General features: G+C 43.9%; 8 protein-coding genes across 12 annotated transcripts in view; 5 read left to right on the top strand and 3 right to left on the bottom strand.

Moving 5' to 3' along the window:
* Positions 1-2,630, top strand: part of LOC142905258 (cytochrome P450 3A8-like) — a 16,404-nt gene extending 13,774 nt beyond the window's left edge. The window contains exons 13-14 of the mRNA XM_032970476.2: positions 1,248-1,410; positions 2,087-2,630. Coding sequence (XP_032826367.1) covers positions 1,248-1,410; positions 2,087-2,173 — 250 coding nt within the window. The 3' untranslated portion in view covers positions 2,174-2,630. The remainder of the gene's footprint in view (positions 1-1,247; positions 1,411-2,086) is intronic.
* Positions 2,631-9,822: 7,192 nt separating this feature from the next.
* On the top strand, positions 9,823-27,855 carry LOC116951672 (cytochrome P450 3A21-like). 3 transcript variants are annotated; one of them, XM_032970479.2, is made up of 14 exons: positions 9,824-9,948; positions 11,426-11,519; positions 14,176-14,269; positions 17,063-17,115; positions 17,480-17,579; positions 19,140-19,253; positions 19,364-19,452; positions 19,904-20,052; positions 20,300-20,430; positions 20,882-20,966; positions 23,757-23,917; positions 25,246-25,472; positions 26,436-26,598; positions 26,703-27,855. In XM_032970479.2, the coding sequence occupies exons 2-14, from the start codon at positions 11,440-11,442 to the stop codon at positions 26,787-26,789; spliced, it is 1,533 nt and encodes a 510-aa protein (XP_032826370.2). In that variant the 5' UTR covers positions 9,824-9,948; positions 11,426-11,439; the 3' UTR covers positions 26,790-27,855. The 3 variants fall into 3 exon arrangements, with proteins under 3 accessions (XP_075929862.1, XP_032826370.2, XP_032826371.2); XM_032970480.2 differs by lacking the exon at positions 9,824-9,948 and adding an exon at positions 10,355-10,496; XM_076073747.1 differs by lacking the exons at positions 26,436-26,598; positions 26,703-27,855 and having other exon boundaries at positions 9,823-9,948; positions 25,246-25,476.
* Positions 27,856-32,094: 4,239 nt separating this feature from the next.
* LOC116951671 (cytochrome P450 3A8-like) lies at positions 32,095-51,169 on the top strand. Of its 3 annotated transcripts, none has more exons than XM_076073749.1 (15): positions 32,095-32,281; positions 32,691-32,778; positions 34,074-34,174; positions 34,917-35,010; positions 37,837-37,889; positions 40,920-41,019; positions 43,222-43,335; positions 43,449-43,537; positions 44,405-44,553; positions 46,392-46,522; positions 46,951-47,035; positions 47,773-47,933; positions 48,475-48,701; positions 49,666-49,828; positions 49,999-51,169. In XM_076073749.1, exons 3-15 carry the CDS (start codon positions 34,095-34,097, stop codon positions 50,083-50,085), a joined length of 1,533 nt encoding a protein of 510 aa, XP_075929864.1. In that variant the 5' UTR covers positions 32,095-32,281; positions 32,691-32,778; positions 34,074-34,094; the 3' UTR covers positions 50,086-51,169. The 3 variants fall into 3 exon arrangements, with proteins under 3 accessions (XP_075929864.1, XP_032826369.2, XP_032826368.2); XM_032970478.2 differs by having other exon boundaries at positions 32,669-32,778; XM_032970477.2 differs by lacking the exon at positions 32,691-32,778.
* A 1,009-nt stretch (positions 51,170-52,178) lies between these two features.
* LOC116951670 (keratin, type II cytoskeletal 8-like) lies at positions 52,179-65,125 on the top strand. Its single transcript, XM_076073748.1, has 10 exons — positions 52,179-52,475; positions 53,894-54,341; positions 56,986-57,194; positions 57,430-57,490; positions 57,701-57,796; positions 59,113-59,277; positions 60,496-60,621; positions 61,242-61,462; positions 62,326-62,495; positions 63,932-65,125. Exons 1-10 carry the CDS (start codon positions 52,432-52,434, stop codon positions 64,099-64,101), a joined length of 1,710 nt encoding a protein of 569 aa, XP_075929863.1. The 5' UTR covers positions 52,179-52,431; the 3' UTR covers positions 64,102-65,125.
* Positions 65,126-65,781: 656 nt separating this feature from the next.
* On the bottom strand, positions 65,782-90,062 carry LOC116951674 (cytochrome P450 3A8-like). Its single transcript, XM_076073751.1, has 14 exons — positions 89,566-90,062; positions 88,116-88,191; positions 87,838-87,931; positions 83,226-83,319; positions 81,075-81,127; positions 80,360-80,459; positions 79,829-79,942; positions 79,630-79,718; positions 79,002-79,149; positions 77,519-77,603; positions 71,428-71,588; positions 70,996-71,222; positions 70,241-70,403; positions 65,782-68,617 (listed from the first exon to the last, which is right to left on the bottom strand). Exons 3-14 carry the CDS (start codon positions 87,915-87,917, stop codon positions 68,483-68,485), a joined length of 1,449 nt encoding a protein of 482 aa, XP_075929866.1. The 5' UTR covers positions 87,918-87,931; positions 88,116-88,191; positions 89,566-90,062; the 3' UTR covers positions 65,782-68,482.
* Positions 90,063-97,028: 6,966 nt separating this feature from the next.
* LRP11 (LDL receptor related protein 11) lies at positions 97,029-113,386 on the top strand. The gene is made up of 6 exons (XM_032969933.2): positions 97,029-98,321; positions 101,427-101,584; positions 104,158-104,350; positions 107,521-107,589; positions 108,796-108,858; positions 109,249-113,386. Exons 1-6 carry the CDS (start codon positions 97,292-97,294, stop codon positions 109,401-109,403), a joined length of 1,668 nt encoding a protein of 555 aa, XP_032825824.2. The 5' UTR covers positions 97,029-97,291; the 3' UTR covers positions 109,404-113,386.
* A 3,042-nt stretch (positions 113,387-116,428) lies between these two features.
* On the bottom strand, positions 116,429-122,219 carry AMT (aminomethyltransferase). The gene has a single exon (XM_076073745.1). The coding sequence runs from the start codon at positions 121,135-121,137 to the stop codon at positions 119,860-119,862; it is 1,278 nt and encodes a 425-aa protein (XP_075929860.1). The 5' UTR covers positions 121,138-122,219; the 3' UTR covers positions 116,429-119,859.
* A 2,179-nt stretch (positions 122,220-124,398) lies between these two features.
* On the bottom strand, positions 124,399-135,821 carry LOC116951654 (uncharacterized). Its single transcript, XM_032970448.2, has 7 exons — positions 134,794-135,821; positions 132,994-133,168; positions 130,014-130,065; positions 129,212-129,399; positions 128,573-128,734; positions 126,382-126,492; positions 124,399-125,282 (listed from the first exon to the last, which is right to left on the bottom strand). The coding sequence occupies exons 1-7, from the start codon at positions 135,189-135,191 to the stop codon at positions 125,169-125,171; spliced, it is 1,200 nt and encodes a 399-aa protein (XP_032826339.2). The 5' UTR covers positions 135,192-135,821; the 3' UTR covers positions 124,399-125,168.
* Between the last annotated feature and the right edge of the window lie 8,228 nt (positions 135,822-144,049).

Below are 144,049 nucleotides of genomic sequence, written 5' to 3'. Positions count from 1 at the left end.
TGAGTCTCACGATTTTTGAATAATTAATGTTACTCATAAACATGAGCACATTTTTGTGGTTTAGCAATTGCATCAAGGATCGAGGTTGCAGTCCAGGACATGACACTGGAAGGAAAATTAGTTTATTCATTCTTGCCCATTCATTAGGCCCCCTTCTATTTTCAACATACATCTCCGGATCGCCAATATGTCATCGCATGACATCAAGTTCCATCAATATGCTACTGGTACACAATTGTACACCGCAGTTTAAGTAAAAGTTAGAAATGGAGAGCCTCGGTAACCTCGCAGATTGCATGCGAGCGGTGCACGTGTGGTTCGCATGAAACGATTGCTGCTTAGTCCAAATAAATTAGAGGTTCTGCTGGTTGGCACTTGGCCTCAGGGGGAAAAAAACTGGGAGCATCGGGTGTGGCTGTCGCACACTCCAGGATTAAGTTTTTACTCATCTAAAAAGCCTCGACACCATACTCGAGCAGAATGTCGTTTGGTCACCACGTGCAAAATATTGTCAGCCTCTGCAATTTTTATGACAGGGCTCTATGACACATTCGGCCACTGTCGAATTGTGACAAAAGCAACACGGTGGCGTGCGGCATAGTATCGACAAGGCTCGATTATTGAAACTCGCTACTCTGCGGGACGTTTGTCAAAAATATTACCAAGCTGCAGCGCGTACAAATTCTTTGGCACGTGTTGAGATGAGTACTGCAAGATCGGACCATGACTGTCCATTGCTCGCTAAGCTGTTTCGACTTCCGGTTGCAAAACGAATACATTACAAGGTCGCGCTCATTACACATACAAAGTGCTTTCCACAAATGAACCACAATACCTTGCTGATCTCATCAAGGAGCAAAATCCATCACGCGACCTCTGATCCATCTTTGCAGCAGCATTTGGCTAGCCATCGAACAAAGACGGTTGCTTCATCGCGCGCTTTCAGATGCGCTTCTGCGGCCGTCTGGAACACTCTTCCAATATTAGGAAGCTACTGGAGCTGTGCAGTTTTAAATCTACAATGAAAATGTATTTCTTTAGAACTGCGTTTTGTGTTTAGTCTGCCGTTCTCCCGCACCTCCGGTTGGCATGGTTGGCTACGTACGGTGCGAAAGAACTACAGCATACAAACAGGACAGAACTTGTCACTTGGCAGACTGGCGATCGTGGCTATCAGGAATCACTGGTTTGTGTTGAACCCCGCTGTTCATCGATTCTGCGTGTGCGCACGACTGCGAATTGTGCAGATTCACCAAGGAGGCCAAGGAGGCGCGTGACCCCTACTGCTACCTGCCCTTCGGCCACGGCCCCAGGAACTGCATCGGCATGCGCTTTGCCCTGATGTCCGTGAAGATCGCTGTCTGTCGCATCCTGCAGCGCTACTCTTTCCAGACGTGCAGCGAGACCACGGTGCACGATCACACCCCCCTCCTCCACTCTTTACTGTTCACAAACAAAGTTACTTTATAGTTCCTGCAGGAATAATGCTTGAATTCCATGATTTCACTGTCATTGTTAATTAACATTCTCCCAAGGGAATTAATACATATGTATTCACTTTAATGGGATTTTAACACAGATTCTGTCATGCAAGAATTGTCCATCAATGCACATTTGTTTAAATGGAATTGCAAAAGTATATATATGTCAATCTTTTATGTGGGATTTGCCAGGATCATGATAATCGGCAGCATATTGAAAGGGGAATTACCAAAGTACTTGAACCACATTCATTTCAATGGATATCCAGAGTTCACCATTGAATTATTGATTATAATTATATTGAAAATTCCTAAGCTGTCAAAAAAAATCTCAATCATTAAATGGAGATTCCTGGTTCATTTAAATGAATGGATAATTTCCTTAAATGTATTTATGTTAACCCTCCATAATTCGAATGAATCCATGATGCTGTTGGGAGTCATTAGATTCCAATCATTGTTTTGCGATTCTGGGCTATGGATCGTAGGAGTCGACCATCTCTAATTGAAATGTTAATTTCAGTAATGCTCATACATATGGAAGCTCGGAAAGTTATTTTTTAGCGTGCTCTGACCATTTTTAACGTTTTTTGTTTTGTTTACAGATTCCACCACAATTTAACAAGAATACATTTTTACAGCTGGAAAAACCACTGAAGGTGAAAGTTGTGGCGCGAAAGGAGGCCGAGTGAAATATGAATCGGGTGAACGATTGAGAAGGAAGCAAGGGTGACGGCTACATTCACATTGTTCAGTTGGAACACGTCACCTTGCCAATTAGGCCCTTGGTCGGTGATGGCTATGGGCAGCATTTTCCAAAAATGCAGAGAAAAGTAACGTTTGTCAATGAGTTAATCGTGCCTCGCGCGTCTTAAAATAACCATTTCTCTGGCGCCAACATATATTATTGCCAACAGATATTGCAGTTCAACTGTGGAGGAATCTATTCTTTCTACATTTTGCGAATATATATATACAATTGACTCATAATCATAATGATTGTATTTTTTGTTTATTACAGTAAGTGATTACATTAATATACTTGTTATAAGTTACTCTACATGTAGGTATCTATCGTGATTTAAGGTTGGGTTTGTAATACGGGTCCATGTAGTTGGTATACTTGCTAAATAAATACGTGAATCGCGATGCTGTGGGTGGCGCTCATTGACGTTAGCGGTGCCAACCAAGTGCCGGAAATTGTACATTCTTACGGTGGGGACATGTGTGACCTATAAACAACCACCATGGATGTTCCACCAAGTGTTACAATTGCGAAATCCCCCTGGGTGTATGGTCTGAGTTTGTCGTTTTTAATAACTTTCCATTGGTTGTAAGATGTACCATGTCTTGTAATTTTTTTTTTATCATGCCGTATGCAGTACTATATTGTACAATACAAGATTATACTGTATACTAAGGGACCATCCATTTAGTACGTACGCATGGAGGGGGGAGGGGGGGGGTTAACCCAAATGCGTACGCTTGCGTATGGGGGTCTACTGACAATGTACGTACGCATAGGAAACGAGGGGGGGCGGGGGTGAAGCCTCAATAATAATGCAGCCGGCGGTGAACTATCTGTTTGCTTAAACACGTTAATATTATTAATCCTTGATCGTTTCTGCGTAGATTAAATATCGGCCGTTCTATAGGATTCGGGGGGGGGGGTGTCAAGCGTACGTATGCAGGTGAGAGGGGGGGGTAAAAACTACGCGTGTGTACAGGGAGGGGGGGGAGGGTCAACTTTTGACGGATGTTTGCGTGCGGACTAAATGGATGGCTCCTAATGCTTCAGGTCGAAAACTTAGCAAGACCGTTCAAGTATTGCCTCATCCCATCAGCCAGATGGCATTCTGGGAGTGCACACGTTCAGCAGCATTGCTTGAACACAGCTCTCTGTGAGTGCCTTTTGTAGCCATGGAATATGAATCCCTGCAGTCACGAAAGTTTTAAATCAAAATTTAACCGGAGATATTTGTGTTCCGAACTTTAAGTAACAAAAGGGGTTTGTTTTGGTCGATCTTTTCCCACCGTCACGGTGGCAACGGCTAGAATAACAGTACAATATTGCATTGTTGGTGTGGATCGGAGCCTCAGCCAGCCGCCAGCCAAGAAACTCAAAGCTTACATATTTATATGCAATAAGCAATGCAATTTTTCACAGCATAAATAGTAAAAAAAAACTACACGAACGAACTCTCACTCCCGAAGGACCTCTCTCGTGGCGAACAGACCTCGACATTATTGGCCTTAAGCTCTCCTGAACAACATTGCCATAACGCAGAGAATGGAATTTCCCGTAGTGATAAGATCGTTATCATTGCCACGTTATGGTGCAATTACCAGTACTCACACCTGCAAAGACCTTATCAGTCCCTACCTCATTACAGACCAATTCAGACTTTATTGGTCATCCCGTGCTCTTTATAAATCTCAAAGTTCACGTTACAAAGTCCCATCACAAGGGAGAAGAAACATGAACACGGGGTCAAGCGAAAATGGGTTGACCGGTATGAGTACTGTATTGGAAACGGGAAGAGTTTTGAGTTTTGCCTTGATGCAACAGTCATTCATTTTATTTTAAATGACTCGGAAGGACTTTCTTAAGCCCGGATGCTTATTCGTAAGCCTCGCATCAATCCCTTAATTACGAACGTTATAACGCAAACGTGCAGCTGTCACGGGGGGAGCATCTCCAACGCGTTGCGTCGCGCGAGTCGCTCATTGACGGGCAATTCGTGAAAATTTCCACCGTTGATAATTATTACACGTGTGTAGGAACATTGGTGAATACTGGTAGGAACCTCCTGGTTACACCAGCCCACAGGGGATTATTGTGTCCGTCCGTCCGTCGTGCATCCAAAAATGGGAGGGGTGGAGAGGGGAGGGTGGGGAAGGGAGGGGCTGGGTGGGGAGGGGAGGGTGGGGGGTGGGAGGGGTGGGCTGGGTGGGGAGGGGCTGACAACCCCGTGGTGCCCTTATAAAACTCAACGTTTAACCTACTCACGCCGGCTTGTGCCCGCCCTCACAGTCGGGCATATTGTGCGGAGTACACCACGTGGTGCCGCCGTTGACCCTGGCCATTGACCGAGCAACCCAACGTTCCTACCAGCTCCCTCCGCAGGAGAATGTGTTTTATTACATATTGTTGAGGGGGAAAAAATGCTTGTTGGTTGTTGACTACACGGAACGGGGGTGGGGACGGATGATGACATCCAGGGTGTCTGGTGTTTTTTTCCAAGACTTGATTACATAACAGCCACCCTCCCAGTGAGCAGTCGTCATTATACTTTGAGCAACGCAGACGATCGAGTTGTCGACCAGAAACGCTGCTAGACGGACACACAGAGAGATACAGAGGGCTGTTGTTGTTCAGCTTGCAGGTTATCTTGGGGTAAGGTTATGTTGCCGTTGATGTTACTGGTTTACGCCGCGTGCGTAAACCAGTAAAGTTACACGGTAAAAGATAATTAGAATTGTCCTGCCACTTCGGTGTCGTCGAGCGGTTTGGGTGGTTGTCGAGAATTTGATTGAAACCCACTTCACAACAACTTTACCATGTATCTACTGCAGTGACGGTGCAGACCTTTCGTTAAAAGAACCGCACTCCTTATTGCATACCGTGTCAACCCACGTTGGTTTATACCACGTATTCTTGTACAGGGAGATTTCGTTTTCAGGTCCATGCGGCGGACAGCCATTTCAATACGGGCAAAACATGTTTTTTTTTTGGTCTTTGTTTTGTGTTTCTAGCCTCGCGATGGCATTTTGTAGGATGAACGTTGAGATTTATAAGGTGGCGCGAGGTGCCGAATAAGGTCTGAATTGGTCTGTAATAAGATCGGCACTGACCGGTGTGTTATTCTGTACAAAAACATTGGGAATTAATGTAATGCACTCGACATTAAACTCGTTTGTATGCCATTTGAAAAATGTGTTTACCCCCTCTCTCTCTGTGCGTGTGAATGTTTCAGTTTGGGGAAGTCATTGACAGATGCCGAGCATACAGTGAGGGAAACAAGTATTTGATCCCCTGCTGATTTTGTACGTTTGCCCACTGACAAAGAAATGATCAGTCTATAATTTTAATGGTAGGTGTATTTGAACAGTGAGAGACAGAATAACAACAAAATCCAGATAAACGCATGTCAAAAATTTTATAAATTGATTTGCATTTTTATGAGGGAAATAAGTATTTGACCCCTCTGCAAAACATGACTTAGTACTTGGTGGCAAAACCCTTGTTGGCAATCACAGAGGTCAGACGTTTCTTGTAGTTGGCCACCAGGTTTGCACACATCTCAGGAGGGATTTTGTCCCACTCCTCTTTGCAGATCTTCTCCAAGTCATGAAGGTTTCGAGGCTGATATTGGGCAACTCGAACCTTCAGCTCCCTCCACAGATTTTCTATGGGATTAAGGTCTGGAGACTGGCTAGGCCACTCCAGGACCTTAATGTGCTTCTTCTTGAGCCACTCCTTTGTTGCATTGGCCGTGTGCTTTGGGTCATTGTCATGCTGGAATACCCATTCACGACCCATTTTCAATGCCCTGGCTGAGGGAAGGAGGTTCTCACCCAAGATTTGACGGTACATGGCCCCGTCCATCGTCCCTTTAATGCGGTGAAGTTGTCCTGTCCCCTTAGCAGAAAAAACACCCCCAAAGCATACTGTTTCCACCTCCATGTTTGACGGTGGGGATGGTGTTCTTGGGGTCATAGGCAGCATTCCTCCTCCTCCAAACACGGCGAGTTGAGTTAATGCCAAAGAGCTCCATTTTGGTCTCATCTGACCACAACACTTTCACACAGTTGTCCTCTGAATCATTCAGATATTCATTGGCAAACTTCAGACGGGCATGTATGTGCTTTCTTGAGCAGGGGGACCTTGTGGGCACTGCAGCATTTCAGTCCTTCACGGCGTAGTGTGTTACCAATTGTTTTCTTGGTGACTATGGTCCCAGCTGCCTTGAGATCATTGACAAGATCCTCCCGTGTAGTTCTGGGCTGATTCCTCACCGTTCTCATGATCATTGCAACTCCACGAGGTGAGATCTTGCATGGAGCCCCAGGCCGAGGGAGATTGACAGTTCTTTTGTGTTTCTTCCATTTGCGAATAATCGCACCAACTGTTGTCACCTTATTCTTAGTTTTTTCGGTAAAGTCACGTTGAAGAGAAACAACAAAATAATAAAATATATATAAAACAATAAAAAATTCTCACGACGTTTCTCTTCAACGTGACTTTACCGAAAAAACTAAGAATATGAATTACTGCAGTCACGAAAGCTTTAAATCAAAATTTGTTGTCACCTTCTCACCAAGCTGCTTGGCAATGGTCTTGTAGCCCATTCCAGCCTTGTGTAGGTCTACAATCTTGTCCCTGACATCCTTGGAGAGCTCTTTGGTCTTGGCCATGGTGGAGAGTTTGGAATCTGATTGATTGATTGCTTCTGTGGGTAGGTGTCTTTTATACAGGTAACAAGCTGAGATTAGGAGCACTCCCTTTAAGAGTGTGCTCACAATCTCAGCTCGTTACCTGTATAAAAGACACCTGGGAGCCAGAAATCTTTCTGATTGAGAGGGGATCAAATACTTATTTCCCTCATTAAAATGAAAATCAATTTATAACATTTTTGACATGCGTTTTTCTGGATCTTTTTGTTGTTATTCTGTCTCTCACTGTTCAAATAAAACCTACCATTAAAATTATAGACTGATCATTTCTTTGTCAGTGGGCAAACGTACCAAATCAGCAGGGGATCAAATCCTTTTTTCCCTCACTGTATATAAAATATATGCCATTCCGCCATAACGTCTTTCATTTATCAACAATGATTACAGCTGGGCGAGTAAACAAAACATATAGAATGGGAGGTTAAATGGGTTTGCAAATGACTACGACTGATGGGAGCGATCTTTGGCCGCACAGCGTTTTCCGCAATATGAAGAGATCCAGACTGAGTCTTGCATTGTTGAATCTTATGGTCGGGTGTTTTGTTTTTCTTCGGTCGGGAGCCTTCCGCACTTGGGGTTTTCTCCGTGTGCTTGTACTGTATTCACAAATTGCCTTTAAAAAAATTGGGATATCGTTCATACTGTTGATGTCATTATGCATGATTGTTGATATCATTATGCATGATTGTTGATATCATTATGCATTATTTTTTTGCTAAGTCGATACTCTGCTTATAGTACAGTACTTTGTATGAACTAAAATCCTAATATAAGAATAGGGTTTTTCTCCTTTTTTCTGGCAACAAAACTGAAACCTTATTACAAGGATTCATGTCTGCATTAACCACAATACCTGTAGTCAAAATGCAAACAAAAGAAACATACTATGATAATATATGCATTGTCCTTGAAACTGATTGGTCCACACCAAGGGACGGCTTGCTTTTGAGCCTCGACCCAATGCATTGTCTTTGAGCTGTGTACGCCTTTTGGCATCATCTGGTCGAGCACCATATTTCTGGATTGAAAGAGACGATTTGTGGATCGAAAAAAAATCCCATATTAGTGCACCTATTGACGCTGATTGGATTTGTTGCGTATTAACATAATGTATCATTAATTCTGTCAGGGATTCACCGTATCCTGTAAAATCGGCAAAACGTACTTCAGACAATCACCCGACTGCTACCTAATTTGCCCCAACCTGAGGACCTCACTCATGAACACGGTAACGCTGTTCCCATTGTCTGACGATATTAAATCCCAGTAACATAATTACAGCACAAGATACATTTAAAACTGCAGCCATTTCTGATATGTACCATTACAAATAAAAAAAACATCTTTGGTGGTTATCGGCGTTATCTGAACTAAATTGCAAGCGCACAATAATCGTGTGATGGTCATCTGATCATCTTAACCTTACTAATTGGCTGCGTCGGGTGGTGGCGAGTTTAACGACACATTTGTATTGACGCGATCTAACCCAAAATAAACCTTATTACGGATAGTATCGGTCGCGAAAGCCCACTTGTTAAACTGATCGTCTTACCAAAACAGGTTCACCCTTTGCAATCAGCGACTCTTGCGTAACAATCCCAAGTCCACGTACATATGTGCATGGATGGCAGGATAAATAGCGCCACCTTCACACACAAAAACGCAAAAGCCCACAGCACCTGGTATGCCCAAGGGCGGTCTCCAATCCAAATACTAAAAAGGCTCGAAAGCTGCTTAGCTTTATACGATCGGGCGTATTCAGGATGCCGTGACAAGCGATTGAGCGAATTCGCCTGCAGCGTTCTGCCTTACTGTTGCTGCTGTCCCGTGTGTTTTAAAGAGTGGATTAACCAAGGGCTCTGTAGTTATTGATTTTTTTTCATGATTACCAGGATCACAACCCTAACCGTTGCTCGAATGAGATGAATGCTCACAGAGCTAAGAGGCTGCCGCTCAGGAAACTTGAGAACGCGCTGGCAGTCTTGACTTTAACTCTACAGTTCGATTTAAAGCTTTCGTGACTGCAGGGATTCATATTCTTGGTTCTTTCGGTAAAGGCACGTAGAAGGGAAATGGATAAATAATACAAATAAAACAATAAAATTCTCACGACGTTTCGATTGCTACACAAGCAATCATCATCAGGTGTGAAAACCACCGCCACTTTTTTCAAAATTTTCTTGCTGTGGTTTTCACACCTGATGATGATTGCTGCTTGTGTTGCAGTCGAAACGTCGTGAGAATTTTAATGTTTTATATTTTTATTATTTTATTGTTTCCCTTCTACGTGACTTTACCGAAAGAACCAAGAATATTTAACTCTACAGTTGATGTGAAAATGACTGCAGATGGATCCGTGAGATGTGCTCGCCGTTCAGAGGCAACGCAGATTAATGGCATCGTAAGACTGTGAAAGTTGGTTACGATGTGGCTAGGCCGTCATTCAGCGGTGGGATGACCATCGCTGTGATGATGATGACAACGAATACCGTGTCAACCCATATGGATTTCCCCGTATTCTTGTACAGGGAAATTTAGTTTTCAGGTCCATACGGGTAAAAAACAATTTTTTTGTCTATTTGTTTGTGTTTCTACCTTGTGATGGGACTTTGTAGGGTGAACGTTGAGATTTATAAGGGGCACGGGGTGGCCAATAAGGTCTGAATTTGTCTGTAATAAGGTAGGAGGCACTGATAAGGGGGGTTGACAGGTATGACAGACCTTCGCTGGAATGTCACAGTCAACCCGCATTGAGTTATGTGAGAGTTAAAAAATGTCTTACGGTCGCATGCTTGCAAAACTAAGTTCAGGCGGTCTCTTCGTCAAACATTACACAACTCTCGATTGCTGTTTGGTTGCACGCGGGCATGCGAAAAGGAACAAAGTCCCATTGGTTGCCACGCTCTCACACCCAATAATTATTACCGCAGAAACTTGATAAAAGGCACATGCAGGCTTGTGCAAGAACACAGAAGGTAGTCGGGTGTCGGCTACAGAAGGTTCATTTGCGGTGAGTTTTGCATTGTTTTGTCAGCTGAATTATACGGTGTGTAACCGAAGCGTATATAACAATAAAGCACAGTAATTGACATCAAAAAGTGGTATTGTGACCATATTTCTACGTCTTTCCTGCTTCTATACACGCCTACAATGTCCCATAGAAAGTTATGATTGGAATGATATGAAAATAACCCAATCGGTATTGCTTTCAGTGATTTGTACAACTGTGTAGGCACACATTTTATGCGGTATTGCTTTCAGTGATTTGTACAACTGTGTAGGCACAAATTTTATGCGATTTTTGTGAAGATATACCGATAGTTTTACATCGAATTTCAACAAATAAATGCTTTCCTAATACATTCCTCTTAAACTTGATCATCGCAACTTAGTTACAGGCTAACTGGATGGAGTTTCTACAAGTCAATTACAGCTAAATAGAGTGTAATAAGGAATATACAGAACAGTGCTTCGGTTCCTGTAGTATAAAAGCAAAGAGTGAATCAAAGCACAAGATCCCCGTGGCAACCATTCATGACCATTTCCTCTTTGCGTATGGTAAGTTACTAAACATATTCGAACAAAAACATGACTGTTTTACATATTGGACTCCTCCTTAGTGTTATCATATAACACACACTGTAACATTACGTACTAAGTATTGCTTTGTGGTGAAGTGAACAGTGCTCTTACTAATGTATAGCCTTGTCCCCCGCCATAGGATTGGGGAATTTCCACCACTGGCTCTGAAGCACTGGATAACACAGGAGATTAGCACCGTCTCGATACGCATTTGAGCAGGAAATTACCTTTTGACTTGAACATAGGTGTCAACCCATACTGTTTACCCCGTTTCAGGGAAATACATTTTTTCAGGTCCATACGGTGTACACAGCCGTTTCAATACGGGCAAAAATATATATTTGTGTTTATTCCTTGTGATGGGACTTTGTAGGATAAACGTTGAGATTGATTCATTGGTCTGTAATAAAGTAGGGGGCACTGAAAAGGGGTTGACAGCTATGGTATAGTGTCGTGTATAATGTAGTGTATAGTGTAGTGTATAGCATACCTGTCAACCCATACGGTTTACCCGTATTCGTGTACAGGGAAATTGAGTTTTCAGCTCCATACGGCATGAAGCCGTTTCTATCCGGGCAAAAAAATATTAAAACATTATATTTGTTCATGTTTCTCCCATGTGATGGGACTTTGTAATGCTTATTGTTGAGATTTATAAGGGGCACGGGGTGACCAAAAAGGTCGGAATTGGTCTGTAATAAAGTAGGGGGCACTGAGAAGGGGTGTCCAGGTATGTTTGAACGCAACGTAACATTACACAAGCACCGATATTTTACCCGCACTGGACTTTGAGATTGTTTGGCAAAACGCCTACAGTTTGCCCACTCTCGACTTGCTAAGCCTGCTCAGCAACAACATGGAAATCATTATATATTTTTTATCATTTTGTCGTTTTGTGTTCACAGATTGTTCATTCGCAATGGCTGACGTGTCCAGCCTGTCTGGGATTTCTCCCTCCACCCTGGTTCTGATTTTGGCTGCGTTCGTTTTGTCTGCAATGTGAGTAACTCCGCTGCTGGGCTTTACGGCTACTCTCTCACCTCTCATGAGCAGCACCTCGTGCGAGGTCTTCGATTGCGACGATGAATTTGGTCTGTGCAGTAAACGTGAGCGATTAACAGGTCCCTGCAGGGTGGGCTGGTAGGAACATTGGAATTTTTCACTTCGTTAAAGTATTGAAAGGGGACGGACGGACGGACACATTAATCTATTGCAGGCTGGTACACTCAGTTTACAACTTCGTTCCTACCAGTATAACCGCCAGTCCTCGGGGCACAGCGAGTCAAGGCTGCTGAACGGGCATTGTTTTGAATGCTGAATTATGATTTTAAAATAAATATATACATTGTATATTTAAAAACATACCTGTTGAACTTCTTTCGCACCGTACTTAACCAACCGTGCTAATGGCAGTTGCATTCTTTAACATTCGCCCCGTTGTGGAAGACTAGAAATAAAACAAATGAGCAATGCCTCCTAATATTTGTCTCTCCACGTACAGTGAGGGAAAAAAGTATTTGATCCCCTGCTGATTTTGTACGTTTGCCCACTGACGAAGAAATGATCAGTCCATAATTTTAATGGTAGGTTAATTTGAACAGTGAGAGACAGAATAACAACAAAAAAATCCAGAAAAGCGCATGTCAAAAATGTTATTAATTGATTTGCATTTTAATGAGGGAAATAAGTATTTGACCCCTCTGCAAAACATGACTTAGTACTTGGTGGCAAAACCCTTGTTGGCAATCACAGTAGTCATACGTTTCTTGTAGTTGGCCACCAGGTTTGCACACATCTCAGGAGGGATTTTGTCCCACTCCTCTTTGCAGATCTTCTCCAAGTCATTAAGGTTTCGAGGCTGATGTTTGGCAACTCGAACCTTCAGCTCCCTCCACAGATTGTCTATGGGATTAAGGTCTGGAGACTGGCTAGGCCACTCCAGGACCTTAATGTGCTTCTTCTTGAGCTACACCTTTGTTGCCTTGGCCGTGTGTTTTGGGTCATTGTCATGCTGGAATACCCATCCACGACCCATTTTCAATGCCCTGGCTGAGGGAAGGAGGTTCTCACCCAAGATTTGACGCTACATGGCCCTGTCCATCGTCCCTTCGATGCGGTGAAGTTGTCCTGTCCCCTTAGCAGAAAAACACCCCCAAAGCATACTGTTTCCACCTCCATGTTTGACGGTGGGGATGGTGTTCTTGGGGTCATAGGCAGCATTCCTCCTCCTCCAAACACGGCGAGTTGAGTTGATGCCAAAGAGCTCCATTTTGGTCTCATCTGACCACAACACTTTCACACAGTTGTCCTCTGAATCATTCAGATGTTCATTGGCAAACTTCAGACGGGCATGTATATTTGCTTTCTTTAGCAGGGGGACCTTGCGGGTGCTGCAGGATTTCAGTCCTTCACGGCATAGTGTGTTACCAATTGTTTACTTGGTGACTATGGTCCCAGCTGCCTGGAGATCATTGACAAGATCCTCTCGTGTAGATCTGGGCTAATTCCTCACCGTTCTCATGATCATTGCAACTCCACGAGGTGAGATCTTGCATGGAGCCCCAGGCCGAGGGAGATTGACAGTTCTTTTGTGTTTCTTCCATTTGCGAATAATCGCACCAACTGTTGTCACCTTCTCACCAAGCTGCTTGGCAATGGTCTTGTAGCCCATTCCAGTATTGTGTAGGTCTACAATCTTGTCCCTGACATCCTTGGAGAGCTCTTTGGTCTTGGCCATGGTGGAGAGTTTGAAATCTGATTGATTGATTGCTTCTGTGGACAGGTGTCTTTTATACAGGTAACAAGCTGAGATTAGGAGCACTCCCTTTAAGAGTGTGCTCCTAATCTCCGCTCGTTACCTGTATAAAAGAGACCTGGGAGCCAGAAATCTTTCTGATTGAGAGGGGGTCAAATACTTATTTCCCACATTAAAATGCAAATCAATTTTTAACATTTTTGACATTCGTTTTTCTGGATTTTTTTGTTGTTATTCTGTCTCTCACTGTTCAAATAAACTTACCATTAAAATTATAGACTGATCATTTATTTGTCAGTGGGCAAACGTACAAAATCAGCAGGGGATTAAATACTTTTTTCCCTCACTGTATGTACAACACATTTCTTACCCAAACCATCAGTCGCATGGTTTTCTGCAAACTCTGCTTGTCTGGAATCAATACTGCTGAGATTACGCAGTCCCAGAAGACCGTGCTGCTGATGGTTTGTGGAGGATTTTTTGGGGTTAAATGTGAAGAGATGGCGATGCGCGAAGCGGAACACTCTTTGCCCATCTGTTTTGTATGTACGTATGTTGAACTTCTTTCGCGCTGTACGTAGCCAACTATAGCTTTGGGTCCACAGGCTCACTGTTTCATGGAGCTTGTGCACTGTGTATGCTTTGTAAAAACACACTTTTAAGGGTTACATGCTCGGAAAAAAAATCGGTGTAAAAAATGGATGCAAGGCAACTTTATTTAAACCAAAATTTTGGACACATTAAGAGAGGAACACAAAGGTACCGTGACATTTTACACAATAATTACCCCACTAAAGAGTTGCAGATGATTTAATTTGATCAAGAATTATTGGTTCAATAATTTCTAACATTTATAACATTTATATTGCCCTGCAAAATAACAGATCTGTTCTATCCCAGTGCCATGCTATGGCCGTACAGAATCTTCAAGAAGATGGGCGTACCTGGGCCAACACCTCTGCCATTCTTGGGAACCTTCTTACACTACCACCAGGTAGGTTTCACCTTGTATGGGATTCGATGAGATTTAGTTAAAACCACGCGAGAGCCCTGTGGAGATGACCTGACCACTTTTTTCAAGGAAGAACTGGGAACATTGAAACCAATACAATGTATCATACATATTCGGAGAGTTGCATGGCATTTAAATGCAACCACAAGGCCTAAAGCTATATAAACTTCAGAAGTAAAACATCACCAGGCAGATTGCAATCATGTCAAACTTAAATTAAACACAATTAAAAATGAAGATACATATTGAAGTGAGATATAAGTTCAAAAACACATTGATATATTACAGTAATTCAATTGAATAGCCCGCTTTTAAAGTGCATGCAATCTAGTTTCATTTATAAGTCATCATGCATGGCAGGTTATAACAGTAGCTTCCCAAGGGCATACGTTTTCCTATTTTAACTCATCCTTTATGCTGTCAACCCAGCACAAGGATAAGTATTTGAGGACTGTTTCATGAATGGAAATAAGTATCCTCATACAGTAGTATCCAAAGTTATTGTATCAGGATATTGTTGAGGAATCCTAAAAGAATACAGAGGCTGGATGTTAGCTACCTGGTAAACAGGAGGTATTGGTATTCATATTTAGGAGGTATTGTGTTCGATCCTGACGCTTCTATATTTCAAGCTTGCATGTTCTCCCTGTGGTTGCGTGACATTTTCACCGGGTCCTCCGGTTTTCCCTCTACATTTAGAAACGTGCATTTCGAGGATTTGGCTGCAGTACATTTCCACGTGATGAGCCACTTAGTTGAGCTATCATTTATGGCCAGGTCACTTCTGAAAAAGAGCTATACAGTTTAGTGGGCCGTAAACTGGTTAAACAAAAATAGTTTAAATGTGCCGGCTTACCAGCTTGGTTCTATTAGTGACAAGACTGATGCCAAACCTAAACAAATTAACGGTTGAGACCTCCTTTGCCAGTAACAAGATATAGTAATAGGTTTTTACCCTTTTATCTGGCACAAAAAACCGGACACCTTTATACAAGGGATCATGTTTGCCATAACCACAACACAAGTAGTCAAAATGCAAACAAAAAAGACAACTCTGATAATAATATGCACTGCCCTTGAATTTGATTGGTCTACACCCGAGACGGCTTTTCTTAGAGCCTAGTCTCCACTGGTGTTGGACCAGAAGACGCCAAAAGGCGTACAACTCAAAAAACAGCACACCATCAGAGTATTGAGAGCTCGGGGTAAGCACTTACATTATGAGACCTACTTTGGCAGTAACAAGATATAGGAATAATGTAAGTGCTTACCCCGAGCTCTCAATACTCTGATGGTGCGGTGTTATTTGAGTTGTACGCCTTTTGGCGTTTTCTGGTCCAACACCAGTGGAGACTGGGCTCTAAGAAAAGCCGTCTCGAGTGTGGACCAATCAAATTCAAGGACAGTGCATATTATCAGAGTTGTCTTTTTTGTTTGCATTTTGACTACTTGTGTTGTGGTTATGGCAAACATGATCCCTTGTATAAAGGTGTCAGTTTTTTTTTGTGCCAGGTAAAAGGGTTAAAACCTATTACTAAATTAACGGTTGTCAACGTCATCAGCCATGATCAATCCACTGCCGGATGAAGGCTTCCCCAAGTTTATATTACCAAGCACCTGTACAAAAGCCGATTGCTTTGGTCTATCTCCCCAGTTAACGCCCTCTTCTGCACGTTCCTTCACTTTGGCTGCCACTTGATCCGTATTCGTGACCATCAGTCATTATTCCTTACAGTGACGTGTCTTGCCAAAGCCTGCATACTTTTCTTAACAGTTAGAATTATGTATTTATCCTGCGTATCCTCTCCAATCCACGCGTTTCTCAAGTCTGTCGATGGAATTCCGAGTTACGCTTCTCTCCATGCTTCGTTGCTTACTTTTTTCAGTTTTTGTAAAATGTTCATTGTTCATATCCGTGTTTCTGACCCATGTCATAGTCGGTAATAAGCATGGATTATAAATATATATTTTTAAGGCCCATCGATTGGAATTTTGCATTTCATTATTAACTTCAGATTTCCCATCCAAACAGACCCACGGCCGCCAATTAATTTTAACTATTTGATTCCGGTTTAACTTTATATATCTGTCACAGGTAAACATGTTCTTCCGTGTTTTCCAGTTGCGTCCTTCTGCCAAGATATCTCCCAAATAGTTTAGAGTGAACTTGTTGCATGTGACTTCTTTGGTGCGCACATTAAATTCTGAGATCAAGTTTACAGCCACACTGAGATTACATGAAGCACGACAAATACGTCTTCCAAGCGGAACCTGACGGTGATGACACTTTCCCCAAAGTTACAATCACAGGGACATTCGAAAATATGTTTTGTTCAAAACTGAATTGGAGAAAACAAAAGCAGCAGTACGGAGAAAATAATAACCACCGGATTTGAAGGCAAAAGTGACGTCCAATGTGTATTTTTGCTCTAAATAGCTTACATTTTTTTGTAAACGATGCTATCTATGGGACATTGAAAATATATTATTGATATACCAGGGCTGGACCCCAACTCTTAGATGTAGTAGGGTGGAGTAAAATGCCTTTTTTGTCCCGGTGCTCATGCGTGGTCCTCTGTTGAGTTGCAAAAACCTCTCGAGAAGGGCACCAGTCTGCACCTAAACCTGATCGTGGCTGATGGCATCATTTCTGTCAGCACCAGGACAAAACTGGCCTCTTATCCCACTCCTCCGACGACAATAATGTGCATAAGCCAACGGTTAAACTTATGACATCGAACTCACACCGTGTTTTCTTCTTGATTGTTTTCACAGGGTTTCAAAGAATTTGATCAAAATAGTTTTAAGAAGTATGGGAGAATCTGGGGGTAAGTTCATATTGCTTGCTCGACATTTTATAAAAGTCGCGCGTATGTGTGTATATATAACGTATTTTGTGGAATGCTACTTTAAAATTTGTAAAAATTAAAACAACCTCATGAATCTATGTTTAGTTAGACAGTGCAAGATGAGTTTGGTAAAACATAATACACTGAAACCGCTTACAATACTTTTTGTGGTGTGGAGTGATATGGAGTGAGGATAACATGCTGTTATTCAATAAAGTTGTTGCTATGTTGAAGAGCGATCCACAAATATTGTTAAATGTGTGTGGATCGCTCTCCAACATACCAGTGTGCTGAGCAATAAACATTTGACGTGTTTGTTCACGTGACGTTTTTTTTAAACCAGGACTTACGATGGCCGGTTGCCTCTGCTCGTGGTGGCTGACACAAGCATCCTGAAAACAGTCCTGGTGAAGGATTCCCTGGAGTTCTTCACCAACCGCCGGGTAAAGCAGTGCCACGTCACCCAAATACGAATGAGAAATGCCAATGTGAGGTTCATGGCATGTGTCTCGGTATAGACAACGAGACATTTAATTCATACCTAACATCATATATCTTAAATTGCCTTTTACCTTTATTTTATTTCATCCTCATTTTACCAGGTAAGGCCCCACTGAGCTATACAGCTATTTTTCAGAAGCGACCTGGCCACAAATGATAGCTCAACGAAGTGGCTTATCGCGTGGAAATTTATTAGCAGCCGGATACTCTAAACACGTGTTTCTAATTGTGGAGGGGACCCAAAGAAAAATCTACGCGAACACCTTAATGAAAAAAAATCTGTGTGTCAGCCTTTTGCAGGTCCCACTGCTAAACGAAGGGCTCCCACACTGTATGGGTCATTGGAGTTTGTTTGACCAAACCCCACAACGCTAGCCACTGTAGTATTGTAAACAGCGAGCATGGGACCAGTTCAAACATCACTCACTGCCGGTGTTAGCCACGCCATGAATTCAAATCAGGTCACTCAGTGCATAGTCACTATACTTTGCCCCCCTATCTCATACTTTACACTCCTATCGTGTTTTTTGTATCGTTGTTGCAACGTTCTGACCCGCCCCGACTGGACATCTGTGAAAAAGAGCTTCATATCTCATCGGATTCCCCCAGTATAAATAAATATTATGATTATGATAGGAACGTTCATTAAGCATTGTGCCATGATTCCAACCGGAATGTAATGTCACTCTTCTCCGAGTCCCAATGCCTCATTGTCCAATTGTCCCGTCGTACATTTTATGTACCGATGTCACACTAAGCTGAGCTCCAGGAAAACTAAATGCATATTGGCTTGGGTAGACAGGAACATTTCACCCTCCATATATGACTTTAGAAACCGCCATGTCTCCATCGAAACACAAGAATGCATATGGTTAAAATATTTTTTTGTTTTGCTGTAAAGATGTCAGTAAATTAATCCGGTGCAATAAATGTGAGGTATGTATCTTGCTTACTTTTTGTTGAGCAATAATTTGTTGCTCTTTGCAGCTTTAATGATTCTTATGCTTGTCTGCAGTTTAAAAATCTCTCCAACAGTTTACTACAAAATAATAAAAATATAAAACAATACAATTCCAACAACGTTTCGACTGCAACACAAGTAATCACCATCAGGTGTGTTGCAGTCGAAACGGCGTGAGAATTTTATTGTTTTATATTTTTATTATTTTATTGTTTCCCTTCTACGTGACTTTACCGAAAGAACCAAGAATATGAATCCCTACAGTCACGAAAGCTTTAAATCAAAGTTAACTACAAGTTGAATGGCTTTTTAAATGATAATCACCTAAATATCCAAGACTATTATTAAAATATGTGTGAAACTACGAAATCAATTTTTAGGGTATACACATTACGAACAATGTCATTATCCAATTCCTGCAACTTTATAAAATATATGAAATAGTATTTTTTGGTAAACTGTATTCCCATGTTAATGTGTTTGATTATTTTAACTGTTACATGTGCTATGGTTTTTCCTTGTTCTCTTATTTTTTACATAGAATATCGGGCTGAATGGCCCCTTCAAGGAAGCTATGAGCATAGCTAATGATGAGAAGTGGAAGCGCATCCGTAACGTACTGTCCCCAACTTTCAGTGGTGGCAAAATCAAACAGGTAAAATAACCCGAAAAAGTCGATGGATGTTTCTTTTTTCAGTGGTGTTGCTGATAGGTCCAAAGTATGTTTGTACCAAATACTAAACAAAACGTTCCCGTCTTGTTTAGATGTGCCCACTGATTGTACGTTGTGCTGATTCACTCGTGAAGAACCTCCGTGAAAAATGCCAGTCTGGGAAGTTAGTGGACCTAAAAGAGTAAGTGCATGAAGCATTTGAAAAAACACACATTTCAACACATCCTGTGAGTGGTGAGAAAACTCAGAGGGAATGGTGAGTGGAGGCTGGAAACAACTAAAAGTAAGACTTGCAAGGCGATTTCTCGACACAAAAAGGTGCAATCGTAACAATCACCTCGGTCCTCCCATCATGCATTGCATGTCACGTGACATCACCAAACTGCATGTATCATGCAAACTGCGTATATCACTGCCAAAAAGCCTTTGGTGGGATTTTGGTCGTACATATCTTCATATGGATGGATATCGGCAGGGTTCATTGAAAATGTACACTTCAGTGTGATACTTGTGTGCATTTGGGAAAAGTTCAATTGTAATTTCCAGTCCACGTGTCAAGTTTTATAGATCAGTGCATTGCGCGTCGGTATACCTTAACGTCGTGGTATTGATGTGAATTTTGCCTCTGCTAGGACATTCGGGCCGTACAGCATGGACGTGATTGCAAGCTCGGCGTTCAGTACGGACGTGGACTCTCAGAACAACCCCAACGATCCATTCGTCATTCATGGGAAAAGCATTTTCAAGATCAACTTATTGAACCCTTTGGTTGCACTAATCGGTAAGTATGGTAACTTTACCAGTGACACGTCTAGGCAAATGGTTTTATGTTTTACGGGCATTAATTTAACTACACGTCTGATTCAATAAATTTCTGCAAAGAGGCAATTTGGCCAATGCAACGTTATATTTTGTTCCATCTCTATTGCAGTGTATGTTGATGACCAAGTCATTGCCTGATTTTGAGATTGGACATGGGGCAGCAGGTGACAGAAATCTGTGCATTGTCATTATTTTCTCTTTTACAGCGATCTTTCCAGAGCTTGTCCCGCCGCTAGAATTCCTGGGATTATCTTTTTTTCCCAAAAAAGCTTCCTCATTCTTCACGACAATTGTCCGGCAGATGGTAAAGCAACGCCAGAAGGGGCTTCACGACATGGTGAGTCCGTTTCAACAATGCTCTTTTTCAATATTGGTTATGTTTGATATGACAATAAGACATTTTAACATTATTTTTCATACTCTCTGGTTCTTTCTTTAAAGTGACGTGAATATAAAAAAAAATAATAAAAGAAACACGTGACTTTACCGAAAGAACCAGAGATTATGGATTCCTGCAGTCACGAAAGCTTCAATTTATTATTTTTCATATATCAGTGTAGATAAATTGTAATACAGCAGTAAAGTATTGCATGACTGAAGGCATGTATGTATGTATGTTGAACTTCTTTCGCACCGTACATAGCCAATGGGAGGTGCGGGGGAAGGAAAACAAACTAAACACAAAAAGTCATTTTCAATCTAGATTTTATGTATGGTACACCTGTTGGTGTTTTGTCCAGAGAATGTGAAATCTAACTTGTCATGAAAATGTGACCTTTTTTGTCTAGGGGCGAGTCGACTTTCTTCAATTGATGGTGGATGTTCAACTTTCTAAATCCATGCAAAATGGAGCTAATCCTCATTCAGACAAATGTAGGTATTTTTTTACATTTCAAATGAAATAACATTCACAGGTTCACTTTCAATTGACACCAATTCACAGTTTTACTTCGTATTGAGTGTACAATCCAAGATATTTAGGCGATTATGGTGAATGACGAACATATATAAACATGTCACTATGCTCTCAATGTGAAACACTGTAGTTCATGTTTACAATACAATTTTGAAAATATTGTCCTGAATGCTCATTTTGGGAAAGAAAGCACTTTTTAAATTAACTCCATTGAAGGGGTTGTAATGACAATCATGAGGTCACTTGAGTCCTATATAATTCCTCGCACAGTACACACAGTACGATATACAGTACAGGTCTAGGACCAAGCCATCCAGGATGCGCCCGATCTGATCATATCTCAAGCTTAGCAAGTTGCCATAGCGCTTATGGGGCTAATATCAGGTATCATCAAAACCACGACCCACCATCAAAACCACGACCCACCATCAAAACCACGACCCACCATAAAAACCAGTGCCCACCATCAAAACCATGGCCCACCATCAAAACCATGGCCCACCATCAAAACCACCACTCACCATTAAAACTACCACTCACCATCAAAACCACCACTCACCATCAAAACCACACCCACCATCAAAACCACGCCCACTATCAAAACCACCACTCACCATCAAAACCACGCCCACCATCAAAACCACGCCCACCAACAAAACCACCACTCACCATCAAAACCACCACTCACCACCAAAACCACACCCACCATCAAAACCACGCCCACTATCAAAACCACCACTCACCATCAAAACCACGCCCACCATCAAAACCACGCCCACTATCAAAACCACCACTCACCATCAAAACCACGCCCACCATCAAAACCACACCCACCAACAAAACTACCACTCACCATCAAAACCACCACTCACCACCAAAACCACACCCACCATCAAAACCACACCCACTATCAAAACCACCACTCACCATCAAAACCACGCCCACCATCAAAACCACGCCCACTAACAAAACCACCACTCACCATCAAAACCACGCCCACCATCAAAACCACCACTCACCATCAAACCACCACTCACCATCAAAACCACGCCCACCATCAAAACCACCACTCACCATAAAAACCACGCCCACCATCACAACCACCGTCCACCATCAAACCACCACTCAACATCAAAACCACGCCCACCATCAAAACCACCACTCACCATCAAAACCACGCCCACCATCAAAACCACCACTCACCATCAAAACCACCACCCACCAACAAAACCACCGCCCACCATGAAAACCACGCCCACCATCAAATCCACCACTCCCCATCAAAACCACCGCTCACCATCAAAACCACCGCCCACCATCAAAACCACGCCCACCATCAAAACCACGCCCACCATCAAAACCACGCCCACCATCAAAAAACACGCCCACCATCAAAACCACGCCCACCATCAAAACCACGCCCACCATCAAAACCAGCGCCCACCATCAAAACCACCGCCCACCATCAAAACAACGCCCACTATCAAAACAAGCGTCCACCATCAAAACCACCACTCACCATCAAAACCCTCGAGGAGCGTCCGCCGGGCTTTGAGCTGCTGCGACGCCCTATGTGGCCAGCTCAGTAGGCTGGGGAGAGGCGCGGTGCGATGAGCAAAAAGACCGGGGGGGGGGGGGGGGGGGGGTCCGGCAACCTGCGGCTCTTTAAAAAGGACCGCCTCGTCACGTTATTTATTAAGGACCGCCGTCTCGTAGTCACCACGTGCATTGCTGACTCTTGAAATATTGAGGGGTTTTTTTTACCGAGTTTGAAAACAATTTTCTCTTGTTTTTTTGGTTGCTGAGCTCTGGACCCGCTTGTGGGGTGGAGGCCATGGGGGGGGCGGGGGAGATTCCCGATCACGATCAATAACAGTGGAGAATATTTCAACCGGTCCTGGGGCTCCCCAAGGTCGGCTCAACCTCAAATGAGTACCTGGTGGTGTTGTGTAAGAATCACCACTAGGGAGACAAAGGTGGCCGGGCATGGTGCTGGCCACTCACCCCCTCATGTGCCGTGCCGGTACTCGCTAACAGCACTTGCCCCAACAGTCTGTTAAGGCTACACTGGGGGATCTTCGTCTTAGGTGGCAGGGATGTGGAGTAGATGGAGGATGGCGCGCAACTGTTGCCTGGCTGCTCCTCCTGAAGGGGCCTTGCTGAGGGCCCTCACTAGACTGAATGACACAAACCCTGAGACCGTCGCATCGTTGATGAGGAACTCCTCGTGAGAGTAGGACCTTGCCGTTTTCTTTTTTACTTTTTGTGCTCTACGTTTGCATGCGATGCATATGCACGGTACAAGCGTGAAAATGACCAAAGCAGTAGGAATTTAACTAATTGTACGATGGCATATTAATGCCAGTAGCTTTTGCCGGGTAGTGGCGGCGCACGCCTGGAATCCAGCACGATGGAGGCGAGAGTTTGTGGATCACACGAATGTTACTGAAGCTCCCTTCTGATGCATGTCGAGATGCCATACCCTGGTTTGCCAGGAAAAGGAGGGGCAGCAAAGTGTGGACTCATATCACGCGTCTGTTCTGTATGGGATAGAGTGTTGCCCCCTCGCATGCATTGGTTTTCTCGGGGTAATTGTTGGCACCAGCTCGCCACTGGACTGCTGTCCATTGCGTTTGTGGTTCCTTAGACATTGTGAGATAAAGTGTACTTAACAATGCTGTATAAAACGTTACAGAGCAAGATATATTTCACACTGCATCTTCATTGTTGTCTGTTTTATTTCACAGATCTGACCGACAGTGAACTGGAGGCACAGGCGATTTTGTTCCTTCTGGCTGGCTATGAGACCACAAGCACAGCCATCACCTTTGTGGCCTATTGCCTTGCTTGTAACCCTGACGTCCAGACTAAAGTCCAGCAAGAGATCGATATATTTCTCCCGAATGACGTAAGACTTACCTTTTAAACTTAAATTGAATTTTGATTTAAAGCTTTCATGACTGCAGTGATTTATATTCTTGGTTCTTTCGGTAACGTCACGTTGAAGGGAAACAATAAAATAATAAAATATATATAAAACAATAAAATTCTCACGACGTTTCGACTGAAACACAAGCAGTCATCATCAGGTGTGAAAACCAACGGCAAGAACATTTGAAAGAAGTGGCGGTTAGTATTTATTTATTTATTTGTAAACGTTAGCACCACGGATAGCGATTTGACAATTTGTTTAGATGGACGAGTCCATCTATGTTTGGAAAAGAGGAGGGGGGAGACGAAAAATTTATGTATGCTGTCTGAAAGCCACCGTAAGCGTGAACAATCAATTAAGACCGGAAATGGTTTATCAAATCCTTCTAATGATTGCTAAGCCAGAATTAATATTCTCGGTTGAAATTGTCTCTGTGCTTGTATATGTGGATAGCCTCATGAACGAATCTCTCATGGTAGCCAGATGGCTTGCAAAGAACCTCTGTCTTGGAGAAGTCAATGTCATGTGAGCCTACTGAATAATAACAGTGATCTGCCACGGCCGAGGTGTTGGTCCTACCATGTTTAAGGTCTGCTTTGTGTTCACGAATGCGGTCCGAGACATGTCGTTTGGTTTCTGTGAATTGTCACAGTTCAAAACACTGTTCTACACTGCGATGAGACAGGTGTATGTACATGAGCTTCATGTTTCAAAGTCTGAAAGGCATATACTATACTAGCTGTACTACCCGGCTTCGCCCGGGACTTGGATTCACCACGCCTGGCCGCCTTTCTCTCCCCAGTGGCGATGTTCACACACCACAGCAGTTACTTGTTTGAGGCTGAGTCGACCTAGGGGAGGCCCAGAACCGGTTCAAATAATCGTCACCGGTGTTGGTGGTGGCCGTGAGCGGGAATTGAACTCGGGTTGCCGGGTTGGTAGGGCAGCGCGCGAATCGCTACACTACAATGCGTTACGCTTCCACATGCGCGGGTCACGTGACAGAGTTGACGTCACAGCTCACTTACCGTGCAAAAAAAAATGCATTATTGAGCTCCCCCCCCAAAAAAAACCCCAAAAGTGTATTTTTATATTTTTTGCATGGTGTACAGTCTGGAAAGTACCCACATGGCAAATTTCCAGTTTGTTGCATGTTGGGAAGTACGCTAAACATTTTGAACAGACACATTCACAACTTTGCCTTTTATATATATGGAGATAATAAACTATTCTAGAATGTGTTTCGAATGAAATGATAATTATTCGTTAACTTGTGTAAATATATCTATCCCACCTTTGTGCAGACTCTTCCAAGTTACGAGATTCTGAAGCAGATGGAGTATCTGGACATGGTCGTGAGCGAGACTCTGCGCATGTACCCACCAACATCTCGTACGGACCGCGTCTGTAAAAAGACGACGGTTGTGAATGACCTGGTCATCCCCAAGGGTGTGGTGGTCACTGTGCCATTGTGGGTGCTCCACTACGACCCGCAGTACTGGGACGAACCTGAAGAGTTCCGGCCGGAACGGTGAGCGAATCTCTTTCAAATTTGAATGCGTTTGAAAACTGAATTTTACGTGTCAAGTATTTAAAACATGGATCCATTCTATTTGGAAATACTTGAAACCTAGCTTTCAGGTCATAGCGTAGGCAGCGGAAAGATAGAGATATAGTTAGTTCAAGCCATATAAAGGCCATTTTACTGGTAGGAACCTCTGGTAACACCAGCCCACAGGGGATTATTGTGTCCGTCCGTCGTGCATCCAAAAATGGGAGGGGTGGGGCTGGGTGGAGAGGGGAGGGGCTGGGTGGGGAGGGGAGGGTGGGGAGGGGTTGGGTGGGGAGGGGTGGGGCTGGGTGGGGAGGGGCTGGACACCCCGTGGTGCCCTTATAAAACTCAACGTTTAACCTACTCACGCCGGCTTGTGCCCGCCCTCACAGTCGGGCATATTTGCGGAATACACCACGTGCCGCCGTTGACCCTGGCCATTGACCGAGCAACCCAACGTTCCTACCAGCTCCCTCCGCAGGAATGTGTTTTGTTTTAATGGCTCATTGACTGCAGACTGGTTGATTTTTTGTTCTCCAATTTTTCCCAAACGTGTTATTTTGAACAGTTTCCAATTAAAGTTGAAAGTGTGAGCTATGTCCATCTCATCTGTCTGTCGTGGCGTGGTCATGGTCATTCTCATCGCGATTTATCCAATTAAAAAATCTTTTCCAGGTAAAGCTGCGTTGATAAATTAGTTTGATGTGAATGCCTTGCTTTGGACCTGCATCTTTTCCACTTTGATCTCCAAGAGATCCAATTCTAGAGCAAAGTGTCCTCAAAAGCAGGATTGTCTTCCCGCTGTGTGAATTCCCCAAATGAAGGTCGATTTAAATTTGACTTCTCGTGACTATCTGGATTAACCGTAAACCACTGCCATTAAGCTCACGACACTTGTTAGTCAATGGATTATGAGTGTGCGCACGACTGTGAATTGTGCAGATTCTCCAAGGAGGCCAAGGAGGCGCGTGACCCCTACTGCTACCTGCCCTTCGGTCAAGGGCCCAGGAACTGCATCGGCATGCGCTTTGCCCTGATGTCCATGAAGATCGTAGTCTGTCGCATCCTGCAGCGCTACTCTTTCCACGCGTGCAACGAGACCACGGTGCACGATCACACCCCCTCCTCCACTCTTTACTGTTCACAAACAAAAGTTATTTATGGTTTTAAGGAAAGGCTAACATGTAATATTACCTTTTTTTCCTTCAGATTCCACCAAAACTTACAAAGAATCCATTTTTGCAACTGGAAAACCCACTTTTGGTGCAAGTTTCGGAAAGAAAGAAAGGGGGCTGATGTACGAGCAAAATCCAAGATCACGGCTCCAGAGAAAAAGAAGACTTGAGAGATGATCAAAACAACAAAAAGAAGACCTACCTGTAGTGCCAATTCTAAGCGCTATCTTAACACAGTGCTGAAAGTTAATTTAGTAACAAATTTCGATTAGTAACAAATTAGTAACAAATTATATTATGTTATACAGATTTATGTAGTGCCTTCGTCCAAGACGATTGTACATTAGATGAGAGGTTAAAATAAATAGTGGGGTAATTAAATGTTTTTGTGTAGTTATGGCTACAGTAAGGACGGGTGGGAGCGGTGAAGGAGGGGTTGGAGTAGTGACAGGGATAGTCGTAGTGACACGGGTAGGGGTAGTGATAGGGGTTTGGGTAGGCCTGGTCGTAGCGGGGGGGGGGGGTCAGGGAGTTGCAGTAGGATAGGCAAGGCGGAAGAGATGGGTAGTGGGTAGTTTTAAGGGAGGAACGGAAGCAGGTTATAGTGAAGCTGATTTTTTGATGTGCAGTTGGGATTTTGTTGCAGTGAAGGGGAGCAAGAAGGGAAAGGAAAGAGAGTGTGACTGGGCACAGGGCGAGGGAGGCCCAGAGAGGGACAGTAGAGATTTGGAGCATGAATAGGATAGAGTAATATATTAGAGAAGCAAGATAAGGTGGGGCAAGATCATAGACTAGGGTGAGACATTTAAACAGACAGCGATAATATACAAGGCGCCAGTGTATTTCGGAAAGTCGAGCAGAAGTGTGGGAATTGTGGGGGGGAGATTAAAAATGATCTGGGTTGAGGTATTTTGGATCGGTTGGAGCGGAGCGAAGGGTTAGGCAGGAAGGCGGAGAAGGAGATGGTTGCATTATTCAAGGTGATATTGAAAACGAGAAAAGGAACGAAACCGTGACTGGGCGCAGGGTTTTAAAAATGTTTTTGCAATTAAATTTCTAAGATTGTTTAATAGTTTGCTGATTCATAGTTGTGTGTCTAAATGCAGTTCAGTAGATATCTGCTGTTTTTATTGAGTTATACTCTTCATGTGTAACACACCGATAATAAAGTGTGCGCATTGACATTCTGTTGAGTGTTGGGTAGTGACTATTTCTGTGGGTGAATTAGAAGCAGTGGAAATTCCACATTCTTACGGTGGTGACCAGTACGACCTTAAAACAGCTACTGTTGAGTTACCACCATGTGTTATTGCTTCACCAATTGAGGCTCGATTTACAGATCCAATAAAGTTTACGTACTGACTTAATTGTTGATTTGTATTGTACAGTGTAACTGTTATCTTGTTTTTTTTATAGAGTGCCTTTGATGAAGGCGCTTAAAAAAACAGGTAAAACAAGGACACTATTCTATGGTTCTTTTCGTAAAGTCACGTAGACAGAAAAATAATAACAATAAAATAATAAAAATGCAAATAAAGCGAATAAAAAATAATAAAATATCACGACGTTTCGATCGCAACACAAGCGGTCGTCATCAGGAACAGGGAGGTTAGCCTCTGAGTGCAAACTGTTTATAAAGGTTTAGAGATGGGCGGGGCAGCTAATGTTAATGTTGGAGAGGGCTCCGACACCGGTAGTAGGTCTACACCAATCAAAGAGCTGTTTATAAAGGTTTAGAGATGGGCGGGGCAGCTAATGTTAATGTCGGCAAAAGCTCCGACACCAGCAGTAGGTCTACACCAATCAAAGATCTGTTTATAAAGGTTTAGAGATGGGCGGGGCAGCTAATGTTAATGTGGCAAAAGCTCCGACACCAGCAGTAGGTCTACACCAATCAGAGAGCTGTTTATAAAGGTTTAGAGATGGGCGGGGCAGCTAATGTTAATGTAAGAGAGGGCCCCGACACCAGCTGTAGGTCTACACCAATCAAAGAGCTGTTTATAAAGGTTTAGAGATGGGCGGGGCAGCTAATGTTAATGTAGGAGAGGGCTCCGACACCGATAGTAGGCCTACACCAATCAAAGAGCTGTTTATAAAGGTTTAGAGATGGGCGGGGCAGCTAATGTTAATGTAGGAGAGGGCTCCGACACCGGCAGTAGGTCTACACCAATCAAAGCCTTGCACCTCGCTCCACACACCCACACTGCTGACGGTGGAGGTGGACAAGAAAACACAAATCAAGTCATGACCCAAAGTGGTTGATGACATCTTTCCAATGATTGCTGGGGTTTAAAACCGTCGTCTCGATTGAAATTGTGTCTGTGTCTGTATATATGGATGGCTTCGTGAACGAATCTTTGTTGATAGCCAGTCGGCTTGCAAAGTACCATCGTCTTAGAGAAATCAATTTCATGTGAGCCAGCCGCATTAAAGTAATGATCAGCCACGGCAGAAGTATTGGTCCTGCCGTGTTTCAGATCTGATCTGAAACAGATCTGATCTGAAACACGGCAGGACCAATACTTCTGCCGTGGCTGATCATTACTTTAATCTGATCTGAAACAGATCTGATCTGAAACACGGCAGGACCAATACTTCTGCCGAAGTATGGTCTTGCCGTGTTTCCCTGTTCCTGATGACGACCGCTTGTGTTGCGATCGAAACGTCGTGATATTTTATAATTTTTTATTCAATTTATTTTTATTATTTTATTGTTATTATTTTTCTTCTACCTACGTGACTTTACAGAAAGAACCATAGAATATGAATTCCTGCAGTCACGAAAGTTTTAAGGCAAAATGTAAGGACACTATTTAGATGGCAGGGACGTTGAAAGAGATCAGGAATCGCTGACCGCGATGGAAGGGAGGGTAAGCATGGGATTAACAAAGGGTCGGGTAGGGCAAGAAGAGAATAGGCAGTAGAGAAGTGGTGAGATTTTCAGAGCCCCGCCGCTCTGTCACAACGCTTAAGTTAACGCGAGCAAGGGGTACACTTGATCCCCAACAGGTTGGCTCGGTTTACTGGTCTACCCTGCCCTCTACACTCTTAACGAGAGAGGCTTTGCACACGCCACTAAAAAACACGTGCGGCTGTAACAGGATACAAATACATATTAATGTTTTATAGCACTTTCAAATATATTATAATTATCCAGACAATCATGAACTATTGTTATTGTCTGGATTGAGATATTAGAATGAATATGTACATATACACAGTATTTTTTTACAAGATTAACATAAAACAATTGGAAAAATAACACGTTTTTCAATGTACACACTTTTTGTGGTGAAAATAATTATTTTCACGAATAAATAATAAATTATTTTCACCACAGAAATTAATACAATTTGATGTGCTGAATAAAAGTGGGTGGCTTGCATAAAAAAATAAACATCGAAAGGAAGCAACCCACTTTTATTTAGCACATCACATTTTATGAATTTATGGGGTGCTAATAATAAATAAAAGTGTGTGCATAAGAATTGGTTTTACCCTTTCTGGGAATAAAATAGGTGTTAAGACGTTCAAACACCAAACAGAAACCTTTTGCAAGATATCATATCTCCATTAACCACACATACTTGTGGTGAACACGCAAATAAAAACATGCATTGTCTTTGTGCTGTTCGCCTTTTGGCGTCCTCTGGTCTAACGCTGTTTGAGACTAGGCTCTAAAGAAAGTTGTCTCTGCTGTGGACCAATCAGTTTCAAAGACAATGCATATACAAAACATGCTCTGGTAATGTGCGTGCATTGTCTTTGAAACTGATTGGGCCACAGCAGAGAACGTTCTTTAGAGCCTTGTCTCAAACAGCGTTAGACCAGCGGACGCCAAAAGGCGAACAAGGACGAAGACAATGCAAGTTTTTATTTGCGTGTTCACCACAAGTATGTGTGGTTAATGCAGACACGATCCCTTGCCAAACGTTTCTGTTTGGTGTTTTAACATCTTAACACCTATTTTATTGCCAGAAAGGGTCAAACAAATTCTTATATTTTGATACTGGCAAAAAAAGTCCCAAAAAGTGTGTGCATTAAAAAAAAAGTGTTGTTTTTAAAACTTTTTTTTTATCGTGAAAACTATTATAACTATTTAACTGCTATATATTCCTGGTTCTTTCGGTATGATGATTGCTTGTGTTGCAGTCGAAACGTCGTGAGAATTTAATTGTTTTATATTTTTATTATTTTATTGTTTCCCTTCTACGTGACTTTACCGAAAGAACCAAGAATATGAATCCCTGCAGTCACAAAAGCTTTAAATCAAAAATATTTAACTGCTATTTTGTCTTACCAGGTGAAGCCCACTAGAGCTATATCGGTGTTTTTCTTTGTCAGAAGCGACCTGGTCACAAATGAGAGGCCAACGAAGTGGCTTATCGTTTGGAAAATTATAGGAGCTTAAATACTCGAAGCACATGTTTATAATTGCGGAGAGAACACGCAAACTCCAAATATACAGGCGTGAGGGTCAGCATCGAACCCACGACCTCCTGTATAGAAGGCAAGGTAGTTAACATCCAGCCTGTTATAATAATAGGGTTTTTCCCCTTTTTTCAGGCAACAAAACGAAACCTTTTTACAAGGATTCATGTCTGCATTAACCACAATACCTGCAGTCAAATGCGTGTTTTTTGTTTGCATTTGACTGCAGGTATTGTGGTTAATGCAGACATGAATCCTTGTAAAAAGGTTTCAGTTTTGTTGCCAGAAAAAAGGGGAAAAACCCTATTATTACATTTTGGTACTGGCAAAAGATGTCTAATGATCCAGCCTGTTCATAGGAGTTGAGGGTAATAGCGATGCTGTTCCTAACATCTCGCGGTATCTCAACGAAGTGGCTTATCATGTGGAAATGTATAGATGCAAAATAATCTAAACACGCATGTTGATTCTGTGGAGGGAAAAACCGGAGGATCCAGAAAAAAATCCATGTGACCACGTGGAGAGAGAGACATGCAAACTCTAAATATACAGGCTTGAGGGATGGGATCGGACCCACGACCTCCTGCATACCAGGCAAGGCGGTTAACATAACATTATTTGTTAACTGAGATTTTGCAGGTAGATAGGGGCCAAGCCATGCAGTTGTTTTATAGGTTAAGAAAGCAACCTCGAATTGTTGTAACTTTCTGACCAGGCCCGAACTGGACGTCTGTGGGAAAAGAGCTTCACAGCTCATCGGATTTCTCCAGGATAAATAACAAAAAAAATCTGATTCTGGATGCGGAAGCTGACCCGTTATCCAGTGCAAGCCGCAGATTTTCTTCAGTCACCACCACCAACAACCACCCTGTATCTGGAGCCCAGTGGGACTTTCAACCCGTCTTGTACCAAACCTGGGTTGTAAAATCAGTTGCTTACGTGGGGGACTCATGGTGACCTCTGCCCTGATTGAGCAATATTATATAGCCGTTGCGCAACACGGGGGTGGTGGGGTGAGAAGGATGTGACGGTGGTGGTCAGCCATATGGAGTTGCTTTTTTTTTCTTTCTTTAAACCACGCACTCGGCATTCACTTGCGCTGCAGACATTTTAAACGGAGGCCACAATTCGGAGGGGGAGCTCGAGTGGAGCGGAACACCAAAGGGTTTCTTCTCATTCGAGGTGAGTTTGCGTTGCGTTACAATACATAAAAAAACACGGTTGGATTTAACTGTGCGAAGGGAAATATTTCCAGCATCATTACTCCTATTATCCGCGCGCGCCTCTTTATTGGGATTATTTCCCCCCTTCCCCTTCGAGTCTTGCCAACAACAAACCACGACCGAGGGTGACAGGCGATTTAAACAAAAAAACCGTAATAAAATAAATTAAAACATTTATGCGCGGCGCTCCGATCAAAGCAAGTTTCCGCCTGTGGCTTTGGTCGTTGCAGTCGCTTTGAAACTCGGAAAGGGTTTGGTGGAGTTTTAAAAAAAAAATTGTGATTTGTTACAATGGATCATCTCGTTATAAGTGAGGTTGTCCGTGTCTATTTTTTTTACACGACAGATTTTCGTTTGGTGCGTGACAGCAGAAACAGCAGCAGCAGCAGCAAAAGACAAACGCGTCAATATTGCAGAGGGCGAAGAAAGGAAATTTCCGCGCACCGAACAAACGAGGTTCATTGTGAAGAAAACAGCGCAAATTTTAATGAAGATTTAACAACAAAAAAACCACATTGCTAATATTGCTATATATGATGATGATGATGAAGCGAACCCTTCACCACCCCACCAGACGCGAATACGTGTACAGACACCGCACACACACACACAGGTGAAGACGCACAGAGATAGAGAGAGATCTCGACTACGCAGATGAAGAACGATGAGAAACGGGTCGCGGTCTGAGCGCGGCTGTGTTTCACTCCAGCGCTGTCCTCGAGACAGCCTGATCCCTTCACCTGATGAAGGCCGCTTGTGTTGTGGCCGAAACGTCGTGATTTTTGTTGTTTTACTTTTTTTACCTACGTGACTTTACCGAATAGATCCAAAGAGTATGGATCCTTGCAGTCACGAAAGATTTAAATCTAGAATAGATGAGAAACATCCCCAGGGCAAGATAATCGCAGCGCGTTTGTAATGACCAGCATAGTTAAGGCACGCCTATTGAAATTCACAGCGCGCATAAGGGGCCGTCCATAAATGACGTCACGCACCTAGGGGGGGTGTCAGACATTTGTGACGATGTGTGACGACGGGGGGGGGGGGTGAGAAATGTGACGTCACATCAAAATGCGCAATTTTAAATATAGACAAACACGTTCTACTTAATTAAATAGACTTTTTAATAAATGTTTCTCTTCTTTGGTTCTTTCGGTAAAGTCACGTAGAAGGGAAACAATAAAATAATAAAAATATTAAACAAAAAACTGAGACACTGAGACAGCTGAGTGGTTGTAGTGGTGTTTTATATTTTTATTATTTTATTGTTTCCCTTCTACGTGACTTTACTGAAAGAACCAAGAATATGAATCCCTGCAGTCACGAAATCTTTTGTGCGTACTCACACCTGTCAACCCTTTATCAGTGCCTATCTTATTACAGACAAATTCAGACCTTATTGGTCACCCCGTGCATTTATAAATCTCAACGTTCATCCTACAAAGTCCCATCACAAGGGAGAGAAACGCAATCACATAGACAACATTTTTTTGTTGCCCGTATTGAAACGGCTGCACGCCGTATGGACCTGAAAACTCAACATCCCCGTACACGAACAGGGGGTGGAAACCGCGTGGGTTGACACGGTGTATGCACGGATGCGCACAGCACAGACACGACGGAGACACAAACATCAGAGACGCACAGCACAGACACGACGGAGACACAAGAGATACACTGAGAAGGAGAGGCCGTGGCCTGGAGGCACCCAAGGCAACGCTGTGTTTGTCTGGTTTTTTTCTTCCCAACAGGTTTCTTTCTCGATCTTCACAATGGCTCATCTGTCCTGCCCGTGGGACATGTCTCCCCTCACCCTGGTCCTGATGGTGGCTGCGTTCATTCTGTCTGTAATGTAAGTGCTCGGCCTCGGCTACCCTTTGCTTAACCCAGTTAGCTTATGTAGTGCGCATCTTTGAAGTCTTTATTGCTACGGTGAATGTTCCTGCACAGCGATATAAACGCTACCGGCCCTCGGCTAGTGTCAAATGGTCCGTCAAACCACAAGCCTGCTGATAGAGTGTACACTTTGTCAGCTGATAGAAACGTTTCTCAAAAAACGCACGCTATCTTGAATGTTAATTCTATAATTTCACGTTGTGTTTGGAGATTGTGTAATGCAAACTTTTTTTGATAGCACATTTGAGTTACACTCTATAAATATATATTTTAAAGGCCAAGTGTTGTATTTAGCGAGTTATCTCCGATTAGCACGGTTGGCTACGTACGGCGCGAAAGAATTTCAACATGCATACAAAAGTATCCAAGGCAACTCGATTTAATATTTATGCACTATAAGGAACTGATATGCATTTTTTTATTTTCCACAATACACTGCTGAATAGCCACATAACCTTCACTTGACTGGAACTATATTCTTGGTTCTTTCGGTAAAGTCATACTGATGACAATACTATATTCTATCATATAATATATTATTTTATTGTTTCCCTTCTACGTGACTTTACCGAAAGAACCAAGAATATGAATCCCTGCAGTCACGAAAGCTTTAAATCAAAATTTGACTGGAACTCTTGGATCAATAATGCACACTCCTGTATTTCATAATTAGACTCCAAAATAAATGTATCTTTCAGCTACCTGCTATGGCCGTACAGAATCTTCAAAAAGATGGGCGTTCCTGGGCCAACACCTCTGCCGTTATTCGGAACCTTCCTCCACTACAGCAAGGTAGGTTTTCCCTTGTATGCGAGGGAATTAGATTTAGTTAAGACGACGCGAAAGCCCACAGATACTCTTTTTATTTACACGCTTTTAAGAGTGTGCTCCTAATCTCAGCTCGTTACCTGTATAAAAGACATCTGGGAGCCAGAAATCTTTCTGGTTGAGAGGGGGTCAAATACTTATTTCCCTCATTAAAATACAAATCAATTTATAGCATTTTTGACATGCGTTTTTCTGGATTTTTGTTGTTGTTGTTATTCTGTCTCTCACTGTCTAAATAAACCTACCATTTTAATGATAGACTGATCATTTCTTTGTCAGTGGGCAAACGTACAAAATCAGCAGGGGATCAAATACTTTTTTCCCTCACTGTAACTTATCAAAAATACTACCGAGTATAAAAATAAGGAATACATATAAGGATCTAGAATAATAGGCTATAATTGAAACTTCAATCGAATACAAATAAAGATATACACTGAAGTGAGGTACAGCTGAAAAATACATTCATATTTATAATTAATAGATGAAACTGATTATCCAAATTGTAAAATAGATGCAGCATTGTTCCATGTCAATTAGATGAGGCTGCTCACAGCAATCAATTCCTGTAGGCCTAAGTTTTTCCTTTGAAACAACTTCATTTTGCTGTCAATCCATCTGAAGGATTGTTTCAGGAATAGCAATGTCAAAAGTTCTTCAGATATAAGGATGGAATGGGACTGGCGTCATAGCTTGTTTCTACTCGTGACAAGGCCGATGCCGATATTTTGATATTTACACTTTTTAATCATCGGCCATGTGAGAAGAAGGCCTCCACAAGCTCTGGTCATCTCTCACAATCCTACAGTTGTGTTCTTTGGTCTAGTATCAGAGCATATTTATTTGCATGTTTTACCACAGATATGTGGTTAATGCAGACTTGATGCCTTTTAACAGGTGTCGATTTGGTATTTTAACACCACTATTATTTCCAGAAAGGGTAAAGTATTTTTGTTAACATCTTCATTCTATATTCTTGGTTCTTTCGGTAAAGTCACTTAGAAGGGAAACAGTAAAATAATAAAAAATAAAAATATAAAACAATAAAATTCTCACGACGTTTCGACTGCAACACAAGCAATCATCATCAGGTGTGAAAACCACAGCAAGAACATTTTCACACCTGATGATGATTGCTTGTGTTGCAGTCGAAACGTCATGAGAATTTTATTGTTTTATATTTTTATTATTTTATTGTTTCCCTTCTACGTGACTTTACCGAAAGAACCAAGAATATGAATCCCTGCAGTCACGAAAGCTTTAAATCAAAATCTTAATTCTAGCTAAAAAAGTCCCGTAAAAATTCCCCACCTCCAACTCCCCAGTTGAAATCCACCTCAAATGCATTTCCTCAATCTTGATTTGAAGTTGTCGTGACTGCAGGGATCCATACTCTTTGGTTCTTTCGGTAAAGTCACGTGGGTAGAAATTAAAATAAATTAAATCACGACGTTTCGGGCGAAACGCAAGCGTCCGTCATCAGGTGGGACAACCACAGCAATTGTTTCTTGCTGCGCCCGAAACGTCGTGATTTAATTTATTTTATTTTATACCGTCGTGACTTTACCGAAAGAACCAAAGAGTTTGCATTTCCTCACTTGGATGCCACTCATTATTCTTGGGCATCGTTCATTCTCCCAGGGCGACGTGTTCTGTCCAAGCCAATTTACCGTTCTTAACGGTACGAATGATGTCTTTATCCTGAATGTGTTCCTTAATCCGCGTGCGTCTCTTTTAGTCTCCCAATGTCAATTCACACATGCGGCTCTCCATGCTTCTTTGTGCACTTTTCATCTTTTGTTTAATTGCTTCTGAACCACGTCATTGTAGGTAGCAAGGCCATAGCCATGGAGTCAATATTGGGGGGGACCAAATCTTCCTAAAATATAAAAAAATTCACTAAACACATAGGATGGACTTTTAAATTATTTTTTTACAATAATGTCTAATAGTGTATTGTATTACAATGCTCTGTTTTTTTTCTTTTTTTACCTTCTCTTGTTTCATTGTATGTAATGGCAGAGATTAGGGATTAATAAAGCACAACCATAACCACAATCATATAAACAGAAATCTATTTTATAGCAATATATTGGGGGGGGACATTTTGAGCATATTTTAAAATTGGGGGGGGGGGGATGTCCCCCCCCCTCAAATATATATCTATTATAATTACTGCCTTGGTAGGTAGTACGCACTGAGTAAAAACTTTCTTATTTAGGCACATTGGTGTGTTGCTTCCGAGCTTTTCCCCCCCCAAGGCACACCAACGCCACTCTCGGTCACCTCTTTAGTTTATAACAGTAATTTTGGTTCAATTTAGCTGTCCTAGGTGAGGTGTACACATTCTGCAGTATTTTCCTGTTATCTCCCTCCAGCAAATATCTCCCGTCTGTTCAGCAAACTTGTACGCGACTATTGTTGGGCGCACTGTACCTATCCTGAGACCTACTTTGCAGGTCACACTGAGATTACCCAAAGGAAGCAGAGTACACAAATTATATGTCACGAGGAGAATCTGACAAGATGACACACTTTCAACGAAGTTATAATCAGAGAGACGGAAGGAATTTCATGAAAACTAGATTGGAAAAAAAACCTAAAGGGAGAAATATTAATGTAGAAAAAAATAAAGATTTCAGATTTGCCAATAGTCACATTGATAACGTAGTTATGATAAAATGAATGAGCCTGGATGTCTGCTCATATATGCACTTGCGTGTTGTGCATAAGCCCGCTGAAAAACTTGTTAAAATGAATGAACAATTCTGTCGCTTCTATCTTACGCAGGGCTTCCGAGCATTTGACGAAGAAAGTTTTCAAAGATACGGGAGAGTCTGGGGGTGAGTTCGTCTTGCTCGTCATCCCATTGTGTTGCTTGTTCAATTTCCACCAATTTATTTTTGTTTGCTTATCCATTTACCCATATGGTTCATTACATTAATAAAACCGGGGTTAATCAACACCTGCTTTGCAGATAAAAAGTAGTTTTTGTAACGGTTAAAATTCACCATTACATCCACAATTGAGCGGCTATTTTTTTTGATGCGTTATGGTTTAGAGCAGTGGTGGGCAACCTGTGGAACGTGGGCCGCGTGCGTGCCATAGGGCCCCTCACGGTGTCCCATTCTGAGTGTATGCAGGGCCCTATTATCCAAGAGGCCACAGTAGGCACTGTGCCTAGGGCCCGCGAAAACTGAAGGGCCAACGAAGAAAATGTTGACGATGTTTTTTGTTTGTATGATAAAAAAAAATGTCACCAGGATATCTTCTTGAATAAATGAATATATTTATTCAGCAAGGATGGGCACAGTGTTTATACAAAGAGGCAGAGTCATGTCAATCGTTTTATTTTCGCAAGGTGAGAGAAATTAACACCGGAAATGAACTTTTCGAGATTTTTTGTGTGCAAAATTAGCAATAAATCCTCAAATTGTGTTTTTCGCACAATCTCATTCTCAATAGAGAGTACGGTAGTGCAAGGGAAGACATGCATTTCCTATGATTGATCGGATACAGTTTAAAAAAAAAATGAGATTTAACGAGTGAAAGCAGCGCTTAGCGACATGACCAGTACCAACTGTAGACAGTTATCACTGAAGGCCTACGAAATAGAAGTGCCTTGGGCCTACAAGAAACTTAATCCTGCCCTGAGTGTATGTTGGGTGATGCACAAGTGCGATTTTAAGCTTGCGGGCCACTAGGGTCGTCTAGGTTGCCCGTCTGCTGGTGTAGAGGGTTCCTAAACTGTGGGTCACGACACACTCACTAGTGCTTTGCAAGGTGTATCATGGTGGTGTCGCAGAACAAAAGAGTGACATTATGAATGTTTTTTTTTACTTTTCAATCATAAAATAATGACCCTTACATGTCCTTCTTCTAAGGATAAAGAACAGATAAGAAATGTAACACTAATATAGCATTGGAAAATAATTTGCATAATTATTACACACCACCCAATTTTATGAGTGTATTGGAGCCTTAAGTGATTTAAATAAACCCCTAATGTACAGTGAGGTAAAAAAGTATTTGATCCCCTGCTGATTTTGTACGTTTGCCCACTGACAAAGAAATTATCAGTCTATAATTTTAATGGTAGGTTTATTTGAACAGTGAGAGACAGAATAACAACAACAAAATCCAGAAAAATGCATGTCAAAAATGTTATAAATTGATTTGCATTTTAATTAGGGAAATAAGTATTTGACCCCCTCTCAATCAGAAAGATTTCTGGCTCCCAGGTGTCTTTTATACAGGTAACGAGCTGAGATTAGGAGCACACTCTTAAAGGGAGTGCTCCTAATCTCAGCTGTTAACTGTATAAAAGACACCTGTCCACAGAAGCAATCAATCAATCAGATTCCAAACTTTCCACCATGGCCAAGACCAACAAGCTCTCCAAGGATGTCAGGGACAAGATTGTAGACCTACACAAGGCTGGAATGGGCTACAAGACCATTGCCAAGCAGCTTGGTGAGAAGGTGACAACAGTTGTTGCGATTATTCGAAAATGGAACACAAAATAACTGTCAATCTCCCTCGGCCTGGGGCTCCATGCAAGATCTCACTTCGTGGAGTTGCAATGATCATGAGAACGGTGAGGAATCAGCCCAGAACTACACGGGAGGATCTTGTCAATGATCTCAAGGCAGCTGGGACTATAGTCACCAAGAAAACAATTGGTAACACACTACGCCGTGAAGGACTGAAATCCTGCAGCGCCCGCAAGGTCCCCCTGCTCAAGAAAGCACATATACATGCCCGTCTGAGGTTTGCCAATGAACATCTGAATGATTCAGAGGACAACTGGGTGAAAGTGTTGTGGTCAGATGAGACCAAAATGGAGCTCTTTGGAATCAACTCAACTCGCCGCGTTTGGAGGAGGAGGAATGCTGCCTATGACCCCAAGTTCACCATCCCCACCGTCAAACATGGAGGTGGAAACATGCTTTGGGGGTGTTTTTCTGCTAAGGGGACAGGACAACTTCACCGCATCAAATGGACGATGGACGGGGCCATGTACCGTCAAATCTTGGGTGAGAACCTCCTTCCCTCAGCCAGGGCATTGAAAATGGGTCGTGGATGGGTATTCCAGCATGACAATGACCCAAAACACACAGCCAAGGCAACAAAGGAGTGGCTCAAGAAGAAGCACATTAAGGTCCAGGAGTGGCCTAGCCAGTCTCCAGACCTTAATCCAATAGACAATCTGTGGAGGGAGCTGAAGGTTCGAGTTGCCAAACGTCAGCCTCGAAACCTTAATGACTTGGAGAAGATCTGCAAAGAGTGGGACAAAATCCCTCCTGAGATGTGTGCAAACCTGGTGGCCAACTACAAGAAACGTCTGATCTCTGTGACTGCCAACAAGGGTTTTGCCACCAAGTACTAAGTCATGTTTTGCAGAGTGGTCAAATACTTATTTCCCTCATTAAAATGCAAATAAATTTATAATATTTTTGACATATGCTTTTCTGGATTTTTTTGTTGTTATTCTCTCTCTCACTGTTCAAATAAACCTACCATTAAAATTATAGACTGATCATTTCTTTGTCAGTGGGCAAAAGTACAAAATCAGCAGGGAATCAAATACTTTTTTCCCTCACTGTATTGTGTGAAGCAGTTTTTTAATCAGTAAACTTGACAAAAGTGCACAAAAAATAGGCCGATTCTGTACTCATTATGCTACAGTCCTTTTTAAGGAGTTTTCCATGCCTGGTTTTGAATCCGATCTTAATTGTCTGTATCAAAATCACTGTAAATAAATAAACATAATTGCGCGTCTGAAACTGCATCAATCTCAGATTCAGCATAGCTTCCATACACAACATGCCAACAATTGGAACAATGGAATACCCTTCTCTGTACATCTACAGGATTTACGATGGCCGGTTGCCCGTGCTCATGGTGGCCGACACAAACATGCTGAAACAAATCCTCGTGAAGGATTGCCTGGAGTTCTTCACCAACCACCGGGTAAAACGGTGCAAACAGGAGTACAAATTAGCGATGTTGCTGACGTGAGTTTCACGTCACGTACAAATATATACAGTCCAGTACATGGACATTTCATACGGACAGCAGACATTTTACATTGTAAAGGGCTGACACAGAATGTTAGCTGTCCTCCCCCCCCACCTCCGATTAGCACGTTTGGCTACGTACGGTGGGAAAAAGTTCAACTCGGGTGACCGGGTTCGTTGGGCAGTGCGGTAACACACACGAGGTTCGGTGTTTAAGTTCGGTAGTTTAGGTAAAACAAGAGGGAATTTGTTATAAAGTATTTTATGTTTAGGCCTAGCGGTCCCCACGCCGAGCCTTCCTCGGCTAGTTCGCCTGCCGGGATTGTGACGCTTTTCGCGGGCAGCACTGGCAAGGCACGGACCCTTCCCTCCTTGGTGCTCTCTAAAAAAACAAAGATTACTGGGAGTCCTCTAAGTCGGGCTGACGATCACTCAGATCCATGAGATCGTGAAAACGAGGATCGCACACCTGTCAACCCCTTTGTCAGTGCCTCCTACCTTATTACAGACCAATTCAGACCATTATTGGTCACCCCGTGCCCTTTATAAATCACAACCTTCACCCTACAAAGTCCCACCCACAAGGGAGAAACACAAAGATATAGACGCTTTTTTAAGAAAAACTCAATATCCCTGTACAAGAATACGAGTAAACCGTATGGGTTGACAGGTATGGGATCAAATTTGATTTGAAGCTTTCGTGACTGCAGGAATTACTCTTTGGATCTTTCGGTAAAGTCACGTAGAAAGAAAATAAATTAAATAATAATAGAATACGACGTTTCGATTGCAACAAAAGCAACCGTCATCAGGTAAGAATGAATGAGAAAACAAACCCAGTAAATTAAAAAAATATAATGCAATACAACACAGAGAGTCGGCTAACACAACAGTAAACACCCTACCTGATTCATTACGTTCTTCCAAAGATTGCTAAATTTGAGAGAGACAAAACACATACACGGAGACACATAGACAGTCACACAAGCAGAGAGAGCCACATACAGAGACACACAGAGAAACAACGCCTCCGTGTCGAGGCCTTAAATCGAGAGAGGGGGGCAGAGAGAGAGGAGGGGGTAGAGAAATTAGCATGTCAATGAGAGAGTTGTGTGGAATACCCTCCCCGTAGTGGTCGGAGGAGAGACAATGGACTTATAAGAGACAATGGACTTATAAACAAACAAACGTGGCAAAATTTAGAGAGAGAAATAGGAAGTTTGAGAAAACAAATTTAGTAAAATTAGGAAGTGTAATGCAATGCAACACAGAGAGTCGGTTAACACACAGTTAACGCATAGCCTGGTTGATTACGTTCTTCCAAAGATTGCTAAATTAGAAGTTACGTGTGAGTTGTGTGGAAATCCTCCCCATAGAGGTGGTTCATACTTGATGTGAAGCTTTCGTGACTGCAGGAATTACTCTTTGGATCTTTCGGTAAAGTCACGTAGAAATAAAAAAAAATAATATAATACGACGTTTCGATTGCAACACAAGCAACCGTCATCAGGTAAGAATGAATGAGAAAACAAAGCGAGTAAACTTAGAAATATAATGCGATACAACACAGAGAGTCGGCTAACACAACAGTAAACACCCTACCTGATTCATTACGTTCTTCCAAAGATTGCTAAATTTGAGAGAGAGACAAAACACAGACACGGAGACACATGGACAGACACACAAGCAGAGACACGCAGAGAGACACACAGATCGTCTATCTCTAATTCGCAGTTTATTCACAGTCCCACTGCACCCCTGTTCCAAATCAAATGTAATATTACTCATAACACTGAATGCAATTAATGCATCCCTTTCCTTCAGATAAAATGTTGTTCACCGATAACGTATTGCTCTTCGCGCAACAGATACATCTTGATTATTCTGATGTATCTTTTTTTTATAGTTTACTAAATGTGTAATGGCCTTGTTAATGTTATTCGCCATCATATTCACTGAAGTTAAATTATGTATGTAATTACAAATTACAAAAACAAAGTTTTAGGATATGCAGTGCACTTGTCGAACAATGAATGGCATCTTCCAATTCCTGCCTCTTATCATACACGTGTAATAGTTTTTGCGACCAGTATTGTGATTTTATTGTATTTGAATATGTTATAAGGTGCTGTCTTGTTCTTTTATTTGTACATAGAAAATCGGGCTGAATGAACTCTTTGGTGAAGGTTTGTCCACAGTTGACGATGAGCAGTGGAAGCGCATCCGTAACATACTCTCGCCAACCTTCAGTAGTGGCAAAATCAAACAGGTAAAAAAACCGAGCAAAAAAACCCTTCAAATTGTGTGTTTTGTCAAGTTGTATTGGTAGATCCATAACATGTTTTATATCAAATAAAAGACAAATCGCCCCTCCCTTTCTAGATGTACCCACTGATTTTACGCTGCGCTGATGTGCTGGTGAAGAACCTCCATGAAAAATGCCAGTCTGGGAAGTCAGTGGATCTAAAACAGTAAGTGCATGAAGCATTTGGGAAAAACCCACTTTAACACTGCCAGTGATTGACAGAAAAAGAGCTCATCAGAGGGAACGGTGAGTGGAGGCTGGAAACAAGGAAGTGTAAAACACGCAAGTTGATCTTTAAACATCACAAAGGTGTGATCGTAGCAATTAGCTCTCTCCTGGTATCAGGTCTTGCAGGTCATGCAAAATCACCAAACTGCACGCATAGTGCAATATGCTGTACATTACAGTGTTACGCATGTGTGCATATAGATAAAGTGCAATTGTCATTTCCAATTCACTTAAATAGAGAAGCAAGCAATGTTGATCTGAAATAGATCTGTCACTGCACATTAAACATATATTCTTTTCACAGGCCATTGGCCGCACAGCCTTCTGGGAATTCATACTTTTAGCAGCATTAATTTAGTACAAGCAACTATCGACCAGATTCAACATACATTATCTCATAATTGAAGCATTATCAATATAATAGTTGAATTATGTATGTAATTTTGCGTTGAATTATGACCCGCATTCTCAAGTAGTGTTCATTAAAAGGCCCACGGGCCACTGCGGGCCCTGGTGGCCTTTAGTGTGGCCCCTGACAATACACAAATGTGAACACACCCCATCATCGTGCTGTCAAATCCCAATGGTATCAAATGCGTGGCGGCCCTCACGCTGATGATGTCTTATCGGCGAAAGTGGCCCCCCTCTGAAAATTAGTGAAGAACACTGTTCTAAAGATAGGGTCACTGCCTATAAAATCTTGTAAAATGTAAGACCAATTCACATGTCAAGTTTTGTAGATCACTGCATTGAGGGTCGATTTACCCTAACGTCGTGGTATTGATTTCAATTTTGCCTCTTCTAGGACGTTCGGGGCGTACAGCATGGACGTGATTGCAAGCTCGGCGTTCAGTATGGACGTGGACTCTCAGAACAACCCCAACGATCCATTCGTCGTTAACGGGAGAAACATTTTCAAGATCAGCTTATTAAACCCTTTACCTATTATAATTAGTAAGTGCAATAACTTTACCAGTTACAATTTCACGTATATGGTGTTATCTTCACTTAAAATTTATGAATAAAAAAAACTCATTTGCTGCTTCAGTGAACTTACATGTGAAGACCAGATGGCCAAAATGGAGATCTTCCCTTACTATCAGTGACAGTATATATATTAAAAAAACATGTCATTGTATGCATATAACAAGTTTCGCATTTTACATATACATTTAATCAAACGTATGTTGGCAACAAAGTCATTGCCTGTTAATGATCAGGCAGTCGTGGCATTAGGAGGCTTACACGAAATAGGCGATTGTCTGGGTTGAATTATATTTACGTATGTTGAGCAACACCGTTTGTAGCCAACTATACTTATTGGAGGTGCAGAGGAAGGACACGTATGTTGAGCAACACCGTTTGTAGCCAACTATACTGGTTGGAGGTGCAGAGGAAGGACACAAAAAACCAAACACAAAAAGCAGTTCTAATGGAATGAGACTTTAATCTCGATTTACAAGTGCATCCTTCCAATAGCTTCCTAATATCGGAAGAGCGTTCCAGATGCCCGCAGAAGCACACCTGAAAGCGCACGATGCGGTGACCGTCTTTGCTCGATGGTTAGCCGCTGCGAGGCTGACCAGAGTTTGTGTGATGATGGTTCATGCTTCTTGACTGGATCAGCAAGGTATTGTGGTTCATTTGTGGCGAGTACTTTGTGTGTGTGTGTAATGAGTGCGACCTTATAATGTATTCATTCGGCAACCGGAAGCCAATGAAGCTCATTGAGCACCGGACAGAAATGGACCTTGCAGTACCCGTCACGGCACGTGCCAGAGCATTTTGTCCACGCTGCAGCCTGGAAACATTTTTGCAGGACGTGCCGTAGAGTAGCGTGTTGCAATAATCGAGCTTCGTCGATACTGCTAACTTACTAACACCACAATGATCTCTGTTATCACTGCCCGCATTGCCTTAGTTGTGTTTTTGGGGTGGAGGGCTGAGCACAGGTGGTGTTGAAGTATAGTTAAACGCCCCCCCCCACCCCTCCTTTTGTCTCGCAGTAAAATGATAAAGGTTAAATTTTGATTTAAAGCTTTCGTGACTGCAGTAATTCATATACTTAGTTCTTTCGGTAAAGTCACGTTGAAGGGAAACAACAAAATAATAAAATATATATAAAACAATAAAAATTCCCACGACGTTTCGACCGCAACACAAACGGTCGTCTTCAGGTGTGTTGGTTTGCATACATTTATTTTTCAACGGTGTATTTATTTATTTATAAAAAACGTTTGCGCCACGCGCAGCGATTTGGCAGTTTATTTAGAAGGACTAGTCCATCTATGTTCTGAAAAGAGGAGGGGGGAGACGAAATTTTTTTTTTGTATGCTGTCTGAAAGCCACTGTAAGCGTGAACAATCAATTAAGACCCGAAATGGTTTATCAAATCTTTCCAATGATTGCTAAGATAGAATCCATCTTCTCGGTTGAAATTGTCTCTGTGCTTGTATATGTGGATAGCCTCATGAACGAATCTCTCATGGTAGCCAGATGGCTTACAAAGAACCTCTGTCTTGGAAAAGTCAATGGCATGTGAGCCTACTGAATTACAACAATGATCTGCCACGGCCGAGGTGTTGGTCCTACCGTGTTTAAGGTCTGCTTTGTGTTCACCTGAAGACGACCGTTTGTGTTATGGTCGAAACGTCGTGAGAATTTTTTTATTGTTTTATATATATTTTATTATTTTGTTGTTTCCCTTCAACGTGACTTTACCGAAAGAACTAAGAAAATGATAAAGGTTATTAATATTAATATTTTTAATGTACAACGATTTTCTCTTTCAGCACTCTTCCCAGTTTTTGTCCCACTTTTTGAATACATGGGATTATCTTTGTTTCCGAAAAAGATCTGCATTTTTTTCAAGAACATCGTTCAGCAGATGAAAAGACAACGTCAAAGGGGACTTCACGACATGGTGAGTCCAAATTTCGACTTAAAAGCTTCCGTGACTGCAAGGATTCATCTTCTTTGGTTTATTTCGGCAAGGTCACGTAGGATGAGAATAAAATAATAAAGTAACACAGTAATATTCTCGCGACGTTTCGGCCGCAACGCAAGCGGCCGTCTTCAGGTGAAAAGTACAGACCTGTCGGGACGACAGAGCTTCAGTGAACGATGTGGTGAGTCCAATTCAAAACTGATATTTCAATGAACTATTCAACGTTAGTTAACGTTTAGATTCCAATAAGAGTTATTGTCACTAAAAAAATATGTGTATATTTTAGTGCAGTGACATGTAATACAGTAATGTATTGCAGAGACTGAAGGCACTGGTGTTGTGTTTTATGTCGAGAGAATGTAAACATCTAACATTTCATAAAATTGCGACTTCTTTTTTTAAAGGGACGAGTAGACTTTCTCCAATTGATGGTAGATGCTCAACTTTCTGAAACCGTGCAAAATGGAGCTAATCCTCATTCAGAAAAGTGTAAGTATTTTTTATGTCACATTTGATGGAATAATCAAATTTACACCTTGATCTGAAATGTACACACATGCTGTCTGTACGGTATATCAGAATCTTAATTTATCCTGGAGAAATCCGATAAGCTATGAAGCTCTGTTTCATAGGGTGTCCAGTGCAATATATTGTGTGCAGTGCAATACATTTAGCTGATGATAAGTAAATGATCAAATAATTGATAATTATATATTTTTAAATATCACTATATTCTCAAAATCAAACACTATCGTGCATGTTTGTGATCAAATATTTAAAAGACTGTCCCGAATGAGTATTTTGAGAAAGCCGATGTTTTTTTTTACAATTAACTCCATTGAAGTTGTCATAAATTGAGGTCACCAAAGCAAACCTAATTGCGAGTACAGTACATAACTATATTTACACATTACTGTTTGCAGTTGTATGGCTAAATCACACAGAATGCACCCAACCTTATCAGATGTAACAAAAAAGACTAATAAGACTTGAGCCGGTTTCATCCCTAGATGGGTGGCCACCACACCCAAACAGGGCATAGTAGAGCTTGTGGAGCTATAGCAAGCAAATATCTGGAATTATTAAAGTTCAGTGCTCACCACCAAATGTGTGCGCACATTACTAGGACAGCAGGAATTGAACACATTGTATGATATGAGAATCGATGTATATTACATTTCAAGGTATATTCGAAACTAATATTCCCTCTCCATTTTATTTCACAGATCTGACTGACAGTGAACTGGAGGCACAGGCGATCTTGTTCCTACTGGCTGGTTTTGAGACCACAAGCACAGCCATCACCTTTGTGGCCTACTGCCTTGCTTGTAACCCTGATGTCCAGACTAAAGTTCAGCAAGAGATTGATGAATTTCTTCCGGATGACGTAAGATTTACATTTTTTACTTCAATGTAAATTTCACAGTAACGGTGTGACACGCGCTCATTACACGCAAAGTGCTTGCCACAAATGAACCACCACAACACCTTGCTGATCTCGTCAAGGGGCATAAACCATCACACAAACTCCAGTCAGTCTCGCAGCGGCTAGCCATCGAACACAGATGGTAACTTCATGGTGCACTTTGATATGTGCTTCTGTGGCCATCTGGAACGCTCTTGCGATATTAGGAAGCCACCGGACTTATGTATTTTAAAATCTCAATTGAAATCTATATTTTTATTACTGCTTTTTGTGTTTAGTTTGTTGTCGTTCCCCCGCACCTTCGATTAGCACGGTTGGCTACGTACGGTGCAAAAGAGGTTCAACATACATAGTGCAATAAGTTTTAACCAAATGAGCTTGTATTTCAAAGTCTGATAAGTGTAATGTATACTACAGAATAGTCTAGAATGTCCTTAGAATAAAACGTGTAATTAATTTTTGTTCCTTTGTTTATATATATTCCCATTCCACTCGCACGCAGAAAGCTCCAAGTTACGAGATTCTGAATGAAATGGAGTATCTGGACATGGTCGTGAGCGAGACTATGCGGATGTACCCACCGGCCGCGCGTTTAGACCGCGTGTGTAAAAGGACAACGACGGTGGACAACCTGGTCATCCCCAAGGACGTGGTGATCACTGTCTCGACGTGGGTGCTTCACTATGACCCACAGCACTGGGAGGAGCCCAACGAGTTCAGGCCAGAACGGTGAGTGAATCACGTTCCCAAAATTGGGTGCGTTTGGAAACTCGCGCGTATCATATTTCAAAAACACAGATCCATAATGGAGCTTGACAATACAAGGAATCAATTATATTGGGCCATGGCATGGGCACTCGAATCAAAACGAGTTGCTTATTCAAGTTATATAAAGATAATTGTATGTTGTAATTGTTTCATGGACTCCATACAGGATGACATCATGCTTGCCTTGTAATTTTCCCAATCTTGCGCTTAATAGACCTTCCAACTCAGGCTGAACGCGTGAATGAATGAGAGTCGTCCAGATGATCTGCCTGTCCATTGGATAGGGTCACAATAATAATAATAATAACTTTAAAGATCATCCAATAAAAATGTAATAGTGCTAAGCTGTGTTTCAATTTGGGACTTAACGTAGATAAAACTGGGAAAAAAATGGCCAAAACTCGCCAATAAAATCCAGCATATAATAGCAAAGCGTATGATGCAATCACTTCTTTCTGAATGTGCAGACATTATATGCCATCACATTGGCATGGCATGATACGGTGTAATTTTCTGACGTCATGTGTAGCGCGATGCCATCTCATTAATCAGCTCAAATGCTAACATCAGCCATGAGCAATCCACTGCTGGATGAAGGCCCCAAGTTGCCGCCAGCTCGCACACACAATGTAACAATGCACCACGCACCTTCACATGAGCCCGATTCCATCGCTTCATCTCTGCAACGGATCTCAACCGAACCTGCAGTATTAATTTTAATTAGATTTTATTTTAAGTCAGTCTTAGTAAAGTTGACAACAGCCTGTGGAATTTTAGTCAAGTCTTAGGCTGTGGATTTCATTCATTCTCTTCGACCGCTTGACTACGGTTAAAAATGCAGTCACCGTGGTTATTAAGTGTTGGTTTGTCTGAACCCCGCTGTTCATGGATTCCGCGCGTGTGCGCACGACTGCGAATTGTGCAGATTCACCAAGGAGGCCAAGGAGGCGCGTGACCCCTACTGCTACCTGCCCTTCGGTCAAGGCCCCAGGAACTGCATCGGCATGCGCTTTGCCCTGATGTCCGTGAAGATCGCTGTCTGTCGCATCCTGCAGCGCTACTCTTTCCAGATGTGCAGCGAGACCACGGTGCACGATCACACCCCCCCCACCCCACCCACCCACCCCCCTCCTCCGCTCTTTACTGTTCACGTAGAAATGAACTTTTGTGGTGTTAATATTGATTCTGGTATTGCTCCAGGAGACAACTATTATATGGCAATGTTTAAAAACTATCTCCTTGCATTTGTTTCTTTCAGATTCCGCCAAAGCTTGCCAAGGGTTCCATTTTACAAACGGAAAAACCACTTTTGTTGAAAGTTTCAGAAAGAAAGAAGGCTGATTAGAAACCATTCAAGGTCACAAAGCTCCACAGAAACAAAACAAGACTGAGAGAGGATTTGAGACGCATTAACACTGTAGGGCCAATTCTGGATTTGAAGCTTTCGTGACTACAAGGATTTATACTCTTTGTTTTTTTTCGGTAAAGTCACGTAGGTAAAAATAAATAAATGAAAACAACTAAATTAAATCACGACGTTTCGGAGGCAACACAAGCTTTCCGTCTTCAGGTGGAACAGTCACAGCAAAATTAGCTGTATCAAGTGAAGAGCTCTTCCACCTGAAGACGGAAGCTTGTGTTGCCTCCGAAACGTCGTGATTTAATTTAGTTGTTTTCATTTATTCTATTTTACCTACGTGACTTTACCGAAAAAAAACAAAGAGTACTGTAGGGACAATTAGGATCACGACTTTTAAAAAGATGCTACTTAAAATTACTTGTGGATCTTAAAATAATTACTTGACAAATGGTGTTTCATTTTTAAAAATTCTTTTTACATGCCGTAATGTTTACAGTCGAAATACAGTACTATACTTGTTGGATTTATGCAAATAGTACACGTGATTTAACAAAGATGTGAACATTTTAACAAAAATATGATTACACTATTCATGCTGGTGAATATTGTGCAGTACTCATCTTCACTAGGTGTTTTGAGCAAGTGGGTGAAGTTCCACATTGTTATGGTGGTGACCGGTGCCTCTTTAATACAACTATTCCAGATGCCTGTGTGAAAAGAGGGCTAAAGCTTTGCCCAAATCCCGGCCAGCTGGCTCAAAATCTTTAAAATCAACGAAACTGTTGATGTTCCACCAAGTATTGGTCAACAGGCAGTGCTTAATTTTACAGATCTCACGGGGTTTACAGACTGGGTTTATCATAATGAGAATTTAAACGTATGGCCTTATAATTCAGAGTTCACTGCACTGTCTAGGAAGCGATCCAGCTACAATATAATTTGATATATTTTGCATAAGTGAAACATTTTGGGGATCATTTAGGTTGTCGTGTAAAGATTTACGACAATTAATTTTCCCTTGATTTATACAAATGCGTGTTGTAGTTCAATAAATGAGCGAAAACAATAACGTGACATTTTTACGACTTATTTTTTTTAATTGTCACTCGGGCTATGGTTGTCGGTACGTGGCCCTTGATTGCTGGTGGGGATGAGACCAGAAAAAAGATGGAAAAGCCACATTCCAACTGTGTACTGTTCCAGCGAGCACGACTGAATGAACGCCTCACCTTCGCTTAATAACATAGATTTATGATTGAAGTCTAGATAAACGTGCCTTTTGGGGTTCACATGGTGTACCTCCAATCGGAACACAGTTGTTCACACAGCGTATTTCTCAGTAAAATTGGACAGCAAGGATTAAAAAGACATAAAACTAGTCCTTTAAATTGTAAGGTTCGGGAATTTTAAAACGTTTGAAATTTCCTCTGATCCGAAACCTAATTGATTATTCTTTAACCCTGTTGAAATGATACTTGAGCCCAGGAATGCATCACTAAATGCAATGTACAGTACCAGAAACATTTTATAACACTACCGTAATACAGTACTTTTAATACAATAGATTTGATTTGGAAACACATTTTTGAATATGGAAGGGTTTGTTACGTAATACCTACTCACATGTAACTATTCGTATGCCCACGAAAAGCGGGTTATCAGTAAACGTTTTAATATCATCAAACACCACGGTATAAATGAGTGTCGTCTCCGACTATTATTTTTCACTCCTTTATATGTTTCCTTTAAAGGCAGTGGTATTAACAGATGCGTTGCGTTCCTTCGTTTCAATAAAGGGTGCGTTGCCCTGGGGCATTGAGCAAGCAGCTTCTCGACTGGAGAAACTGGATTTTTGAAAATGAAATAGGCGGTGGCAGGACAGTTGCAGCCAGCCGTACCTGGGTGCGGTGTTTAAGGTCGTGCAATGTGGTTTTTTTGGTAATTTACTTGGAAACTTCACACCACGCAAACCCACCTGGCTTCCCATATTGAGAGTCAAATGTACAGTACAGTATTAAGGCATACTGCATACGAGATACTTCAAAGCTATGTTAAGTTTTAATATGAAAGTACTGCTGTGCAACGAATTTGACTGTCCATTATCATGATGGATGAAAGTGCTCAAAATGCGTGATTTCAAAAAAAGTTCTTACTCAGTTCCATTCCGACAAAATTACAATATTACATCAGTGCAGGATTCGTTCTGGATGTATTTATTACGAGGTGGCGGAGTAATTTTCTGCCGTGTTTACATAATCCGTTTTGAACGCTGCGGTGGAAGTAAAAAAAAAATCAGAATCGTTATATCAAAGTTGAGAAATCCGATGAGCTATGAAGCTCTCTGTCGCAGACGTCCAGGGGTACCAATACCAAAGGTGAATCAACTGCACGCGTATTTGCATTGAGCTGTGAGTTAAAACAACATGCCACGCGCTGTACGAGTATGGTGGTCTAAAAGCCTCTTCTTTACCCCTGGGCGTGCGAGATGCCCTCTGTGGTTGTGCTGCGAGAGACAGGACAGATTATTTTTGTTGTTAAAAAGTAAGTGGTCGAAACACCAACTAAGAAGGGGCACGTAAGTACATCTAGGTATTCTTGGTTATTTCCGTAAAGTCACGTAGAAGGGGAAACAATAAAATAATAAAAATATATTGGTTTATATTTTTATTATTAAAAATTGTTTATATTTTATTATTTTATTTTTTCCCTTCTACGTGACTTCCCGAAAGAACCAGGAATATGAATCCCTGCAGTCACGAAAGCTTTAAATCAAAATACAACTACGTTGTTTCATAAAAACCGAATGTATTACTACCATTACACATTTTTGTTTTTGCGATCGGGAAGCAAGTTTGCGGAAAAGGTTAAGAAGCACTAAGAAATAATTGTCCAATAATCTTAATTTCTTGCGACGTACGGTATAAATTAGTCTTTTTGAACATGGAGTAAAAAGTAGTATGCACACAGTGCCGGATTATATCCTAGTAGCAAAAGTAGCTGCATATGTAGTAGCTACTGCACGTGTAGTAGCTACTACATGCTTTCAAGCTGTCAATTTCGGTTCAGTGATTCTGCACTTGCTCTGTTACTATAGTACTATACCATCTTAAACGTTTATGAACGACTGGGTGTTTAAAGTTAGCGATTTGTCGTATTACCTGGCTGTATAGCAAATGACAAAAATACAATTACTTTACAATGCAAGTAAAAATGTTACGTGTTTTAATTTTCATTTTAATTTAGGGCCCATTTATAACAACATAGGCTGCAGGCCCCGCACCAGCTTAATCAGGTACTCTATGCATACACAGAGTACACACACAAATTTACTTTCAGTCGCCGGAGTGTAATTATTATTACACGGTGCTTCCAAAAAAATTTGAACACTTCTGAGAATTCGCAACAAATACCCATGGTCCCACGTAATTGTTAACATTGTTTTATTGTTTGGAAGCACCCTGCATTATTCGTACGGGGGCGGGGGGTGTTGTAACCTTCTTCGACGGTGTATAAGCAATAATAATTCACCGTCAACAACCAATGACCCAAATAGCCTCCGGTCCTCACCGATGGGCGTTGAACCTGCGCGCCTTCCGATATTACCCACTTGGTCGTGTTCCTCCTCCACTGACACCACGCAGCAAAGGGATTCCAGTTCTCATTGTTACCCACCACCCACAATCCTCCTCCTCTCGCCTTAAACAGCCCTTTAAACGAAGACACACACACACAAAGAGGAGGGGGGGGGGGTGCAGCTCCGCGTGACATAATTATTATTATTCTTCGCCCCAAGACGACCGCCGGTGATGTCCTACAACAACCTTCCAAGTTTCGCCACGACCGCTGGGTTCGTGCGCGGCGTCGGACCCCACCACCGGGGTGGTCGCGGCGTCAGTGGCGGCGTCGACGGCGGCGTCAGCGGCGGGCAATTTACGAGCCGCTCGTTCGCCGGACTCGACAGCAGCCAGCCGCGAAGTGAACGAGGGACGTGGAGCAAGTCGAGCGTGCCCGGCGTTGTCGGCAGGCGAAGCGCCCTCCTCCTGGGCTACCGGGGTGGCAGTGGCGGCGGCGGTGGCTTCGGCTCCGCGTACACGGGCGGCTATGGAAGGGTCTCGTCGAGCGTGCGCGCGCGCCCTCCCGTCCCCGTCGTCGAGATCGACCGCTCCGTCCTGCCAATTCGGGCCCAGGAGAAGGAGGAAATCAAGATGCTCAACAATCGATTTGCAAACTTCATTGATAAGGTATCACCACCAACACCGACAGCACCACCCACGCACGCATTGTCCCAACCGATGCAGCATGCGCGTGTGTGGTTGCGTGCGTGTGATAAAAGTCAAGCGTTTCTGAACGGTGAATTTTTATTTGTCAGATTTTAAAAAAAATTGTACTGGGTGGTTGCGTGCGTGTGATAAAAGTCAAGCGTTTCTGAACGGTGAATTTTTATTTGTCAGATTTAAAAAAAAATTGTACTGGGTGGTTGCGTGCGTGTGATAAAAGTCAAGCGTTTCTGAACGGTGAATTTTTATTTGTCAGATTTAAAAAAAAATTGTACTGGGTGGTTGCGTGCGTGTGATAAAAGTCAAGCGTTTCTGAACGGTGAATTTTTATTTGTCAGATTTTAAAAAAAATTGTACTGGGTGGTTGCGTGCGTGTGATAAAAGTCAAGCGTTTCTGAACGGTGAATTTTTATTTGTCAGATTTTAAAAAAAATTGTACTGGGTGGTTGCGTGCGTGTGATAAAAGTCAAGCGTTTCTGAACGGTGAATTTTTATTTGTCAGATTAAAAAAATTGTACTGGGTGGTGCGTGCGTGTGATAAAAGTCAAGCGTTTCTGAACGGTGAATTTTTATTTGTCAGATTTAAAAAAAAATTGTACTGGGTGGTTGCGTGCGTGTGATAAAAGTCAAGCGTTTCTGAACGGTTAATTTTTATTTGTCAGATTAAAAAAAAATTGTACTGGGTGGTTGCGTGCGTGTGATAAAAGTCAAGCGTTTCTGAACGGTGAATTTTTATTTGTCAGATTAAGAAAAAATTATACTGGGTGGTTGCGTGCGTGTGATAAAAGTCAAGCGTTTCTGAACGGTGAATTTTTATTCTTCAGATTTAAAAAAAATTGTACTGGGTGGTTGCGTGCGTGTGATAAAAGTCAAGCGTTTCTGAACGGTGCATTTTTATTTATTTGTCAGATTTAAAAAAAAATTGTACTGGAAGAATCCGACGAATTATCAAGCTATTTTTCCACAGATGTCCAGTAGGGGCAGGTCAGAACGTTACAAAAACAAACAACACAAAAGTGATGCATATTGAATGTAAAACTACTGCTTAAAGGAACTTGACAGCTGGCCTTCTTTTCCTGCTAAGTATTTTCTTCAATTGCCGGAAACCACATCTCATATTTTGTTCTGCCAATAACATGGAAATGGCATGCATATTATTGCACAACATGACAGTACAGTACCTCCGATTAGCACGGTTGGCTACGTACTGTGCGAAAGAAGTTCATACATACAGCCCTTCCCGTTCCTTGAAAACGTCCTGTCAAGGGTAATCTCCCATGGCGATTCCAGAGATGTGACGAGTTACACCGTGGTTCCTCTCAACTTTGATCTTCTCACTCTTAACGCCATTGACCTACTCCAACGGATGTGACCGCCCGAATAACCATGCACAAGTACGCATCTCCAAGCACACCCTTCTCTTAACAACAATCCCATCTGTGCTGTCCATAACGAGGGGCTGCCCCTCCTCTTCGAAGCGTCTGTGCCACGTTATACCGCGGGACTGATTTCAATGTATACAGCGCCTTCACTAACGGCGCTGAACAAACAGTTAGCTATGTGCAACGGCAGATTTGCGTGACGAGATGCGTCGGTGCGAATTATGGTGGTGCCTTAGGAAGATGATGATGCGTGAAGTCAACGATGATGAGAGTGACATTTGAGCGGTTGATGATGAGCGAGTGCGATGGGTGGGTTGGGAAGTTTGGGAAGAGGGTTGGAGTTCGTGATGGGAAATGGGGTAAAGCTAGCTTCAATAGGTTCCTCCACTTGACAACATCATCTCCGCACCTCTAATTAGTGCGGTGAGCGGCGTACGTACGGAACGGACGATGTTCAACATACATCTCCAGCTTCAACAATCGCCACAATTCCAAACTACATATACAGTACTAATTGGCTGTGTCGGGTGGTGGCGGGTTTAACGGCACATTTATGTTTACCCCATCTTACCCAAAAAAACTCTATTACGGATACATATACAGTCGCATATATGTAAACTCTGCACACAAAACATTATTGTCGACTGTCATATACCATCCTAAAGCAGTCTCATGCTGGATTGGTTCACGCTTCCTCAAGCTAAACATTTCCAAATCTGAAGTCTTCATCCCTGACAAAAAAAAAACACCATCTGCTCTCCCAAGACGTTTGAGAAGCCACAGAAGCCCTCACTCACACCTGCCCCCTCTGGACTGGAATTCCTTCCCGAGCTTCTGTGCTGCCAACTACTACTACTACCTGTGCAAGCCCAGGCTCAATAGCTGCTTCTTAACTTTAACAACCTTCCCCATTACCCAATGATGTACTATATTTCCTAACTTTTTGCAAAAAAACCCCCTTGAGATGCAGTAGTTGCATTTTATCACTATGCACAGCAAACAAAAACATTTTATCGTCTGCATAAATGCAAATAAATTAAACACGATAACTACAATTTCACAGCATTTTTGTTTATATATATTAAGCGCCTTTCAAAAAATAAATACTTGGAAACCAATGGGCCAGATAATATAGAACGTTAAAACAATGTGCTCGTGCCTGTACAGACCTGTACTTCAAATGAAGAGGGCCTCAATGTGTGCACGTGCGTGTTCTCGTTGCGTAGGTGCGCATCCTTGAACAGCAGAACAAGGTGTTGGAGGCGCAGTGGTATGTGCTGCAGGATAAGGGAAAGGTTGACTGCAACCTGGACGAGTTGTTCGAAGTCTACATCGAGGAACTGAGGAGACAGCTGCAGAATCTGGGTCATAATGGAGCCAGAATGAACAGTGACCTGCAAATGATAAAGCACGCTGGCAAGGACTTCAGCAGCAAGTGAGATTCACTTTTAATTGAATGAACCAACAATTATGGGAACTGGGATACTAAACGAAACCAAACTTAATTTTTACTCGGTAAGGCCTACTGAGCTATATGGCTGTTATTCAGAAACGACCTGGTCACGAAAGCTCAATGTGGCAGCTTATCGTGTGGGAATGTCTATATGGCAGCCAAATATTGAACATGAATAAACCATGGCCTTGTTATTCCATTGTTCTCTCTCTCAAAGATATGAAGTGGAAGTTGCTGCTCATAAGAAAAAGGTCGAAGAGCATGAACTGGTGAAGAAGGTAAAGTTTTTCACTTAGCTATTCACCCTCAGCCATGATCAAACTTCTGCTGGATGAAGGCCTCCTCCCCCTCCCCCCAAAACCGTCACCATTCCATTTCCCAATTATAAACGGATCATCGTGCATCAAAAAACATAACGTGCATACCATTGTATGTGCAAAATCTAATGTTTGTCATGTAATGACTGTACTTTGTTTTTCTTTCGGTAGGAAGCTGTTGAAGCTAGCTTTGTCAAAATTGAGCTTGAAGCCAAATTTCAGGGTCTTATTGAGGACATACATTTTCTGAGGGAAGCATTCGCACAGGTGAGTTCCGTTTGTTTATGTTTAAAAAGTTACCAATGTCCCCTGCAGATGCGGTGATGTAATAGTCTCCGTCACCATTTTCATTCTTTCATTTTTAGTTCAGCAGAAAGTTCTGCCTCTGTTTCCTATCTCTCTGCATCATCATCAGCAGCAGCATCATGATCGTCAGAAGCAGCAATATCAGCAACATCAGCAGCAGCATCACTATGATCAGTAATTGCATCACAAGCGGCACCTTTTACACAATTAGCAACAGTATCAACAGAAGCACCACCATCATCATTACAATCAAAAGCAGCAACAGCATAATTTCCTGCACTTCCTATTACCATGGTTGGCTATGTACGGTGCGAAAGAAGTTCAACACAATACATACGTACATACATACATTTTAATTATATTGTTTTATTCAGTTATACAGCATATTTTCATCCAATCACAGACCCTGGATTTAAGTAGAGACATTAAGGGTCGTCGGCTTTAGTATCTTAACTTTTGTTAAAGGATATTGGGAATTTGGGCAGAGGGTTATGGATTTAGGGTTGAGTTCCAGATGCACACCAGCCTCCTTCACTACGGTGCCCTACGGTGAGTACAACATCTTTAAAAACAACAGCGTTATGTCTCTCTCAATAACAAATAACGCTGAGCTGCTTGCGCATGTCGAGATTCGGCGGCGAACGGGATGCACCCCTGCAATTTGCAGATGTCTCGTAATGGCAAAATGGTTAAAATACGTTTAAATATGAAGCGCATAAAATAAAATAAAAACATTACTCAAGGCTATAATAATAGGGTTTGACCCTTTTATCTGGCAACAAAACTGACACCTTTTTACAAGGGATCATGTTTGCATTAACCACAACAGTTGCGGTCAAATTGCAAACAAAAAGAAAACACTGATAATGTATTGGCACTGTTCTTGAAATTGATTGGTCCACACCCGAGACAGCTTTTCTTAGAGCCCAGTCTCACATGGTGTTGGATCAGATGACGCCAAAACGCGCACAACTCAAAGTCAACGCACCATCAGAGTATTGAGAGACCGGGGTAAGCTTTTGCATACATTATCAGTGTTGTCTTTTTGTTTGCATTTTGACCGCAAGTGTTGTGGTTAATGCAAGCATGATCCCTTGTAAAAAAAGGTATCAGTTTTGTTGCCAGATAAAAGGGTAAAACCTATTATTGTTATATCTTGCTACTGGCAAAGGATGCCTCGTAATGTAAAAAAAATACTCAAGGCTTCTTGTTCTCGGAGGAGATATGCTCACCCTCCCCATTCATACGGGAAACTGATCCATGTTGTCCATTAACAGGAGCTACGCGAGTTGGAGGCGCAGATCAAGAACACCAATGTTCTCGTAGAAATAGACAACAGGCGGAGCCTGGACATGGATGGGATTATTTCTGAAGTACGAAAACAGTACGAGTTCATCATGTCTCAAAGCCAAGCTGAAGCGGAAGCAATATACAAGCAGAAGGTGATTTCATTAATTAATTTTGCGCGCTGCCAAAATGGATGATGCCAGCCATACATAGGGTTATGTTATCGCTTGTTGAACGTCTGTACATTACAAATCCAGATTGTCATGTTGGGAGTAATTTAACGCAAAATGCCGGTCCACACATGAGACTGAGAACATTAAGGCCATTGCAGATCAGGTAGACTGTGCCACCCAAACCATAGGCCCCAGATCTGGCCCCCCGAAGTGTTTAGTCTGTTTAGCTCCTCAATGCACGGCCTACACGAAAAATTGTTCAGAAAATAATGGCGCTGTCCACGGTGCTGTTTGTAAACGGTTATTGGATAGAGGAATGATTTTACCAATATAGAGTGCTGACCCTGTACTCCACATTGGCAGGAGTGCAAGAAAGGATGGCTATTTTTAAGCCTCCAAATGTTAATCCAGGAATAAATATAAGAAGCTCCGCTCAATAAAAAAAGTTATTGAGAAACAAATAGGAGGCTTGACTTTTGGGAGCATCCTTCAGTAGACTACAACAAAGCGTTTGCACGACTTACTGGACATCTGTGATAAAGAGCTTCGTAGATCATCGGATTTCTCCAGAATAAATAGAGATTCTGATTCTGATGCACCACATCCCCTTATATCCACTGGCACATCCGAGCCAAACCAGTGCAGGGCCCTCACAGTACACATGGTTTTCCACCGGCTACATTCCTTGCCAAGTAGGAATCAATCAATTATACATTTTAACATCACCCTCACCTCTCGGGTTCGGCAGTGGAAAAACAACCCGGTACCTGCCGAACTGCGCTAACTCGCCATAGCAGGTTGTGTAGTGGAAAAGGAGGTTTTTAGAACGACTAGATAATTTGCCTCACCTTAGGAGTGAAGTAACCTATAGCCTATTTTTAACATACAACCTAATTTTAATTTTACCTGGTGAGCCCACGTTGCTACATAGCTCTTTTTCAGAAGCGACCTGGCCATTAATAATAGCTCAACAAGTGGCTTATTATGTGGAAATGTACAGTAGTCAAATACTCTCAACGCATGATTCTAAACATGGAGGGAAAAACTGGAGGACCCGGATAAAAATCCACGAGGTCAACAGGAAAATTGAAAGCATTGCCTGGGAGAATACAACCACTTTAAAACAAATGGTGGTTTGTAATTGTCAAATTGACATTTGAAACGTTTAAATGTTTGGTTGTTGTACGTGTTTTACTCCAGTTTGACAAACTCCGCTCAGAGAGCGATCGAAGTGACGAAGAGCTACGCAAAGCCAAGGCCGAAATCAACGACATCAAACGTCAGATCCACCAGATCAATTCGGAACTCGACATCTTGAACAAGCAGGTAAGGATTATCGTCTTCAAATGGGTTTGGAGTTCACGCGGTTTGAATGTCTTTGAGCTGCAGTGAACCAATTATTATGCCGAGTAGATAATGTCCGATAAAGCTCTTGTTCACAATTACACCCAATAAAGAAAAAAACATACTGTAAGTGGTACAACCAGCACAGATCTTGAAACACACGAATAGTGCTTCTATTATTGTGTTGAATTACTAGTTACAACAACTTGCATCTATTAAGAATAACAATATCCTTTATTTTACCCAAGAAAGTCGCAGTGAGTCTCGAGACTCAGGAAAGTCCTACCCATTTGTGTGTTTTTGTGTTGGACTTGTGAGGAGGAAAATGCAGTTCCCAGAGAAAACCCACACACCTTGGGTGTGCTGCTGCCAACTCCTGCTTATTGCACAGCCCAAACCGACGAAAGCTGATATTTCTAGACTCTCAAATCTCCCATAAAAGTACAAACAAGGCTCTGGAGAAAACCACCGTAGCACTCGGAGCCCCGTATGGACACATTTGAGAATGAAAAATCCATTGTCGTTCTGCTATCTCGTCGCTCCTTGTAATAAAAAGAATAAATCAATGGACGCGCGTACGATGTTTCTTGTTTTTGTTTCAGCGAGAGAAACTGGAGGCGGCCATTTCTGAGCGAGAGGAAGGCGGTGCGAAGAACATCGGCGAGGCAAAGGCAGCCGTAGCACAGCTGGAGGAGGCCCTGGCAAAAGCCAAGCATGACATGGTCAAGCACGTGCGCGACTTCACGGATTTAATGAACATCAAACTGGCCCTGGACACGGAGATCTTGACCTACCGCAAGCTTCTGGAGGGAGAGGAAGCTAGGTGATTGCACTTCCTGTTACTCTTTGACAACGTCGATTATACCGCTGTTCCACTGGCATATCTGAAGTCCTAGGAGCCAGTACAGGGCCCTCACAGTACAGCTGGTTGTCCGCTTGCGATTTGCAGGGTGGAGCCAGAAACAAACCCACGCTAGACTGGCCCCAAGACATTCATATATTATTTGGGGGTAGAGCAGGCCAGGGGTGGGACTAAACATACATTAATTGCAGTTGACGTGAGTGGCACGGCTCTGCTTTTCAAGGGGGTAACACAATGTCGCGTCTCCAGAGATACGTTGATCCGGCTCGCAAAGTCTTCACACGGCTTTGTTGTTCACTGGACAAGAGGTATTGTTACACAGGTAAACAAACTTAAGTCGAGACGTTTATCATGAGGGTCCTCATGCATTGGAATGTTTATCCAGGTGCATTGATGAGTGTTGAGCATTGTGTGATGGGGGGGGGGGTGCTGGTAGCCAGAGGAAACCCATATACACAGAATAGTCACTCAGTACGGCCATCTCCTGGGCACTTAACATCAGTTGTACGTTATCAACATATACATCGACAGTTTTTGTACTACCAAGATTTTTCATTTTGCATGCCATGCGCCTGTTTGTGTTTATAGTACTGTCCCGATTGCATTGTATTACTGTCAGTAAACAAATGTTGACATAATGGATCTTGACAAAATTGTTATTTTGTTGTCCTTCTTCCGCACTTCCGATTAGCACAGTGGGCTAATTATGGTGCGAAGTTCAACAAACATACGTTACTCAGTTTGTACTAACTTCCCCGTATGTAAAACTATTGCTTTTTTTGCCGAGATATTTTTCTCAAGATAATCTCCACGTGTGTTTGCAGGCTCAATATATTTGCATCACGCGGGGGAGGTGGCGTTGCCTCATCCTCACTGGAGCCCGGCGGGAGTGTGAGAGAAAGGCTAGGTGGGAGCTGTGGGCAACATATTGGCGGCAGCCAAGGCAAAGATTCGAGAAGCAGCAGCAGCAACAACAATGTGTACGACTCTCCGGGTAAGAGCTCTCCGTGAGAATTTACCCAATTGTGACAGTCAAATTATGTCAGTATATGTTCCAAAATTACTGCCGACTGTAGGATAAATGGAGCTGCATGGGCCTTCACAAGTTATTATTATTCCAGGGATATGCTATGTTAAATTATATTTTTTGCGGCAAAAATCATGTTTTTACCAAAAAAATGTGAAAGATTAATGCAGGTGCATCATCCTCAAACTGTTACAATAATTTCACATCTATCACCTATGTTTATATTTAACAACCGTATCCATGTAGGATAGTTATATCTAGTGCTTAATTTCAGCCGGGAAACAGTCCAGAATATTTTGGATTTCCACATTACCTTAGTCTTTGATACTATTGTCCCCATGATCCTGTTTATATAACTAATAATAATACTAGTTTAGATCCATAAGTCACCCTTAAAACAATGGATCTCCAGAGCACCATGCATGTAAAGGAAAACAATAAGGAATAACCCGGGAGACAGGGACAAGAGAAACAAGATAAAGACGTCTTCGTTGGTTCTTTCGGTAAAGTCACGTAGAATGAGAATAAAATAATAAAATAAAACAATGAAATTCTCACGACGTTTCAGACAGCGCTGTCTTCTGGACAGTCCTGTTTCTTCAGTTGTGGCCGAAACGTCGTGAGAATTTAATTGTTTTATTTTATTCTCATTCTACGTGGTGGTGACTTTACCGAAAGAACCAAAGAAGATGAATCCTTGCAGTCACGAAAGCTTTAAATCGAAAGATAAAGACGTTTTTAACATGGGCTCTTCAGCCAGGACTTAAATATCCTCCATCGATTGCAAGTTCATGACCTCCTAGGGTGGGGAATTTGCAGAGCCTGGTTGCAGTGGAAATTAAAGCCTGCTGGGTCATCCCAGGTTTGAAGCCTGGAGCGCTGTCACACTCACTCGGGGCACAATAGGTAGATTTCAGAGATCTCAGCAGAGTGTATGACTGAATGAACTCCGGGGATATAAAGGGTGGGTCAAGCCCATTTGAAGCCCAAAAAAGTAGAAGGAATATATAAACTCAATGCAGGTGTGACCAGGAAACCAGTGCAAAGACGTGATCACAGGTTTGATAGGATCCCCTGAAAAGAAGCGTGAGTGAGCACTTTCCGGTGGCCACGATTTGTACAGACTGCAGTCTCCTAAGGAGATTACTCAGATCTCTGGAAAGCAAGGCGTCGCAATAGTCAATTTGTAAATAAAATATTACTAATTAGAAGATTACCATGGACCTTGCCTACCTCATACTCGAGTGGTAGTCCCTTACGCCGATGATCCGTACGTTAAAGGTGGTCTAGCAGAATTACAGACATTTTTTAAAAATTGAGCCCTCATATAAAACACAAACTCGTATGAAATATTATTTAAGTTTCATTGCGTTGGCTCTCACACGTGCGTTCTCCTTGAACAGACAACAGGGTATGTGAAGCAAGTCCAAGACTCAACGGAACCCTTGGCAGAAGCGTGACAGTGGCCAGCGAACCACCGGAACACGAGTCCAGAAAAACGGTGGTGATCAAGACCATCGAGACCAAGAATGGCCGAGTGGTCTCCGAATCATCCGCAGTGATTCTAGACTGAAAGTTCTAGCGGCTCTGGGTCGTTTAAAATCGATTCTGGCCCCATAAATGGCTCACTGCTGAAACGAACACGTTTATTGGGATTATAAAATAAAGGTATGCAAGGTCAATCGTGGTTAGAAGGCAAGGGGGTGGGAGGTTATAAAGCACCACAATCGTCTCACAATCTTGCAATGCAGGCAAGGGACCACAATATAGTTTCGAGACTTGCCTTTTACGGGGTATTTTCTTAACAAATGACCATATATAGTAGCTCCGTAGATCTGCACAGAGACGCTCCGTATACGGCAGGATACTATTGGTGGGTGTAATGTTTGCCCTGCGACTCTCAATTGGTAGTCTGATGTGTAACGGGGGGGGGGGGGCAAAGACGAGAGTTTGGCACAGGTGTTGCTCAATATTATTTATTAAACTGCTCATCCCATGATTTTCGATCCATGCCACCACTTCAACTGCTGCCGTTTTTGGTTTATGTTCCCCAATTTTCCATGGATCAGCTCATTGTAATAAACGTGTAAGCCAAGTGAAGTTATTGTCGAAGGGTTGTTCAAAAATGGTGTACCCTCTTTGGTCACAGACATCTTTTAGTGGCCAGATGGACATTGTTGCCAGATCAGGAAGCTTTATTTTTCACTCTTTAGGGGGTGGTATCTGTCTTGTATAAAAAGGCGATATAGAATTCATATAAAAGCATACGGGGTGTTTTTATTAGAAGCAAAGTTTGAGAGATTTGGCATTTAAGCGGTTTGATGGATGTAGCCTGTCCAACAACCGCCCCAATGTTACTGCAGACGTTTGTGGTTGTGGTGCCGTTTTTCAAGTTGTACTGCTGCTCTTGTCCTTTCGGCTTTTGTGTCGCATTGCTTTCGCGCCGCATTCTGGGAGTTTCTTCACGAAACGGGTTTGCAATTCCCGAAAGCTCCCAGCAAACACCTCGGTAAACGATACCGCCCTGGTTGTGTTTCCCAAAATGGCCAAGCACCTTGAGATCATTTTCCGCGATTAAAAACGTGCAGAGCAAGTGATGGGGAGTCCTTTGTTTTTCTCTCTACGGTTTTATTTCAGCGGTTTTACTTAACTTGATTCCTGTGTCGTGGCCAAAATCTTGTAATCAAAAGTCAGTCGACTTCCCGTTGTCCAATCAATTCCAAATTGTGCACACGTACTTCAGATCCGGTGACAATGCATGCCTGTATCAAAATCGGCATCAATTCATCAATTAATTCGCTACTTGAAAGCAATTGACATTTTGTATGGACGCATTATGCTGGTAGGAAGGAAGTTGTAAACTGAGTGTACCAGCCTGCAATAGATTAATGTGTCCGTCCGTGCGTCCCCTTTCAATACTTTAACGAAGTGAAATCTCGTGCTGTTGGGGGTGTAAAATCAGCAATAGACAGCGCAGAGACTTGTCCTACCAGCCCACCCTGCAGGGACCTGTTTATTTATATTTGTGTAGGTCAAAAAACGCCACGGTTCCTAAACTCTGGAATCGCCCTCGCCCAAGAAGCAGGCGCCGCGTGTCTCAGGCGCGCCTGCTCCGTGTCAACGAGTCACGGTCACCCTCACTCCACACAAACAAAAGTTGTACATTGAAGATTCATTTATAAAGTTATCAAGTAATTAAAGTAAGCGTTGATGTGGGAGCAGGCGCCGCAATCATTGACGTACTTCTCGACCGTGAGTTTATAACCGTTTCAATTTTTTTTAAAGAGTTTATTGTCCTTTGAAGCCAAACAATTGGACGTACACACACACGCATACGCTCGTATCAGTTACAGGATGATGTTGCAAAAAACAAACCCAAGTTCACTGATTAGTTTGGCGGTCACTGCGATACAAACATTCAACATAACATCGTGGAGGTTTAGAAATGTTTGCATTTTGACTGCTTGTGTTGTGGTTATCGCAAACATGATGCCTTGAATAAAGGTGTCAGTTTTTGTGCCAGTTAAAAAGGTAAAACCTAGTTCTATATCTTGTTACTGGCAAAGGAGGTCTCAGGGTCTGGTCACGTCGAATGGAATGAAAACCACTTTAAACCATTGAAAGTTATTGCAGTCGGTCCCATTAAATTGCCTTTAGCAAATCCCAAGATGGTGAGTGGTCATTTCTCAACTTAAAACGTGAAAATCTAACGACAGCAGTCACCCAAATAGAAATCCGCAAAGTGTGCGAGCAACTTCACCCAATTCGAAGTAACAAAAGTGTTTAGGGTTAGCGATTTGTCGTATTATCTGGCTGTATAGCAAATGAAAAAAAATACAATTCCTTTACTATGCAAGTAAAAAATGTTTTAATATTTGTGTGTATTTTAAATTTAGGGACCCCTTCATAACGTACGCTACAGGCCCTGCACTAGTTTAATTTGGCATTGTGTACAATTCTCATTCTGTCGCATATTCATGTTATCATTCTAGATTTGAAGCTTTCGTGACTGCAGGAATCCATACTTTCTGGTTCTTTCGGTAAAGTCACGTAGGTAGAAAATAAAAATGAAATCACGACCTTTCGATTGCAACACAAGCAATCATCAGGTGGGAAAACCACAGCAATCATTGTTTTTTTAAGCAAAAAAAATGATTGCTGTGCTTTTCCCACCTGATGATGATTGCTTGGTGTTGCAATGGAAACGGCGTGAATTATTTGCTTATTTAATGTTATCCTGTTACAGCGCTATTTGGCGAGCATCAAAGCCCAGGGTGCTTTGATTATTGTCGCGTCACACGAGCGCCATCCCCTGGACAGCCTTCGCCTTCTGCAGTGCCGACCTCAGCCACAAAGATTCTCTCTCCACTCCTCTTGTTGTTAAAGCCTTGAAGTAACTTACGTTACTTATGGGCAAAATTTGCTGTTAGCTCGCAGTACTTGTGAAGGCCCCCGTTAAGGGCACAATGAGGGGGGGGGGTGGATGGGTTGTCCAGTACCACGCACGGCCGCCTTTGTCTCCACACACGAGCACTCCTGTTTTGTGAGACGAGGTTGACCAGGGGGGGGGGGGGGTGCGTGAGATGATTTATAAATGTGCGAAATTATATCGGACACGATGAGAGAGATTCATCGGTGAATAATCACGTACGAATCTGGCAATATAAAACGACGATAATTGTTGTATTCGCGTGGTAACCTAGGACGAAATAAAAGGCCTTTCTAAAAACTCACTGATCGTCGACCATGTGGTTTACAAGAGCAGCGAGCGCGAACAAATTGCCTCATGCATGCAGAGCGTCCTTTAGATGTTGTTGTGTTCGCTTGCAGTTAACTAGCAAGCCTGGGATGCCTCACGCGACGGACATTAATTTATTGATGTTCATTATGCATACATTTATTTCTCAGAACCACGTTGGGTCAGGCAAGGGGATACTCGCTTGAAATTAAATTCAACAAAGGGGTACAGTCACCAAATTCATGCTTAGACGACAGTAATCATTCGCGTCGTCGTGCAGAATACTGTAAACCCATGATTAAGACTGTGGGATTATAGGTCCAGGCCAGAAACGGATCTAGAAACATCAAGCAGACGGCCTGAGAAGGGCAGGGAGCAAACACTTCTGAGGGGTCAAGTTGTAAATTAGGGCCCTACGTTGGTGAGAACTGACCCAACGCCTCAGATCTGTCTATAAAGCCCCCCCCCCCCAGTCAGCATTTTAAAAAAATGCCCATCATGTTATTCAAGCTCTTCAAAAAAATCCCTCCAGAACATCCACCTCTAGCAAACATGGACAAATAGTGATTGGTCTTGTTATTATTACGTAGTAAAATATTGTCAAACTGTTGATCTTCCAAGTTGTGTTTATTATGCGTGAAATGTAATGCAGATAATTATGCATTTCTTTATTTTAGTACGCCAGACCTCTTGACAACCGAAAAGGCCATCCCCCCCCCCCCAACCAGTTTAGTGCAGCTTTAAGAGGTTTACTACAGTCAATAAAAACATGTAAACAGAGGCCAAGATGCCTCTATTAATCAACATCGGTGCAGGGCCGAACCGAGGTTACTAGAAATGGGCCGGCCCAGAATGATGTGGGGCCACCTCATTAGACAACAAAAACCCAGTCCCGTTGTGAGGCCCTCTTGTGTGACGTCCGAAAATAAGTGACCCTTTCATATCTTGTAAGTGGATCTTAGAATCTACCCCTATCACCACTCCTACCCCAATACCTCGAGAATCACTTCCCACCTGTCCTCCTTACTGTCGCCATAGCTACACGAAAACGTTTCATAACCCCACTCCTTATTTTAACGGCTATCATCTCATGTACAATTGTATAATTATTGTAAAGCGCCTTGAACTAAGGCACTATATACATCTATGTAAGATGCTATTATTTGCTTTCAGATTAACATTGTTAAAATGGCTCTTCTAATTGGCACTACATCTCTCAAGCCTTCTTTTGCTCTGGAGCTGCGATCTTGATTTGGTCGTAAATCAGCCCTCTTTCTTTCTTCCCAAAACTTGCACCACAAGCGTTTTTTGCCAGCTGGAGTAGAAGACTCTTGGCAAATAGTGGTGGAATCTGAAGAAAAAAATAATAACAAAGGTAATATTACACGTTAGCCTTTCCTTAAAACCATGAATAACTTTTGTTTATATTCTTAGCTCTTTCGGTAAAGTCACGTTGAAGGGAAACAATAAAATATATATAAAACAATAAAAATTATCACGACGTTTCGACCATAACACAAACGGTCGTCATCAGGTGTGTCGGTTTGCATTAATTTATTTATTTTTAAAACGGTGTATTTATTTTAAATAAACCGTCAGCGCCACGCGCAGCGATTTGGCAGTTTATTTAGAAGGACTAGTCCATCTATGTTCTGAAAAGAGGAGTGGGGAGACGAAAAATTAATGTATGCTGTCTGAAAGCCACTGTAAGCGTGAACAATCAATTAAGACCTGAAATGGTTAGTCAAATCTTTCCAATGATTGCTAAGCCAGAATCCATCTTCTCGGTTGAAATTGTCTGTGCTTGTATATGTGGATAGCCTCATGAACGAATCTATCATGGTAGCCAGATGGCTTACAAAGAACCTCTGTCTTGGAAAAGTCAATGTCATGTGAGCCTACTGAATTATAACAATGATCTGCCACGGCCGAGGTGTTGGTCCTACCGTGTTTAAGGTCTGCTTTGTGTTCACGAATGCGGTCCGAGACATGGCGTTTGGTTTCTCCAATGTAACTACTACCACAGAGGCAACTTAGTTTGTAGACACCAGGGTACTGTATGTCCGGAATTACATCTTTTACAGACGGAACCAGATCACGGATTTTATGTAATGTGTTGAAACGGACCTGGATCTTGTGTTTATTCAAGATTTTGTCGATCTTTTTTTCCGTTTCAACACATTACATAAAATCCGTGATCTGATTCCGTCTGTAAAAGATGTGATTCCGGACATACAGTACCCTGGTGTCTACAAACTAAGTTGCCTCTGTGGTAGTAGTTACATTGGAGAAATCAAACGCCATGTCTCGGACCGCATTCGTGAACACAAAGCAGCCCTTAAACACGGTAGGACCAACACCTCGGCCGTGGCAGATCATTGCTATAATTCAGTAGGCTCACATGACATTGACTTTTCCAAGACAGAGGTTCTTTGTAAGCCATCTGGCTACCATGATAGATTCGTTCATGAGGCTATCCACATATACAAGCACAGAGACAATTTCAACTGAGAAGATGGATTCTGGCTTAGCAATCATTGGAAAGATTTGACTAACCATTTCAGGTCTTAATTGATTGTTCACGCTTACAGTGGCTTTCAGACAGCATACATTAATTTTTCGTCTCCCCCCTCCTCTTTTCAGAATATAGATGGACTAGTCCTTCTAAATAAACTGCCAAATCGCTGCGCGTGGCGCTGACGTTTTTTTTAAAATAAATAAATCCACCGTTTTGAAAATAAATAAATTAATGCAAACCGACACACCTGATGACGACCGTTTGTGTTATGGTCGAAACGTCGTGAGAATGTTTATTGTTTTATATATTTTTTATTATTTTATTGTTTCCCTTCAACGTGACTTTACCGAAAGAGCTAAGAATATGAATTACTGCAGTCACGAAAGCTTTAAATCAAAATTTAACTTTTGTTTGTGAACAGTAAAGAGTGGAGGGGGGGGGGGTGTGATCGTGCACCATGGTCTCGCTGCACGTCTGGAAAGAGTAGCGCTGCAGGATGCGACAGACAGCGATCTTCATGGACATCAGGGCAAAGCGCATGCCAATGCAGTTCCTGGGGCCATGGCCGAAGGGCAGGTAGCAGTAGGGGTCACGCGCCTCCTTGGCCTCCTTGGAGAATCTGCACAATTCACAGTCGTGCGCACACGCATAATCCATTGACTAACAAGTGTCGTGAGCTTAATGGCAGTGGTTTACAGTTAATCCAGATAGTCACGAGAAGTCAAATCTAAAATCAAAATCGACCTTCATTTGGGGAATTCACACAGCGGGAAGAATTGAAGAGACAGGTCCAAAGCAAGGTTTTCACATCAATAACATTTTATTTATCAACACACCTTTACGGGAATATTATATTTTTGTATTGGATAAATCGCGATGAGAATGACCATGACCACGCCACGACAGACAGATGAGATGAACATAGCTCACACTTTCAACTTTAGTTGGAAGCAGTAAAAAATAACACCTTTGGGAAAATTTGCAAACATAAAATCACCGTCTGCAGTCAACGAATCATTAAAACATGAAATTGCATTCATATGGCTTGAATTAACTACAGTATATCTCTGTCATTCCTGTGCCCATGCGATAAACCTGAAAAGCAGGTTTCAAATACAGTATTTCCCAAACAGATTGGATCTATATTTTAAATACTTGACACGTAAAATTCAGTTTTCAAACGCATTCAAATTTGAAAGAGATTCGCTCACCGTTCCGGCCGGAACTCGTGAGGTTCGTCCCAGTACTGCGGGTCGTAGTGGAGCACCCACAATGGCACAGTGACCACCACACCCTTGGGGATGACCAGGTCATTCACAACCGTCGTCTTTTTACAGACGCGGTCCGTACGAGATGTTGGTGGGTACATGCGCAGAGTCTCGCTCACGACCATGTCCAGATACTCCATCTGCTTCAGAATCTCGTAACTTGGAAGAGTCTGCACAAAGATGGGATAGATATATTTACACAAGTTAACGAATAATTATCATTTCATTCGAAAGACATTCAATAATAGGGTTATTTAAAGTATATGCCTCTCAGACTTTGAAACACGAAGCTCTTGTAAATACATCTTTCTGACTGCAGTGTAGAACTGTATTGAACTGTTACAACTACATTTAAGTTGAAAAGGTACGTCTTACATCATCCGGTAGAAATGTATCGATCTCTTGCTGGACTTTAGTCTGGACATCAGGGTTACAAGCAAGAGAATAGGCCACAAAGGTGATGGCTGTGCTTGTGGTATCATAACCAGCCAGAAGGAACAAAATCGCCTGTGCCTCCAGTTCACTGTCGGTCAGATCTATGAAATTAAACAGACAACAAGGAAGGTGCAATTTTAAATATCTTCTTCTTTGGTTCTTTCGGTAAAGTCACGTAGAATGAGAATAAAGTAATAAATTGATAAAATAAAATAACACAATAATATTCTCACGACGTTTCGGCCACAACACAAGCGGCCTTCATCAGGTGAAGGGACGAGACTGTCTGGAGGACAGCGCTGGAGTGAAAAAGGCACGCTCAGATCGCGACCTTTAAGCTGTGTGAAAAGAAACAAAGCGCCTTGACAAAGGAATTAGCATAGAATTTAGCATTGAAATGGCTGAGTGATTAGCTTGTGACTGGTCACAGAAATGGCTATGTTAAAGTTAAAGCATACACATCCGCAGAGGCACCCCTTGACAAAGGAATTAGCATAGAATTTAGCATTGAAATAGCTAAGTTAAAGTATACACATCCGCAGAGGCACCCCTTGACAAAGGAATTAGCATAGAATTTAGCATTGAAATAGCTGAGTGATTAGCTTGTAACTGGTCACAGAAATAGCTATGTTAAAGTCAGAGCATATACATTCACAGAGGCACCTAGTACAAATCAAACACGAGAATTTAGCATTGAAATAACTAGGCGAATTTAGCATTGAAATAACTGAGTGATTAGCTTGTGACTGGTCACAGAAATGGCTATGTTGAAGTCAAGGCCTATACATCTGAGCTATTCACAGTAACTGGGTATACACTACAATATATAATGAATACTATATAGTGAACCAATAAAAAACTAAAATGTAAATTACCTCAATGTTATCAATAAACTCTATATATTCTCCAATCAGCTAAGCTACAAACAATAAGTCGTTATATATCACAATGCTATATGGCAAAAAAAATGGGTGGATTCTTACCCTCAACTTTAGCAACACGGATAGCTACGGGCCCCGTTCAGACGGACGAGTTCATCCATGGTCGGAACAGAGGAGGGGGAGAGAGACAGCTGCGAGGCACTGTTATACTCCATGTTGTAAACCATACCATTAACCGTGGTGTGAGAGGTATTAAGAGTCAATGCCAGCGAAAGAGCTGCGTCTGAAGGTCATCGTAAAATACAATTAATTAAGAACGGAAATGGTTTAAAACATCTTTCCAATGGTTACTAAGCCAGAATCCATCTTCTCGGTTGAAATTTTCTCTGTGCTTGTATATGTGAATGGCCTCATGAACGAATCTCTCATGGTAGCCGGTTGGTTTGCAAAGAACCTCCGTCTTGGAGAAGTCAATGTCATGTGAGCCCACTGAATTATAACAATGATCTGCCACGGCCGAGGTGTTGGTCCTACCGTGTTTAAGGTCTGCTTTGTGTTCAAGAATGCGGTCCGAGACATGGCGTTTGATTTATCCAATGTAACTACTACCACAGAGGCAACTTAGTTTGTAGACACCAGGGTACTGTATGTCTGGAATCACATCTTTTACAGACAGAACTAGATCACGGATTTTATGTACTGTGTTGAATCGGACCTGGATCTTGTGTTTATTCAGGATTTTGGAGATATTTTTAGTGACCCCTGCAATGTAGGGTAAGGTGATGGTTTTGAGTGGCTCCACAAGAGGATCCTTCTTCATGACTGAAGTGATGGCTTTGTGGATTGTGTAGTCGGAGTAACCATTAGCCCTGAGAGCCTGGTGTACGTGCTTGAGTTCCCTGGTAATGTGTTCCTGGTCGGAAATGCATTGGGCTCTATGGTATAGAGTCTTGATGAGGGAGTTCTTATGGGATGGATGGTGATGGATGGTGCTCTGACTTTAACATAGCTATTTCTGTGACCAGTTACAAGCTAATCACTCAGCCATTTCAATGCTAAATTCTATGCTAATTCCTTTGTCAAGGGGTGCCTCTGCGGATGTGTATGCTTTAACTTAGCTATTTCAATGCTAAATTCTATGCTAATTCCTTTGTCAAGGCGCTTTGTTTCTTCTCACACAGCTTAAAGGTCGCGATCTGAGCGTGCCTTTTTCACTCCAGCACTGTCCTTCAGACAGTCTCGTCCCTTCACCTGATGAAGGCCGCTTGTATTGTGGCCGAAACGTCGTGAGAATATTATTGTGTTATTTTATTTTATCAATTTATTATTTTATTCTCATTCTACGTGACTTTACCGAAAGAACCAAAGAAGATGAATCCTTGCAGTCACGAAAGCTTTAAATCGAAATTTAAATATCTTGTTCTGTAATATTGATAATTATCTTATTCTTAGCTCTTTCGGTAGCGTCACGTTAAAGGGAAACAATAAAATAATAAAATATATATGAAACAATAACAATTCTCACGACGTTTGGACCATAACACAAACGGTCATCATCAGGTGTGAAAAGCAACGGCAAGAAACATTTGAAAGAAGTGGCGGTTTGCATTTATTTTTTTTAGACGGTGTTTTCATTTATTTATTTTAAAAAAAACGTTAGCACCACGGGCAGCGATTTGGTAGTTTATTTAGAAGGACGAGTACATCTATGTTCTGAAAAGAGGAGGGGGGAGACGAAAAATTAATGTATGCTGTGTGAAAGCCACCGTAAGCGTGAACAATCAATTAAGACCTGAAATGGTTTATCAAATCCTTCCAATGATTGCTAAGCCAGAATCCATCTTCTCGGTTGAAATTGTCTCTATGCTTGTATATGTGGATAGCCTCATGAACGAATCTCTCATGGTAGCCAGATGCCTTGCAAACCGCCACTTCTTTCAAATGTTTCTTGCCGTTGCTTTTCACACCTGATGATGACCTTTTGTGTTATGGTTGAAACGTCGTGATAATTTTTATTGTTTTATATATATTTTATTATTTTATTGTTTCCCTTTAACGTGACTTTACCGAAAGAGCTAATAACATGAATTACTGCAGTCACGAAAGCTTTAAATCGATAATGATCTTGTTTAGTTTTATACAGCATCCTCAAGTGAATTTTTATCTCACAATTTCTGAGGAACCACAGACGCACTAGACAGCAGCCAAGCGGCGAGCTGGTGTAAACAATTTCCCAAGCTCTGCAGTGCTCTATCAATGAGTGCATGTGGGAGGAAACCAGAGCACTTGGTGAAAACCAATGCATGCGAGGGGGCAACACTCTATCCCATAAAAAAAGCAACGCGTGATATTAGTCCACACTTTGCTGCACCTCCTTTTCCTGGCAAACCAGGGTATGGCATCTCGACATGCATCAGAAGGGAGCATCAGTAACATTCGTGTGATCCACACACTCTCGCCTCCATCGTGCTGGATTCCAGATGTGCGCCGCCACTACCCGGCAAAAGCTACTGGCATTAATATGCCATCGTACAATGAGTTAAATTCCTACTGCTTTGGTAATTTTCACGCTTGTACCGTGCATATGCATCGGATGCGAACGTCGAGCACAAAAAGTAAAAAAGAAAACGGCAAGGTCCTAGTCTCACGAGGAGTTCCTCATCAACGATGCGACGGTCTCAGGGTTTGTGTCGTTCAGTCTAGTGAGGGCCCTCAGCAAGGCCCCTTCAGGAGGAGCAGCCAGGCAACAGTTGCGCGCCATCCTCCATCTACTCCACATCCCTGCCACCTAAGACGAAGATCCCCCAGTGTAGCCTTAACAGACTGTTGGGGCAAGTGCTGTTAGTGAGCACCTACGAAGGCCGGCACGGCACACGAGGGGGTGAGTAGCTAGCACCACGCCCAGCCACCTTTGTCTCCCTAGTGGCAATGTTTACACACCCCCACCAGGTACTAATTTGAGGCTGAGTCGACCTAGGGGAGCCGCTCCAGGGCCGGTTGAAATATTCTCCACTGTTATTGATCGTGCGTGGGAATCTCCCCCCACCCCCCCATGGCCTCCAGCCCACAAGCGGGTCCAGGGGTCGGCAACCAAAATAACAAGAAGTGAAAATTGTTTTCAAATTCGGTAAAAAAAACCCCTCAATATTTCAAGAGTCACCAATACACGTGGTGACTACGAGACGGCGGTCCTTAATAAATAACGTGACGAGGCGGTCCTTTTTAAAGAGCCGCAGGTTGCCGGACCACCCCCCCCCCCCCCCCCGGTCTTTTTGCTCATCGCACCGCGCCTCTCCCCAGCCTACTGAGCTGGCCACATAGGGCGTCGCAGCAGCTCAAAGCCCGGCGGTCGCTCCTCGAGGTTTTGATGGTGAGTGGTGGTTTTGATAGTGGGCGCTGGTTTTGATAGTGGGCGTGGTTTTGATGGTGGGCGTGGTTTTGATGGTGAGCGGTGGTTTTGCTGGTGGGCGGTGGTTTTGATAGTGGGCGTGGTTTTGATGGTGGGCGTGGTTTTGATGGTGAGCGGTGGTTTTGCTGGTGGGCGGTGGTTTTGATAGTGGGCGTGGTTTTGATGGTGGGCGGTGGTTTTGATGGTGAGCGGTGGTTTTGATGGTGAGTGGTGGTTTTGATGGTGAGTGGTGGTTTTGATGGTGGGCGTGGTTTTGATGGTGAGTGGTGGTTTTGATGGTGGGCGGTGGTTTTGATGGTGGGCGTGGTTTTGATGGTGAGTGGTGGTTTTGATGGTGGGCGTGGTTTTGATGGTGGGTGTGGTTTTGGTGGTGAGTGGTGGTTTTGATGGTGGGCGGTGGTTTTGATGGTGAGCGGCGGTTTTGTTGGCGGGCGGTGGTTTTGATGGTGGGCGTGGTTTTGATGGTGGGCGTGGTTTTGATAGTGGGCGTGGTTTTGATGGTGGGTGGTGGTTTTGATAGTGGGCGTGGTTTTGATGGTGGGGGCAGTGGTTTTGATGGTGGGCAGTGGTTTTTATGGTGGGGGCAGTTGTTTTGATCGTGGGGGAAGTGGTTTTGATGGTGGGGGCAGTGGTTTTGATGGTGGGGGCAGTGGTTTTGATGGTGGGCAGTGGTTTTTATGGTGGGGGCAGTTGTTTTGATCGTGGGGGAAGTGGTTTTGATGGTGGGGGCAGTGGTTTTGATCATGGGTGGTGGTTTTAATGGTGGGGGCAGTGGTTTTGATCATGGGCGATGGTTTTGATGGTGGGGGCGGTGATTTTGATGGTGGACCGTGGTTTTTTATGGTAGGTCGTGGTTTTGATGGTGGGCGGTGGTTTTGATGGTGGCGGCTGCGCTCTGCCATTCCGCCTGTCACGGAGGCTGGACCGTTGCTTTCCTCCAGTCGTGTGGGTTTCCATCGCTGACTAGACAAGGTCTTCTACCCAGCAGACGGTTAGCGGGGTGCATTGTGCACGTCTTGTAAACGTGGCAGGGTCTGGTGTCCAAACTGTATTTATTTGAAACCATAAGCCGTATTTATTTTAAATGTAATATCACCTCCACTCAAGGGGTATCCGGCTCTCCGGCTACTTGATACTAGCCCCATAAGCGCTATGGCAACTTGCTAAGCTTGAAATATGATCAGATCGGGCGCATCCTGGATGGTTTGGTGTGTACTGTGCGAGGAATTATATAGGGCTCAAGTGACGTCATGATTGTCATTACAACCCCTTCAATGGAGTTAATTTAAAAAGTGCTTTCTTTCCCAAAATGAGCATTCAGGACAATATTTTAAAAATTGTATTGTATTCTTGGTTCTTTCGGTAAAGTCACGTAGAAGGGAAACAATAAAATAATAAAAATATAAAACAATATTTATTGTTTTAATATTTATTGTTTTATATTTTTATTATTGTTTAATATTTATTGTTTTATATTTTTATTATTTTATTGTTTCCCTTCTACGTGACTTTACCGAAAGAACCAAGAATATGAATCCCTGCAGTCACAAAAGCTTTAAATCAAAATTGTATTGTGAACATGAACTACAGTGTTTCACATTGAGAGCATAGTGAATGTTTATATATGTTCGCCATTCACCATAATCGCCTAAATATCTGGGATTGTACACTCAATACGAAGTAAAATTGTGAATGGGTGTGAATTGAAGGTGGACCTGTGAATGTAAAAACAAATACTTACATTTATCTGAATGAGGATAATCTCCTTTTTGCATGGATTCAGAAAGTTGAACATCAACCATCAATTGAAGAAAGTCGACTCGTCCCTAAAAAAATAAAAGGTCACAATTTCATGACAAGTTAGATTTCTCTGGACAAAACACCAACAGATGTACCCTACATAAAATCTAGATTGAAAACTACTTTTTGTGTTTTTATTTGTTGTCCTTCCCCCGCACCTCTCATTAGCACAGTTGGCTACGTTCGGTGCGAAATAGGTTCAACATACATACATACATGCCTTCAGTCATGGAATACTCTACTGTTGTATTACAATTTTTCTGCATTGATATATGAAAAATTACGTTAAAATGTCTCATTGTAATATCAAACAGAACCAATATTGTAAAAGAGCATTGTGGGAAAGGACTCGCCATGTCGTGAAGCCCCTTTTGACGTTGCTTTACCATCTTCCGGACAATTGTCGTGAAGAATGAGGAAGCTTTTTTTGGAAAAAAAGATAATCCCAGGAATTCTAACGGTGGGACAAGCTCTGGCAAGATCGCTGCAAAGGAGAAATATTTTATAACCTTTATAATACATAAGTTATGATAAACTGGCCAGGTGCCGCTGGGTCTCCAACATATGTACGTATAAGCTGTACCACCCGGCTTCGCCCGGGACTTGGATTCACTACACCCGGCCGCCTTTCTCTCCCCAGTGGCGATGTTCACACACCACAACAGTTACTCGTTTGAGGCTGAGTCGACCTAGGGGAGGCCCAGGACCGGTTAAAATAATCGTCACCGGTGGTGGCCGTCAGCGGGAATCGAACTCGGGTCGCCGGGTTCGTAACGCGGCGCGCTAACCACTACACTACAATGCGTTACGCTTCCACATGCGCTGGTCACGTGACAGATTTGACGTCACAGCTCACTTGCTGTGCAAAAAATATATATGCATTAATGAGCTCCCCCCACCAAAAATTTATTTTTTTGCATGGTGTACAGTCTGGAAAGTACCCACATGGCAAATTTCAAGTTTGTTGCATGTCGGGAAGTACGCTAAACATTTTGAACAGACACACATATTCACAACTTTGCCTTTAATATATATGGAGACGTGAACTGCTTTCAACACTGTATGTATTCAACTGAAGCCACCCTCCCAGGACACACCACCTCTACAGGGGACAATGGCTCCTCTGGCAGGGGTGGTGGGATCCTTGTAATCTTAAGATCTGACTTAAAATCTCCACGTCCGAATGTTACCTTTTTAAAATCATAATATCTCCCTTCACCTGCTGTCCCCTGTCCAATCTCAAAATCAGGCAATGACTTGGTCATCAACATACACTGGAACTAAGTAGGAACAAAATATAACGTTGCATTGGCCAAATGGCCTCTTTGTAGAAATTTATTGAATCAGAAATGTAGTTAAATTAATGCCTGTAAAACATAAAACCATTTGCCTCGACGTGTCACTTGTAAAGTTACCATACTTACGATTAGTGCAACCAAAGGGTTCAATAAGTTGATCTTGAAAATGCTTTTCCCATGAATGACGAATGGATCGTTGGGGTTGTTCTGAGAGTCCACGTCCGTACTGAACGCCGAGCTTGCAATCACGTCCATGCTGTACGCCCCGAATGTTCTAGCAGAGGCAAAATTCACATCAATACCACGACGTTAGGGTATACCGACGCGCAATGCACTGATCTATAAAACTTGACATGTGGACTGGAAATTACAATTGAACTTTTCCCAAATGCACACATGTATCACACTGAAGTGTAAATTTTCAATGAACCCTGCCGATATCCATCCATATGAAGATATGTACGACCAAAATCCCACCAAAGGCTTTTTTGGCAGTGAAATGCACGAACCATAACCATACTGCATGATACACACAGTTTTCATGATACATGCAGTTTGGTGATGTCACGTGACACGCAATGCATGATGGGAGGACCGAGGTGATTGTTACGATTGCACCTTTTTGTGTCGAGAAATCGCCTTGCAAGTCTTACTTTTAGTTGTTTCCAGCCTCCACTCACCATTCCCTCTGAGTTTTCTCATCACTCACAGGACTTGTTGAAATGTGTTTTTTTCAAATGCTTCATGCACTTACTCTTTTAGGTCCACTAACTTCCCAGACTGGCATTTTTCATGGAGGTTCTTCACGAGTGCATCAGCACAACGTACAATCAGTGGGCACATCTAAAAAAGACGGGAACGTTTTGTTTAGTATTTGGTACAAACGTACTTTGGACTTATCAGCAACACCACTGAAAAAAGAAACAACCATCGACTTTTTCGGGTGTTTTTACCTGTTTGATTTTGCCACCACTGAAAGTTGGGGACAGTATGTTACGGATGCGCTTCCACTTCTCATCATTAGCTAAGCTCATAGCTTCCTTGAAGGGGCCATTCAGCCCGATATTCTATGTAAAAATAAGAGAACAGGGAAAATCCATAGCACATGTAACAGTTAAAATAATTAAACACATTGACATGGAAATACAGTTTTACGAAAAATACTACTTCATATATTTCATAAAAATGAAGGAATTGGATAATGACATCGTCAGTGATGTGTATACCCTACGCCTGTATTTCGTAGTTTTAGATATGTTTTAATAACATAGTCGTGAATATTTAGGTGGTTGTCATTTAAAAAGCCATTCAACTTATAGTAAACTGTGAAACAATACATTTTAAAACTGCAGACAAGCAGAAAAAAAACATTGAAACCATATGCATTATTGTGTTTCGATGGAGACATGGCGGTTACTAAAGTCGCATATGAACCTCACATTGGCATTTCTCATTCGTATTTGGGTGACGTGGCACTGCTTTACCCGGCGGTTGGTGAAGAACTCCAGGGAATCCTTCACCAGGACTGTTTTCAGGATGCTTGTGTCAGCCACCACGAGCAGAGGCAACCGGCCATCGTAAGTCCTGGTTTCAAAAAAAACGTCACGTGAACAAACACAATAATAGGGTTTTTCCTCTTTTTTTCTGGCAACAAAACTGAAACCTTTTTACAAGGATTCATGTCTGCATTAACCACAATACCTGCAGTCAAAATGCAGGTATTGTGGTTAATGCAGACATTAATCCTCGTAAAAAAGGTTTCAGTTTTGTTGCCAGAAAAAAGGGGGAAAAAACCCTATTATTACATTTTGGTACTGGCAAAGGAGGTCTAATGATGTGAACAAACACGTTAAATGTTTATTGCTCAGTACACTGGTATGTTGGAGAGCAATGAACACACTCTGAACAATAGTAACAGTGTGTGTGGATCACTCTTCAACATTGCAACAACTTTATCCGACTACATTTTTTTCTAAATCACAGCATGTTATCCTCAATACATATCACTCCACACCAAAAAATACTAGTGTGAGCGGTTTGAGTATATATATTTTACCAAACGCATCCGACACTGTCTTGCTATTAATCATAGATTCATGCTTTTTTTTATTCTTACACATTTAAACGTAGCATTCCACAAAAAATATATACAGACGCACGTAACGTTTCTAAAATGTTCAGAAAGATGTATTAACTTACCCCCAGACTCTCCCATATTTTTTAAAGCTCCTTTGATCAAATTCTTTGAAACCCTGTGAAAACAATCAAGAAGAAAACACAGTGTGAGTTCGATGTCATAAGTTTAACCGTTGGCTTATGCGCATTATTGTCGTACGGTGGAGTTGGGATAAGAGGCCAGTTTTGTCCTGGTGCTGACAGAAATGATGCCATCAGCCACGATCAGGTTTAGGTGCAGATTGGTGCCCTCCTCTCGAGGTTTTTGCAACTCAACAGAGGACCACGTGTGAGCACCAGGACAAAAAAGGGCATCTGACCTCACCCACCCTACTACTGCATATGTAAGAGTTGGTATACCATGAATATATTTTCAATGTACCATACATAGCATAAAATACACCGTGTTACAAAAAATGTAAAGACATTTTGAGTAAAAACACCGATTAGACATTATATTCACTGTCGTCTGCAAATCTGGTGGTTATTATTTTCTCCGTACTTCTGCTTTCGTTTCTACAATTACATTTTCAACAAAAAATATTGTCAAATGTCGCAGTGATTATAACTTTGGGGAAAGTGTCATCACCGTCAGGTTCCGCTTGGAAGACGTATTTGTCGTGCTTCATGTAATCTCAGTGTGGCTGTAAACTTGATCTCAGAATTTAATGTGCGCGCCAAAGAAGTTACATGCAACAAGTTCACTCTAAACTATTTGGGAGATATCTTGGCAGAAGGACGCAACTGGAAAACACAGAAGAACATGTTTACCTGTGAAGATATATAAAGTTAAATCGGAATCAAATAGTTAAAATGAATTGGCGGCCGTGGGTCTGTTTGGATGGGAAATCTGAAGTTAATAATGAAATGCAAAATTCCAATCGATGGGCCTTAAAAATATATATTTATAATCCATGCTTATTACCGACTATGACATGGGTCAGAAACACGGATATGAACAATGAACATTTTACAAAAACTGAAAAAAGTAAGCAACGAAGCATGGAGAGAAGCGTAACTCGGAATTCCATCGACAGACTTGAGAAACGCGTGGATTGGAGAGGATACGCAGGATAAATACATAATTCTAACTGTTAAGAAAAGTATGCAGGCTTTGGCAAGACACGTCACTGTAAGGAATAATGATTGATGGTCACGAATACGGATTAAGTGGCAGCCAAAGTGAAGGAACGTGCAGAAGAGGGCGTTAACTGGGGAGATAGACCAAAGCAATCGGCTTTTGTACAGGTGCTTGGTAATATAAACTTGGGGAAGCCTTCATCCGGCAGTGGATTGATCATGGCTGATGATAGTGACAACTGTAAATATGTTGAGAATTTGTGATCAGTCTTGTCACCAATAGAACCAAGCTGGGAAGGCAGCGCAGTGGAACTATTAAACTGCAGTACTTTTATCATGTGGAACTTTACTGCAGCCAAATACTCTAGATGCATGTTTCTAAATGTGGATGGAAAAAGTGCAGAACCCGGAGAAAAATCCACGCGACCACAGGGAGAACATGCACGCTCAACATACTGTATACAGGCGTCAGGGTCGAACCCAAGACCTCCTGTATACCAGGCGAGGTAATTATCATCTTGCCTCTGTATTATTGGGAGATTCCTCGGCTATATCCTGATACAAGAACTCTGGATGATAAGGATATTAATTTATATTTATAAAACGGTCCTCAAATACTTATCCTTGTGCTGGGTTGACAGCATAAAGGATGAGTTAAAATAAGAAAACAGGCCTTTGGGACGTTACTGTTATAACCTGCCATGCGTGATGACTGACAGATCAGAGAGGTGATGCTTCTAACGAATGAAACTAGATTGCATGCACTTTAAAATCGGGCTATTCAATTGCATAATTGCAATATATCAATGTGTTTTTGAACTTATATCTCACTTAAATATGCATCTCATCATTTAAGTTTTCGTTTAAGTTAGACATGATTGCAACGTGCTTGGTGATTTATACTGCTCAAGTTTATATTGCTTTAGGCTTTGTGGTTGCATATAAATGCCATGCAACTCTCAGAATATGTATGATACATTGTATTGGTTCAATGTTCTCGGTTCTTCCTTGAAAAAAAGTGGTCAGGTCATCTCCACGGGGCTCTCAAGTGGTTTTATCTAAATCTCATCGAATCCCACACAAGGTGAAACGTACCTGGAGGTAGTGGAAGAAGGTTCCGAATAACGGAAGAGGTGTTGGCCCAGGTACGCCCATCTTCTTGAAGATTCTGTACGGCCAAAGCAGGGCACTGGGATACAACATAAATGTTATTTAGTAGTGCAGTCTAAGTTAGAAGTGTTAGAAATAATTGAACCAATCATTCGTGGTCAAGTAAATGATATGCAACTCTTTAGAGGGGTATTTATTCTGTAAAATGTAACGTTACCTCTCTGTTCCTCTCTTAATGTGTACAATTTTGTTTAAAATCAAGTTGTCTTACATCCAATTTTCTTAATAATGTCTTCTTTCTAGCATGTAACGCTTAAAGTGTGCTTTTAGAAATCACACACATTGCATACGCTCCATAACAGAGTTAGCCTGTGGACCCAATGTTATCGTTGGCTACGTACCGTGCGAAAGAGGTGTCAGGGGAAGGATTCCCACCAATAGGAGGGGGAGTGCGACGGTGACAGGAGAAGGGGGAGGAGCAGGAGAGGAGATATAAGGGAGAGAACGGGCGGGAAGAGGGGTGATTTGGCGATAACGAGATTGGGACGGCTGGGGACTGGTGTGGATGGGAGAAAATGAATGAAAGACGAACCCACTGCAACCTTGCATCGGCTCTCCTTTACACATACAAAACAGATAGGCAAACAATGGCTCCCTTCACATAGCCGTTTCTCCACGTTTAAAAAAAGAATCCTATACAAACCATCAGCAGCACAGTCTTCTGGGAGTGCGTAATTTCAGCAGCATTTTTCGATTTAAAGCTTTCGTGACTGCAAGGATTCATCTTCTTTGGTTCTTTCGGTAAAGTCCTCCAGACAGTCTCGTCCCTTCACCTGATGAAGGCCACTTGTGTTGTGGCCAAAACGTCGTGAGAATTCTATTGTGTTATTTTATTTTATGAATTTATTATTTTATTCTCATTCTACGTGACTTTACCGAAAGAACCAAAGAAGATTCAGCAGCATTGTTTCAAGACAAGCAGAGTTTGCAGAAGACCATACCTTGCGACTTTTTTAAACTGACAAACTGTGGGGTTTACGTATTAACAACAAGTACACGGACACCACGCGATATGCCCCGAGATGAAAAACGCTATTCGCATTTTACATGTCAAGTTTAAAGTAGTTAAATTAACAAATGTATTCCTTTTATAAGCACAGGGTGGCGCCAGAGCATGCATCTGCGCACGCGCGAGAATGCTGACTCGGGGGGGGGGGGGGAATTCTCATTCGCGTTCAAAATTCAACAAAAAAACACAACGCTGAGGTCAATTCTTAAAAGTGTGATGTCCCCCCCCACCACAATGTGTGCACTTATTACTATAGGGTCGGTAGATACTACTATTTTCCGTAGATACTACTGTATTACGGGCGGAGGGATGGTTGGGGGGGAGGAGGTAGTGGCCCAGCCCCAGCCGGCCATGGTGCCACCTAGGCCGGCTGGGCAAGCTAGGCGAGGCCGGGGGCTTTGCACGGGACTAGGCCTCACCACGGCACTTTGTTAAGTTAGTATTATAGAGTCAATATATACTATTATAGAGTCGGTATATACGACTATAGAGTAGGTAGATACTACTATAGAGTAGGTAGATACTACTGTAGAGTTTGTAGTTACTGCTACTGTAGAGCAGACAGTGGGGGTGGGGGGGTGTAGCAGTGCAGCCCCAGTCTGCCAAGGTGCCACCTCGGCCGGCTGGGCAATCTAGGCAAGGCCGGGGGCTCTGCACTGGACTAGGCCTCACCACGGCACTCTGTTAAGTTAGTCGTTAACTGCTATAAAGTCATATTCTTGGTTCTTTCGGTAAAGTCACGAAGAAGGGAAACAATAAAATAAGAAATATATAAAACAATAGAGTCGATATATATACTATTATAGAGTCGGTATATACGACTATAGAGTCAGTAGATACTACTGCAGAGTCGGTAGATACGACTGTAAAGTCGGGAGATACTACTGCATAGTCAGTAGAGCCTATTGTAGATTCAGTAGATACTGCTATAGAGTAAGCAGATACTGATATAGAGTTATTACTATAGTCAGTATATACTGCTATAGAGTAAATAGATACTACTATAGATTCAGTAGACACTACTGTAGAGTCAGTAGTTACTACTATAGTCGGTAGATACTACTATGGAGTCGGTATATAATACTACAGTCCGATACCACTAAAGTCAGTATATACTGCTGCAGTTAGTAGATACGACTATAGAGTCAGGAGATACTGCTATAATCCGCAGACACTGCTATAGAGTCTGCAGATACTACTAAAGGGTCTGCAGATACTACTATAGAGTCTGCAGATACTACTATAGAGTTACTACTATAGTCAGTAGATAATACTACCGTCAGTAGATACCACTATAGTCAGTATATACTGCTGAAGAGTCGGTAGATACTACTATAGAGTCAGTAGATACTACTGTAGAACCAGATACTACTGTAGAGTCAGTAGTTACTACTACAGAGTCAGTAGATACTACTATAGAGTCAGTAGATACTACTGTAGAGTCAGTAGATACTACTGTAGAACCAGATACTACTGTAGAGTCAGTAGTTACTACTACAGAGTCAGTAGATACTACTATAGAGTCAGTAGATAATACTGTAGAGTCAGTAGATATTACTATAGAGTCAGTAGATACTACTGTAGAGTCAGTAGATACTACTCTAGAGTCAGTATATACTACTGTAGAATTCAGTAGATACTACTATAGAGTCAGTAGATACTACTGTAGAATTCAGTAGATACTACTATAGAGTCAGTAGATACTACTGTAGAGTCAGTAGATACTACTGTAGAGTCAGTAGATACTACTGTAGAGCCAGATATTACTATAGAGTCAGTAGATACTACTATAGAGTCAGTAGATACTACTGTAGAGTCAGTAGATACTACTGTGGAGCCAGATATTACTATAGAGTCACTAAATACTCCTCTATTGTATGTAGGGTGTGCAGGTCTATATGGCTACACGGGGGTAATAACATTTTGAGGGGGGGGGCGACGGAGCCGGGGGGGGGGGGGGGGCGACGGCGCGAGCAGAGGGAGCCAACACCGATGCACTCACATCATACACTGACTCACTCACACATCATACACTGACTCACTCACACATCATACACTGACTCACACCATGCACTGACTCACTCACACCATGCACTGACTCACTCACACATCATGCACTGACTCACTCACACCATGCACTGACTCACTCACACATCATGCACTGACTCGCTCATCATGCGCTTACTCACACATCATACACTAGCACAACCACTGACCCATTCACTCATCATACACAGGTTCACTCATCGTGTGCTGGCTCACTCGCACATCATACACTAACTCACACTGCCGCTGACTTGCTCACACATCATACACTAACTCACTCATCATGCGCTAACACATCGTGCGCTGACTTACACATCATACACTCACTCAACCTAATACTGACTCAATCATCATACGCTGACTCGCACATCATACGCCGACTCACACATCATACACTCACTCACGCTGCTGCTGCCTCACTCACACATCATACACTGACTCAATCATCATACGCTGACTCACACATCATACACTCACTCACGCTGCTGCTGCCTCACTCACACATCATACACTGACTCAATCATCATACACTGACTCGCACATCATACACTCACTCACGCTGCTGCTGCCTCACTCACACATCATACACTGGGAGTGTCGTTCTGCCAGCTATGGCTGCAGGTTTTGTCGTACGTGTTATGTATATCGTTTATTGTTAAATTTAAAATCACAGTTCCTATGATTACTGTTGTTACATTGTTTTTGTAGCTTTATTTTGGTCTGGTTGTGGTGTAATAGTTTTCTGCAATGTAGATTCATATTTAGTTTGTTGCGGTTGCACCCGACTTAAGAGCCGCATGGCTCACAGGGCTCTACCTAATAAATGAAACTTGAAACTTTCTATAACTTTTTGGACTTCTACAAGCCCCTTATAATTTTGTTGATGGACAAATGGACAAAAGGCATGCTCTACAGTAGCAGTAACTACAAACTCTACAGTAGTATCTACCTACTCTATAGTCGTATATACCGTGATTGTTTTAGATATTTGGAGAGACAAATGTGAGGAGACGCTGCTATATTTGTTTTATTTATAGTCCCCCACAACGGCGCGATGCTAAAGAATGCACCTCCAATTAGGGCGGTTAAACATACGTAGTCTTTTTTAAAATACGTATTTCAAAAATAAGAATCATAATTCAGCTTACAAAACAATGCCCGTTCAGCGGCCTTGACTCGCTGTGCCCTGAGGACTGGCGGTTATACTGGTAGGAACGAAGTTGTAAACTGAGTGTACCAGCCTGCAATAGATTAATGTGTCCGTCCGTCCCCTTTCAATACTTTAACGAAGTGAAAAATTCCAATGTTCCTACCAGCCCACCCTGCAGGGACCTGTTAATCGCTCACGTTTACTGCACAGACCAAATTCATCGTCGCAATCGAAGACTTCGCACGAGGTGCTGCTCATGAGAGGTGTCACCGGGTCACGTGAAGTGACCCGGTGAGAGAGTAGCCGTAAAGCCCAGCAGCGGAGTTACTCACATTGCAGACAAAACGAACGCAGCCAAAATCAGAACCAGGGTGGAGGGAGAAATCCCAGACAGGCTGGACACGTCGGCCATTGCGAATGAACAATCTGTGAACACAAAACGACAAAAAAATTATATTTTTTAATTCCATGTTGTTGCTGAGCAGGCTCAGCAAGTCGAGAGTGGGAAGTTTGTAGGCGTTTTGCCAAACCATCTCAAAGTCCAGTGCGGGTGAAATATCGGTGCTTGTATAATGTTACGTAGTGTTCAAGTCAAAAGGTAATTTCTTACTCAAATGCGTATCGAGACGGTGCTAATCTCCTGTGTTATCCAGTGCTTCAGAGCCAGTGGTGGAAAATCCCCAATCCTATGGCCGGGGACAAGGCGATACATTAGTAAGAGCACTGTTCACTTCACCACAAAGCAATACTTAGTACGTAATGTTACAGTGTGTGTTATATGATAACACTAAGCAGGAGTCCAATATGTAAGACACTTCAACTAAAACAATCATTCAGGAGATTAGAAGGAAAGATACTTCATCTGTAAGAGCTACTGGGTTTCCATGGAGTAGGAAACATAGCTCAGCTTGTGAGAATCAAAACAGTCATATTTATGTTCGAATATGTTTAGTAACTTACCATACGCAAGGAGACAATTGTCATGAATACTCTTTGGTTTTGTTCGGTAAAGTCACGTAGATAAAAGAAAACGAAATGAAAGAAAATAATTAAATCACGAATCATTAAATCACGATGCTTCCGTCTTCAGGTGGAAAAGTCAACGCAGAATATCTGCGTTGACTTTTCCACCTGAAGACAACACAAGCTTCCTCCTGAAAACGGAAGTTTGTGTTGCCTCCGAAACGTCGTGATTTAATTATTTTCTTTTATTTTGATTTGTTTTATCTACGTGACTTTACCGAATAAAACCAAAGAGTATGAATCCTTGCAGTCACGAAAGCTTCAAATCTAGAATTGTCATGAATGGTTGCTACGGGGGTCCTGTGCTTTGATTCACTCTTTGCTTTAACACACCACTGACTGAGGTACTGTTCTGTATATTCCTGATTGCATAAAATTTAGCTGTAATTGACCTGCAGAAAAGCAATCCAGTTAACCTGTAACTCAGTTACGGTAATCACATTTAAAAGGAATGTAATTGGTAAACCATTTGTTGAAATTTGATCTAAAACTATCGGGGATATCTGCACGAAAATCGCATAAAATTACTGAAAGCATTACCGATGGGTTTTTTTCCCGTATAATTTCAATCGTAACTTTCAGTGAGACATTGTAGGTGTGTACAGTAGCAGGAAAGACGTAGAAAAGTTATCATAATACCACTGTCTGATGTCAATCACTGTACATGTCTCATGCGTCGGTTATATGAACCTTATGGCGGAGGTCCCACAAGCCTCCGGCTCTCGCATAAACATTATACTATAATGTAAACATATTATATATAAACATTATACTATAATGTAAACATATTATATATAAACATTATACTATAATGTAAACAATATATTATATATAAACATTATATTATAATGTAAACAATATATTATATATAAACATACTATAATGTAAACATATTATAAACATTATACTATAATGTAAACATTATATTATATATAAACATTATACTATCATGTAAACATTATATTATATATAAACATTATACTATAATGTAAACATTATATTATATATAAACATTATACTATAATGCTCTTTTTTACCAGTGGGTTTGAAGGATGGTGGCAAGTGTCTTCTTCTTTGGTTCTTTCGGTAAAGTCACGTAGAATGAGAATAAAATAATAAAATAAAATAACACAATAAAATTCTCACGACGTTTCGGCCACAACACAAGTGGCCTTCTTCAGGTGAAAGGAACAAACCTGTTGGGACGACAGAGCTTCAATGAACGTTGTTAAGATTCGTAGCGTCTTTTAAGCTGGTTTAGAGAAGTGAGGCACCTTGACAAAGGGGTTTACATATCAAACAGGAGAATTTAGCATGGAAATAGCTGAGTGATTAGCTTGTGACTGGTCACAGAAATGGCTATGTTAAAGTAAAAGCCTACACATCCACAGAGGCACCTAGTACAAATCAAACAGGAGAATTTAGCATTGAAATAACTGAGGAATTAGCTTGTGACTGGTCATAGAAATAGCTATGTTAAAGTCAAAGCCTATACATCCACAGAGGCACCTAGTACAAATCAAACAGGATAATTTAGCATTGAAATAGCTGAGTGATTAGCTTGTGACTGGTCACAGAAATGGCTATGTTAAAGTTAAAGCCTACACATCCACAGAGGCACCTAGTACAAATCAAACAGGAGAATTTAGCATTGAAATAACTGAGGAATTAGCTTGTGACTGGTCATAGAAATAGCTATGTTAAAGTCAAAGCCTATACATCCACAGAGGCACCTAGTACAAATCAAACAGGAGAATTTAGCATTGAAATAGCTGAGTGATTAGCTTGTGACTGGTCACAGAAATGGCTATGTTAAAGTTAAAGCCTACACATCCACAGAGGCACCTAGTACATGGACGCCAAAGGGGCTCCCACAACTCAACTATCATACAGTAAACCGATGTGAAAAAACCTAAGTCTAAATTACATCAATATAATAAATGTACTCAATATATTCTTCAATAAGCTGAGCTATTAACAGTAATTGGGTATACACTACACTATATAATGAATACCATATAGTAAACCAATAAAAACTAAAATAGAAACTACCTCAATGTTACTCTTTGGTTTTTTCGGTACAGTCACATAGAAATAATAAAAAATAATAAATAAAATAAAATTATATAATAGCATACGACGTTTCGATCGCAACACAAGCAATCATCATCAGGTAGAGGAAACATATAACCGCAGACAGACCTTAAGTAGGGAGAATTAACACAGATATATCAAGGGATACAGAGAGACGGAACATCACACTAAATCAAACAGGGTTTAGCAAAATTTGGAAACTATATAAAGCAACACAAAAGGTCGGTTAAAACACAATTAACGCATGGTTTGGTTGAATACGCTGCTTCAAAGATTGTTAAATCGTAAGTTAAGTGTGAAATTTAAGATAGTGATATAATATTTACCGTAGAGAGACCTTTGGGGGGGAGACACGCGCACAGCTCAATGTTATCAATAAACTCTATATTCTCCAATCAGCTGAGCTACCAACAATAAGTCGTTATATATCACAATGCTATATGGTGAAAAAAATGGGTGGATTCTTACCCTTGTTCAGCCCTTCTGCTCATTCGTCCTCGCTGTTGCGCTTGGATGACAAATCAACAAAATGATCCACGCCAGATGGGGTCGTGGCGTTTGTGTGGGCGGTGGGACGGAGTCGCCAAAAAATACATAAATTCATAACGTTCATATGTCGATAATTACAATTCAGCTACCAAACCAATGCAAACTCACCGCAAATTAACCTTCTGTAGCCGACATCCAACTGCCCTCTTTTCTTGCGGTACCCTGTGCCTTATGTAAATTCTCTGCAGTGGAAATTATTGGGTATAAACCCGTGACAACCAATGGGCCTTTGTCCTGTTTCGCATGCCACCGTGGAACCAAACAGCAATCGAGTGTTGTACAATATTGAATAAAGAGGCTGCATTAACTCACCATAAACAACTGAGTTTTACAACCATGGGATCAGATTACATTTTAAAACTCTCACATGACTCAATATATGGTGGCTGGATAAATCGAGCGAAGGGCTTCATCATCATCATCATCATAACAGCGATCATCATCCCACCGCTGTATGGAGGCCTACCCACATCGTAACCATCTTTCACAGCCTTACGACGCTATAATCTGTCTAGCCTCTGAGCGGCGAGCTCATCTCATCGCTCCATCTCCACGGTGAATGTTATCTCGGCCACGTTTCCCTTATCGCTGCGATTCCGTGACCAATCTTGTTCATTTGCCATTTTTCCCTTCTATCACGATGTGTCGTGCCGAAGCTCACATGACCTTTGTTGAAATCCTGATGTCTCCACTTTCTGATTCAATCGCACTCCCTTGGAAGCAACAATTCCAAGTCTATCATGCTATATTAAGCCCCCCCCCTCTTAAGTCGTGCTGGATCTCGCCCGTTAAACCCTCATCCTGGCAAACTGATGAGCCACGTATGCTGTGACTGTTCGCAGGGGTGAGCGAACTTGCAGATAATCGTCTATTCGTTCTCAAAATTGTAAGCAAAAGTTAGCTAAATAGAGTAATGCTTTGGCCCTTGCTTGTAAGAGCTATCTTTCAGCTCCGTACTTTAGCTGATGCTTGGAAAAAAACCCCAGGATCCTTTTTTCAACTATTCATAGACTTCTACATCATTAGACCTCCTTTGCCAGTACCAAAATGTAATAATAGGGTTTTTCCCCTTTTTTTCTGGCAACAAAACTGAAACCTTTTTTTACAAGGATTCATGTCTGCATTAACCACAATACCTGCAGTCAAAATGCAAACAAAAAACATACTATGATAATATATGCATTGTCCTTGAAACTGATTGGTCCACACCCAGTCCGACCAAAAAAAAAGTAAGAACGTTGTTAGACAGCAGCGAATGGATTTTTACCCCCTATAATCCACGCGAAGACAAGGGTGAGTAAATTTGACAAATTCATGAGCGGGACAGCCAATACGAGCGCCTCGTAAGGGACCTAATGTGATGAGCTCTTTCTATTACACGTGAGTCGTCCCACACCTTCAGACCTTGTCTGTTGAGAGATTAGAACAAATGCCTCGGTCAACCTAACACCACAAACGTGGACACGCAAACACCACCACCAAAGCCATAAGAAAAGCAAAGGATAGAAATCACAATTGCAGGAGAGAAAGAAAATCCCACGAAAATACATATATAAAAATTAAGTTTCAAGATCCAGGGTTCAAAAGTGTTGTTTCACCAACTGCTTAGCTTCGGTCCGAGATCAGAGTTCATTGACGGCGTTGAGTCGCCTTGCGGTCGATTGGGACAACAACAAAATCAAGCATTGGTGTAAAAAAGGCAAGTTGGCAAAGTTGACAAAACTTCCAAATTGCAGAATCATCTGCAGATTGACAATCCCCTAACACACGAAAATGGTTTCTAAAGGCAAATACTTAACAAAGACGTACAACCATTAATATATTGAACACGATACAAATTCTATAACTATTAACTGTTTTTTTTTCCCAGGTAAAGCCTACTGAGATATATAGCTCTTTTTCAGAAGCGACTTGGCCACAAATGATAGCTCAACGAAGTGGCTTCTGAAAATTGATAGCGGCCAAATACTCTAAACGCATGTGGAGTCTAAATGTGGAGGGGGAAAAAACCCGGAGAACCCGGGGGAAAATCCACACGACCACGGGGAGAGGGACTTACAAACTCTAAATATACAGCAGGCGTCAAAGTCGGGATCGAACCCACGATTGCCTGTATACCAGGCAAGGGATTTAACATCTCACCACCGCGGCGATGCCTCCGTTCTCCGCTTTTCCTCCACTTAACATGCCTAAGCGATACGTCTGGCCAGCGGTGAGGACGAGTAGGCCAAACATCCTCTTGAAGAGGCCTCGGAGAGCACCTTCTAGTCGTAGAGAGGCTCGTCGGTCATCAGTGGTGTGAGTAAGCATCTCCGGTTGGCACGGTTGGCTACGTACGACGCGAAAGAAGTTCAACACACGTACTGTACATATGTAGTGGAATAAATAGGCGCATGGGGGTAATTGGTGAGTTTGCGCGGGAGCAGGACAGTAGGGGGTCATATTGGGACGATGAGGTAACGATTGGGCCAATTAAGCTGGGGGGAGCCAAGGACGGCTGTGATTGGCTGATGTTGTTGTCAGGGCTGGAGTGTGATTGGCTGGTGTTGTTGTCAGGGCTGAGTGGCGTCTTGAAGTCTGGCGAGGTAACAGGCGCACGGGCACGTGGAGCGTCGTTGGGACGCGGGTTAATTAATTGGGGTGTAATGAGAGCGGGGATAAATTGGGGAGACATGAGGAGAAACGGGGAGTTGGAGTCGGGGGGCTGGACGAGGCAAGACGAGGCAAGACGTGGAGCAGCTGAAGAGAGAAGCAGCTAGCAGTGGAGAGAGCATAGTGATAGAGAAGAGTGGAAGACAGAGACGAAGCAGTTAGCAGTGGAGAGAGCACGGTGATAGCGGAGAGCGGAAGACCGAGACGAAGCAGTTAGCAGTGGAGAGAGCATAGTGATAGCGAAGAGCGGAAGACAGAGACGAAGCAGTTAGCAGTGGAGAGAGCATAGTGATAGCGGAGAGCGGAGAGCAGAGACGAAGCAGCCAGCAGTGGAGAGAGCATAGTGATAGCGGAGCTAACGGAGAAGTGGAGATTGGAGAGACAAAGGCGGCGAGCGAGTCGAGTGAAGCACGGCGAGCGAGCCGTGGCAACAAGCGAGTTGTGGAGCATTGAGGACATGTGGAGAACTGTAAATAAAGTGGTGTTGGAAGAAAGACAAGTTGTCCGAGTGAAATCAACCACTACACATACAAACATTATCAGAGATTGCACCTTGGCCTGACAGGACTGGGCATGTCAATGATTCCCAGGTGTGTTTGGGGCACAGCTGTTTGCCTTTCATAACACGTGGAGAGATTGACAATGAGATAAAGGCAATACATTTGGCACAGAGTGTAATTTAATCTGTACTATTCGCCCGAGAACAACGCGCAACCTGCCATGTAGATAAGCAGACAATATGTTCCAAGTGTGGTTATTTCATCACCCTGGTTTAATAAAGGATGCAACAACGTTACAGAGTAAGAGTCAAGGCCGTAGCCATGGAGTCAACATTGGGGAGGACCAAATCTTCCAGGGGGTCTGGGGGTCCCAACCCAGAAAAATATCTACATTTGAAAACGAATTTCCTGCCATTTCCTGCCTAAAATATAAAAAAAATTCACTAGCACATGGAATGGATTTTTTTTTACAATAATGTCTAATAGTGTATTGTATTACATTGCTCTGTTTTTTACTTTTTTACCATTTCTTGTTTCATTGTATGTAATATTTGAGATTAGGGATTAATAAAGTGCAACCATAATCATATAAACAGAAATCTATGCATTGATTTATATGAAGACAAGTCCAGATATTGTGGCCAAGGTTTAGCAAATTGTTTTTATTTACATAGCATAGCAATTATTATTACTTTTTAAAATATTTTTATAGCAATATATTGGGGGGGGACTTTTTGAGCATATTTGTCCCCCAAATATATATTATAATTACGGCCTTGGTAAGAGTCAAGAACCCTTTACAATAATTTATAGGACTGGACACGAGGGTAATAAAAATTATATTCCATAAACTGTATTTCTTAGTTCGTGTCCATAAACATGGTGTGAAAACGTAGCTTTTTGAAGATGTTTAACCTTCTGAAAGTCTATGCGAATTTACCTAATTTGTAAAGTAATTCCAGGGTTTGTTAAATTGCTTAGCGCGTCACTATTTAACCATCATCTGCCGCGTGCAGCGTCGTCGTCATCATCATCACAATCCACGGGCAGATAGCCCGTAGGTGTCCAATTCACATTTCGTCATTTCTTTCCACTTTCCACCGTCTTGTGCCAATAATGCTCATGGACCCAATTTCAACGCAGAACTGCTTTTTGTTTTTACAATAATGTCTAATAGTGTATTGTATTACATTGCTCTGCTTTTACTTTTTAACCATTTCTTGTTGCATTGTATGTAATGTTTGAGATTTGGGATTAATAAAGTGCAACCATAATCATATAAACAGAAATCTATGCTTTGAATTATGAGGACAAATCCAGATATTGTGGCCAAGGCTTAGCAAATTGTTGTTTTTATTTACATAGCATAGCAATTATTATTACTTTTTTAAATATTTTTTATAGCAATATATTGGGGGGGGGGGGGGGGACTTTTTGAGCATATTCGTTCCATCGTGGGTCCATCTTTATAAATCACCCTGTGTAGTGCGACATCTCTCTGGGACCAATCTCCTGGACGCCACGGTGGCGCCCTCGCCCGGTATACAGGAGGCCGTGGTGCATTCCATCCCGAAGCTGACGCCTGCTTGCTGTATGGTCGTTGTTTTCACGTTCTCCATGTGGTCGCGTGGAACTTCTCTACTCCGGTTTTCCCCGCCACATTTGTAACACTGAGCAACACGATCTTTGTTCCTGGGTAGCAAGTGTTATTTTCTAAACGCTTATGCCTCAAAAGTATAGAAAATGGCTATTATTCCCCCCACAAACTTTGCTTTTGTGACCAGGATTTTACGTGAAAGAATAACACAAATGCGCACACCACGTTTTCTCATTGAAAATAAGTAAATTTCAAAATAACACTGTCCTGGTCACGAAAGCAAAGTTTGTGGGGAATAATAGCAATTTTCTGTACTTTTGAGGCATACACAATTGGAAAAGAACACTTGCTACCCAGGAACAATTTCTTTGTTACACAGTGTAATCAACATCACGCGTTTAGAGTATTTGGCTGCTATACATTTCCACATGACACTCCACTTCGTTGAGCTATCGTTGGTGGCCAGGTCACTTCTGAAAAAGAGCTATGTATCGCAGTGGCCCCTTACGTGGTAAAATATTTAAAACATTTTAATGTCAAGCCATTCTCTCAGAGATTGTCCTCTCTCTCTCTCTCCTGTTCCTTCCATTGTTTTTGTACAAACCAAACACAAATAAACTCGATGCACGTTGCACGCGCGCAACGAGTTCATTTGCATTTGACTGTGGAAGAGGAATAACATCGATGAATTCGGAAAGACGTGGCGTGGTTGGTGGACCGCGAGGACTCGAGTTTGGGAAACCCTGGATATAAACCAGCGTCCTTCACTGCAAAGCCTAGCGGGCCACTGGCCGCCCCTGGTGGCCTTTAGTGTGGGGTCCCCCAATAAATACACAACACGTGAAAACACCCAACCACCTCGCACCACCATCATCATCGTGCTGTCAACCCCCCCCCCCCCAATGGCTTCAAATGTGCGGCGGCCCTAGCGGCAAAAGTGGGCCCCCACCCCCACTTTGAAAATGAGTGAAGAACAACAACGGATTTGAAATCCATCGCTGCACTTTGACCTTCAAGCTCAGCGGGCACGGGTGGGTGGTGGTGGTGGTGGTGGGGGGGCGGTCGCCGAATGCCACGAACGAGGCAACGTCGCCCCCTAGCGCTCGGTCGGCGTTGAACGCGCGCGTCGCCTCAATGACGACGACAATTTGTTGAGTTGACATTGGGCAGCAGCAGCAACATCACCACCACCGTCGTCGCCGCTTTAATGACGAGGGCAATTTGTTGAGTTGACATTGGGCAGCAGCAGCAGCAGCAACATCACCATCACCACCACCATCGTCGTCGCCGCTTTAATAACGAGGACAATTTGTTGAGTTGACATTGGGCAGCAGCAGCAGCAACATCACCACCACCGTCGTCGCCGCTTTAATGACGAGGGCATTTGTTGAGTTGACATTGGGCAGTAAGCAGCAGCAGCAACACCATCATCATCATCACCGCCATCATCATCATCAGCGCAGCGAGCAGCTTGAAATCGCCGGGCCAAACACAATCACCGCCGCAGCCTCGGTGACGATGACGCCCAGCAAACGACAGCACGAGCTACTCCAACAACTACAACAACCACCACCACCACAGCAGCGGCTGCAACAACAACAACAACAGCAAGGGGCCATGATGTCCGGGTCGCTACCGACGGCCACTGCGTGTGCGGCGCTGCTGCTGCTGCTCAGCCTGACTACAGCAGCAGCAGGAGCAGCAGCAGGAGGAGCGGCCAAGATGACAGCCAGCGAGAAGCGAGAGGTCGGCGGCGGAGACTGGCGACGTCCCATTGGACCGGAAGATCAACAACAACAACATCATCATCACTATCAGCAGCAGCAGCGGAACAGAGGGTCGCCGGCTGAATTGCTTCCAGCTCGACACAGCAGCAGCAGCAACAACAACAAGGGCATCACGATCAGCAGCAGCAGTAGCAGCAGCAGTAGCAGCCGCTGTGACAGGGACGCGGACGTCTCCACGATGAGACGTCGAATAATCCGTCCGCAGGACTCCGTTTCTGCCGGGGCGCGTTTCGTGTCGGCGCCGCGGGGCGTGCGGCGTTGGCGCGGCTGCCTGGAGGCGTGCTGTTCGCACGTCGCCTGCTCGGTGGCCGTGCTACAGGGAGCTCCAGGCGACGGTGGTGATGATGATGGTGACGACGACGGTGGTGGTGATGATGGTGATGATGGTGACGGTGGACCGGAGCTGAACTGCTACCTCTTCGATTGCCCGCGGGGCGATGATGGACGCAACGTGTGCTCGTTTTCAGCACACCAGGGATACACGAGCTTTGTGCTCAACGAGAACGGCAGAGGAGGTGGCGGTGGTGGTGCTGATGATGATGATGGGAAGGAAGAGGCGGATCGGGAAGATGTGGAGCAGACGCGGGGGAGACATGGGGACGCCGGCGCTATCGGTGCGGTGACCCTTCACAATTGTGGTTTAATTTTTTTTATCAGTCCGTGTTACGATTTGTATTTATTTATAATGACCAGCGTGGGTGAAGTATGGTTACACCAACAACAACAAAAATACCCCCACGTGACTGACGTGGCGGGGTTGAGGCCCTTCAACAAATTGTGGATTGTAGTAATAGGTTTTACCCTTTTAACTGGCACAAAAACTGACACCTTTATTCAAGGCATCATGTTTGCGATAACCACAACACAAAGCAGTCAAAATGTTGTGGTTTTTTTTGTGCCGGTTAAAAGGGTAAAACCTATTACTGTATCCTGTTACTGGCAAAGGAGGTCTCATAATGTAAATTGTGGATTGAGAATGTCCTTGAAATAATTGTTGTAATTCCACCGTGTATGCTTTGTACGCTATCTACATCGCTGTTGTATGTTCCAATGTGTATCGTGTTTCCTAAATGCGGTTGTACGCCTGATGTACGCATGGCGGGGCAGCTCCGTGCATTCGACGTTACAGTGTTTGCTTAGCTTTGTATAATGTAAAGTACTCGCACTGTGTGGAGTTGCGTGCAAAGTAGCGGTGTACACCATTGGAAACCTCATTTGCCAGTAACAAAATATCATAATTGGTTTTTTTACCCTTTTATCTGGCGACAAAACTGACACCTTTTTTTTTTACAAGGAGTCCTGTTTACATTGACCACAATACCTGCGGTCGGAACGCAAACAAAAGACAACAAATTTTGATTTCAAGCTTTCGTGACTGCAGTAATTCATATTCTTAGCTCTTTCGGTAAAGTCACGTTGAAGGGAAACAATAAAATAATAAAATATATAAAACAATAAAAAAATTCTCACGACGTTTCGACCATAACACAAACGTCGTGAGAATTTTTTGTTTTATATATATATTTTATTATTTTATTGTTTCCCTTCAACGTGACTTTACCGAAAGAGCTAAGAATATAAAATACAACAACAATGATAATGTATTGGCACTGTCCTTGAAATTGATTTGTCCACACCCGAGACAGCTTTCTTTAGAGCCTCGTCCCACATGGTGTTGGACCAGAAGACGCCAAAAGGCGCACAACTCAAAGGCAATGCACCATCAGAGTAAAAAGTGTCAGTTTTGTTGCCAGATAGAAGGGTAAAAAAAACAATTATCATATTTTGTTACTGGCAAATGAGGTTTCCAATGGTGTAAATGCTTACACCCGAGCTCTCATACATACATTATCAGAGTTGTTTTTTGTTTGCGTTCCAACCGCAGGTATTGTGGTCAATGTAAACAAGACTCCTTGTAAAAAAGGTGTCAGTTTTGTTGCCAGATAGAAGGGTAAAAAAACAATGATCAAGTAGCGGTGTAGTTTGTTAGTCCGACGGGACGGGCGGGGACCTCCTCCTCCGCCGCTGCAGCAGCAACGTGGAATTTCCTCCCATTCAACGAGGTAGAGCCACGGTAAAGGCGCAGCCCCTGCAATGTCTCGACTCAACGCCACCGTTGGCGATAGGGGCCGCCAACTACAGATGCTTAGTGCCGGATTAAGCTCGTGCGGGGCCTGTAACATATGTTAAAAAGAGGCCCCTAATTTTTTTTAACAACACATTCAAACACTATTTTTTTTACTTGCATAGTAAAGCAATTGTATTTTTGTCGTTTGCTATACAGCCAGATAATGCGACAAATCGCTAACCTTAAACACCCGGTCGTTCGTAAAAGTTGAAGGCGGTATAGTACTATAGTAATAGGGCAAGTGCAGAATCGCCAAACGGGAATTGACAGCTTGAAAGCATTTAGCGCATGGGGGCCCTTGAAAGTGCGGGGCCCGTAGCTACTACACATGTAGCTTACATGTGTAGTAGCTACTACACATGTAGCTACATATGTAGTAGCTACATGTGTAGTAGCTACTACACATGTCGAGCTACTTGTGCTCCTGGGGTAATTAACCCGGCACTGCGAATGCTGCTGGGCAGCTCCAAGGCAGCCGTTGTCCCCGGGCTTGACGCAAGTTTCACGCTGCCGACGAGAATACAAACAACTCCCGTTCGTCATAGCTCGATTGTGACGTCGTCGATGCACTTGGCGCAGTTGCGTTGGGGCAATGACGTCGTGGGTGGTGTCGCGATGACGTCATATGAGTTGCAATGACGCTCGTGAATTTGTTGTTGTCAGAAGTATATATTTTTGTTCAAAGCACGGTCACGCAATTACCCCCCATGACCGACACGGCGCGGGGAGGCCTTCATCCAGCAGTGGATGGATCAAGGGCTTCTTGACATTTCGTTATTAACATGACCAGTTTTTTTTGTTGTGGATTTGCTGTGGAATGTATGTGATTGTGACCGGTGATTGCCCCAAATGGTGATCGTGATTGTGACCGGTGATTGTGTGACCCAATGGCGATCGGAGACCCAAGGTCGATTCCCGCTCATGGCCAACACCAGTGACGAATATCTGAACCGGACCAGGGCCTAACCTAGGTCGACTCAGCCTCAAATGAGTACCTGGTGCAGTGTGTAAACATCGCCACTGGGGAAACAAAGGCGGTCAAGGGGTGGTGCTGGCCACCGACTCCTGTGAGTACGGTGCAGGCATTCATAGGTGCTCGCTAACAGCACTTGCCCCAACAGTCTGTTAAGGCTACACGGGGGATATTTGTCTCTTTTTTATGGGTGATTGTGTGTACTTTTGTGCCTCATGAGTGATTGTGTGTGATATATAATGTCTCCTTATGTGATTGTGTCTGATTAGGTGTGCCATGAGTGATTTTGTGCCGGAGTGTGGGATTGCGTGCCGCAGTGTGGGATTGCGTGTGATTGTGACACGAGTGATTGTGTGTCTGTGATTGCGTGACTAGGCGTGATCGTGTGTGATTGTGTGACCAGGCGTGATCGTGTGTGATTGTGACCAAGCGTGATCGTGTGTGATTGTGTGACCATGTGCGATTGCGTGGACCGTGTCTGATTGTGTGGCTGTGACCGTGTCTGATTGCGTGGCTGTGAGCGTGTGTGATTGCGTGGCTGTGAGCGTGTGTGAATGCGTACCTGCGTGTGCCCACTTGTATTCACGTGGAGGGCTGGTGTCCTAACCCCTGTGCCAGGTGAAGACAAGCCACCGCAGGCCCAGGCCGGTGCCGACGTGCTGCTGCGCGTGCCCGCGAGCGGCGCCACGCTGAGCGGGCTGGGCAGCGTGGACGACCACGGCATCACGGCATACCGCTGGAGGCTACTTAGTGGAGATCCCTCCATGCAGATGGCGGTCCGTACATGCCACCCACATGAAAACTCCGGTCACTGTCGCAGCAGCAGCAGTGGCGGCTTTTGGCTGCTAGCCATCGAGCAAAGACGGTCACTGCATCGCGCGCTTTCAGATGCGCTTTCTGCAGCCGTCTGGAACGCTCTGCCTTCCGATATTAGGAAGCCACTCATTTCTTTAAAACTGCTTTTTGCGTTTAGTTTGTTGTTCTTCCCCCGCACCTCCGATTAGCACGGTTGGCTACATGGTGCGAAAGAAGTTCGACATATATACATACGCCGGCCAAATTACTGGCATAATCAAAAGGCCCAAATTACCAAGCGGGTCAACTACAGCATGCTTAAAGTTGTAATAGGTAAGGGTTAAGTGTTCTAGAGTTTACCGGAACAAAAATATTCATCCTTCTTATCATGGAATAATTCCCCATGTATGTATGTACGTTGAACTTCTTTTGTACACAGTCAACCACCCTAGACCATATGGGATACGTGCTTAAAGGAAAGGAGGGAGACATTAAAAGAGCATGGGACCCATTCCTGAACAACTCACTTCACAATACTCTTTGGTTCTTTCGGTAAAGTCACGTAGGTATAAAATAAAATAAATCACGACGTTTCGGGCGCAACACAAGCGTCCGTCATCAGGTGGCAAAGCACGGTCTGCTGCTGAGGCAGACTGTTTTAAAAGGTTTGAAATGGGTGTAGCCTAAGGGTAATAAAGAAGTGGGCGGGGCTAGTGATGTTAATGTGAAAAATTAGCATGTAACTTAAGAAAAGAAGGAGAGCGGCCTCTTCGACGAGGGCACGGAAGTGGCTATGTTAATGTGAGAGATTAGCATGATGTTAATGTGAGAAATTAGAGGGTACGGAAGTGGCTATGTTAATGTGAGAGATTAGCATGATGTTAATGTGAGACAGGGTATGGAAGTGGCTATGTTAATGCGAGAGATTAGCATGATGTTAATGTGAGAAATTAAAGGGCACGGAAGTGGCTATGTTAATGCGAGAGCTTAGCATGATGTTAATGTGAGACAGAGGGTACGGAAGTGGCTATGTTAATGTGAAAGATTAGCATGATGTTAATGTGAGAAATTAGAGGGTACGAAGTGGCTATGTTAATGTGAGAGATTAGCATGATGTTAATGTGAGACAGAGGGTACGGAAGTGGCTATGTTAATGCGAGAGATTAGCATGATGTTAATGTGAGAAATTAGAGGGTACGGACGTGGCTATGTTAATGCGAGAGATTAGCATGATGTTAATGTGAGAAATTAAAGGGCACGGAAGTGGCTATGTTAATGCGAGAGATTAGCATGATGTTAATGTGGGAAATTAAAGGGCACGGAAGTGGCTATGTTAATGTGAGAGATTAGCATGATGTTAATGTGAGAAATTAAAGGGCACGGAAGTGGCTATGTTAATGCGAGAGATTAGCATGATGTTAATGTGAGAAATTAAAGGGCACGGAAGTGGCTATGTTAATGCGAGAGATTAGCATGATGTTAATGTGAGAAATTAAAGGGCACGGAAGTGGCTATGTTAATGTGAGAGATTAGCATGATGTTAATGTGAGACAGAGCGTACGGAAGTGGCTATGTTAATGTGAAAGATTAGCATGATGTTAATGTAAGAAATTAGAGGGTACGAAGTGGCTATGTTAATGTGAGAGATGAGCATGATGTTAATGTGAGACAGAGGGTACGGAAGTGGCTATGTTAATGCGAAAGATTAGCGTGATGTTAATGTGAGAAATTAGAGGGTACGAAGTGGCTATGTTAATGTGAGAGATTAGCATGATGTTAATGTGAGACAGGGTACGGAAGTGGCTATGTTAATGCGAGAGATTAGCATGATGTTAATGTGGGAAATTAGAGGGCACGGAAGTGGCTGTGTTAATGCGAGAGATTAGCATGATGTTAATGTGAGACAGAGGGTACGGAAGTGGCTATGTTAATGCGAGAGATTAGCATGATGTTAATGTGAGAAATTAGAGGGCACGGAAGTGGCTATGTTAATGCGAGAGATTAGCATGATGTTAATGTGAGAAATTAGAGGGCACGGAAGTGGCTATGTTAATGCGAGAGATTAGCATGATGTTAATGTGAGAAATTAGCATGTAACTGAAGAAAAGAAGGAGGAGAGCGGCCTCCTCGACGAGGGAGTGCAACCCAACGGGTGCAATCCAAAGGGCCTGTCAGTATGAGAGTGCAACCCAAAAGGCAAGAGAGTGCAATGCAACGGACATGTGAGCATGAGAGAGGCATAGAGAGACACACAGAGAAACGAAATAACAGCTGACATAGATTCACTTCACAATCAGAATCTTTATTTAGACTGGAGGAACCCCCGATGAGCTAATGAAGCTCTTTTTCACAGATGTCCAATAGGGGCGGGTGAGAAAGTTACTTAAACTGTCCTCATGTCTGAAGCCCTCGTGCCCTGTGTGACCAGGACAGTGTAGAATATACATGTATCAGAAATGTGAATTAAAAAAAAAATCTATCTCCGTATTGGCACGCTGCAAGAACGTACAATAACATCGCTGTCTTGTGCGTTACGATGGTTTGCGTTGTGCAGAGCTCGGAAGATGGACAGCTGAAGCTGTCTGGCCTCAGGGAGGGTGTGTACGTGATGCGTCTCACCGTCACGGACACGGCAAACCAGCAGGGGTCGGACGAAGTTACCATCACCGTGCTCCCCCCGCCCGCCCACACGGACGTGCCTTCGCACGATCCGCCCGAGCCTGCGATGCCTGCCAAAGCACCTACAGGTTCAGTAGAAGCCGGATATTTTCATGCCGTTATATATGCACTGGGGTCGCCCAGAGAGGCCGGCGTCAGAGCAGGCAATGTGCTCCCTCCAAGTCACACACAACCGGCCTGTTTTTTTTTGTCGCTAACGAATAAGAGGGCCCCACACGGCGGTCTGCGCAAGGCCTCCAGCCCCAGGCCTCCAGGAATCTCTGGGCTGGGCTAAAGAGGGCCTCATTTCATTCTTCGCACCAGGGCCTAATGCCAACCGCGCTATGCCATCGCCGTGTGTTGTTCGGCATGAAGTGATGTCCGGCGTGTTTGTTCCACATGCTGGGAGCTTCTTCAGGAGCTCAATTCGGTGTTGCGAAACTTGGGACATCTTGCCGAACAACACACTGCACGGCCCGAAAACACGGCGCAACCCGCGAGAACATTCACAGCAGTGGAACCTCGTTGAACATTAGGCTCACGTGGTTTGTGAACGTTGCTAAATGATCAACTTGATTGCCGTTTGGGGCCATAGCCTGTGCCCTCTTTTATGCCACCCCAACCCTGATTGGCTGCCAGTTCGCTGAACGTTCCAAAAAGTTCAAGCCAACGGCCATCGCGGCAAGATAACCTTACACCCCCGTGACATCACCAAAGTGACACTTAAGTGACCATTTCATCATCTTAAGCGGGTGGAGTGATCGAGTGGGAACCCACCTGGAAAAAAAAATCTGTAATTGATGACAAAAGCCATAATAGAAAAAAATCAGTGCCGACCAGGAAACATTTCAATCTACACACAATAACCCACCTTGATGCAACACTGGCTACGAATGAGAAAAACTCAACATCAGTTCAAAATAGGATCAAGCACTCTGGCAGGATAAAATATACGTTGATAATGAACTCTACTTTAATGGCGTGAGAGCTCGTGGATGGAGCGGCAGACCAGGGTGATTATAGTTACATTTAGCTTGTTATAGTATTGTCTAAAGTGTGCATATTATTACATTTAGGATTACATGAAGCCACCACACAATGGTCTTTAAACCTCACATTGCAGCAGAAAACACACGGATAACCGTCCGAGAATTACATTAAAATTATCTTTTTAATTGACCGATTATAACCATAAACTGTTTTATTTACCAAGTAAAGCCTATTGAGCTCTTAGCTCTTCTTTCAGAGGAGACATGGTCACGTATGGCACCTCCGATTAGCACCGTTGGCTATGTGTGGTGCAAAAGAAGTTCAACATACATACGTACATGATAGCTCATCGAAGTGGCTTATATCATCAAATGGGGAAATTTATAGTAGCAGCCAAATAATCTAAGCACATGTGTTCTTTTAAGTTGTAGGGCAAAACTGGAAGATCTGGATACAAATCAATGCAACCGCCACAGGGATAGAGAGAGAACAGGCAAACTTTAAATATACAACAGGCATAGTCAGGGTCGGATCGAACCAACAATCTCCTCCGTACCAGGCGAGGGAGATAACATCTCCTCGCCACCTCATCGCCACCTCATCGCCACCTCATCGCTCACCCCACCATTCGTCTGCCTGGCTTTGAGCTGCCACGCAATCAACTCGTGGGCCCTACAGGTTAATTACTGGCCAGGGTGCGCGTGCGCGGCTGACCTCCCTAAAACACCCGGGTGCCAATGTGACCACAGCCCACTGCGTGTGGATTATGGTCAATAATGGACCGTGCCATCGCCCGATGTTAACGAGTGCCCCCCCACCTCCCCCATGACTGGGCTCGACGGTGGGGCTCAGGGGCAGTCCTTCTGCGCTGCCGATGGAAGCGGCTGTCACCTGGCTCGGCGAGAACAGCATGCGATAATAATAATAATGATGATGCTGGAACAAAAAAATACCGAATTCAAGTGTGCCACCTATCTGCCTCAGGGAGGGTATGCCACTTACAGTATTTAGTACAGAAAAAAACGAGTATTTAGTAGAGGAAATAAAACGAGCCCATTGTAGCCTGGCTTTTGCCATGTCACGCTATCGAAGCTGGATATAAGCACACCGTATATAAGCATCAAAACTCAACACGTTCGTTAGTAACACTGTGGCCTTCAAAAGTAAATCTCACCTATTCTACATTTCTCCTTTTAAGGCCACAGTGATATTTACGGATGCGTTGCTTTTTTTGTTGTGTTGTCCTTGTGCACCACTGTCCACGCAGTGTCTCCCAGTTTGTTTTTTTCAAATAAGCACAGTTCTGATATAAGCAACGCATCCTTATATTACGCTGGTGGAGGGTGGGAGGAAGGCGAAGGGCAACTTCTGACACAAGCACCACCCGCTTCAGATATAAGCGCACGTGGCCTTGCTCCCAAGGGGTGTTTGCCGATGCCCAGCTTCTACTTAACAGTAATCGCCGGGTCGTATTGGCTATGCTATGGTATCGACAAGGAGAAGGCACTGTCGCTTAATTGACTGCCTTGCCGGTGTGTACAATGTGTGACATCATTGCACTCCTGGCAACTAAGTGTAGCTCGGTGCATTTGTGTCCCTCCCGTATCAAAGGTCATGGGCTCTCACAGTGTTTACCAAAGCCACTGAATGGGGCCTTTGCAACCCGATGTGCGCCTTCACCTGGTAGTCAGGTCGTAGGTCGTACGCTGTACGTGTGCCTGATGTACACCAATGCAGAGAATACTGAACGTTTACAGCACTTTGTCAGTTCAATAGTGGGTGGTCTCTCCACACCATGCCAGTCATGTTGGTTGTTTCTATGTATGTTGAGCTCTTTGTTGCACCGTACGTAGCCAATCGTGTGAATCGCCATACTAATGACCATAGTTCACCACACTGGTCAGTGTGGGTTGGTGAAGGCAGGGGGGTCCGGGACCGGTTCAGATGTCACCTGCCACATTGACGTGAGCTGCGGCCGGCAAATCGAACTTTAAGATTGTCGGGTGCTAAACACTATGCCAACAGACGTATGTACCGTTATTACTATTTTAAACCCACAGTAGTTGAAATCTTCAACCTGCACTGATGGATTTGGTGAAGTACGGTCAAGCAACCCCCATGACTGATACGGCATGCATGGGGAGGCCTTCATCCAGCAGTGGATTGACAGAGGGCTATAATTTACATTGAACTATTTTAAGAAAATAGCGATAATGTCCAGCATCTGTTTTCATAACTCTTTGGGGTTTTTATCCACAATTGTTCCCAGTGGCCCAAGATGTGCACAACATCTCGGAGAAGATGTATCGCCAGCCCTTCCAAGCGCAGCTTCTCTCCAGTAAGCCCAGCAGCATACACTCAGCTGTTGGCCCAGTCAGCATACGCTCAGGTGTAAGCACGCGGTAGCCAAACCAAGGGAAAATAATTCACGTGCATTGATGGCTGTTTGTTTATATTTTGTAGAGCGCCTTCACCCCAGGCGCTGAAAAAACGGTGATAATAGAATCATTTTTAGATGTATATGTTTTTTTTCTCTCGAGACTGGGAGATCGATGATCGATGTTCGGTTGCCCGAGGTTTGATGGCACTCGCCGTGATTTCTCGCTTAACAGTGGTGGGCCACGTGAAAGCTGCCATCTTCCACTCCAAAATGTTTTGATGGCAGGGGCGTACCAGGATTGAGGAATGAGCGACAGCGGTAGAGGGTAGGGGAGGGACGGGAAGGAGTGGAGGGGCTAGGGGAGGTAAGAGGAAGAGAATGGCCAGGAGGAAAATATGTCCCAAAGAAACCCCAAGCTTAGAATGGAATTACACTCAAAAGGTCCACACAGATGGGTTACAAACCCCGTTTTAATCTGTAACACCGTCTCATGGGCGCCCCCTACCGTCGTGGGGGTGTGGGGGGTGCTGGAGGGGACTGAACCCCCCCCCCCTGCAGAAGGCTCAGCCCCCCCCCCCCCCGCCCCCCCGCCGCTCCCCCGCCGCCCCCCACCAACTTCTAACTTCCCTTAGACAAGGCTTTGAGGACTTCCCTAGTCTACACAGGGGTAGAGAGCTCGAGCAGAATGCACGACTCAAGGAGACCGTTATCGTTACCCATTAACGTTTCGTTTAGAGTTCATGCCCTCTTGAGTTTTTGTATCCCCCCAGCCCCCCCCCCCCCCTAAACTTTAAAGAAGCGTGCCACTGCAGGGTTGGCAGCAAATGTACGCGATCCACCCCCGACCGTTGCCTCCCAAGTGCTGGATTACAGACGTGTGTGTACGTGCCACCATCCCGCCGGATCTAACCACGGTCCTCATTAGAAGCGAGAGTTTTGCGACACGATAATCTGGTCACCTGGAACTGCAATGGCCGACAAAGAACCGCGCGTGGGTTTGTACTTCGTTCGGATTATCTCAGATGTGAGCGATTCATAGATAATCATCGCTGGGTAGACAGGGCAGAGTTCGTTCGCTGAATTTGTATTGCAGCGCAGAGCAGTTTTGGCTTTTGTGGTGCAATTCACAGTGATCTATGTGTGTGTGTGTTGTGCATATTGCAGTTCACACTAACCCCGGTGCCACGCAGAAGCAAGTGGATGCTGTTTATGTCGCACCAGAGTCTAGTAAGTTCAACTTTTTGGAACATACATTGCATATGGTTCAGTAGTGCTGAAGAGTGAATCAATGGCTGATGAAGTTCATGGGAGCTGTAACCATGGTGATCGTGATAGGAGAGTAATGTGACTCCCTGCGCGTGCGTGGGTCCGTGGGGAGCGGTGGCGCAGCGGTTAGCACGCTGCGCTACGAACCTGGCGAGCCGAGTTCGATTCCCACTCGCGGCCAACACCAGTGACGATTATCTGAGTCGGGAGACAAAGGTGGTGGGGCGTGGCGCTGGCCACCGACCGCCTCGTCTGCCATGGCCAGCCTTCATAGGTGCTGCTCGCTAACAGCACTTGCCCCGGCAGTCCATGTGAAGGCTTTACGGGGGATCTTTGTCTTTGTGTGAGCAGGCGCGGTGCTGCCACTGGCGCTGGGCCTCGCCGTGACGGTGCTGCTTCTCGTGATGCTCGGCGGCCGATTCTTCGTCGCTCGGAAGCGGCTCAAGAAAGGACGGCCGCTCGTGTCCGAAGAGTCGGACTATCTCATCAACGGCATGTACCTCTGACGGCGCGCGCCGTCTCCCGCATCGCCCGCCCTCCTCCTCACACGTCGGCTAGTTTTTTTCCGCTTTTGTGTTGTGTGTCAGGTTTTCGTTGTTGTTTTTCGTTGTGACAGTTTCTGTTTTAAATCACTTAAATTGTACGCGTTAAATTGTGACCTCCCGCTGCATCATGTGAGCTGCGGTCTAGCATGCCCAAAGCACCAGGCAACTGGGTCAGTGATGCCCACTGGTTTAGTACCTTTTATGGACACCGTGAGCTGCACAAGCGGTTTTTCCCGTTTGATCCGTAATCCCCAACAGCATAGCTACAATAGCAGAATTGTTATTTCCTTAACCAGGCTATAGCGCTTTAACTCAAAGCGTGTGCGCGTCGGCAAATTAGGGGTGAGAGATAGCGCGTTGGATCGGCGAACGATATCAGTTGGGAAAGTCACAACACATTGCATAGAATCGCAGGAGAATCGATGAATGCAGATTCGTATATATACATATTGTGTGCCGTGGTGTTCACGTGACCCCCAGAAAGCTACCGGAGGCCACTACAGTCACCACATTGTTTTGAGAGGAGAACCGATTGTTGAGTCGAAATGCGTTCCCCGCATCGTCACAATTTCATCGGATTACCGCCAGGGTCAATCGTTACATCCCTAGGTCAAGGCCGCCCAGAGTGGCGGTGTGGGGGAGGGGGGGGCAGATTTCCCCGGGCCTCAGCCAAAAAAGAGGAGCCCACAACGGGGGGGGGGGGGGGGGGGGTTCATGTGGCATTTTGCCCTCGGCCTCTAGCCCTGGGCCTCTGTGGCTTCCTCTGGGTGACCGTGTCCCAAGCATATCTTTGAGCAGCTCTCATTTATACCCCCACGGCTTTGTCAGCACCGCACTTGGTACTCCACACAGGTTTTTAGCGTGATGCAAGTCCATCGCTGGGGGGCATTTCACCGCCTCACCGTGCCGCAAATTCCTGGCCACCTCTAGGAACGTGTGTATCCGAATAAACGGGCACTGAATTGCGTCCCTCATGTGTTAATAACGGTTATAAGTGTGCAAAGGAACGTACAAATTTAATTGAAAATAGTTTAAAACAAAGCAAAAAAACCTTAAGTCTTAGGATTATGAGTGGACGATTTTGTAACTGGTGGGCTCGGTCGGACTTGGCAGCAAGTTACTTGGTGGCAGGGTTTTTTCATGCATCGTTTGTGAACGTGAACGACGGTGTTTGTGATTGCGTTGCCACCAGCAGCCTTGTATGCTTCCGGCGAAGTATTCATCACAAGGTACGCGGCATGCTCCCTCTCCGTCGCCTGTCTTCTCCAAGTTCCCGCAACGTTGCTCGATTCCAGACAGAGGTAGATTCATACCTGCCGTGTTATCATTAGTGTTCTTCTTTGCAGGCTGCTTTGCATGATAAGCCTGTGATCAAACATTTTTTTTTTCTATTCGACTGGTTGATATATAAACAAATATATATTCAGCTCTGGAAGGTATTTAGTCTACTCTTCCACAGTGGCCAGATGTCTTGGAAGAGGTGTGAGTACCCACACTCTACCCCACCACACAAAACCTGTCAATTAACTAACAGTCTGGCTGAACACCACGGCCGCGACTGGGGAAAAAATAAGAGTCATTTTTATTTCGCTCCGCGGCACTGGTACCTGGGCATTCATTCTCACGTGACCTCATTTCTTGAGCTTACCAGGGATGTAACAAGGCATAGATTAGACTATCTTGTATATAACGAGTTCACGTGAACCCTGACGCTAACTTGAGGCCTGCTACATTCAATGGAGCGGGGGAAAAAAAAAAAGAGACTCGACTCTGCGAATCAAAGTGTGACCTCAAAGCGTGACAATTCGTCACCTTGGCAAGGGGAGGAGGAATCCTTATGAACGATCCTGGCCCCTGGAACGTGTGGTGCTGTGGCTCCTTCTATGCCATCGGTGTCTACGGAGCCCAGCTGCTGTAAATGCCGAAGCTTGAAAGGACAGGTCTCCTGATTCACGAAGGTATTCGCGGTTGTGCTCTACAGCTCTCCGTTGTGTCTTCGGGTTGTACCGCGCATTTTGCCCGGCACGATGTCCAACTCTCAGCATGTGGAGCGAAATGTAAAGTCGGACATCGTGCCAAAAAGCACGAGGTACGACAGCTGTGCAGACTCGAGAAACTGCCGTCGGTAAAGTTGCTCAGTGGCTCTGTGCAGCTTCAGGTCTGAGTGGGACGACACGCATTTCTAAAAGTGTGTAATAATGGGAGTGGAAAATCTATTTTTCTCCTCTATTCACGCCAGAACCAAAGTTTGCGAACTGAACTCTGTGTTTGACAAAGCTGCTGCGTTAATGCGCTCAAAAAGTTGGGGTAAAGACGATATGTTTTTTTAATGCGTATAATTAATCATGTGAATCGCAAGCACATCCAATGCATTGCAATTTCTAAGAATGCATTTCCTAACGTCGATCTACAGTTGGGAAAAATTGTTCGACCACAAAATGTTTGCGACTTGTATCGAGTCGCTTCTTCTTCTTGAGAATGGCAAGACGGAAAAGCAACAGTTTTGAAATAAGTTGTTGTAGAACGCCAAGTTGCTTCAATCAATCCAAGGAGGAGCAGCGGCTGTCGCCGTGTGGATCGCAGCGACTGCCGCCAGGATGTTGCACGGGTGGCGCGTTCGTCGGTGACGCGTTGTTTGATCGTCTTGACTTCACCGCAGTCGCAGTTCGGCAATTCTTTCAACGTCCGTTTGTGGAAGGTGTGCGCGCGTCTCCCAGTTGAATGTACGCCTGTTGAAATTCTTTCGCACCGTACGTAGCCAACCGTGCTAATCAGAGGTGCGGGAGAAGGACAACAGACTAAACACAATGAGCAGTTCTAAAGAAATTCGTTTTCAAACGAGATTATTTAAAAGTGCACAGCTCCAGTGGCTTCCTAATATCGGAAGGAAGAGCGTTCCAGACGGCCACAGAAGCGCATCCGAAAGCGTGCGACGTGGCGACCAGTCTTTGTTCCATGGCTTACCCAAAAAAACTGCTGCTGCGGCGGCGAGGACGAGAATGAAAGTTGCGTTCGAGCGTTGTTCAGCGCCGTCCACAAGTTGCTTGCCGCGAGATGCAAGAGAGAGAAGGTACCGGCGCAGTCGACTCCTCGACGAGGGTTTTTCGTTTTGCCACGTCGCCGAGTGTCGAGGTTTAGACAACGCCGACGCCGCAACATACGATGCAAACTCTACTCAACTCAGTCGGGGGAGGGAGGGGGGGGTCCTCAGATATTTTTTGCCGAATAATTTTAGATGTTTCGCGTGCTTTTGGTTCGCAGTATCATAATCATCATGATCATCATCATTGCGAAATAGCCGTTCGTCGTTAAACCCAGTGCTCCTCGTTGCGTTCACACGACGGGCAATTCAATTGCAAATGTCATGCGTTAATTTAGAAGACATTAGGGACGGCAGATGATAGGTTGAAGCGGGTTACAGGAGAGAGTGAAATATACGCTCATGTATTTTTTTTTTAATAACAAGGTGAATATTTGTTGGGAGAGTACAGCATCACAATGTCATTTTTTAAGGTATTTTGTTGATAACTCTTCCATTACATCTTCGCTCAATTCTGATCATCAAAGGGGAAAGTGACACGTACATATTGTCATCAGTTCGTCGAAATACTTCATTCATAATCGATGCGTGAATTCACGTTCGGGCTGGGGTTTTTTCATTTAACCTGTATTGGCCTTGAAATCGAGAAATATGCACGAAGTAATGTAAGGTAACATGCACGCGCACTACCCACAGCTAAAGGTGTAGATATATTGAAGTGCAGTTAATGATTTACCAATTAAAATGCCCGTTTCCAATGACGAATGTCATAAAACAAAGAACATCTGAATTTGCGTCAACGTGTCTTCAAAGCTACGTGTTATAACAAATTTGCTATTCATTGCGTGTGTAATGTCTTATTTAATATTTATTAATACCCAAATAATAAAAAAATCGCGCACAAGTGGTACGTGTCCAATTCAGCCTGTATGTATTTGGTGTATTGTGTCGCTCGTCATTTAACACAAAACGTTCTATTAACCCGCACGTTTTATTTTTCTGCTGCTCGTTGGCACCCATGCCATTGCATAACAACAGATATGGACTCTTCACAGAAGAGGTGGAAGACAGAAGGTCGAGATACGATTGTATTCTCACATGCGAGATAGGAGATGTATCGAAATGATTCTAAATATATTTAGAGAAGATGGCAGATGTGCAATGAATTGGAAGAGATGTACAGAAATACAAGCAAGTGGATCTCAGAATATTGACTTATCCTGGAGAAATCCGATGAGCTATTGAAGCTCTTCTTCGCAGATGTCCAGCAGGGCACGTGATCAGAAAGTTATCTGCAGCAGTACCGCACAGTACAGCGCTTACTGGCATCATTTTTAGCCAAGAACTCCACCCCCACCCCTAGAGATGACATTCCCCATGATCAGGGGTCGGCATCCTGGGAATCTTTAGGGACCTGGCCTGGTGACGTTATTAAGGCACGCCGTCTCGTATTCACCACAGTGCATTACGCTTCTTGTTATGGTTGCCGACTCCTGGCCATGACCCAAACCTCCCTCGTGTCACATGACCACAAACGCTGCAGGGTAGTAAGATGGGCATCTAAAAAAACTATTTCAGATGTGCGGCTTCAGTTTTTAATTGGTTTCCCCTCGAGGTCCGCAGCCTGCTCGTGACATTGCAATGCACACAAGAGGGCAACAAACGTTCATATTTTATTACTGCAGCACATTGTAACAAAAACAACACGTAGACACCAAAACCAAATTGACCCTCGTGAAGTATGGTCAAACAACCCCCCCCCCCCCCCCTTTCATAACTGACAGCGGTAAAGGTTCAACGTTAAACGTAAGTGCTTGTTTGTATACCATTATAACAATTCCAATTGTTTATGCTAACCAGCAATGGGTGTCCATCAACAAGCAGGTGATATATAAAACTCAACTGATAAAAATACATATACATGTATATTACACATTTTGAGCCCATAACAGTTGATTGGCAGATCACATGCGGTGGGGTACAATGTGGGTACTCCCAACGCCTTCCAACACGTCCAGCCAGCCAGCGTGGAAGGGTTTGGTAAAAAAAAATATCCTCTGGATGGGCTCCATGGAGGTCCCTCGAGTGGAGGGCCTTTCCACCAGCAGTGGCACGAGAAAATAATTTGCAGGGCTGCTCCTTTGTCGTTTATAGTGCAGATTGATACATCACAACGTGCAGAGCACGCATTTTTTTTGCAGAGCCACCGCAGAAAAAATGGTAACCATACACCCCATCACGATACACACATTATGCAATGACGCAATCACGCCATTTAACCCTGTGGCACATGCGGAGCTCATGAGCTTCACTGTCGGGCGAATCATTACGAGCACACAGCGGTATTCGTGGGTGGATAGTGTTTGTTACTGCAAGCCCAATACCGCTTAACCAATGTTTAAAAAGATGTGCAGATCTCGACACCAGCCCCATTCATCACCCTCCCCCTTCTCTCAAGGTGCAGTGCAACTACCCACGGGGCTGCTTTCACGAAGGGCAATTGACATGTTTCAGGGACAGCATTAAGTGTGCATGTGTCTACCCTAATTGAGGGTTGTGAAATGTCACTGTGAATAACCCAACCAAGAATATATTTCCAGTGTTATTTATATGAAGACATTACACCCCCCCTCCACCCCACGGTATTCGCAGCTGATTGGCTCACAAGTGATGACATCACATATATCCCTCTAAGACCAAAACAGGATTTCTCCACAACTCTGGCTGTCGCCTGATGAGGCTGGTTTTAATTACCGGCGAAACGTCGTAATAGAATTGTAAATTTTGTGGTTGTGCTCTCCAACACACACCGGTGTGCTGAACTAGTAACTAACTGGCATGTTTTGTTTACTTTGACGAACCTTACTAATTGGCTGTGTCGGGTGCTGGTGGGTTTAGCGACATTTAGATTTACATAATCTAACCCAAAAAACTTATATTATGGATAATATTGATTGTGAAAGCCTACGTGTTAAACTAATTGAGGGTTATATATTCTTGGTTCTTTCGGTAAAGTCACGTAGAAGGGTCTTAATTGATTGATCACGCTTAAGGTGGCTTTCAGACCGCATCCATTATTTTTCGTCTCCCCCCTCCTCTTTTCCGAACATAGATGGACTCGTCCATCTGAACAAACTGTCAAATCGCTCTCCGTGGTGCTAACGTTAATAAAAACGCCACTTTTTTCAAATTTTCTTGCTGTGCTTTTCACACCTGATGATGATGATTGCTTGTGTTGCAGTCGAAACTTCGTGAGAATTTGATTGTTTTATATTTTTATTATTTTATTGTTTCCCTTCTACGTGGTGACTTTACCGAAAGAACCAAGAATATGAATCCCTGCAGTCACGAAAGCTTTAAATCAAAATTCAGGACGACGTTTGGAAATCTCTTAAGATTCCGGTAGGGATCGCGCATAGCCGGGGGAATGGGGGGTGGGGGCATAGTGACAGAGATCGCCGCTTGCTCGAGGTAAGCGGCCATACATTCAGTCACGCGATTTTGGACGATTTTTGACCCCCCTTCGTCACACGGCGTCACAGTCAGACCCCCCTCAAATATGACGTCACAAAGCTCTGTCCCCCCCCCCAAAAAAAATATAAAACATGCTTCAAATCGCTTTAAACTATTGTCATTGTAGTGCGTATTTAATGTGGCGCTGCACTCTGATGTTGTAGGAGAAAACATTTATTAAAAAGTCTATTTAATTCAGTAGAACGTGTTGTCTATATTTAAAGTTGCGCATTTTGATGTGACGTCACATTTCTCACCCCCCCCCACCCTCGTCACACATCGTCACAAATGTCTGACCCCCCCCCTAGGTGCATGACGTCATTTATGGACGGCCCCTTGACCCCCCCCCCCCCTCCCTGTACGCACGCGTACTTTTTACACCCACCCCCGAATCCTATAGAACGGCCGATATTTAAACCACGCAGAAACGATCAAGGATTAATGAAAGCTTTAAATCAAAATTTAATTGAGGGTCGTTCATGAATAGGGTGATAACCCGCAGCATCTCATTGTCCAGCTGTCCAATGTGTTTTCAGACTGTACCGCACACATCATTCGGAACAATGTCTGAAGTTTCACTCAACGTGCTTGGGAGCAACTTTTCACGCGCTGGGAGCTTCATCGGATACGGGAGCAGAACGTCGGACATCATGCAAAGCAAACACGCATGTGCAACCCGAAAACAAGTTGGAGAGCTATACAGGACAACAGTGAAGACCGACGCAAAGTTTATTGCGAGTAGGCAGATCTTTCCCTGACCATGTGTGGGGAGATGATGAACAGTGAATTGCAAAGTTCCAATGAAGCTAGCGTGGGTTATATTTAAATATATTGGTTATCAACCAATGTATCCCTCAATTATCCTTCCATGTCACCTGACATTAGCTTTATTTAATGTATGGTGAAACTGGCATTTAGCATGCTGCTTTGAAAAACCCAACTCACTGGATCACGTATCGAACAATGCCTCAAAACTTGACTTGCCTCTTGTGAAAAATGCAAAGTTATAATGATGATGAATATACATTTTACTTTTGTGACGTGTACATTTAAGACTGTGTAATAATAATCAGTCATTTGCTATATGCAATGTAAATAAAGTATATTTTAGGAAACAGTACAAATATTGTGCATATTTTAGGATTTAATGTAAACAAAATCAATAACAGCAAGAGACGTACCTAAATCAAAAAAACATTTTCGCATGTTAATGGGTTTAGATGGCATTAGTATCTACGTATTTTAAATAATTATCTTTGTTGGAAAAAAAAATATAACTGTGTCTGGAAGTGCAATTTCACACACCATACGTATTATACTCGTGGTAAACATTTCCTTTAGCCGTGCCGAGATAAAAATCAACAATGCGAGTGGCACATCAAACAGGTGAATTGGTGTCAAGACAATGTATGGAAAAGTCTGACTGCTACTGTTGCAGTTACTTTTCAGTTAAGTATACCCAAAGCGAGATTATTTTAAAAAAAATGCGTGCACTCTCTCGCCTACTTCAGCATTTTCTTGCTGTGGTTGTTCCACCTGATGAAGATATGCTTGTGTTGCGATCGAAACGTCGTGATTTGTTTTATTGTATTTCTACCTACGTGACTTTACCGAAAGAACCAAAGAGTACGGATTCCTGCAGTCACGAAAGCTACAAATCAAGAGTGTTCATCACATTACAGTCAAACGGATTCTTTATTTCCCAGGGCTGGAATCAAAGTCAAAGTTCAGAAACCAAAGTTAATGTTTAGTACTTTTTTGCGCCATCATTTCCCATCAAGCTGAGACAATACACTCACTGCACCTGAGACCCCCCACTTAATCACAGCCACCAAACGAAGACTAAAACTATCTCTGATTAAAAGTTGCAAGCGTGTAGTGTTTAAAGTTGTTTGTTTACCGCCCATCCAAGGTTCTGGATATATAAATAAAAAAACTTATCCTGGCTCTTGTTACTTCACCCACCTACAAAGCATTCTAGAAAACCCAACTACAATAACGATTTGCTTGAATGCATTCACACCAAGAATGAGTTCGGGGCAGCTCTCAAGTCGATTGGGACAGATCCCTCGTGGCGAGGTAAAGTGTGGGTCCCTCCACACATCTTCCAAGCAGGCTGGCCAACGTGGAAGATGTGTGGGACTCTTGAGAGCCCTCTCGAGCGGAGTGTCCCTTCCACCAGCAGCGGGGTTCGAGCAAGCAATCGCAATGAGATGTGTGTAGAGTATTTTACTTGTATATCGCAGTTCTTAATCTACATTGTTACATCATCTAACATTCTAACCTATCATCACTGTGTTAGAAATTATTAACGTTGGCAAACACACGTTACCTTTACTGTGAAAGTTTTGGAGGTGTAAATGCCTTGCCACGATTGTGTCACCACAGCCAAACCGCGACCGATGACAGCCACCACCACCACCTAACGCTTTCATCCACCCGCTCCACAAAAAGTTAAATCTCACCACGGTAATCTATCATAAAAGCCCGGCGTTCCGTTTGTCCGTCAACTAAATTATAAGAGCCTTCCAGAAGGCCCGAATCAAAAGGTTATAGAAAGTGGACCCCCCCCCCACCGAATGTGGGGGTAAAAAGTTGATCCAAAAGATTTCCAAAAATTGTTGACCCCCCCAAAAAATGTTTCACACCCCCCCCCCCCACCAAAAAAATATTTTGTAGCCCTCTATACCTACACGCCCTACATACAATAGTCGATATTTATTTTGTAGGTATTTATGTCTACATCTGTCTGTCGCCCCCCCCACCACCACTGTTCAGACGTCTCAGTTTGACTGCTCGGTTTGGTCAAGGCTGGTGGTAAACAGGCGTTGTTGCTCTGTTTAAATAGGACTGCGCATCAGTACGAACGAGTAAAATACCTTCGAAGACATTTTAATTTTTTTTGTCCAATTTCTCTTTGCATCTAAAAATTAATGTTGAGGCACAACTCAGTAGTATCTGCACACATGGGGGGTGGGGGGGGTGAAGAGGGCATCAGTGGGGGGCGACGGGCGAGGCGTGAAGAGCCGAGAAGCCCTTTGCAGGAGCTAGAATTGGGTGTTTGTGTTTTTATTATGTCCACCCATAATAATATGTTTTACTGTCAAGGTTTGGGGTGTGTCACTCACCGACTGAACATCACAGAACACGTTAAACCCGACTACCACAGCAAAGATTGGTGGTGCTACAACATAATGGAGCAAAAATCAGTTTGGACTACGCATCTTTCACCAATGAGCTGATATTGAAATTGGCACTTGGAAAGATCTTGGATGCGCTCGCACCACTTGCAAGTAGAGCTTCATCGAAAATCTCACCACCCACCCTCGTCACACGCAGCAACATTGCTCCTTGTTAATTGGTTTGGGGGGCAAGTGCCGTTTGCTGAATGTGTTGAAAGTTAAATTCGTATTCTTGGTTCTTTCGGTAAGGTCACGTAGAAGGGAAATAGCAAAATAATAAAAACAGACAAATACAATTCTCATGACGTTTCGATTGCAACACAAGAAGTCATTATCATCATCATCGGGTGTGAAAAAAACACAGCAAGAAAATGTTTAAGAAAGTGGCGTTTTTTTTCAAATGTTCTTGCTGTGGGTTTTCACACCTGATGACGATGATGACGATTTCTTGTGTTGCAATCGAAACGTCGTGAGAATTTTACGCGACTTTACCGAAAGAACCAAGAATATGATGAATCCCTGCAGTGTACGAAAGCTTTATTATCCAAAGTTAAAATTTGTCTTCTTTTGCGTGGGCTGGGGATCACCGCCGTCGAACGCCAGGCCACCTCGGGGCCTTTTTGTCGTCGTTTTTTTTCCCACCACCCCCTTTTGACACGTGGGGGAGCAACTTCTCGGCTCGTCAAACGCCCGCGAAGTAACGCGTGGGCACGAAGGGCATCTTGCTCACGACGACGTCTACCAACTTCTTGCGGACCTCCACTCGCAGCCGCGTCCCCGGCTTTGCGAGGCCGCTCGGCACGTACCCCATGGCGATGTTCTTCTTGAGGCACGGCGACGGACACCCGCTGGTCACCTCGCCGATCTTCTCGCCCTGCCCGTCGACAATGGGCGCGCGCTGGCGTGCGGGAGGCCCCGACGAGACGAGGCCGACCCTCTTCCTCGCCGGCCTCTCGGCGATCTGCCCCAGGATGACACCGGCACCGGGGAAGTTCCCCTCGGCTCGCCTCCTCTTGCCGATGGTCCACAGCAAGGCGGCCTCCACGGGCGTCGTCGTCTCGTCGATGTCGTTGCCGTACAGGCAGAGGCCCGCCTCCAGCCGCAGACTGTCGCGGGCCCCCAGGCCCGCGAGTTTCACCACCTCCTCCTCCTCCTCGCCGCCGACGTTGCGCCGCAGCCGCTGCTGCTGCAGCAGCGTCTCGACGAGGCCCACCGCGTGCTCCGGGGCCACGGATATCTCCACGCCGTCCTCGCCCGTGTAGCCGCAGCGAGTGACGCGGCAGCCGGCCACGCCGAAGACGCTCATCTCGGCGCTGTGCATGAAGGCCAGCCCGCCGAGGTCCTCCGACACGCCGGCCTGCAGGACCCTGGCCGTGGCTGGGCCCTGCACGGCCAGCAGAGCGGCGTCCACGACCTCCAGGTCGACGTCGCGGCCCGCGCTCTTGAATTCGCGCAGGCGCTCCCGCATGTGCGCCAGGTCTTTGTCGGCGCAGCCGGCGTTCGACACCACGTGGAGGTGTCCCTTGGAGGTCTTGGTGACGATGAGGTCGTCGACGATGCCCCCGGCGTCGTTGGTGAGCAGAGACAGGGTGGCCTGGTCGTCCTTGAGGCCGGCCACGTCGGCCACGGTGAGGCTCTCCATGAAGGCCACCGCGTCCCTGCCCAGCACCTTGCACTGCATCATGTGCGAAACGTCGAAGACGGAGCAGCGCTCGCGCGTGTGCAGGTGCGACGAGATGAGGCTCTCCTTGTACTGCACGGGCATGCTCCAGCCGGCGAACCCCACCATCCTGCCGCCGTGCTGCCTGTGGAAGTCGTACAGAGGCGTGCGCTTGAGGGGGGCCTCCTCGGGGGGCACCGAGGAAGCCCCCCGAGTCGGGGCCGCCAGGCGCAGCCGCCCCGCGCGGGCACCCCGGGCAGCCATCCGCGGGCACGTGGCGCTCAAGAGTCGCGCAGTCATCGTTAGCGACGATGGCTCTCACCACCACCACCTCGCTTCTTGTTGTTGTTGTTGCTTCGAGTGCTGTTGTTGTTGCTGCTTCGAGCGGTGTTGTTGTTGTTGTTGCTTCGAGTGCTGTTGTTGTTGCTGCTTCGAGTGGTGTTGTTGTTGCTTCGAGTGCTGTTGTTGTTGCTTAGAGTGCTGTTGTTGTTGCTGTTGCTTCGAGTGCTGCTGTTGGTGTTGCTGCTTCGAGTGCTGTTGTTGTTGCTGTTGCTTAGAGTGCTGTTGTTGTTGCTTCGAGTGCTGTTGTTGTTGCTGTTGCTTCGAGTGCTGCTGTTGTTGTTGCTGCTGCTGCTGCTTCGAGTGGTGTTGTTGCTGCTTCGAGTGCTGCTGTTGTTGTTGCTGCTTCGAGTGCTGCTGTTGTTGTTGCTGCTTAGAGTGGTGTTGTTGTTGCTGTTGCTTCGAGTACTGCTGTTGTTGCTGCTGCTGCTTCGAGTGGTGTTGTTGCTGCTTCGAGTGCTGCTGTTGTTGCTGTTGCTTCGAGTGCTGTTGTTGTTGCTGCTTCGAGTGCTGTTGTTGTTGCTTCGAGTGCTGCTGTTGTTGTTGTTTGCGCGGTTCACTTCTCACCCCGGAGCTCTTCTCGTGCGGGCTGAACGGCCGTGAACGCGGTACACTCCTAGCCCGGGGCGGTTGTGAATGTTTGCGTGTGCTGTATTGTTGAACTTCTTTCGCACCGTACGTTGCCGAGCGTGATAATCGGAGGCGTGCGCGGGGAAGAGGGGGGGGGGAACAAACTAAACGCAGCAAGCCGTTGTTAATAAATAAACTTCTATCGAGAAAGTTGTGAGGCCGAGTCTTATTTGTGGTGGGCAGTGTTGAGTTTGCCCAAGTGTCACTCACCGCGGCACAACGGGTTACTTTTTACGCAAAAGCGCCGCACGACAAAGTCTGCGAAACTCCCTTCCTCTCCGGTCCGTCCACGTAACAACTTGCTGCCGCGAGCACCGCGGAGGGCCTCAGCTGAGCAGGGAGTGTGAGAGGATGATGATGATGAGGAGGGGACCTTGGAATACCCCGGCCAGGCAACACCCCCTCATCACGGCCAATCGCAGCCTCACCCGCCCACTTAAGGAGGAAGCGTCTCGCACCACAATCATCGTCATCATCATCATCATTAATGTCGTCACCATCCAAGGGTGTCTGTGGGACCTTTTTTTTGACAGTAATTTTTAAATTATTGGGGGGGGGGGGGGAATTAACAATGGGCTTTAGTCCTTATGTTGCCTGAAAAGGGTTAAGCTTATTTGTATCATATCGATGGAAACTTTTTTTTTGCCAGTATCAACATGATGGGGGAAAAAAAAAGAATAAGCTTCGGCCCGTTTGTTGCCTGAAAAGGGGTAAAGCTGATTCGTTTTTTTACGGGACCTTTTTGCCAGTAATCAAAACGATGGGGGTGAAAAAATAATACCCTTTTCATTGCCAGAAAGGGTGAAGCCTATTCATATTTTTTCATCATTTTGATTCTGGCAAGAATGTCCCATAGATATAACTGATCAAACCCGACCTTTTTATACTTTGATACTTTGCATTGCCTTTCGGCGTTCTCTGGTCTAACACTGGCGAGACAAGGCCACAAAGAAGTCCATTGTCTCTGGTGTAGGCCGATTACTTTCAAATACAAATGCTTATATTATCAGAGCATGTTTGTTTGCATGTCTTGCCACAAGTGCGTGTGGCTAATGCGGACTTGGTGGCTTGGAAATAGGTATCTATTTAGTGGTTGAACATGTCCACTGCACAATTCGTCATTTGTGTTTCCACTTGCCTCTGTCTTGTGCCAATATGCTCGTGGAGTGCCACATCTTTCTGGCACCAATCTCTTACGATGTCAAGTCGTTCTCTGTTAGGTATTTCTCTCTTTCCGGTTCCTTCATTTTTTCCGAGCAACCCACTTATGGGTTTACTGTTGTTGCCTATCCGCACCACGTGATGATAAAATCGACGTTGTCTCATGAACAACGCAACACATTCGTCAATAAGTTTAATTTATTTTTCATTTCATTTATTTATTTGGTATAGCCCTGCGAGCCATTCGGCTCTTGAATCTAGTGCAACAATAACACTGTGGCCTTAAAAAAATATATATGATATGAAACGTTTTGGGCACTGGCCATTCTTCACAACACGTAGAGGTCACAAGAGTGACCTGGCCTCACAAAAGTGACCTGGCCTGTCTATGTGCTCTGAAGAAGGGCCGTTGCCCAAAACGTCGCCCATCATATCTATTTTTTGTCTTTACGGCGGTGTTATGGATGAATGTGTTACGTTTTTTTAAATATATAACCTGATAGAAGTGTATTCGTTTAATGACACCGGGCACGAGTTAGGATTGCGTCTTACATTCAGGAGCGTCTTGTTACACTGAGAATACGGTACGGAGGTTTTTTTGTTTGTTCTTGTTGTTCACACTCACCATCTTGGTGAAGTATGGTTAAACAATCCCCAACGACCCACACTGAATGGGGGAAGAGGCCCCCATGCAGCAGTGGATGAACAAATGTCCTGCGCGTGTGGACACGAATGAGAAAGGAATGACTGCCTTGTATGCATTTCCTATGCAATCTCAGAAATTCATCATCCCGCGTCTAATTGGATTGCCAGTGAGAGTAACAATACACTTTGTTCGTTTTATATTAATAATTTATTTGTTTGTGTACCATAGCCTGGGCAGATTGTCGGCAATATTGGTCTCGCTTTACAAAGGGGGATGTGTTGTCCCAGAGGGTCCTGTGCTGGTTATAAATAATCTAATTGAAACATTTATTTATTTACGACGCAGTAACATGGTGAAAAGTCAACGACACTACACAAGTCTATATCGCAAAGGTGACCTGTTGCATGCAAACGATAAGCACGTCGTATATAAGCACATTCAACAACACCGTGGACTGAAACAGAAAACCCCTCCGATTACACAGTATATGTTTTCCTTTTAAGGCCACAGTGATGTTTAGGATTTTTTATCTGTTTAATTTGTTATGCGTCGTTTTGCGCACCACTGCCAACGAAGCTGCAGCATCACGGGATAATTCGTTTCGACCCAGGGTGGCAACTTGCGCGCGTGTCCTCCTTAATTGTGGAGGCTGTCAGAAGCGAGTGACTTTGGCTCTCGCTTCGGCTCTAGGGGCCGCGTCCAACAATGTAGCCGAGCGTCTGAACAATGACACGCGCATTGACGATATGATCGTGCACATTACATTTGCCGTCACAAGTTAAACAACAACAACAAAATCCCCCCCCTCTCACATTGTAAGAGATGGTATCCGTTCGCGGTTGTAACACGTTGTGGAGATGCGTTGTAGCTCACGTGGCTAATACGTGCGAAGATTGATGGAGGGGTTGGAAGGGGAAAAAAAAACAACTCTTAAATACATTGTAAATAAACTTTATTTACGTTCCACAACTCGGAACTTCGTCTCGCTGCGTCATTACACACATCCTGGAAACAACTCTTCCGCAAACTTTAATTCTTGAGTTCCAGACAACGGCCGTTATAAATCTTCGTGTGGTTTGGTGGGCAGTGGTCTTTCAGATAACATACCGTGTCAACCCATACGGGTTACCCCGTATTCTTGTACAGGGAAATTGAGTTTTCAGATCCATACGGCGTACAGCCATTTCAATACGGGCAACATTTTTTTGTCTATTTGTTTGTGTTTCTCCCTATGTGATGGGACTTTGTAGAATGAACGTTGAGATGTTAAAGGGCACTGGGTGACCAATAAGGTCTGAATTGGTCTGTAATAATGTAGGCACTAAATTTCGATTTAAAGCTTTCGTGACTGCAGGGATTCACCTTCTGGGTTCTTTCGGTAAAGTCACGTAGAATGGGAATAAAATAATAATAATAAAAATAATAATAACATAATTATTATTTTTATTGTTTTTTATTATTTTATTCCCATTCTACGTGACTTTACCGAAAGAACCCAGAAGAAGGTAGGCACTGATAAGGGGTTGACAGGTATGGGATAATGTTCCTGGCTGGGTCACCATGGTACAGTCTGACCCCGCCAGTCAAGGAACGAACCATTATCTTTCTCCGTGAGGCAAGCCATGACTCCTAGAATTCCGGTGATGCTCTCTTCAATGCCGATCTGTGCCTGGCAGAAGAGAAATACATTCGAAAAGAAATGTTACGATATATGCGAAATGGCTCACACCCCGTGACACTGAGTTAAAAAAAATTTCTTCCGGTCAGAGCTAGCAGTGATACCTGACCTGGTCCCGAGTCCTTCTTTGACCAAGGGACAATGATCAGATTATTGAAGTATGTCTTGAGGAGTAAATTGATAAAGGGCTGTGTATTTATACAATTACAATGAGATATGGAGGGAAATATTTCGTAACAAATCATATTTTTTCATTGACAAAAATGCAAGCTGAGCATGCCATATCACACTTTGACATGCTGTACATCAATCTTGATTTGAAGCTTTCGTGACTGCAGGAATCCGTACTCTTTGTTTCTTTCGGTAAAGTCACGTAGGTATGCCGAAAGAACCAAAGAGTATACTGTACATCACTTATGACATTCAGCGGCGTTCTTCATTGCAAGACCCGTGGGCCACTGGCGGCCTCTGCTGGCCTTAAGTGCGGCCCCTGACAATAAATAAATAAATGTGAAAACACCACCCATCATCGTGCTGCCAAACCGCAATGGTTTCAAACGTGTGGCGGCCCCTCACACTGATGATGTCTTAGAGATGAAAGTGGCTCCCCTTTGAAAATTAATGAAGAACGCTGACATACAGCAACACATATCCACAGTGGTGAGATGCTAACTATCTCGCCTCGTATGCAGGAGGTCGTGGGTTCGATCCCAACCCTGACGCCTGAACTGTGTATTTGGAGTTTGCGTGTTCTCCTCGTGGTCACGTTGATTTTTCTCCGAGTCCTCCGGTTTTTCCTTCCACATTTATAAACGTGCGTTTTGAGTATTTGGCTGCTATAAATTTCCACGTGATAAGCCACTACGTTGAGCTATCGTTGGTGGCCAGGTCGCTTCTGAAAAAGAGCTATATAGCTCAGTGGGGGCCTTACCTGGTAAAATGTAAAAAAATTGTAATATTCTACAGCAATGCAGTACATGTGGACAGGAGTCGCTCTCTGTTTAACTGCGGCCGGATGGCCTTTTGCACGAGACCAGTGGTGCCATTTGAAATGGGGCATCTGTGGGGTGTGTCGAATGGAGCCACTTACTCGCGATCCACCCATTCTGGTCCTGACCCAACCTGGGTGTAAGGCCACGCACAGGATTCCCTGTTCCTTGAGCTCCTCGGCAAGGCACCTGATCAGCATGTTCAGGGCGGCCTGTGTCAGGCACAGCACGCAAATAGAGGGGGTTTTTCACAGATCAGGGAGTGTAGGGTACAGGCAATGTAATACTTCATACCAAAAAATAATCATGGGTCTCACTGTGGAGAATATCAATGACAAAATAGATAATCAGATGTCTATTTCGTATATGTATCGCCACATAACACACAATAAACAAAAATATATGTTTTCACAACCCATCAGCTCACAATAATCGGTGAATCAAAATTCTGAACATTAAGTTTCATCAGTAAAACTAATTTTCATCTAAAGATGATTAGATGTTAAACATTTAAGTAAAATGTGACGTCACGTGACACTAATTTTGAACGGAAATGACGCAATTTTTCGGATGAATGCAAAATAAAAGTTTTTCAGACCATCCAAAATTTCATACAGTGAGGGAAAAAAGTACTTGATCCCCTGCTGATTTTGTACGTTTGCCCACTGACAAAGAAATAATCAGCCTTTAATTTTAATGGTAGGTTTATTTGAACAGTGAGAGACAGAATAATAAAAAAATTCTAGAAATAAGCATGTCAAAAATGTTATAAATTGATTTGCATTTTAATGAGGGAAATAAGTATTTGACTCCTCTGCAAAACATGACTTAGTACTTGGTGGCAAAACCCTTGTTGGCAATCACAGAGGTCAGACGTTTCTTGTAGTTGGCCACCAGGTTTGCACACATCTCAGGAGGGATTTTTTCCCACTCCTCTTTGCAGATCTTCTCCAAGTCATTAAGGTTTCGAGGCTGACGTTTGGCAACTCGAACCTTCAACTTCCTCCACAGATTTTCTATGGGATTAAGGTCTGGAGACTGGCTAGGCCACTCCAGGACCTTAATGTGCTTCTTCTTGAGCCACTCCATTGTTGCCTTGGCCGTGTGTTTTGGGTCACTGTCATGCTAGAATACCCATCCACGACCCATTTTCAATGCCCTGGCTGAGGGAAGGAGGTTCTCACCCAAGATTTGTCGGTACATGGCCCCGTCCATCATCCCTTTGATGCGGTGAATTTGTCCTGTCCCCTGAGCAGAAAAACACCCCCAAAGCATGTTTCCACCTCCATGTTTGACGGTGGGGATGGTGTTCTTGGGGTCATAGGCAGCATTCCTCCTCCTCCAAACACGGCGAGTTGAGTTGATGCCAAAGAGCTCCATTTTGGTCTCATCAAACCACAACACTTTCACCCAGTTGTCCTCTGAATCATTCAGATGTTCATTGGCAAACTTCAGACGGGCATGTTTATGTGCTTTCTTGAGCAGGGGGACCTTGCGGGCGCTGCAGGATTTCAGTCCTTCACGGCGTAGTGTTTTACCAATTGTTTTCTTGGTGACTATGGTCCCAGCTGCCTTGAGATCATTGACAAGATCCTCCCGTGTAGTTCTGGGCTGGTTCCTCACCGTTCTCATGATCATTGCAACTCCACGAGGTGAGATCTTGCATGGAGCCCCAGGCCGAGGGAGATTGACAGTTCTTTGTGTTTCTTCCATTTGCGAATAATCGCACCAACTGTTGTCACCTCCTCACCAAGCTACTTGGCAATGCTCTTGTAGCCCATTCCAGCCTTGTGTAGGTCTACAATCTTGTCCCTGACATCCTTGGAGAGCTCTTTGGTCGTGGCCATGGTGGAGGGTTTGGAATCTGATTGATTGATTGATTGCTTCTGTGGACAGGTGTCTTTTATACAGGTAACAAGCTGAGATTAGGAGCACTCCCTTCGAAGAGTGTGCTCCTAAACTCAGCTCGTTACCTGTATAAAAGACACCTGGGAGTCAGAAATCTTTCTGATTGAGAGTGGGTCAAATACTTATTTCTCTCATTAAAATGCAAATCAATTTATAACATTTTTGACATGCGTTTTTCTGGATTTTTTTGTTGTTATTCTGTCTCTCACTGTTCAAATAAACCTTCCATTAAAATTATAGACTGTTCATTTCTTTGTCAGTGGGCAAACGTACAAAATCAGCAGGGGATCAAATACTTTTTTTCCCTCACTGTATGTCCAATTTTTCTAAATCCAATTTTTGAAAATTAATCCACAAATTGGGACACACATCCCTACACAGTACCTTGCTGGCACGGTAAGGGTAGACCTTGGAGATGTGAAAGTTGCCAGGCACACTTGAGATAGACCCAGCCTCAGAGCTCACGTTCACCACTGCTGCCTTTTGGCAGCCCATTGGCAGCTTCACATTGAAATCTGCTGCCCGGTTGAGCAGTGGCAGGAAAGCCTGCAACGAAACACACCGACGATTGAACACACAAACATGCGCATGTCCACAGATTTTTTTTGTCATGTTAGCTTAAAGGACTGTTAGTTTTCGAAACACTGCTATGATATGGTCAGGTGGCTAAGTGTTCAGGGGTCAGAGGCTTTGAATGTAGGATTTGGCCACCAGTAATTATATCGAGCTTTCAGGTGAAGCGAGTTGATGGACTCAGCCTGGTCACCGATGGCCGTGCAAAAGCAATGTTAACTTTGCTACTTAATTTTCAAAAACTCCAGCACTGTGTATTAACATTTTCAGTTTTGCTTCACATGAGACGAACGCTCTTTGCAATACATAAAATGCGGACCCTGAGTGCGAAAACAACAACAATCCCTATTTAAGTGTGTTCAGGTAAATCGGGGCTACACGTCCCCTTGTCCATGGCTGGTGTTACCCGGACCACCTTGCTCTAGTTGCATGCCCCGCACAGCTCCGTACCTCCGTAAGGATGGCTGGCGCCACAGCGTTGGTATGATAGCACTGCAGCATGGAGTCGGCCGACAGTGAACCGAGGGAGCCCGTTTGTAGAGTCCCGGCGTTGTTCACCAGAAGGTTGAGGCCTTCCTCCCCGACAGCCTCATCCACCACCCTCACCGCCCGCTCCACACTCGCGCGGTCTGTGATGTCTTTGCGAAATGCGTGCCAAGTGGAAAGCGAAACATGAGAATTGTTTGATTCACGAGGCAAAAACTAATGGCTGTGTTCACGTGCACGGCATTTAGTTTCCACGAGTTAAAGCAATGTTCCCTCTAGAAAGGATGAAGCCTAATCAGAAGCCAAGAATATATTCTAATTCAGTAATGAAACGTGTTATGTTTATGCATTTGTACATATGCAGCCGTTTTGTCCAACTACTGCTGAATAAGAGTCTTCTCACCTAGTGTTGGGCAAGAGGGCTGTTTGACCATACTTCACCACACTGGTCAGTGTCGGTTGGTGAAGGGGGTGTTTGTGCATGTCAATCAAACCAAAATGTGTAAATTTCACAGCTAGAACAAGCAAAATTAAGCGAAACATCAAAATGAGTAAGTGATTGGTGATCAGGCTGAGACCATCAACTAGTGGACATGAGAGAACCCAGTTTAACCTGCTGGTTGCTCAGATTATTACCCAAGATTCTCAGCAGTAGCAGTTTAGTGCCACTCATGAAACACGTTTGCTGCCACAAGTGCAGATCGGATGCGGGTGGTGTGAGGCGTTCAACTGGACAAACAGCCCTGCCATATTTATAAAAACTCACCCATTTCCACCACCAGCAGGCTTGCGTGGTGTTCCGCCAAATTCCGCAATTCCTAGAAATGCAAAAAACAGACCGAATATCAAGGAGGTCACGAGCATTGTCATCACTGCTGGATGAAGGCCTCCCCAAGGCAGTCGCCATCTCCCACGACCTCGCAATGCCAGCAAAAGCAGCCATCGTGCCATGGCGGGCCTTCTCTCACCACCTCGCGACATCGTGTTCCATATATATTTGTAATGATTTGTTTTAACTTTTTACTTACCTAGCAGGTAAGGCCCACCGAGCTATATAGTTATTTTTCAGAAGCGACCTGGCGACAAAAGATAGCTCGGCGAAGTGGCTTATCACATGAACATCTATAGCAGGCAAATGCTCGAAGCGCATGCTGATTCCAAATATGGATGGGGAAAATCGGAGGACCCAGAAAAAAATCCACACGGCCACGGGGAGGACATACAAACTCCAAATATACAGCAGCAGCAGCAGGCGTCAGGGTCGGGATCGAACCCACGACCTCCTCCTGTATACCAGGCGAGGTAGTTAACATCCCCTGCCACCGTGATGATAATGAGAGAGAGAGAGAGACACGCAAACTCCAAATATACAGCAGCAGGCGTCAAGGGTCGGGATTGAACCCACGACCTCCTGCATACCAGGCGAGGGAGTTAACATCTTGCAACCGTGGCACTGTGGCGCCCCATCTCCCATATCAGAGTTCTTGAACCATAACAAGGTGAATATAGTGGAGATGGACACCATCTGGTGATATCTGGTGTTATTGGGTGATGCCGGCTCAGAAATAATAAGCTTAACGTTCGAGATGCAATCCATATGTAGTGGGTTCTTCAGACGCCGTAGTTGAGGCAACACTTATTTATTATAACACCAACTTGTTAACACAACACCTTCTAACAGGAAGGGTAACGGCCCTTCCACCCGCTAGCTAAGGGGATACACTTCCCCACGGAACTCGCCATATTCCTAAGCTAGGGTCTTGGGCTAGTCTGACCTGACCGCGCCAAGGTGCAGGTCTCAACCACTGGTTCCACGGACCCGGCCCTGACAAGGACTGCGGGCTCCGAGGCTCCAGGGTCACACCACTGGCTCAGCCTGCCCGGCCCTGACAAGGGCTGCGGGGCCAGACGAGTCCAGGGTCCTAGGCTAGCCGGCCTTCTGTCTTCACTGGTTCTTCAGCCTTCGCTGGCAGCACTGCCCAACTCTCTTGAGCTCCCACCTTTTATATACCTCCCTACCGACGGGCGGGTTACTGGGGGATCCCAGGACACCCCGCAGCCCCCACCCATTGGGAGGGGCGCGGGGGATCCAAACACCCCACAGCCCCCTCCTCTCCGGGAGGGGCCCCGGGGGATCCCAGGACACCCCACAGCCCCCCTTGCCCCGGGCTAGGGATATCGTGATTGCCCCCTACAGGTAAGCAATGGGTACTAGCCGGAGATGGTGTACGTTCGTCCCATAACACCATTACACATGTAACAAGAAGTTTTACCTCGAAATTTCTCGTGTCATGTCAGAGGTTTACCTTTATATCCCGAGTGTCAGACCAGAGGTCTAACATATAAATGTCTAGTGTTAGGACAGAGGTATTGCCTCTCGATATCCAGTGACAGGGCAAAGGTATTTATCTTTAGGGCGTTTTCCCCTTCTTTTTTTTGAGCGACACTCTTGTACTAGATCATGTGATTCATAACCTGTGAATCGGCCGGTGGCGAGATGTTAACTACCTCGCCTGGTATACAAGAGGTCGTGGGTTCGATCCCGATCCCGACCCTGATGCCTGCTGTATATTTTGAGTTTGCTTGTTCTTTCTCCCCATGGTCGCATGGAATGTTCCCCAGGTTTTCCCTCCACATTAATAAACATTCGTTTGGAGTATTTGTCTGCTATACATTCCCACGTGAAAAGTAATTTTGTTGAGCTATCATTTTTGGCCAGATCGCTTCTAAATAATTAATAGCTATATAGCTCAGCGGGCCTTACCTGGTATAATAAAAACAAATAGCAATATCCTACAGCAATGCAGTACACGTACACAGGAGTCTCTCTCCATTTCGTTGATTTCATCTATGGATATTCTTTGGGTCTTTCGGTAAAATCACGTAGATAGGTTCAAATAAAATAACAAAAAATAACAAAAAAACTACAATTATTTTCGTTGAACCTATCTGCATGACTTTACCGAAAGACCCAAAGAATATGAATTCCTGCGGTCACGAAAGCTTTAAGTCAATATTTGATCTATGGACTATGAATCGTAAGTGTGGGCAATGTTGTGACATGTGGTCCATTGTCTGTTTCTGTTGACCGCAGAAGTGACACTGCAGACCGTTCTTAATTTCCCCTCAATGAAAGGAGGTGACCGCATCTGTCGTGTCCTTCTCTGCAGCGATTTAGGGCTCACCACTGGTTCCTGGGTACATCTAACCCCGGGGAGATTAGGTGGACAATCGTGTTCGGCAGAGCGAGGGAGGGGAGGGAGGTTAAATTGTCTATCCACAGTCGAGTACTTATATAACAGCGGCACCGCAGAATTGAACCGAATTGCAGTTTGTGCTCTCCACTATTGCAGCACTTTTGAATGGTTAAAAAACCCCCCTCCAAAAAAAATGTACTTTGTATTTCGTGTATTTTATTTTCACTATTTATATCTGTAGGCCGAGTTATTACCCACTTACGCAAAGCCTTCAACGTCACCGTCACAGTTGAGTGCTTTCACGTTTAATACGCCCCAATATCCACGATAATTCACGTGCGCATTTGGGTCGGTGGCTTGCCCGCACTGGCAAGTCCGGCACAATGGACAGCCCCCTTTGTCAATCCACTGAACCCCCGCTGTAGTTGATGGCCCTTCCGCCAGCAGTGGTTGTAAGCAAGCAGTTTGCATGGGCTGCACCTTCATCTTTACCTTTTAACACACGCAGTGTCTGCATATTACCCCCCGCCCGCCCGCCCGCTCTCCCACCTTCGCGCTCTGCTCATCGGTGCATCGGCAGGTGGCGAAGATGAAGCGTGGAGACGCCTGCTGCTGCTGCTGGAGGAGGCGATGAACGATGCCGAGTCCCAGGCCGCGGTTCGCACCCGTCACCAGCACCGAGTTGAGCACCAGCTCGCGGTTGGCGAGCCCGTTCATGACGAAGCTGCGCAGAGACAAAGGTTTAACAGCGCGTACGCAGCGATACAATAAAATTATATTAAAACAAAAAAAACAATCACGACGTTTCGATCACAACGCAAGCGATCTTCATCAGGTGTCAAGAACAAATCACGGAGGTAAATGCAACAAAAAGATGAGAGACACCTGTTGAAGATCGCTTGCGTTGTGATCGAAACGTCGTGATTGGTTTTTTTTGTTTTAATATAATTTTTATTGTATTTCTACACACGTGACTTTACCGAAAAAAAAAACAACGAGTAATTTTTTTGCAGTCACGAAAGCTTTAATACTTTATTAGGTTTAACAGCGTTGGAACAGACATTTTGGGGGCAAGCGCTGCCTGCGAGCGTCTATGAAGGCCGGCACGGCATACGGGGGTAGTGGGTGGCCAACACCACGCCCGGCCGCCTTTGTCTCGCGAGTGGTGATTGTTTACGCACCGCACCAGTTACTCATTTGAGGCTGAGTCGACCTAGGGGAGGCCCAGTTCAGTTAATCGGTTCAGATAATCGTCAGCGGTGCTGGCCGTGAGCGGTAATCGAACTCGGGTCACCGGGTACGTAGCGCAGTGCGTTAACTGCTTCACGACACCGCTCCCCACAGACACGCACACATGTAACTAGAGAGTCGGACGATCCACATATTTAAGTAAAAAGTAAAAAAAAAATATAACACGTTGCTCAATAAAACGGTGGCCTCAAAAGGAAAACACGTAAACGGCGACGTTTTGGGCAATGTCCCTTCTTTATAGCACATGTTACGAATAGCTCTCTGCATCGTCTGATAAGGGAGGGCCTGTCCGTTGGAACATTTTAAATCTGCGCTCAAGACAAATCTGCGTATTCACCTTGCTTCTTGCGAGTTAAAATTCACGTTGGAAAAGCTGGCATATTGTAATGCTATATATTTATTGGATTTCAAATCTCGCTATATTTTTGTAAGTGTACGAGCGCTAAAATACGTGCGTTCATTGCGCTCTATGCAATGTGGATATGTTTATTTATTGTTTGCTTGGCACGTCGGAGGAAACCGGGGGGAGGAAAAAAACCCCAGAATGAGAAGTTAAGCGCTCAACACCGTCAACTCCCGGTCACCTCGCAGCCCCTACGCCTACCACACCTGGCAAGCCCCATCGTAGTCACCCATCCAACGGACTCAATCACGCTCCACCCCGCTGAACTTCCGAGCTCGGACAAGATTCGGCACACTCAGGGTCACTTTTTTTCGGAGGCGTTTGGATTCGCGTAGGTGTAAAGCGACAGTGTACACAGAGCCCTGCGACATCGTGACAGGTGGCGTTCAATCATACAAATGGTTCCAGTGTAGCACACGCATATACACGTAAGATAAGGCCCCCACGTGTGGACACAAAAGCGCACTTAAGTGTAACTGCAAATGTACTACCACATAATAGACATTCCTCTTCTTTCGGAGACGCAGACCTCGTTAAACACGATAAGCCCCCAAATGGCCTTCAACCATCCACCCTTCAGTCTGCACCTCTTTATACCCCACTGCGTGAACCGAATAACAATTCTCCAAAAAAAAAAATATCCTCAAAACATCACATCATCGCGTCGCCCGCAGGGATGTAAAAATGTAGGTCACCTGTTTTGAGTTCGAGGCGAGATGAGCGACGTCCCGTAGAAAAGACGGTGGAGGAGGAGGAGGAGGGGGGGGTTTGCAACAAATCGGATGACGCCTCGCGAACGTCGAGGGAAGATTACTTTAAACGTCTTGTAAGCGTAGAACGGGGTAAGAAGCAGGACGGAGGCTTGCCGGAGAGACAACCAGCGTGCGATCTCTGCAGGCGACAACTGGCCCGTGGGTGCCGTATAAATACGAGCCGAGGCGGCATCAATCAGCGCGTCAGCAGCAGCTTCAGCCTCAGCCTCTTTGTCTCGCCCGTGGCGGGGGCGGTGGCCGGGGGGAAGTTGGTGGGTGGGTGTCTGCGGGGAGTGGTGGTGGGGGTGAAGGTGTGTTCTACAAGACACCAAAATTGGCATCGGAGAAGCAGGCTAACCCAACTCACTTATTTTAGAAACCGCCAATACATTGGACGCGAAACGAACCGCTGTTGATATGAGGGCGCGGCGGCGGCTGCTGCTGCTGCCAAGTGGGTGGGGTAAAAGGCAAGATAGAGAGAGAGGAGGGCACTTCACCTGCGCGTGGAATGCGAATACCCCTCTTGCACTTCGCAGAGGCAGGTTTGGATGCTGACCCGCCGGTGTTTGTGGATACGGTACGTTGCACTTTGCAAGGCAATGGGGTCGCCGGGTTTTTTTTTATCTCACTGCGCGGCTGTTGAAACAATGGCCAGGTTTCTTAAATGCCACTCCCCTGCACCCCTCTGCGTCTCTGGTCCACCCAGCAGCAGTTGCGAAAATTGGTTACAGCCGCGGTAACGTCGGTCGGCAAAATCGCGCGTGGTGGGTTAAAGTGTGGGCACGTCCAGATGCCTGGCCAGCTTGGACGTCCTTCCACGAGACACATTTTACGGGGATCAAAGACGTGAATCGTGAATCTGCGTTGTTGGTTCCAAGCTCCAACATCGAGCAGTGAAGCCACCCCCAGGAGTAGATTTGTTTAGATCAGCAGTTCTCAACCATGCTCCTGTACCCCCTCCGTTGGGTTTTGATTCAACCGAGCACCGCCCTTGCCTCTAACCCAACACGGTTCTGCGAAGTAAACGTATGAACGACGAACATCGATGCTTTAACCAATTCATCTTCTTTGGTTCTTTCGGTAAAGTCACGTAGAATGAGAATAAAATAATAAAACGAAACAATAACATTCTCACGACGTTTCGGCCACAACACAAGTGGCCTTCTTCAGGTGAAAGGAACAAACCTGTCGGGACGACAGAGCTACTTTAACTAATTGTCAATTTTGTTGGGGGGGGGGTATCCTGACTAAGCAAGCAACTGCAAGCGAATAAAAGAAAAAATTAACGGACGCTCTGGCACGCGTGGGGTATTTTTTCGCTCTCTCTGATCACTCTCGGGAACCGCGTTGTCTTACGATCAGTGGGCGAGTTTAGAAAGGTCTTCTATAGCGTTCTGGGTTACCCCACATGGATTTACACGGTATCGAAGTTATTTTATACTGGCAGATTCACACGTGATTATTCGCCGATGACTCTCATGCGTGATGCAATTTCACACGTTTACACATCGCCCCACGTGCCCCTCCCTGGGACATTTCCACGGACCCCTTAGGAGGTCCGCGTAGCCCCCGGTTGAGAACGCGACAAATGCGATCGAGCGTGGCGCTTGGCCACCACCACCACCACCACCTCGTATGGCGACGCTGACCTTAACAGGCACCGAGGAGACCTTTGCGTGTTTGTGGAATATGCGGGCATTGTGGGCGTTACGGTAGAGACGCAAAGGCGCGTGCTCGTTTGCCGTGACTGTGTGCGTGGCTCGCTCCCTCCTAGCAGAAGTTACGCGTACCGGGTCAGCGCACCGCCAATGAAACCCCGACGCCTACTCCAGCTCAAGGCAAGATAACCGCCGCATTCTGTCATGCAGTAACCTCCTTAACGAACCAAAACCACGGACCATTGACAATTTGTCAGAATATAAGTGCAGGGCTGTTTGCGAAGTCGTTGCAGACGCAATTGAGTGTGAATGGCGTCAGGGACGAGAATACTTTTGAAACGGTATCGGAAAATCGCGAAACGCTTGGGCCGAGGGCTGCCACCGGTCCTGGTTTTCTCAAAATCGTTTTCTTCTTTTAAAAAAAAAAAAACGATTGCTGCCCTGGGACACCTGTGAGTCTGTTGGAGGCGACATTCAAAGTTCCCTTGACAGTCGCGGAACACCACGGACAGGTGCTTCATTTCAGCCGGAACAAAGCGGAACCCGTAGATGCTCGCCAATTCAAGGCGCCCCCACCGACCCCTCAAGAGAAAAAAAAAACCACGAGAATAGATTTTCCCACTTTTTTCTGGCAACAAAACAGGTGTTAAGATTTCGATTTAAAGCTTTCGTGACTGCAAGGATTCATCTTCTTTGGTTCTTTCGGTAAAGTCACCACGTAGAATGAGAATAAAATAATAAAATAAAACAATAAAATTCTCACGACGTTTCGGCCACAACACAAGTAGCCTTCGTCAGGTGAAAGAACAGTACTGTCGGGACGACAGAGCTTTGAAGCGTGACTTTACCGAAAGAACCAAAGAAGAGGTGTTAAGATGTTAAAACACCAAATTTAATCATGTCTGCATTAACCACAATCTCAAACGGTGTTAACACCGTTTGAAAGAAAGCTGTCTCTGGTGTGGACCAATCAGTTTCAAAGACAATGCATATATTATCAGAGTACGTTTTTTGTTTGCATTCTGACCACAAGTATTGTGGTTAATGCAGACATGATTACTTGTTAAAGGTTTCAGTTTGGTGTTTTAACATCCAACGTTAAAAATAACCGCCACTTTTTTCCAAATGTTCTTGCTGTGGTTTTCACACCTGATGACGATTGCTTGTGTTGCAGTCGAAACGTCGTGAGAATTTTATTGTTTCATAATTTTAATTATTTTAATGTTTCCCTTCTACATGACTTCACCGAAAGAACTAAGAATATCTTAACACCCGTTTTGTTGCCTGAAAAAAGGGGAAAACCTCTTCTCGTATTTGGGTACTGGCAAAGGATGTCCGATTATGAAAACCCCCATCTTGAAACCCCCCCCCCCCGCGTTTCAATAAATGAAATCTTTGTGAGACGACGGAGGAAACTGAATGCGGACGAGAGATATACAGATGGCGCGAAATGATAACAATGCTCGACAAATGTAGAGATGCGGTGAGATGAGCGATATTGGCGTATTAATAGTGATGGTAATTAAATAAAAATACGTGCCTATTACCTACATATATGTGCTTTCTTGAGCAGGGGGACCTTGTGGGCGCTGCAGGATTTCAGTCCTTCACGGCGTAGTGTGTTACCAATTGTTTTCTTGGTGACTATGGTCCCAGCTGCCTTGAGATCATTGACAAGATCTTCCCGTGTAGTTCTGGGCTGATTCCTCACCGTCCTCATGATCGTTGCAACTCCACGAGGTGAGATCTTGCATGGAGCCCCAGGCCGAGGGAGATTGACAGTTCTTTTGTGTTTCTTCCATTTGCGAATAATCGCACCAACTGTTGTCATCTTCTCACCAAGCTGTTTGGCAATGGTCTTGTAGCCCATTCCAGCCTTGTGTAGGTCTACAATGTTGTCCCTGACATCCTTGGAGAGCTCTTTGGTCTTGGCCATGGTGGAGAGTTTGGAATCTTTGGAATCTGATTGATTGATTGCTTCTGTGGACAGGTGTCTTTTATACAGGTAACAAGCTGCGATTAGGAGCACTCCCTTTAAGAGCGTGCTCCTAATCTCAGCTCGCTACCTGTAGAAAAGACACATGGAAGCCAGAAATCGTTCTGATTGAGAGGGGGTCAAATACTTATTTCCCTCATTAAAATGCAAATCAATTTATAACATTTTTGACATGCGTTTTTCTGGATTTTGTTGTTGTTATTCTGTCTCTCACTGTTCAAATAAATCTACCATTAAAATTATAGACTGATCATTTCTTTGTCAGTGGGCAAACGTACAAAATCAGCAGGGGATCAAATACTTTTTTCCCTCACTGTAACTTAACGTCTCAGCAGCCCCTCATGGTAGCTGTCTCTGTGCGGTACAAAAGTCAACAGGACCGGCCTGCAAGTGTTATTTCGCGTGTTGTTATTGTATAGATTTTTTAAAATTACGATTTGAATTTTACATAATGTGATGTACCTTAAAACTTTCGTGACTGCATGAATTAATATGCTATGGTTCTTTCTGTAAAGTTACGTAGTTAAAAAAAAGCTATTAAAAACATCTCGACGTTTCGATCGCAACACAAGCGGTCATCATCAGGAACAGGGAGGTTAGCCTCTGAATGCCTGCCTTGATATTTTTTTATCACTTTATTTTTTTAATCTATTATATGACTTAACCGAAAGAACCATAGAATATGTGATGTACCCACATCAATTGGGGGGAAGGGGGGAGGCGGGGAGGTGCCTCTTGACCCACACGGGGCTCTAAGCTTTTGCTTGGGTCTGCTATTGCTTAGCGCCACCGCTGTCTTTGCGGGTGCATATACCGAGGCGTTCTTTCCCTGATGAACTGAAGCGGAACCACCAGGGGTGTAACCAGCCTCGTGAAATATGCAGGCTTAGCGCGTGCGACAACGGGGCTTAAGTGGGCACATGGTTTAAAAGCCAGCGACTGCCATGACTGTCCACAGTATGCGAATTATTTTGTTCTTCTTCACATTTTCACGGCCGGCATGGTGAAGTATGGTCAAATCATCTCCGTGACCAACGCAGCTGATGCACACTTGGGAAGTTAAATAGCTCTACAGTGTGCGACTGTTGTCATCTAGAAGGCACCCTTACAACGTATAAGGGGCCGTCCATAAATGACGTCACGCACCTGGGGGGTGGGGGGGGGTCAGACATTTGTGACGATGTGTGACGAGGGGGGGGGGGGGTTAAAATGTGACGTCACATCAAAATGCGCAACTTTAAATAAATATAGACAAACACGTTCTACTGAATTAAATAGACTTTTTAATAAATGTTTTCTCCTACAACATCAGAGTGCAGCGCCACATTAAATACGCACTACAATGACAATAGTTTAAAGCGATTTGAAGCATGTTTTATATTTTTTTTGGGGTGGGGGGGGGCAGAGCTTTGTGACGTCATATTTGAGGGGGGGGGTCTGACTTTTTGTGACGCCGTGTGACGAAGGGGGAGGGGGGGCTGCAAAAATCGTCCAAAATCGCGTGACGTCATTTATGGACAGCCCCCTAACGACGCAATGCCCGGTGCACAAACACGACGGAGACATCACGGCGAGGCGCTCGGCTGCTCGTGACGCGTTAGTCTGGCTCGGCCGCCCTGAATGTAGACTGTGGTTGTCGCTCTGCGTCTACCATCGGCCGTACGAAAGAAGAAAGAAAGAGATGCCCAACGCAGCTCGAGGAGGCTTTAATCGAGCAACAGATTAACAACTGACTCAAAATACAAAGGAATAATCAACGAATGGGGGTTATACAGTCGGCACTTTTAAAGAATAATAATAATTATAAGAATAGTCTTCATTTGAAGCTTTCGTGACTGCAATGATCCATACTCTTTGGTTCTTTCGGTAAATCTTCTTTGGTTCTTTCGGTAAAGTCACGTTGAATGAGAATAAAATAATAAATTAATAAAATAAAATAATAAAATTATCACGACGTTTCGGCCACAACACAAGTGGCCTTCATCAGGTGAAGGGACGAGAGTGTCTGGAGGACAGCGCTGGAGCGACAGTCTCGTCCCTTCACCTGATGAAGGCCACTTGTGTTGTGGCCGAAACGTCGTGAGAATTTTATTGTGTTATTTTATTAATTTATTATTTTATTCTCATTCTACGTGACTTTACCGAAAGAACCAAAGAAGATGAATCCTTGCAGTCACGAAAGCTTTAAATCAAAATTTATTTCGGTAAAGTCACGTAGGTAGAATAGGTTTTCCCCTTTCTGGCAGTAAAACAGTTTGTGTTACGATGTTAAAGCACCGAACGGAAACCTTCGGCAGGGAATCATGTCTGCATTAACCACAGATACTTGTGGTGAACATGCAAACAACAAACACACGCTCTCCGGTAGTATACGATGATGCATTGTCTTTGAAACCGATTGGTCCACACCAGAGACAGCTTTCTTTAGAGCCTCGTCTCAAAACCGCGTTAGATCAGAGGACGCCAAAAAGGCGAACAGCACAAAGACAACGCCACGATCAGGAACACTGAGAGCTCGGGGAGAGCCGCTACAGTATGGGACCTCCTTTGCCAGTATCTTAATATAAGAAGATGTTTCCCCCCTATTAATACACGTATCTTGGGAAGCCGCGCGGAGTTTCGGGACTGCTAGTTTCAGTCTTGCAACAACCAATCCTGTGACAGTCGTGAGAGTCCTCGCTTCTTGAGGGAGGAGATGAGAGGACACGGAGAAAACCCATCACTGGTAACGCTGAAAGCTCCGCATGTACCGATTCCAGAATCCGCTACTGTGCTTCCATCTCCCGTCCACTTGGCATTCAGCCATAACCTTAAACAACCGCTGCTATTCCCAAGCAGTCTCTCCTTCAAATTATATAAACAACATTTTTTTTTTAACCACGTAAGGCCTACTCAGCTACACAGTAAAGCTGTTTTTTTTCAGAAGCGACCTGACCACAGATGATAGCTCAACACAGTGGCTTATCGCGTGGTCATTTGCCGCAGTCAAATAATCTAAACGCATTAATCTTTGTTTTTTTCGGTAAAGTCACGTAGAAATAAGAAAAATAAAATTACATAATATTCTTATTTCTACGTGACTTTACCGAAAAAAAACAAAGATTAATTCCTGCAGTCACGAAAGCACCAAATCGAGTCTAAACGCATGTTTCGAAATATGCGGAGGGAAAACTTCGTAGGACCTGGGGACGCGACCACGGGGAGAGAGAACGTGCAAACTCCAAATATACAGCAGCAGCAGGCGTCAAGGTCGGTATCGAACCCACGACCTCCCGTATACCAGGCGAGATAGTTAACATCACGCCGCCGTGACGCCCACGGTGGCAAATAATAAACCAGACTCAACCTGATAATGGTACGGTCATTTTAAATAGTCTATCCACGGAGAATACATTTATTCGCCTATTTATTTACATAGAACCCTCCACCCGGCTCGGGAAATGACAAATGAAAGGGGGCGGTGCGTGCCAGGGGATGGAAACTCCAGCAGAGCCAGGGAAATTCCAACCCCTCCCTCCACCCACCACCTTCGCCCCTACCTCTCCATCCAACGCATCGAATCCTCCACTTAATCACTCGCTCGTTCGTAACAGCTTCCGCGAGCCGTAACCCCAGACACAAGGTGGAGGCATTTTGCATTCCGCGGGCTTTTGCGGCACCTGGCTTGCGATGTTTTTTTTTCTCCTGCCAAGCGGTTAAAACCCAAAAAAAAATCCAGATGATTGTGCCGAACAATTTTGTATCTTTTTTTTGTGTGTGTGTGCTCGCACTATCGGGGGCCACACCTTGACTGGCTGCGTAAATGGTGGGTGCGATGACCCACGTGACTTTTACAAAGGTTACGGGTGTTGTGTTATTGGCGGAAGCGAAGAGGAATATTTGTTTCCAATATTAAACGATTGTTCTGTGAATGTCAAACTTATTTTGTGGTTTGTCAGCCGTGCGTCTTTTTTAAGCGGTCTTAACGAGATATCAGAAAACAGAACAAATTATTTGGCGATTCTGCTGCTGTGTTGGTTGTGATGCGCAAGCGCCGTTAATAATAATAATAAAGAAACTGAACACATTAATTAATAATACGGCGTGGCCTTAAAAGGGAATCATGTATAACAGGCGACATGTTTGTTGGGTGATGGTCCTTCTTCATAGCACTTAAAATAACAACAGGCAACGATTCGGGCAACGTTCGGACGACGTTACATTTATTCAAAGTGATATACAGAAGCGTTGCCTGAAACGTCACCTATTATATTTGTCCCTCTTCAAGGCGCAGTGTTATCGATGAATGTGCTGGGTTATCAGAAGCATAGGGTTGCCCGTGTTTTCGCAGTTTACGTTTGTTTGTAATAAACGCAAACAAAATAATTTACTTAAAATTCGGTTTGACAGCGAATTGTTACTCCTCTGCAGGACGAATGCCTTCCCATGTTGTGGCATTCATGGCGGATGTCTGACCTCACTGCGCAGGAACTCTGCGAGTTGATGAAGCGGAATTCTCTTAGGACCGGTTCAGATATCAATCGCCATCGATGTTACCAGTGGCCAGGAATGAACCTCAGGGCGCCAGGTTCATAGCAGAGCGCGCGAACTAACCACTGCTCACCCCGATAAGACACCGTTAAAATGAATACCAATTCCATGTATACATGTCTATTTTTTCTGATCGTTTAGATTTTTTTTCTCCGAGTATGACTGTGATGGTGCTTTGAGTGACAGATTTGTGCCAGAACGGCGCCACGCGTTTAAACAAAAACGAACGATGAAAATGATAAGAAGAGACATTGCTTTTTTGATACTGGAAAAAAAAGAGTTCCGTCGAACAAAAATGTAATTGACTTGACTTTTTGGACTGCATTGCGTGGTTGTGCATGACGTCCAACGGTTTTATCATCTGTGAGCCGGGAGTTGATTGAGGAACGTGGTGCGAAACGCCGGACACCGTGCCGAACGACACTTACACATCATTACGCGTTTCGCCTTGTCCGTGCCAATTGACGCCATCGACATTCTTACCGTACCTCCGACGAGCACGGTTGCCTACGTGCGGTGCGAAAGAAGTTCCACGTACATACGTACACACGCAACGTTGCATCTCAAAGGCCTGTGGCGCCGGTTCAGTAATGTCATGGATTAGAGCGGAAATCAAAACAAGCCACCAACAACCGCGATTACCTACGCAGGAGTAAAATGCTCGCGGATTTTCCCGTGAACGCGAAAAACAAGGACGTCACCCTTTTTTTTCTCTCGATTGCTGTCATGTTTTTTATCGAAGGGCCTTGCGTAGTCAACAGCAAGCGTCCCATTGTTGGCAGTGTGGGTGTTTTTTTGTCTTAAAGATCTACTAGACTCGTCAGAACACTACGCAGGCACGCCAGGTGCTGAACAGGGGTATGCGCTACCGCGTGTAAACCGTACAGACGTGTTCCATTGACGAAAGAGAGAAAAAAACGCATCGGTTTGTTCGCCCTGCAAGATAAGCGGCGAGCTTTGAATTCGCTCTCAAAGAGAGAGAGAGAGAGCAGCGCCGTTGGGTGTGTTCCTTTAT

This window comes from Petromyzon marinus, chromosome 43 (genome assembly GCF_048934315.1).
Source record: "Petromyzon marinus isolate PM22_M1 ecotype Great Lakes invasive population chromosome 43, UKy_Petmar_22M1.pri1.0, whole genome shotgun sequence".
NCBI classification, from domain to species: Eukaryota; Metazoa; Chordata; class Hyperoartia; order Petromyzontiformes; family Petromyzontidae; genus Petromyzon; species Petromyzon marinus.
This window is presented reverse-complemented; position numbering and strand designations above follow the sequence as displayed.

Excerpts from the sequence above, each read along its gene's own strand:
- LOC116951672 (XM_032970479.2), top strand. The coding sequence starts at position 11,440 with ATGGCTGACGTGTCCAGCCTGTCTGGGATTTCTCCCTCCACCCTGGTT. Across the intron at positions 11,520-14,175 it reads GCGTTCGTTTTGTCTGCAAT|TGCCATGCTATGGCCGTACA; the intron begins GTGAGTAACTCC and ends GTTCTATCCCAG. Across the intron at positions 17,580-19,139 it reads AGTTCTTCACCAACCGCCGG|AATATCGGGCTGAATGGCCC; the intron begins GTAAAGCAGTGC and ends TTTTTTACATAG.
- AMT (XM_076073745.1), bottom strand. The coding sequence starts at position 121,137 with ATGACTGCGCGACTCTTGAGCGCCACGTGCCCGCGGATGGCTGCCCGG.
- LOC116951654 (XM_032970448.2), bottom strand. The coding sequence starts at position 135,191 with ATGCCAATTTTGGTGTCTTGTAGAACACACCTTCACCCCCACCACCAC. Across the intron at positions 130,066-132,993 it reads CCGATGAGCAGAGCGCGAAG|GAATTGCGGAATTTGGCGGA; the intron begins GTGGGAGAGCGG and ends TTGCATTTCTAG. Across the intron at positions 125,283-126,381 it reads CCAGAATGGGTGGATCGCGA|GCACAGATCGGCATTGAAGA; the intron begins GTAAGTGGCTCC and ends CTCTTCTGCCAG.
- LOC116951674 (XM_076073751.1), bottom strand. The coding sequence starts at position 87,917 with ATGGCCGACGTGTCCAGCCTGTCTGGGATTTCTCCCTCCACCCTGGTT. Across the intron at positions 81,128-83,225 it reads CCTTCTTCCACTACCTCCAG|GGTTTCAAAGAATTTGATCA; the intron begins GTACGTTTCACC and ends TTGTTTTCACAG. Across the intron at positions 79,150-79,629 it reads AAGTTAGTGGACCTAAAAGA|AACATTCGGGGCGTACAGCA; the intron begins GTAAGTGCATGA and ends TGCCTCTGCTAG.
- LOC116951671 (XM_032970477.2), top strand. The coding sequence starts at position 34,095 with ATGGCTCATCTGTCCTGCCCGTGGGACATGTCTCCCCTCACCCTGGTC. Across the intron at positions 46,523-46,950 it reads AAAGGGGACTTCACGACATG|GGACGAGTAGACTTTCTCCA; the intron begins GTGAGTCCAAAT and ends CTTTTTTTAAAG. Across the intron at positions 47,934-48,474 it reads ATGAATTTCTTCCGGATGAC|AAAGCTCCAAGTTACGAGAT; the intron begins GTAAGATTTACA and ends ACTCGCACGCAG.
- LOC116951670 (XM_076073748.1), top strand. The coding sequence starts at position 52,432 with ATGAAGCTCTCTGTCGCAGACGTCCAGGGGTACCAATACCAAAG. Across the intron at positions 54,342-56,985 it reads TTGCAAACTTCATTGATAAG|GTGCGCATCCTTGAACAGCA; the intron begins GTATCACCACCA and ends CTCGTTGCGTAG. Across the intron at positions 62,496-63,931 it reads CAATGTGTACGACTCTCCGG|ACAACAGGGTATGTGAAGCA; the intron begins GTAAGAGCTCTC and ends CTCCTTGAACAG.
- LRP11 (XM_032969933.2), top strand. The coding sequence starts at position 97,292 with ATGACGAGGGCATTTGTTGAGTTGACATTGGGCAGTAAGCAGCAGCAG. Across the intron at positions 101,585-104,157 it reads ATCCCTCCATGCAGATGGCG|AGCTCGGAAGATGGACAGCT; the intron begins GTCCGTACATGC and ends TGCGTTGTGCAG. Across the intron at positions 107,590-108,795 it reads CCAAGCGCAGCTTCTCTCCA|TTCACACTAACCCCGGTGCC; the intron begins GTAAGCCCAGCA and ends TGCATATTGCAG.